Here is a 121,896-nt window from a genome sequence, read left to right on the forward strand (position 1 = left end):
TCAGCCTACTACGTAGCAAGTACTGCAGGCGCACACCACCACACCCAGTTAATTTTTGTATTTTTAGTAGAGATAGGGTTTCACCATGTTGGTCAGGCTGGTCTCGAACTCCTGACCTCAAGTGATCCACCTGCCTCAGCCTCCCAAAATGCTGGGATTACAGACGTGAGCCACCACGCCTGGCCTCTTCTTCCACCTTTTTATTCTATTTGGTTCCCAATGAATTAAATGATGCCCACCCACATTTATGAGGGCAAAACCTCTTTACTCAGTCAACTGATACAAATGCTGGTCTCTTCCAGAAACACCCTCACAGACACACCCAGAAATAATGTTTTACCAGCCATCTGGGCATCCCTTAGTCCACCCAAGTTGACCCCAAATTAACTATCGCACCATCTTACCAGCTCCCTTTCCCACATCCAAATAATCACTGAATCCTGTTAATGTAACTTCTAAGTCAGCTTAAGTTTTGGCATTCTCTCTTTTTCGGTACCAATTCTTAGATCAGTTCCTGGACTAATAAAATAATATCTTAACTGGTGATTCTGCCTAGAGTCAGCTCTTCACAAATAATCCTCTGTGTTGTTGCCAGGGTGTTCTTTTTTTTTTTTTTTTGAGACGGAGTCTCGCTCTGTCGCCCAGGCTGGAGTGCAGTGACCGGATCTCGGCTCACTGCAAGCTCCGCCTCCCGGGTTTACGCCATTCTCCTGCCTCAGCCTCCCGAGTAGCTGGGACTACAGGCGCCCGCCACCTCACCCGGCTAGTTTTTTTGTACTTTTTAGTAGAGACGGGGTTTCACCGTGTTCGCCAGGATGGTCTCGATCTCCTGACCTCGTGATCCGCCCGTCTCGGCCTCCCAAAGTGCTGGGATTACAGGCTTGAGCCACCGCGCCCGGCTGCCAGGGTGTTCTTTCTAAGATCTTTCTCTAACTATGTCATTTCCCCATTTAAAACCCTCTGCAGTACAGGACAAAGTTCAAATTCCTTTACATCTGAATCCCATTCTCCACCTTATGCATTGCACTAGAACATCGTACATCTCTTTATTTCCTGCACACATCATGCTCTTGTATATGGTGTTTCTGCTGCCTGGAATGTCCTTTCCACCTTGACTTCTTGCTGCATATCTATTCATCCTTTCAAATCTGATGCCTGCAACACTTGCTGGTGTTCTGTGACACTTTCCTGAACCTCACAGTGAGAATATCCTCCTCTGCACTATTTCACGGCCTTGCACATAGTTCAGTTGTTTCACACATCACACACTGTTGTGTTATGTATTGACATGGCTGTCTTCATAACTAGGCTCTGAGCACCTTAAAGGCTGGGACTGACTCCAGTCAGTCTAATGCAAAGGACAGTGCTGTTATGGAAATGTTTATTGAACTGAACTGAAAATCCTGCCACATAAAGAGAGCTTAGGAAGGACAGAGAAGAGAGAGAATGCTGAAAATGCCAAGCATAAACTTTGCAGTGGCTGAACTGTAAGAAGTTCACCCAAAGAATCAGCTCTGAGTCATCCCTCTTGAGGTTCAAAATCACACAAATGAAGCAACTGAACGTAGAATTTAACCACTTACTTTGAAGAGGGTTTCTTGCTAGCCATTCAGGAAAACACAAAATGATGCAAATATCTTTTTAAAATAAAGAATATGTAGAAATTCAAATCAAGTATTAAAATGTAAAACTAGTTCACCTCCTCAGAGAGAATGAATAACTTGGAAGAGGAAAAAATGGTCTAAAAATTTCTATTAGTATAGTATCTCTTCTTTCTCTTGCATTATCATTTTGTATTTTCTAAGAGATAGAACTCACTTTCTGTTCCTACCGTTTTATGAGGCCTCTATTTTAGCAGTAAATTGATTGAATTACTGCCTGAAACTCTACATTTTAGATGAAATATTATAAATAGGATGTTCTGTGAATTGCGGTTACTTGTTACATAAAGGAACAGCTATAAAAATGCATCCGAATAGGTAAGACATTTTGAAAAGCAAGATTTTGTATTAAACTGTCTGTGATGCACTGTAATAGGTTAGTCCAAAAATATTAACTTGTTTTTCTTTTTTTTCTTTTTCTTTTCTTTTTTTCTTTTTTTAGCTCAAAGGACCTGGCATAAAAATATTAACTTGTAATAAAAGTGTTTAGTAGCACTAATATGTGATGGCAATTTCAGGAATGTCAATGTTCTGAGCAAGAAGAACAAGGAACAGAAGGTATAATGATAACAGATGACAGAGGAAAAAGCAGACTCAATCAACTCCTACTTTTCCATCATTTTTCCATTACAGAGAATTATCCTCAAATTAGAAAGAGTAGGACCTACGTGGTAAAGAAAAAATTTACATGCCAGGCAGATGAGGAAGTAAGACAGCATCCAGCCCCTTCACACAACTTCATTCTCTGTCTTACTGAAACAATGTGAAATGTGGTGGCAACTTTACTGGGGACAGGAGAGGTGCCAGAAGTTTGAAGATGGACTAATGTCCTCGTTTTCTAAAAGAAGAACCTATAAGTCTCTGAGCACATTTCTCCTTGGCAAAATTCTGGAATGCATAATTAGACAAATGGTTTGTGAATCTTTAGAAAAGTGGCAAAAACAAGGCACAGCATAAATTCACTGAAAAATAAGTGGACCTAAACTAAGCATTCTTTCTTCCTGATAGGAATCCTACTTTCCTTGATCTGACACCTGCAGGGTATTGGCCTTGGAGTCAGCTGAGGCTGAATTCCAATTCCAGTTCCACCACTCCAAAAGTGACACTTGGACACCAAATTCTCCGAGACCCTCCTGTAATGCGAGTGCAGTGGAGCTACCTTGGGGTTAGCGCGCTCTCCCCCAGGGCCTTCCTTGAGACCAATGTCACACATGGTCTCATTACAAAACAGTAACAACAAAAATCCCAACTTTGGAAGCATTAATAAATAATGGGGGTTATATTATACATAACAAAGCAAAATCTTCATAAAAATCATCTTCTATAACCCGAGTCTGGCCGAGTGTGGTAGCTCACGCCTGTATTCCCAGCACTTTGGGAGGCCAAATTGGGCAGATCACTTGAGCCCAGGAGTTCCAGACCAGCCTGGGTGACATAGGAAAACCCCATCTCTACAAAAAATACAAAAATTAGCTGGGCATGGGGTGGGTGCCTGTACTCCCAGCACAAGGGAGTCTAAGGCAGGAGGATCACTTGAGCCCAGGAGTTTAAGACCAGCCTGGGTAACGTAGTAAGGCCCCATCTCTTCCAAAAATAAAAAAATTAGGCCAGGCACAGTGGTTCACGCCTGTAATCCCAGCACTTTGGGAGGCCAAGGCAGGTGGATTACCTGAGGTCAGGAGTTTGAGAGCAGCCTGGCTAACATGGTGAAACCATGTCTCTACTAAAAGTACTAAAATTAGCCAGGCGTGGTGGCGGATGTCTGTAATCCCAGCTACTTGGGAGGCTGAGGCAGGAGAATCCCTTGAATCCAGGAGGCAGAGGTTGCAGTGAGCCAAGGTTATGCCATTGCACTCCAGCCTAAGAAACAAGAGTGACACTCCGTCTCAAAAAAAAAAAAAAAAAAAATTAGCTATGTGTGATGGTGGACACCCATAGTCTCAGCTACTGGGGAGGCTGAGGTGGGAGGATCACTTGAGCCCAGGAGGTCAAGTCTGCAGTGTGCCGTGATTGCACCACTGCACTCCAGCCTCAGCAACAGAGCAAAAAATAGAATCTGACACCTTCCCTAAAATTCTTCCCTTAGGAATCTACATCATTTCCTTCACCTCTTAACTCCCTGAAAACAACAAAAACAAAACAAAACAAAACAAAAAGCAACGACTACTTTCTCTACAACTTCTCCAGGCATACTTCTCTTTCTCTCCCAATGGTCATTAAAAGAAAAGGCAGCCAACAATATTTGGAAAAACAAACATGTGGTTAGCTAAAACTAGACCACACTCATGTATGCCTTACGGGTCCTCAATTCTTGTCCCGTAATAAAAATTAAAACAATAATACCTCAGAAAGTTTTTGAGGGGACTAAGTTAAAAGTAATCTATCAAGTTTAGGTGTGATGGCTCACACCTATAATCCCACCACTTTGGGAGGACAAGGCCATAGGATGGATTGAGGCCAGGAGTTCAAGAGCAGCCTGAGCAACATATCAACACGTTGTCTCTACAAAAAAACAAAAATAAATTTTTTTTTTGAGACAATGTCTTGCTCTGTCAGCCAGGCTGGAGTGCAGTGGCACGATCTTGGCTCACTGCAAACTCACCTCCCGAGTTCGAGCGATTCTTGTGACTCAGCCTTCCAAGTAGCTGTGATTACAGACATGCACCACCACACCTGGCTAATTTTTGTATTTTTAGTAGAGAAGGGGTTTCACCATGTTGGCCAGGCTGGCCTCAAACTCTGATCTCAAGTGATCCACCTGCCTCGGCCTCTCAAAATGCTGCGATTATAGGCAAGAGCCACTGTGTCCAGCCTCTACAAAAAAATTTTTTAAATTAACTGGGTGTGGTGGTATGCACTTGTAGTCATAGCTACTTGGGAAGCTGAAGCGAGAGGATTGCTGGAGCTACAATGAGCCATAACTGTGCTATTGCACTCCAGCCTAGGTGACAGAGCAAGCAAGACCCTGTCTCAAAAAAACCCCCAAACACACACACACACACACACACACACACACACACACTCTCACTCACTCTTAAAGCTTGACCAGGCCACTCAATAAATGATAGTTTTTATTATTCATTACTATTCTTACTACTGTAGTAGATCAAGAAAATGGTGTGGAACCTATGTCCTTATTTAGAGGCATTCGACAAATCTTCATGAAGAAGGAGGGCTGGATAATAGCACAGTTTATTGGAAGCTGAGATTATGCAAAGGTTGAAATAGAAATTTCTAGCAATTTGTCAAAGGCCTCTATGACCCTTTACTGTTAAACCTTTTTATGAATGACTTGGCATGAACAAGCATGGAGGAAGCATGCTTGTCAAATCTGCAGATAATACAAAATGGGCTTGATGGGTCAACGGCTGAGTGACAGAATGCGCATTTCAGGAGATCTAAACAGGCTGAGCCAAGAAGTAATTTAACCTAAAGCTGAGTGTGTATGCTTGAAAAACATAACTACTGCATAAAAACAGAATGATGAGACTTGGATTTACTAGTATTTCAAGTGAAAAAATACTGGAACATCTTGTTGACTACAAGCTCAAAAATGAACCATCAGTCGTTGTATAAAACCTAAATAGCAATTGCAACAATGATGGCCCTACACAGAATATTTCCTTCTTTTTCTTTTCTAAAATAATTTTTAATTAAAAAGGAAATACAGATGGGGTGTTCTTATGTTGCCCAGGCTGGTCTTGAACTCTTGTGCTTAAGCAGTCCTTCCATCTCGGCCTCCCCAAAGTGCTGGGATTACACATGTGAAGCCACGATGCCCAGCTTATGTTCTTATTTCCCTACAGCATCAAGTAGTGATGTCATAGCCTGAAGATCCCACGTTCTAGTCTTGGCTCTCCAGCATTTACTAGCTGCATGACCTTGGGCATGTTGATGAATCTTTCTGAGTCCTAATCCCGCAATTCAAAAGATGTAGGGAGGGGAGTTTGGACTAATTTATTACTGTGTGTGTGTGTGTGTGTGTGTGTGTGTGTGTGTGTGTGTGTGAATGAGACAGGGTCTCACTCTGTCACCCAGGCTGGAGTGCAGTGGTTCAATCATAACTCACTGCAGACTTGAACTCCTGGGCTTAAGCAATCCTCCTGCCTTAGCCTTCTGAGTAGGTGGAACTATAAGCATGCACCACCATGCCTGGCTAATTTTTTTTTTTTTTTTTTTTTTTTTGAGACGGAGTCTCGCTGTGTCTCCCAGGCTGGAGTGCAGTGGTGTGATCTCAGCTCACTGCAAGCCCGGGTTCACGCCATTCTCCCGCCTCAGCCTCCCAAGTAGCTGAGACTACAGGCGCCCGCCACCACGCCCGGCTAGTTTTTTGTATTTTTAGTAGAGACGGGGTTTCACCATGTTAGCCAGGATAGTCTCGATCTCCTGACCTCGTGATCCACCTGCCTCGGCCTCCCAAAGTGCTGGGATTACAGGCTTGAGCCACCGCGCCCGGCCTTTTTTTTTTTTTTTGAGACAGAGTCTCTCTTGCCCAGGCTGGAGTGCAGTAGCATGATCTTGGCTTGCTGCAACCTCCACCTCCCAGGTTCAAGTAATCCTCCTGCCTTAGCCCCTCTAGTAGCTGGGATTATAGGCACATGCCGCAACGCCCAGCTAATTTTTGTATTTTTAGTAGAGATGGGGTTTCACCATGTTGGCCAAGCTGGTCTCGAACTCCTGACCTCAGGTGATCCATCCACCTCAGCCTCCAAAGTTCTGGGATTACAGGCATGAGCCACCATGCCCAGCCACGCCTGGCTAATTTTTTTTTTTTTAATTACACTTTAAATTCTGGGATACACGTGGAGAACATGCAGGTTTGTTACATAGATATAGACACAACTTGGTGGTTTGCTGCACCCATCAACCTGTCATCTACATTAGGTATTTCTCCTAATGCTATCCTTCCCCTTGCCCCCATCCCCTGACAGGCCCCAGTGTGTGATGTTCCCCTCCCAGTGTCCATGTAATTTCATTGTTCAATTCCCACTTATGAGTGTGAACATGTGGTGTTTGGTTTTCTGTTCCTGTGTTAGTTTGCTGAGAATTATGGTTTCCAGCTTCATTCATGTCCCTGCAAAGGACATGAATTCATCCTTTTTTATGGCTGCATAGTATTCTATGATGTGTATGTGCCACATTTTCTTTATCCAGAAAATGTGTATGTGCCATATTTTCTTTATCCACATTTTCTTTATCCATTGATAGGCATTTGGGTTGGTTCCAAGTCTTTGCTGTTGTGAACAGTGCTGCAATAAACATACACATACATGTGTCTTTATAGTAGAATGCTTTATAATCCTTTGTGTAATGCCCAGTAATGGGATTGCTGGGTCCAATGGTATTTCTGTTTCTAGATCCTTGAGGAATCACCACACTGTCTTCCACAATGGCTGGACTAATTTACATTCCCACCAACAGTGTAAAAGTGTTCCTATTTCTCCACATCCTCTCCAGCATGTGTTGCTATCCTGACTTTTTAATTATTGCCATTCTTTTTGTTTTTGTTTTTGTTTTTGAGACGGAGTCTCGCTCTGTTGCCCAGGCTGGAGTGCAGTGGTGCAATCTTGGCTCATTGCAAGGCTCCGCCTCCCAGGTTCACGCCATTCTTCTGCCTCAGCCTCAGGTGTAGCTGGGACTACAGGTGCCCACCTCCCCACCCGGCTAATTTTTTGTATTTTTAGTAGAGATGGGGTTTCACCGTGTTAGCCAGGATGGTCTTGATCTCCTGACTTTGTGATCCGCCTGTCTCGGCCTCCCAAAGTGCTGGGATTACAGGCGTGAGCCACCGCGCCCAGCCTTTTTTTTTTTTTTTTTTTTTTTTTTGAGAGGGGGTCTCGCTCTGTTGCCCAGGCTGGAGTGCAGTGGCATGATCTCAGCCCACTGCAAGCTCTGCCTCCCGGGTTCACACCATTCTCCTGCCTCAGCCTCCTGAGTAGCTGGGACTACAGGCGCCTGCCACCACACCTGGCTAATTTTTTGTATTTTTAGTAGAGACGAGGTTTCACTGTGTTAGCCAGGATGGTCTCGATCTCCTGACCTCATGATCTGCCTGCCTCGGCTTCCCAAAGTGCTGGGATTACAGGTGTGAGCCACCACGCCTGGCCCTAATGATTGCCATTCTAACTGGCGTTTTGATTTGCATTTCTCTAATGACCAGTGATGATGAGCTTTTTTTCATGTTTGTTGGCCACATAAATGTCTTCCTTGGAGAAGTGTCTGTTAACATCTTTTGCCCACTTTTTGATGGGGTTGTTTGTTTTTTTCTTATAAATTTGTTTAAGTTATTTGCAGATTCTGGATATTAGTCCTTTGACAAATGGATAGATTGCAAAAATTTTCTCCCGTTCTGTAGGTTGCCTGTTCACTCTGATGATAGTTTCTTTTGCTATGCAGAAGCTCTTTAGTTTAATTAGATATTGTTTGTCAATTTTGGCTCGTGTTGCCATTGCTTTGGTGTTTTATTCATGAAGTCTTTACCCATGCCTATGTCCTGAATGGTATTGCCTAGGTTTTCTTCCAGGGTTTTTATGGTTTTAGTTCTTATGTTTAACTCCTTAATCCATCTTGAGTTAATTTTTGTATAAGGTATAAGGAAGGGGTTCAGTTTCAGTTTTCTGCATATGGCTAGCCAGTTTTCCCAACACCATTTATTAAATAGGGAATCCTTTCCCCATTGCTTGTTTTTGTCAGGTTTGTCGAAGATCAGATGGTTGTAGATGTGTGGCGTTATTTCTGAGGCCTCTGTCCTGTTCCATTGGTCTATATATCTGTTTTGGTACCAGTACCATGCTGTTTTGGTTACTGTAGCCTTGTAGTAAGTTTGAAGTCAGGTAGCGTGATGCCTCCAGCTTTGTTCTTTTACTTAGGATTGTCTTGGCTATACAGGATCTTTTTTAGTTCCATATGAAATTTACAGTAGTTTTTTCTAATTCTATGAAGAAAATCTATGGTAACTTGATGCAGATACTATTGAATCTATAAATTACTTTGGGCAGTATGGCCATTTTCACGATATTGATTCTTCCTATCCATGAACATGGAATGTTTTTCCATTTGTTTGTATCCTCTCTTATTTCCTTGAGCAGTGGTTTGTAATTCTCCTTTTTTTTTGTAGCTCTCTATTATTGGTATATAGGAATTCTTGCGATTTTTGCACATTGATTTTTGTATCCTGAGACTTTGCTGAAGTTGCTTATCAGCCTAAGGAGATTTTGGGCTAAGACAATGGGGTTTTCTAAATATACAATCATGTCATCTGCAAACAGGGACAATTTGACTTCCTCTCTTCCTATTTGAATACCCTTTCTTTCTTTCTCTTGCCTGATTGCCCTGGCCAGAACTTCCAATACTATGTTGAATAGTAGCGGTGAGAGAGGGCATCCTTTTCTTGTGCCAGTTATCAAATGGGAAATGCTTCCAGCTTTTGCCCATTCCATATAATATTGACTGTGGGTTTGTCATAAATAGCTCTTATTATTTTGAGATACATTCCATCAATACCTAGTTTATTGAGTGTTTTTAGCATGAAGGGGTGTTGAATTTTATAGAAGGCTTTTTCTGCATCTATTGAGATAATCATGTGGTTGTTGTCATTGCTTCTGTTTATGTGATGGATTACATTTATTAATTTGTGTATGTTGAACCAGCCTTGTATCCCAGGGATGAAGCTGACTTGATCGTGGTGGATAAGCTTTTTGATGTGCTGCTGGATTTGGTTTGCCAGTATTTTACTGAGGATTTTCACATCAATGTTCATCAGGGATACTGGCTTGAAATTTTCTTTTTTTGTTTTGTCTCTGTCAGGTTTTGGTACCAGGATGATGCTGGCCTCATAAGATGAGTTAGGGAGGAGTCCCTGTTTATCTATTGTTTGGAATAGTTTCAGAAGGAATGGTACCAGCTCCTCTTTGTACCTCTGGTAGAATTTGGCTGTGAATCCATCTGGTCCTGGGTTTTTTTTTTTTTTTTTTTTTTTTTTTTTTTTGCTTGATAACTACTTATTACTGCCTCAATTTCAGAACTTGTTTTTGCAGTGGCTGGTACCGGTTTTTCCTTTCCATATTTAGTGCTTCCTTCAGTAGCTCTTGTAAGGCAGGTATGCTGGTGACAAAACCTCTCAGCATGTGCTTGTCTGTAAAGGATTTTATTTCTCCTTTGCTTATGAAGCTTAGTTTGGCTGGATGTGAAATTCTGGGTTGAAAATTACTTTCTTTAAGAATGTTGAATATTGGCCCCCACTCTCTTCTGGCTTGTAGGGTTTCTGCAGAGAGATCTGCTGTTAGTCTGATGGGCTTCCCTTTGTGGGTAACCTGATATTTCTGGCTGCCCTCAACATTTTTTCCTTCATTTCAACCTTGGATGAATCTGATGATTATGTTTCTTGGGGTTGCTCTTCTGAAAGAGTATCTTTGTGGCATTCTCTATATTTCCTGAATTTGAATGTTGGCCTGTCTTGCTAGGTTGGGGAAGTTCTCCTGGATAATATCCTGAAGAGTCTTTTCCAACTTGGTTCCATTCTCCCGGTCACTTTCAGGTACACCAATCAAACGTAGGTTTGGTGTTTTCACATAGTCCCATATTTCTTGGAGGATTTCTTCATTCCTTTTCATTCTTTTTTCTCTAATCTTGTCTTCACACTTGATTTTATTAAGTTGATCTTTAGCCTCTGATATCCTATCTTCCACTTGATTGATTCGGCTATTCATACTCATGTATGCTTCATGAAGTTCTCGTGCTGTGTTTTTCCGCTCCATCAGGTCATTTATGTTCTTCTCTAAACTGGTTATTCTAGTTAGCAATTCCTCTAACCTTTTTTCAAGGTTCTTAGCTTCCTTGCATTGGGTTGGAACATGCTCCTTTAGCTTGGAGGAGTTTGTTATTACCCACCTTCTGAAGCCTACTTCTGTCAATTAGTCAAACTCATTCTCTGTCCAGTTTTATACCCTTGCTGGTGAGGACTTGTGATCCTTTGGAGGAGAAGAGACGTTCTGGTTTTTGGAATTTTCAGCCTTTTTGCATTGGTTTTTCCTCATCTTCGTGAATTTATCTACCTTCGGTCTTTGATGCTGGTGACCTTTGGATGGGGTTTCGGTGTGGACATCCTTTTTGTTGATGTTGATGCTATTCGTTTATGTTTGTTAGTTTTCCTTCTAACAGTCAGGCCCCTCTGCTGCAGGTCTGCTGGAGTTTGCTGGAGGTCCACTCCAGACCCTGTTTGCCTGGGTGTCACCAGTGGAGGCTGCAGAGCAGCAAAGATCGCTGCCTGCTCCTTCCTCTGGAAGCTTCATCCCAGAAGGGCACCTGCCAGATGACGCCTGGCTAATTTTTCTTGTTTTTGGAGAGATGGATTCTCCATATGTTGCCCAGGCTGGTCTTGAACTCCTGGCCTCAAGGGGTCCTCCTGCCTGAGCTTCTCAAAGTGTTGGGATTACAGATATGAGCCACTGGACCTGGCCAGGACTAAATTATTTCTGAAAAAAACTTCTGGCCATGAAATTATATTTCAATTATTTAATTCAAAGCCAGTAGTTATTTTAAGCAATTTAGTTTAGCAGATTAACTGATTGCCATTTTAGATAAGGGATACATTAGTTGTTGTAAATGGTATAAATCCAATTCAAATTATTTCAGGCAAAACAGGATTATATAGGCTCTTAGAATTCAACAAATGGTTAAGCAATGAAACAGTGGGAAGGACAGAGATGGAGCTGAGCCTTGGGAACCCTGATACTCACACTAAGATAGACCTCAGTTCTAAGAGAAGTAAGATTTGAAATTGGTTACTTGATTTGGCTGTGAAAGCCAGCCTTGGCCGATGAATTACAGAAAGAAGAAGGGAGAGGAGCAGGAACCAAGCTTTGTTGAATGTCCACTATGTGTCAGGTTCTGTGCTAAGTAATTTCAAGAAATCTCTTTTAATCCTTATCAAAAAGTATAGAAACTGAAGTTTAGAGTGTTTTAAGAACCTTGCCTAAAGTCAAGTGGCAGGGCCAGATGCAGTGACTCATGCCTGTAATCCCAGCACTTTGGGAGGCCGAGGCAGGCAGATCACGAGGTCAGGAGATTGAAACCATCCTGGCTAAAATAGTGAAACACCATCTCTACTAAAAATACAAAAAAAAAAAAAAAAATTTTGGCTCAAGCCTGTAATCCCAGCACTTTGGGAGGCCGAGACGGGCGGATCACGAGGTCAGGAGATCGAGACCATCCTGGCTAACACGGTGAAACCCCGTCTCTACTAAAAAATACAAAAAACGGCCGGGCGCGGTGGCTCAAGCCTGTAATCCCAGCACTTTGGGAGGCCGAGACGGGCGGATCACGAGGTCAGGAGATCGAGACCATGCTGGTTAACACGGTGAAACCCCGTCTCTACTAAAAAATACAAAAAATTAGCCGGGTGAGGTGGCGGACGCCTGTAGTCCCAGCTACACGGGAGGCTGAGGCAGGAGAATGGTGTGAACCCCGGAGGCGGAGCTTGCAGTGAGCTGAGATCCGGCCACTGCACTCCAGCCTGGGTGACAGCGTGAGACTCCGTCTCAAAAAAAAAAAAAAAAAAAAAAAATACAAAAAACTAGCCGGGCGAGGTGGCGGGCGCCTGTAGTCCCAGCTACTCGGGAGGCTGAGGCAGGAGAATGGTCTAAACCCGGGAGGCGGAGCTTGCAGTGAGCTGAGATCCGGCCACTGCACCCCAGCCTGGGCGACAGAGCAAGACTCTGTCTCAAAAAAAAAAAAAAAAAAAAAAAAAAAAAAAAAAAAAAAAAATTAGCTGGGCGTGGTGGTGGGCGCCTATAGTCCCAGCTACTCAGGAGGCTGAGGCAGGAGAATGGCGTGAACATGGAAGGTGGAGCTTGCAGTGAGCCGAGATCACGCCACTGGACCCCAGCCTGGGCAACAGAGCGAGACTCCATCTCAAAATAAATAAATAAATAATACAAAATTTACCCGGGCATGGTGGCCCTCTCCTGTAATCCCACCTACTCAGGAGGCTGAGGCAGAAGAATTGCTTGAACCTGGGAGGTGGAGGTTGCAGTGAGCAGAGATCGTGCCACTGCACTCCAGCATGGGCAACAGAGCAAGACTCTGTCTGGAAAAAATAAATAAATACACACACAAAAAATTAAGTAAACTCAAAGTAGAACCAAAGACGTGGCAGTGACAAATAATTTTCCCTGGTTTGGTTTAATTATGCTCAGCTAATAATACGCTTCCAAATATTTTTTCTTTTCTTTGTTTTTTGTTTCGTTTTTGTTTTTATTTTTGTTTTTCAGACAGTTTCGCTTTTATTGCCCAGGCTGGAGCACAATGTTGTGTTCTCAGCTCACTGCAACCTCGGCCTCCTGGGTTCAAGCGATTCTCCTGCTATAGCCTCTCAAGTAGCTGGGATTACAGGTGCCCACCACTATGCCCAGCTAATTTTTGTGTCTTTAGTAGAGACAGGATTTTGCTGTGTTGGTCAGGCTGATCTGAAACTCCTGACCTCAGGTAATCTGCCCGCCTCGGCCTCCCAAAATGCTGGGAATAGAAACATGAGCCACCACGCCTGGCTGCAAATATTTCTTAATAGTGGTAGCAGCCGGGTGCGGTAGCTCACGCCTGTAATCCCAGCACTTTGGGAAGCTGAGGCTGGCAGATCATGAGATCAGGAGATCGAGACCATCCTAGCCAACATGGTGAAACCCTGTCTCTACTAAAAATACAGAAATTAGCTGGGCATCAAGAGGTGGAGGTTGCAGTGAGCCAAGATTGCGCCACTGCACTCCAAACTGGGCGATAGATTGAGACTCCGTCTCAAAAAAATAAAATATATAAATAAGCTGGGTGTGGTGGCGTGCACCTGTAGTCCCAGCTACTAGGAAGGCTGAGGCAGGAGAATCTCTTGAACCCAGGAGGCAGAGGTTTCAGTGAGCCAGGATGGCGCCACTGCACCAGCTTGGAGGCAGAGCGAGACTCCGTCTAGAAAAAAAAAGTGGTAGCTAACAGATTTAGAGTGCTTACTGAGTGACAAGAGCATATATAAAGTTAACCTTTTAATAATTTTTTTTTTTTTTTTTTGAGACAGAGTCTCACACTGTCACCCAGGCTGGAGTGCAGTGGCGCAATCTCAGCTCACTGCAACCTCCGCCTCCTGGTTCAAGCAATCCTCCTGCCTCAGCCTCCTGAGTAGCTGGGACTACAGGCGCGTGCCACCATGCCTGGCTGATTTTTTGTATTTTTAGTAGAGATGGGTTTCACCATGTTGGCCAGGCCGATCTCAAACTCCTAACCTCAGGTGATCCACCCGCCTCGGCCTCCCAAATTGCTGGGATTACAGTCGTGAGCCACCATGCCCAGCCAACTTTTTAATAATTTTTAATTTTTTTTTTTTCAGACAGTGTCTCTCTGTCACCCAGGCTGGAATACAGGGGTGCAGTCTCAGCTCACTGCCACCTCTGCTGCCTGGGTTCAAGCAATCCTCCCTCCTCAGTCTCCCGAGTAGCTGGGATTACAGGCAGAAACCACCATGCCTGGCTAATTTTTGTATTTTTAGTACAGACAGGATTTCATCATGTTGCTCAGGCTAGTCTTGAACTCCTGAGCTCAAGTGACCTGCCCACCTCGGCCTCCCAAAATGCTGGGACTTCAATTTTTAATTTTATAATAATTATAGATTCACGGGAAGTTGCGAGGTTCCATGTGCCCTTCACTCAGTTTCCCCCAGTGGTTACCTCTCACATAAATACAGTACACTATCAAAACAGGGAATTTGACATTGTTGTAATGTGTGTGCATAGTTCTATGTCATTTTATCACATATGTAGATTTATGTAACCACCACTACAATCAAGTCACTGGTTCTGAGATTTTACCTTACCTCTCTTTACATCCCTTTACCCTCCCTCATTTATCGTTTAATTGTCTTAAGTATTTCCTCTATGTACATCGAGAATTAGAAAGGGTTATTATTTTTGCTTCAACTGCCAAACATAACTTAGAAAATGCAAGAGAAGGAAAGTCTATTGTATTTACCTAAGGTTTTCTTCTTTCCATGTTTTATCTTCCTTCCTGATGTTCCAAGATTTTTTCTTTTATTATTTCCTTTTTGTTTAGAGAACTTCTTCTTCTTCTTTTTTTTTTTTTTTGAGAAGGAGTTTCACTCTTGTTGTCCAGGTTGGAGTGCAATGGGGCAATCATTGGCCACATTGGCCATTCTTTCAGGGTAGGTCTACTAGTGACAAATTTTTAGTTTTCCTTTATCTGAGAATGTCTTTTTTTTTTTTTTTTTTTTTTTTTTTTTTTTTTTTTTTGAGACTGAGTCTGGCTCTGTCGCCCAGGCTGGAGTGCAGTGGCCGGATCTTAGCTCACTGCAAGCTCCGCCTCCCGGGTTTACGCCATTCTCCTGCCTCAGCCTCCGGAGTAGCTGGGACCACAGGCGCCCGCCACCTCGCCCGGCTAGTTTTTTGTATTTTTTAGTAGAGACGGGGTTTCACCGTGTTAGCCAGGATGGTCTCGATCTCCTGACCTTGTGATCCGCCCGTCTCAGCCTCCCAAAGTGCTGGGATTACAGACTTGAGCCACCGTGCCCGGCTTATCTGAGAATGTCTTAATTTGCCTTCATATCTAAGGATATTATCTCTGGATATAAAATTCTAGATTGACAGTTAATTTTCTCTTAGTAATTCAAAAGTGTTGTGCCATCTTCCTTCTGGCCTCTGGTTTCTGATGAGAAATCTGCTGTTATTCAAATTGGTTTTTTTTTTTTTTTTTTTTTTTTTTTTGAGACAGAGTCTCGCTCTGTCGCCCAGGCTGGAGTGCAGTGACCGGATCTCAGCTCACTGCAAGCTCCGCCTCCCGGGTTTATGCCATTCTCCTGCCTCAGCTTCCCAAGTAGCTGGGACTACAGGCGCCCGCCACCACGCCCGGCTAGGTTTTTGTATTTTTTAGTAGAGACGGGGTTTCACCGTGTTAGCCAGGATGGTCTCGATTTCCTGACCTCATGATCCGCCTGTCTCAGCCTCCCAAAGTGCTGGGATTACAGGCTTGAGCCACCGCACCCGGCTTTTTTTTTTTTTTTTTTTTTTTTGAGAGACGGAGTCTGGCTCTGTCGCCCAGGCTGGAGTGCAGTGGCGCGATCTCGGCTCACTGCAAGCTCTGCCTCCCGGGTTCAGGCCATTCTCCTGCCTCAGCCTCCTGAGTAGCTGGGACTACAGGCGCCCACCACCACGCCCAGCTAATTTTTTGTATTTTTAGTAGAGACGGGGTTTCACCGTGTTAGCCAGGATGGTCTCGATCTCCTGACCTAGTGATCCGCCCGCCTCGGCCTCCCAAAGTGCTGGGATTACAGGCGTGAGCCACCGCGCTTGGCTATTCAAATTGTTTATCCCCCTGGGAGGTAATGTTTCATTTGTCTCTGACTGCTTTCAAGATGTCTCCTGGTCTTCAGTTTTCAGAAGTTTAACCCTAGCGTGCCTTGCATGGATTTCTTTGAGTTTATCCAGTTTTCAGTTCAGTCAGCTTTAATCTGTAGGTTTATGGTTTGTTTGCCAAATTTGAACATTTTCAGTTATTATTTCTTCAAATACTAGTTTAGCACTGCGTTCTTCCTCTATGAAACTTTTATGAGATGAAGGTTAGATTTTTTTTGTTACAGTCCCACAGGTCCCCAAGTTTCTGTTAATTAACAAAAATCCATTTTTTCTCAGTTGTTTATATAATTTCTTTTTTTTTTTTTTTTTTTTTTTTTGAGACGGAGTCTCACGCTGTTGCCCAGGCTGGAGTGCAGTGGCGCGATCTCGGCTCACTGCAAGCTCCGCCTCCCGGGTTCCCGCCATTCTCCTGCCTCAGCCTCCTGAGTAGCTGGGACTACAGGCGCCCGCCACCGCGCCCGGCTAATTTTTTGTATTTTTAGTAGCGACGGGGTTTCACTGTGGTCTCGATCTCCTGACTTTGTGATCCGCCCGCCTCGGCCTCCCAAAGTGCTGGGATTACAGGCTTGAGCCACCGCGCCCGGCTAGACTAGATAATTTCAACTGCTCTGTCATTAAGTTCACTGATTCTTTCTTCTATCCTCTCCATTCTTTCTGTTGAGCCCACTCATTAAGATTTTTATTTGTTTTTTTTTTGTTGTTGTTGTTTTGTTTTGAGATGGAGTCTCCCTCTGTTGCCCAGGTTGGAGTGCAGTGACACAATTTAGGCTGGCTGCAATCTCTGCCTCCAAGATTCAAGCCATTATTCTGCCTCGGCCTCTCAAGTAGCTGGGATTACGGGCACCGGCCACCACATCTGGCTAATTTTTTGTATTTTTGGTAGAGACAGGGTTTCACCACATTGGCCAGGCTGGTGCTGGTCTCGAGCTCTTGGCCTCAAGTGATCCGCCCGCCTCGGCCTCCCAAAGTGCTGTGATTACAGGCATGAGCCACTGCATCAGGCCTCATTTTTTCAGTTCTAAATTTCTACTTGGTTCTCTTTTATATACTCTATTTCTTTTCTAAGATTTCCTATTTATTTGCTAAGACTTTCTATTTTTTCATTTGCATTAAGCATGCTCATAATTGCTTGTTGGAGTATTTTTATGATGGCTACTTTAAAATCCTTGTCAAATAATTTAACATCTGTGACATGTTGGTGCTGGCATCTATTAATTGTCTTTTTCTCATTCATTTTGAAATCTTCTTGGGTTTTGGTATGATGAGTGACTTTTTAATTGAGACCTGGGCATGTGGAATAGATCTTATTTATTTAATTATTTAAATCTCATGTTGGGATCAGCCCTACCTCTGACACTGGGTGGGTAAAGGTGAAACCAGGTGAAAGTCCCGGTTCTCCTCTGTTGATACTATGGGTTGAAGAAGGGACATTTCATTACTGCTGAGTGGGGGTGGGAGTGCTGGCTCCCTACATGGTCTCCACTGAGACAGTAAGGATATGTGTGGCCTTGTTACCACGGAGAGGTGGGGAAAGGACCTAATGGTCCTGACTTTCCACTAGGCTTCCTCTGACATCACTTATAAGGAAGAAGGGTGCCTTGGATGTGGACTGAAGTCCAGGCTCCCTATGTGGTCTCCACTGACACCATGGGGCATTCAATATTCTTTACCACCAGCCAGAGATGAAAGTCCAGGCTTTCCATTTGGCTTTCTCTAACACTACCCTACAGGAGAGCTGGGCTGACACCTCACAGCTTGGAAAGAATGGAAGTCTACACTCTCCAGTGGGCTTTTGCTGCTAATCATGTAGGTGGCCATGGTTTGGGTTTTTTTGTTTTTTGTTTTGTTTTGTTTTCTGTTATGCTTTAGTAGAGTAGAGCAACTATTATCTAAAGCAGTGGTGTCCAACCTTTTGGCTTTCCTGGGCCTCACTGGAAGAAAAAGAATTGTCTTAGGCCACACATAAAATACAATAACACTAATGATAGCTGATGAGCTTAAAAAAAAAAAAAAAAAAAAAAAGAGGAGCCGGGTGTGGTAGCTCAGGCCTGTAATCCCAGCACTTTGGGAGGCCGAGGCAGGTGGACCACATGAGGTTAGGAGTTCAAGACAAGCCTGGCCAACAAGGCAAAACCCCGTCTCTACTAAAAGTACAAAAATTAGCCAGGCGTGGTGGTGGGTGCCTGTAATCCCATCTACTTGGGATGCTGAGGCAGGAGAATTGCTTGAACCAGGGAGGCAGAGGTTGCAGTGAGCCGAGATCACACCACTGCACTCCAGTCTGGGCAACAAGAGAGAAACTCCGTCTCAAAAAAAAAAAAGAAAAAAAAAGAATTGCACGAAAATATCATAGTATTTTAAGAAACTTTACAAATTTGTGTTGGGCCACATTCAAAGCTGTCCTGGCCTGCAGGTGGCCTGTGGGCTGCGGGTTGGACGAGCTTGATCTAAAGGTTTTCTGTCTTGCTAGGCTACTCCTTTCCTGATCATTTGGCCCTTGGTTAGAAAGAGCAGACTTAGCCAGATGCAGTGGCTCATGCCTGTAATCCTAACACTTTGGGAGGCCGAGGTGGGTGGATCCCTTGAGCCCAGGAGTTCGACACCAGCCATGGCCAACATAGCAAAACCCAGTCTCCACAAAAAATACAAAAATTAGCTGGGCATGGTGGCTTGCACCTGTGGTCCCAGCTACTCGGGAGGCTGAGATAGGGAGGAGGAGTTCAAGGCTGAAGTGAGCTATGACTGTGCCACTGCACTCCAGCCTGCATGACAGAGTGAGACCCTGTCTCAAAAGAAAAAAAAGAGAGGGGAGGGTGGGGCTTGTGCAGGCTTTTCTTATGCCTTCTTTTTTTTTTCTTTTTTTTTTTTTTTCTGTCTGTGGCCATTGCTGTTTCTAGGTTGCTTGCTTTTTCAGTATCCAGTGTGGGAAATATGCAGTAAAAGAAAATGAAGGGAATTCAGTATCATGTTGTTCTTTGGGTATCAAGGTCTCTAGCTGGTCTGCTTTCTCTGCTAGACTTTTACTTGTCTTCTTACATTTTGTTTTATATTGAATGTCCAAGGATCTTAGTTGCAACTAATAGAAGAAATAGGGAAAAGTGCATCTATTCGATTTCTTCCTAGAAGCAGAAGTCTATGTTAACTTTTTTTTTTTTTTGAGACGGAGTCTCATTCTGTTGCCCAGGCTGGAGTGCAGTGGCGCGATCTCGGCTCACTGCAAGCTCCGCCTCCCGGGTTTACGCCATTCTCCTGCCTCAGTCTCCCAAGTAGCTGGGACTACAGGCGCCCACCACCACGCCCGGCTAATTTTTTTGTATTTTTTAGTAGAGATGGGTTTTCACCGTGTTAGCCAGGATGGTCTCGATCTCCTGACCTCATGATCCGCCCATCTCATCCTCCCAAAGTGCTGGGATTACAGGCTTGAGCCACCGCGCCAGGCCTGTTAACTTTTATTTATTTATTTATTTTTATTTTTATTTTTTTGAGATGGAGTTTTTCTCTTGTGCCCCAGGCCGGAGTACAATGACACGATCTTGGCTCACTGTAACCTCCACCTTCTGGGTTCAAGTGATTCTCGTGCCTCAGCCTCTGAGTAGTTGGGATCATAAGCACTCACCACCACACCCAGCTGATTTTTGTATTTTTAGTAGAGACAGGGTTTCACCATGTTGGCCAGGCTGGTCTCGAACTCCTGACCTCAGGTGATCCATCTGCCTCGGCCTCCCAAAGTATGTGAGCCACTGCGCCCAGCCTATGTTAACTTTTAAAATCCTCCTAATATTCCTATGTAGTAATCACTATTAGACCCATTTTAGATGGGGAATCTAAAGTATAGAGAAGTTAATTTATTTGCCGAAGATCACACAGCTAGTAAGTAAGGAGATAAGATTCAAACTGAGGCAATCTGGTGTCAGAGCCCATGGCCATGACTACCACATGGGCTGTTGATAGCCTTTCATTTATTTATCACTTTATACCCTCAAAGTACCATCACATTTAATTTCATTCATTTTTTTTTTTTTTTTTTTTTTTGAGACAGAGTCTCGCTCTGTCGCCCAGGCTAGAGTGCAATGGCGCGATCTCAGCTCACTGCAAGCTCCGCCTCCCGGGTTCACGCCATTCTCCTGCCTCAGCCTCCCGAGTAGCTGGGACTACAGGCGCCCGCCGCCTCGCCCGGCTAATTTTTTGCATTTTTAGTAGAGACGGGGTTTCACCGTGTTAGCCAGGATGGTCTCGATCTCCTGACCTCGTGATCCGCCCGCCTCGGCCTCCCAAAGTGCTGGGATTACAGGCGTGAGCCACCGCGCCCAGCTAATTTCATTCATTATTAACCCTATCATATCAAATGCTTACTGAGCACTCATTATGATACACTTTGTACTAGGTATCAGGATACAACAATGAAAAGACTTGGTCCCTGATTATAAAATGCTTACAGCCTAGTAAAGGGTACAGAAATATGAATAAATACCTGCAACAGAACATTATGAGTACTATAGCAGAGATATGTGGCAGATGTTGTGGCTACATGAAAGAGGATGTAACTTTGTTTGCAGAAGTCAGGCAAGTTTCACAGATTATTTTTATTTATTTATTTAGAGACAGGGTCTCACTCTATTGCCCTGCCTGGAGTGCAATGGTGAGATCACAGCTCTCTGCAGCCTTGAACTCATAGGTTCAAGCTATCCTCCCACCTCAACCTTCTGAGAGGCAAGGACTGCAGCAGTGCACCCCCATGCCCAACTAATTTTTCTAAAAAAATTTTTGTAGAGATGGGATCTCACTGTGTTGCCCAGGTTACAGATGACTAATTTGGATCTTAAAAGAAGGACACGCTTTCAACAGGGGATGAAAGGGAGAAAAAATTCCAAGCAGAGAGAACAGCACAAGCAATGGTATGGAAGCATGAAAATAGCATCTCTGGTAATGTCTAGTAAGCAGTAAACACAATGACATAGCCATTGTGCAAGGTGCACATTGTAGGGTGGAAGATATGGTTGGCTTGCCCAAATTATCCTAATACTGCTTATTAAACAATTCATTATTTATCTACCAAATTTAAATTCCACATTTATCACATGTTAAAATTTTATTAATGGTGACTCTGTCTGTTCTGGCTACATTGTCTGGTTTGATTCTTCTTTTTTTTTTTTTTTTGGAAACGGAATCTTGCTCTGTTGCCCAGGTTACAGTACAGTGGGGCGATCTCAGCGCACTGCAACCTCCACCTCCTGAGTTCAAGCAATTCTCCTGCCTCAGCCTCCTGAGACTCTGGGACTACAGGCCCGTGCCACCACACCTGGCTAATTTTTTTGTATTTTTAGTAGAGACGGGATTTCACCGTTTTAGCCAGGATGATTTTGATCTCCTGACCTTGTGATCCGCCCGCCTGGGCCTCCCAAAGTGCTGGGATCACAGGCGTGAGCCACCGCGCCCGGCCCTAAAACTGATCAGTGTTCTAAAGGGCAATAAAACACAACCTTTGTAAATGGTCATCCTCACTACCAACAGAAAGGAAAAAAAATTATTGCATCCCTGTTCATTTCTATAAATTAAGCTCTACTGTTAGAGGATTGGAAGGCATCTGGTCCCTAATCAATTATTAGTCAGTGTTAGATTTTCTGAGTCAGATGATCCTTGGGCAGCCTTGTTTTAAAATGCTCTAAAAAATGCTCTAGCACAATACTGAAGAAGAACAAAGTTGGAGAACATAATTGGAGAAACACTTAAAGACACTTGACCCGGCATGGTGGCTCACACCTGTAATCCCAGCACTTTGGGAGGCCAAGGTGGGCGGATCACAAGGTCAGGAGATCGAGACCACGGTGAAACCTCGTCTCTATTAAAAATACAAAAAATTAGCCGGGTGCTGTGGCGGGCGCCTATAGTTCCAGCTACTCCGGAGGCTGAGGCAGGAGAATGGCGTGAACCCGGGAGGCGGAGCTTGCAGTGAGCCGAGATTGCGCCACTGCACTCCAGCCTGGGCGACAGAGCGAGCCTCCGTCTCAAAAAAAAAAAAAAAGACTTTAAAGACACTTAAAGACTTACCATAAATCTACAAGGATTGACAGTGTGGTTTTGGAGAAAGAAAAGGCAAATACATATATCAATGGAAGAGAATAGAGAGTCCAGAAATAGACACATGCAAATACAGTAAACTGATCCTTTTAAGGAGCAAAGGCAACTCAGTGGAAAAAAGATAGTCTTTTCACAAATAATGCTGAAACAACTGGACATCTTGTTGCAAAAACATGCACTTAGACACTAACCTTACATCTTTCAGTACCATAAAACTTCTAGAAGATAACATAGGAGAAAATCTAGGTGACCTTGGGTTGGCATTAAATTTAAAAAAAAATTTTTTTTTTTTTGAGGCAGAGTCTCTCTCTGTTGCCCAGGCTGGAGAGCAGTGGCGCGATCTTGGCTCACTGCAAGCTCCGCCTCCCGGGTTCACGCCATTCTCCAGCCTCAGCCTCCGGAGTAGCTGGGACTGCAGGCACCCGCCACCATGCCCGGCTAATTTTTTGTATTTTTTAGTAGAGATGGAGTTTCACCGGGTTAGCCAGGATGGTCTCCATCTCCTGACCTTGTGATCTGCCCACCTCGGCCTCCCAAAGTGCTGGGATTACAGGCGTGAGCCACCGCGCCTGGCCTTTTTAAAAAAACTTTTAAGTTCAGGGCTATACATACAGGTTTGTTATACAGATAAACTTATGGCATGGGGTTTGTTGTACAGATTACTTCATCACCCTAGGTATTAAGCCTAGTACTCATTAGTTATTTTTCCTGATCCTCTCCCTCCTCCCACCCTCCACCCTCTGAAAGGCTCCAGTGTGTGTTGTCCCTGTCCATGTGTCCATATGTTCCCATCATGTAGCTCACACTTATAAGTGAGAACATGTGGTATTTGGTTTTCTGCTCCTGCCTTAGTTTGCTAAGGATAATGGCCTCTAGCTCCATCCATGTTCTTGCAAAGGACATGATCTCATTCTTTTTTATGGCTATATAGTATTCCATGTTTTCTTTATCTGGCATTGAATTTTCATTTTTATTTTTTATTTTTAGAGACAGGATCTTGCTTTGCAGCCCAGGCTGCAGTGCACTGGCATGATGATAGCTGCTGTCTCCACCACACCTGGCAAATTTTAAATTTTTTTGCAAAGACAGAGTCTCACCATCTAGCCCAAGCTAGTCTTGAACTCCTGGGCTCAAATGATCGTCCTGCCTCAACCTCCCAAAGTGCTGAGATTACAGGTGTGAGCCACTGCACCTGGCATTTATTTATTTATTTATTTATTTATTTATTTAGGGGACAGGGTCTTGCTCTGTCACAGACTGGAGTGCAGTGGTGTGATCATGGCTCATTGCAGCCTAGACCTCCCAGGCTCAAGGGATCTTCCTGCCTTGACCTCCTAAATTGCTGGAATTACAGGTTTGAGTCACCATGCCTGGCAAAATTTTAGATACGACATAAAAAGCACGGTCTATAAAAGAAACAATAGATGAGTTGTACTTCATTAAAATTAAAATATTTTGCCCTGTATAAGATACTGTTAAGGGAATGAAAAGTCATAAACTGGAAGAAAAATTTGCAAAACATATATCTGATATAACAGATACATTGATATATTGTATACATCTGGTATCTTGTATCTAAAATACACAACCAACTTTTAAAACTCAGCAATAAGAAAAAAATTCCAAAGTAGCCAGGTGTGGTGGCTCACACCTGTAGTCACAGGTACTTAGGAGGCTGAGGCAGGAGGATCACTTGAGCCTGGGAGGTCAAGAATGGAGTGAGCTGTGAGGGCACCACTGTACTCCAGCCTGGATGAAAGAACCAGACCCTGTCAAAAAAGAAAGAAAGAAAGAAGGAAAGAAAGAAAGAAAGAAAGAAAGAAAGAAAGAAAGAAAGAAAGAAAGAAAGAAAGAAAGAAAGAAAGAAAGGAAGGAAGGAAGGAAGGAAGGAAGGAAGGAAGGAAGGAAGGAAGGAAGGAAGGAAGGAAGGAAGGAAGGAAGGAAGAAAGAGGAGGGAGGGAGGGAAGGAAGGAAGGAAGGAAGGAAGGAAGGAAGGAAGGAAACAAGATAATTTTGTCCCGTTTCCTGATCATTGTAATTTGGAGCACTGAAGTTAAGGGTGTAGGCTCTGTAGTCAAAAGATCTGTGAGAATTCTCTTTCAGTCCCTAGTGCTTAACTTGGGGTTGGGTAAGTTACTTGCTTTGTTTCAGTTTCCTCATGGCAAATAAGGTTATTGTGAGTTTAAATGAGTTAATTTACATTTTATAACTTAATACATATGCATAGCACTTGGAAGCATGTTTGACATTAAATGAACACTCAACAAATGTTACTTTTTTTCTTGGAATTTTGAACTGTATAGAACTTCAACATTGTTAAATAGTATTCTCATGGTCATGAGATGGCTGTTGCAGTTTCAGCTTGATATCCAGAGGCAGGGAAAAGAAATAACTCTGTTTTGTGTTCTGGAAGCCTTCTTCTCTTATATGAGTCTCCCGTCAGTTTTCTTTTCATGGCTCCCTGGCCAGAATTATGGCGCATGCTCATACCTAATTTAATTACCTACAAAAGTACTTAAGACACCTATGATTATTTGGCCAATCAACATTCACCTTTGGATCTTGGGAGGGGGGTCACATGGAGAATGAACACATGAACAAACTGGGCCTCTGCAAAGAAGGGGGATGGGCAGGTGGTGGAAATGGATTTGGGTAGGCAATTAACAGGATTTGCTTCATGTATCAGCTCAAAATGTATACAAATTTGAATTCCTTGTCTTTCCTCTTACACCTGCACCTCTTCTTATCTTTCCTATTTCTGTTAATGGTTTCAAAAGAAACCTGTGCATTTTCTTTGCTTCCTTCCTTACCCTTGCCCTTTAAATCCAAATAGTTGGCAAGACATACTGGAAATAATCTGCCTACACATCATAAGCTTTTCTCTATTCACTTTATTGCCACCCTCTTTCAGGTACTCATAACTTGTCGCCTAGAGCAGTGCTTCCTAAATGTTTCTCTGCATCAGAATCACCTGGAGAATAAAAATGCAGATTACTGGATCCCAGAACTAATTCAATAGCTCAGGAGTGGGAACCAATAATTTACATTTTTAACAATTTCCTAGTTGATGCTAGTGCTGTTCTAGAATATTTTAACAGAAACCAGGCAGGCTTTCTTCCTCCAATTCTTCTCCATTTCAGTCTAGCCTACTGAGAGCTGCCAGTATTAATCCTCCTTAGCAGAGTTTCAGCACATAATCAAAAACTTTGGGGATTCTATAAAGCTAAGGGAAACAGCTCATTTGGTCCAGACAATAGTTGTTTATGGATTACTGGTTGGTATTTTTTTTCTTTTCTCTTTCTCTCTCTCAACTACTTTATTGAGATGTAGTTCGCATACAATAAAATTCACATTTTTTTTAAAGAAGTGATGGGGCTGGGTGAGACTTTATTTTTATTTCTAATAACACCTTCATTGAGATACAATTTACATACCATACAAGCCATCTATTTAAAGTGTACAATTCCACCCGGGTGCAGTGGCTCACGCCTGTAATCCCAACACTTTGGGAGGCCAAGGTGGGAGGATCACCTGAGGTCAGGGGTTTGAGACCAGCCTGGTCAAAGCGGGAAAACCCCGTCTCTACTAAAAATACAATAATTAGCTGGGTATGGTGGCACGCACCTGTAATCCCAGCTACTCGGGAGGCTGAGGCAGGAGAATCGCTTGAACCCAGGAGGCAAAGGTTGCAGTGAGCCAAGGCACTGCACTATAGCCTGGGCAATAGAGGAAGACTCTATCAAAAAAAAAAAAAAAAAAAAAGTGCACAATTCTGTGGTTTGCAGTATATTTACAGAGTTGTGCAACTGCCCCCATAATCAATTTTAAACATTTTTAATACCCCGAAAAGAAACCCTGTACCCATTAGCAGTCACATCACTTTCTATTCCTACCCATAGCCTAGGCAACCACTAACCTACTTTCTGTTTGTATGAATTTCCCTATTCTGGATATTTTATATAAATGGAATAATACAATACAATACGTGGCCCTTTGTGATGGCTTCTTTTACTTAGGATAATGTTTTCAAGGTTCATTCGTGTTATAGCATGTATTAGTACTTCATTTCTTTTAATTGTTGAATAATGTTCCATCATATGGATATACCATATATTCATCATTGCTAGACATTTGGGCTGTTTCCACTTTTTGGCTATTATAAATAATGTTGCTATGAACATTTGCGTACATACTGATTGGTATCTTTCCTTTTCTTTTTTTTTTCTTTCTTTCTTTTTTTTTTTTTTTTTTTTTTTTTTGAGATAGGCGCGATCCTAGCTCATTGTGGTCTTGACCTCCCGGGCTCAAGTGATCCTCCCACCTCGCTCCCAAGTAACTGAGACTACAGGCACACACCACCACACCTGGCTAACTCTCTCTCTCTCTCTCTTTTTTTTTCTTGATAGAGACAGGGTCTTGCTGTATTCGGTGTCACTGGGACCACGCGGAACCTCTTCTGTATTTTTTTCAGCCCCACCTTCAGTTTGCTTTCTCTAGACTTTGAGAGGCAGTCACTGTTGCCTTCGGTAATACTTCCTCCTTTTCTTTCTTTTTCTCTTTTTTTCTTTCTTTCTCTTTTTCTTTTCTTTTTCTGGAGAGGGAGTCTCGGTCTGTCGCCCAGGCTGGACGGCTGTATATTGCCTAGCCTGGTCTAGAACTCCTGGCCTCAAGCAGTCCTCCTGCTCAGCCTCCCAAAGTGCTGGGATTATAGGCATGAACCACTGGGCTCAGCTGATTGGTATCTTAATACACAAAATTGGCCAGGTGTGCTAGTTCATGCCTATAATCCCAGCACGTTGGGAAGTCGAGGTGGGTGGATCACCTGAGGTCAGGAGTTCGAGACCAGCCTGGCCAACAAGGCAAAACCCCATCTCTACTAAAAATACAAAAATTAGCCGGGCGTGGTTGTGTGCACCTGTAATCCCAGCTACCCAGGAGGCTGAGGCAGGAGAATAGCTGGAACCCAGGAGGCAGAGGCTGCGGTGAGCCAAGACTGTGCCATTGTACTCCAGCCTGGGTGACAGAGCAAGACTCTGTCTCAAAAAAAAAGAAAAATATATATATATATAAAATATATATGTATACACACACGTATGTACAAAATCCATTATTAAAATCACAACCTCTGAACTCCCAGGACACACAATTTCTTTGCCACTTATTTAAAAATTGGCATATGCTATCCTGTATTTGTCTTACAATGAAATGTTCTATCTCCTCCAATAAACTAGGTTTTTCTTTTTTCTTTTTTATTTTTGGGTGGGTGGGGGACAGGATCTCACTCTGTTACCCGGGCTGGAGTGCAGTGGTGCGATCATAGCTCACAGCAGCTTCAAATTCCTTGGGCTCAAGCCATTCTCCTGCCTCAGCCTCCTGAGTAGCAGGGACTATACGCACACATCATCATGCCTGGGATGGGGACTCACTTATGTTGCCCAGGCTGCTCTTGAACTCCTGGACTCGAGCAGTCCTTGTGCCTTGGCCTCCCAAAGTGCTGAGATTACAGGCATGAGCCACTGGGCCCAGCCTCCTGCAATAAATTCTTTTTTTTTTTTTTTTTGACAAAGTCTCACTCTTGCCCAGGCTGCAGTGCAGTAGTGTGATCATGGCTCACTGCAGCTTTGAACTCCTGGGCTCAAGTGATTCTCCCACTTCAGCCTTCAGAGTAGCTAGGACTACAGATGTACACCACCACACCCAGCTAATCTTTAAGTTTTCTGTAGAGATAATGTCTCAGTATATTGCCCTGGCTGGTCTCAAACTCCTAGCCTCAAGTGATTCTCCCACCTTGGCCTCTCAAAATGCTGGGATTACAGGTGTGAGCCACTCTGCCTAGCTCCTAATAAGTTATTAATTTCATAAGCAGAGTATGTATTTTATTTCTCTGTGCACTCCTAGCATCTAACATAGTGACTTGAACTTCCATAAATGTTGATAATTACAGCTGCTTTTCTTCAATATAAAGCTTTGTCTGGGAAGAAAAGATTACAATAACTTTCTGTATTAAAAGCTTGGGATGGGGCCAGGCGCAGTGGCTCACGCCTGTAATCCCAGCACTTTGGGAGGCCGAGGTGGGTGGATCACCTGAGGTCAGGAGTTTGAGACCAGCCTGGCCAACATGGCGAAACCCCATCTCTACTAAAAATAGAAAAATTAGCCGGGCGTGGTGGCATGCACCTGTAGTCCGAGCTACTTGGGAGGCTGAGGCAGGAGAATCGCTTGAACCCAGGAGGCGGAGGTTGCAGTGAACCGAGATCCTGCCACTACACTCTAGCCTGGGTGACAGAGTGAGACTCCACCTCAAAAAAAAAAAAAAATTAAAATGGCAGGGCGCCTGTAATCTCAGCACTTCGGGAGGCTGAGGCAGGAGAATCTCTTGAGCCCAGGAATTCAAGACCAGCCTGGGCAACATAATGAGACCTTGACTCTACAAGAAATTTTTAAAAATAGCCAGACATATTGGTGTGCACCTGTGGCCCCAGCAACATGGGAGGCTGAGGAAGGAAGATCACTTGAGCCCAGGAGGTTGAGGCTACAGTGAGCTATGATCATGCCACTGTGCTCCAGTCTGGGTTGACAGGGTAAGACCCTATCTCTAAAAAGGAAAAAAAAAAAAAATTAACTCCAAATGGATTAGAGGCCCAGTGTGATGTCTTTTACCTGTAATTCCAGTGCTTTGGGAGGTCAAGGTGGGAGGATTGCTTGAGCCCAAGAGTTTGAGTCTGCAATGAGCTATGATTGTGCCACTGTACTCCCACCTGGGTGACAGAGTGAGACTTTGTTTCAAAATTTAAAAAAATTTTAAAAAGGATAAAATATAAATCTTAGAGGCATTTCTGGAACTGGGGTCAATTGGAAGTTAATGTGGCAGATTAGCATCCAAGATGGAGCTGCTTTAGTCTCCACTAAGTTTAATAAAATTAATAATTCCTACTGTTCCATTAAGACATTCCAAAGTGAAATTGGCAGTTTTTTAAACAGTGAATGTGTTACATTAATTGTTACTAGTACAGTAATTGTATAGTACTATTGCTTTACAGTATTGGTGCAAATGTCAAAGTGGGAAAAAGGCAGATAATGTCTTAGTATCATTATAATAGTTTAAGCATGGGCTGGGCGTGGTGGCTCACGCCTGTAATCCCTACACTTTAGGAGGCCGAGGTGGGTGGATCATGAAGTCAAAAGATCTAGACCATCCTGGCTAACACGGTGAAACCCTGTCTCTACTAAAAATACAAAAAATTAGCTGGGCATGGTGGCACCCGCCTGTAATCTCAGCTACTCAGGAGGCTGAGGCAGGAGAATCTCTTGAACCCTGGAGGCAGAGGTTGGGTAGATTGACTGCCTGAAAACATCTCAGGGATTCCCCAGGCGTCTGCAGACTATAGTTTGAGGTTAATTCTCTTCATCCCTGCTAAAATGTAAATTCCACACTTGCAGGGATTTTAATCCCTTGTTCATTGATGTGCCTCCAGGGCCTAGCACATAGTAGGCATTCAATAAATATGTATTTAATTACTTAGTTAATGAAGTTAATCAGAATTAGAGCATATTACTGAAGAGCTATGTTCTCCATGATTGGAAACACATTTTTTAAAATTTGTTTTTGGATGGATAAAACATACAGCAGGAGACATGGTGAAAATTCTCCCACTTTGCTTTCCCCAAAGTACGTAAGTTCCTTTCTGAGAGGTAATCACTGTTATCAGTTTCTTCAACATTTTTCCAGTGATATTTTATGGTTCACAAGCATCATATACACAAGCATATTCCTTTCTCTCCTCACAAATATGGTGGCATACTATATACATATGGGCTGTGTCATACCTTTTAATAAGTAAACTTTTTCTTTTGGAATAATTTTATTTACTTTTTTTTTTTTTTTGAGACGGAGTCTCACTCTGTCGCCCAGGCTGGACTGCAGTGTTGCGATCTCAGCTCACTGCAAGCTCCGCCTCCCGGGTTCACGCCATTCTCCTGCCTCAGCCTCCCAAGTAGCTGGGACTACAGGCGCCCGCCACCTCGCCCAGCTAGTTTTTTGTATTTTTTAGTAGAGACGGGGTTTCACCGTGTTAGCCAGGATGGTCTCGATCTCCTGATCTCGTGATCCAGCCATCTCGGCCTCCCAAAGTGCTGGGATTACAGGTTTGAGCCACCGCACCCGGCCTGGAATAATTTTATTTTATAATTTTATTTTATTTATCTTTTTTAGAGGCAGGGTCTCACTTTGACGCCAGGTTAGAATGCAGTGGTGCAATCAAAGCTCACTGCAGCCTGAAACTCCTGGGCTCAAGCCTGCCTCCCACTTCAGCCTCACAAGCAGCTAAGACTACAGGCATGTGCCACCACCCTTGGCTAGATTTTTACATTTTTTGTAGAGATGGGGGTCTTTTTTTTTTTTTTTTTTTTTGAGACCGAGTCTCCCTCTATCGACCAGGCTGAAGTGCAGTGGCACGATATCGGTTCACTGCAAAACTCCGCCTCCTGGGTTCAAGTGATTCTCCTGCCTCAGCCTCCTGAGTAGTTGAGATTACAGGCATGCACCACTACACCCGGCTAATATTTTGTATTTTTAGTAGAGACGGGGTTTCACCATGCTGGCCAGGCTGGTCTCAAACTCCTGACCTCGTGATCTGCCCACCTTGGCCTCCTAAAGTGCTAGGATTACAGGCATGAGCCACCGCACCTGGCTAGAGATGAGGTCTTTCTTTTTTTTTTTTTTTTTTTGAGACGGGGCCTTGCTCTGTCACCCAGGCTGGAGTGCAGTGGCCGGATCTCAGCTCACTGCAAGCTCCGCCTCCCGGGTTCACGCCATTCTCCTGCCTCAGCCTCCCGAGTAGCTGGGACTACAGGCGCCCGCCACCTCGCCCGGCTAGTTTTTTGTATTTTTTAGTAGAGATGGGGTTTCACCGTGTTAGCCAGGATGGTCTCGATCTCCTGACCTTGTGATCCGCCCGTCTCGGCCTCCCAAAGTGCTGGGATTACAGGTTTGAGCCACCGCGCCCGGCCGAGATGGGGTCTTTCTATGATGCCCAGGCTGGTCTAGAATTCCTGGCCTCAGGTGATCGTCCCACCTCTGCCACCCAAGTTGCTGAGATCACAAGCATGAGCCATCACGATTGGCCTTGGAATAATTTTAGATTACAAGAATGTTGAAAAGATAATACAGAGAGTCTTTTTTTTTTTTTTTTTTTTTTTTTTTTGAGATGGAGTTTCGCTCTTGTTGCCCAGGCTGGAGTGCAATGGCATGATCTCGGCTCACTGCAAACTTTGCCTCCTGGGTTCAAGCTATTCTTCTGCCTCAGCCTCCCGAGTAGCTGGGATTACAGGCATGCACCACCACCATGCCCGGCTAATTTTGTATTTTTAGTAGAGATGGGGTTCTCCATGTTGGTCAGGCTGGTCTTGAACTCCTGACTTCAGGTAATCTGCCTGCCTTGGCTGCCCAAACTGCTAGGATTACGGGTGTGAGCCATCGCACCTGGCCCCGTACAGAGATTCTTGTATACTCTTTACTCAACTTCCACTAATGTTAACATCATACATAACCATATGGCTATGTCAAAACTGAGAAATTAGCATTGTTACAATACCATTAACTAAATTACAGAATTTATTTATATTTCACTAGGTATGTCCTTTTGGTTCTAGGATCCAATTCAGGATGCCACATTACCACATTGCATTTAGCATGGTGCTTTTTTTTTTTTTTTTTTGAGACAGAGTCTGGCTCTTGCCCAAGCTGGAGTGCAGTGGTGCAATCTGGGGTCATTGCAAACTTTGCCTCCTGGGTTTGAGCGATTCTCCTGCTTCAGCCTCCTGAGTAGCTGGGATTACAGGCGCCCACCACTATGCCCAGTTAATTTTTTTGTAGTTTTAGTAGAGACAGGGTTTCACCATGTTGGCCAGGCTCGTCTCCAACTCCTGACTTCAAGTGATCTGTCCATCTCGGCCTCCGAAAGTGCTGGGATTACAGGTGTGAGCCACCGTGCCTGGCCTCGCATGGTGCTTCTTATTCACTTAAAATGTATCTTGGAGATTGTTTCACATCAGTTAATATGCCGTTGTCTCATTAGAAGGACTATAGAATGAATTCCTAAAAGTGAAATCGCAGAATCAGTGATTATGTGCATTTAAAGATTACCAAACCCTCTCCCTTGAAGAAATTACCAGATCCTTGCCAGATGCGGCGGCTCACACCTGTAATCCCAGCTCTCAGGGAGGCAGAGGCGTGAGGATAGCTTGAGCCCAGGAGTTTGAGACCTGCCTGGGCAATATAGCGAGACCCGGTTCTCCACAGAAAGGGGAAAAAAAAGACACAAAAAAGAAATTACCAGACCCTTTTTTTTGCGGGGGGGAATTTTTTTTGTTTGTTTGTTTGTTTGTTTGTTTGTTTTTCTCTTGAGACAGAGTCACCCTCTGTCACCCAGGCTGGAGTGCAGTGGCGTGATCTCCCCTCACTGCAACCTCCGCCTCCTGGGTTCAAGTGATTCTCCTGCTTCAAACTCCCAAGAAGCTGGGACTACAGGCGCACGCCACCACAACCAGCTAAGTTTTTGTATTTTAGTAGAGACGGGGGTCTCACCATGTTGCCCAGGCTGGTCTCGAATTCCTGAGCTCAAGCGATCCGCCCACCTCGGCCTCCCAAAGTGCTGGGATTACAGGTATAAGTCACGGCTCCTGGCCTAGACCCTTCTAACTGGTCCCCCTTTGAGTATCCCAAGTTTCTTCACATTCCAAGATTAGGATTGGACAGTGATAATGTAAAGCGCTCAAAAAGTTTTTGCACTCTTCAAAATAATTTTTTTAAAGTCTACTGACACAAATACACAAATACATATAGCATTGCGTGATTTACATTATGCCAATAATTCCTTGTACCGTGACCTGTGTATATGGTTGAGTCCTCTTAGGACCACAAGGGGGCTCTGCTAGAAGGGTTTATATAATTTATGTCAGCCCACTTAGGGGAAATGTTTTGAGATGATGTTTTAGAATTCTGAACTCTTAAAACTTTAAAGAGATAATCTAATCCAGTTTTCTCATTTCGTAGATGAGGAAATAAAAGCCGGCAAGACAGCTGCCATGGGAGAGACTGGAATTTTAAAATCTCCTCTTGGTTCCTGGGGCAGGAGTTTAAGAAATTCTTTTGCCGTGTGCCTCCACTGATTCACCTCCATTGGCTATTTCCGTGTTTGCCACCACAATTTTAATTATTTTTGGTAAGACCATGTATTTGTGATTTTTTTTTTTTTTTTGAGACGGAGTCTTGCTGTGTCGCCCAGGCTGGAGTGCAGTGGCCGGATCTCAGCTCACTGCAAGCTCCGCCTCCCGGGTTCACGCCATTCTCCTGCCTCAGCCTCCCAAGTAGCTGGGACTACAGGCACCCGCCACCTCGCCCGGCTAGTTTTTTGGATTTTTTAGTGGAGACGGGGTTTCACCGTGTTAGCCAGGATGGTCTCGAGCTCCTGACCTCGTGATCCGCCCGTCTCGGCCTCCCAAAGTGCTGGGATTACAGGCTTGAGCCACCGCGCCCGGCCTTTGTGATATTTTTATAATAGATATTTTACTGATTGGCTAGGTGAAGGAAGTGCATGAAGTATAAACTTCTAAAATGACACCCTTATTACTTGTTCCAAAATGTTCTATTCAAAATGTTTCTCAGTACCAAACCATTATTACTATGCACCTTAGAAACCACTTCCTTTTCTAAAAATTATTATCTTTAGAGATAGGATTTCACCATGGGGCTCAGGCTGGTCTCCAACTCCTGGGCTCAAGTGATCTGCCCCGACTAGGTCTCCCAAAGTGCTGGGATTACAGGCATAAGCCACCGCGCCCGACCAGAAACCACTTTCAAACTTACTTTCTACTTAAAATATTTTATACTTTTTGTTTTGTATTGTTTGAGACATAAACTTGCTCTGTGGCCCAGGCTGTATGTAGTGCAGTAGCGCGATCTCGCTCACTGCAACCTGCGCCCCCCAGGTTCAAGCGATTTTCCTGCCTCAGCCTCCAGAATAGCCGGGATTACAGGCGCCTGCCACCACACCTGTCTGATTTTTGTATTTTTAGTAGAGACGGGGTTTCACTATGTTGGCCAGGCTGGTCTCGGACTCCTGACTGCAAGTGATCCGCCGCGCCAGCAAAAGCGTTTTACTCTTATCTGTACTCATTTACACATTCAATATTTATAGAGTGCCTACTATCACCAAGCACCTTTGTAGGCCTAGGTTTACAGAAATAAGGCTCCCCCTCCCCCATCCCAGTCCCCTGAAGGGCACTATAATTTCTATTTCTCCAGTTTTCAATTTAATATATATGAATTTTCACACGCTTCAGTTCAGTGGTTCTCATAGTGTGGTCCCCGAACCAGCACCAACAGCAGCAGCAACTGGGAGACTTGTTAGAAACGCAGTCTTAGGCCCGCTCCACACTCTAGGGATGGGCACAGGAGTGTGTGTGTGTGTGGTGTGTGTGTGTGACAGAGAGTGTGTGTGTGTCAAGCTCGGTATTAAATAGGTCAAAGATCAACATCTGACTTGTAAACCCACCCTCAGGCCTCTCCACCGAGTACCTGTCTCAAACCCAATCTGATCCAACAATAACCAGCCTTAATTCGATAATCTGTGCTACCTGAGATGATGGGAATAATCGTGGTACTATAAATGTTGCAGAACAAAAACGACTGCAGTGGATTTTCTGGGGCTACACCAACTGAAAATGGGCCGGACCGAGATCCGCGAGAGCGTTTTCCTGCGCTAGACACGGCGTTCAGCCTCCGGGTTCCGGGTCTAGCTGAGTCAGGGCGGCGTTCCAGCCGAGTGCGGCTTCGGGAACCCGTTCGGCTGCGCGCGAACCTTCGGTCAGAGGCCAGCGCTGGAAGCCCCGACCACAGCACCTGGGTTTAAACAGGAGCGGAGGCGCCGGGTAGGACCGGGCGGGCAGGCTACGGCCGGCCACCTTGGAAGCCGCGCCCTAGCGGCCCCAGACGCCGGCAGGGCGGAGCCACGCGGCCGCAGCCCCAGCCGAGACGCGAGCTCGTGGCTCGGGCGTATGGGGGCTACAACGGGAGCGGCTGCGCCGCCCGGCCGGGTCAGCGTCGTGCGCATGCGCCGACCCGGCGCCATTTTGGTGGCCGGGCGCGGAGGTGATTCCACACTGAGGCGAGCGCGGCGGCCGGGGTGGTAGTGGCAGTGTTCGTGTGCTCGGGTCTGAATCGCCGGGGGAGGAGGCGGTGGAGGAAGAGGTGGCGGCGGTGGCGGTGGTCGTAGCGGTGGCGGAGGAGGCGGGTACGAATCAGCTGCGGGCGGAGACATGGCCAACATCGCGGTGCAGCGAATCAAGCGGGAGTTCAAGGAGGTGCTGAAGAGCGAGGAGGTCAGAAATGAACTCCCGGATATCCCCCATCTCTGCCTGGAGCGGGAGGGTCCTCCCAGCTGCGACCCCGATATCCTCGGTAGTCCCTGGGTGGCCCTCCTTGCGGCCGCCCTTCTGCCTGTGAGGAAGCAGCAGTGTTCCCCTCCTCCTTCCGCCGCCTTCCCCTCCCCTCCCAGAGCGCTAGGATGAACGGTCTCGCGGGCGGGTGGTCTGGGGTGGAACACGGTTTGGGGAGCTGATGGACAGGGGGGAGCTCCTCGGAGGGATGGAAGCTCACGAGAGAACCCGAGGCGGTGGCCACAGCTGGAAATGTGGCTGTGGGGTGGGGAGGGAGCAGGCCGAGCCTGAGAAAACCCGGGAAGTGGGTTGGGGGAAGGGGAAAGGTGGTAACTGGATACGAAGAGCAGTGCTGCTCAAAGGCCCACACTTTTGAGGGTATTTGGGGTTATTGCTTGTCAGGCCTTCACTGTTCTTTTCGTAGGGGAGGAGCGGTGAGTCCAAAGGTATTGATTAGAAAGGAAGGACATTCAGAGTTAGTCCTTCTTAGTTGGGTGTTAGGAGTCAAAGGGAGACATAATAGAATACTGTCTTATTTGGTGGCGGGGGTAAGGGAATTTTCACCTGAGTTAGCAAGTTATTCCAAACGAGATAATTATGTCTTCCACTTAACCCCCAAATTCGTAGGCCTCATTTTTATTGACATCACAATCTTTTTTGAGTGGGCAAAGGCGAGGTGTTTGGTGTATTAAAGACATGTAAATATTTTTAGTTAGGAAAAAAATAATGGGTTGTATGAGTAGTTTATTTCAAAATATTGTTTACAAGTTACCGATCAGACTGTCCTAAGACAGTGCCTCTGTGACTCGTGTTGTGCCACGAAACTTCATTATGATGTCCCTCATAGGTAACTTGATTCTTACTTTTGAAAAGTAGACCTATTAAAAATGTGAGATTTCACCAGATTAATACATTATTTCATCTCCTTATTGAGTAGATTTATCACGACTTAACAGATTTTCAAAAAAATTGCCTGCCATTGCTCTTAAGTTCTGCAGAATTTATATACATTAGTACTACGTTTATGTAAGATATTCACAATGCTCTAGTAATTTGACTCAAAATTATGCAAGTATTAGTACAGTGTGTCGTACCAAGATGAACAAGAATGCCAGATTGTCTTCCCCACATGAATTAAACAAAAAGTAATACAGAAAATGATTATTTTCAAGATTCACATACCATTATTGAATATATCATTGCTATTTTTGTTTTTCTTTTACGGTTAGTACTTTGATAGTGTCAATAATGATTTGTGAAATTCAGCATTCTAAATATGTGATGAGTATACATGGAGAAAAATTATTTAAAATTCAAAAATGACAACAGACTTATTGAAAGTAGTAGTATGTAAGTCATGATCGGTTTTACAGAGCATGTGTATGAACTCTGACCTCTGTGTTCATATGCCAAAACTCTGAATGGAAGGATGACTTTGTATTTTGTGGTACAGCGCAGAAATAGAGTCAATAAGTGTCTGTACTGATACAGTGAAACAGCAATTTTAACTTATTTAATATGAAAATGTATTCCAGGTTAGCTGACATACATACTCCTAATGAAAGATAGCAGCTAATATTGTTGCCAACAACCTAAAACATTTCTTGTTTAATAAGGTTGTACAAGCCTGAAACTTAATAGACTTTTAGTGCTTTATTTTCTGTTACAAGTGGTAAGTTACTGCTTTGGTAATTAATATGGTCTCTTTGCTTTTTATGAGCTCACTTTTCACTGTGAGATTCGTAGTACTTAAGTTGAAGATTACCAGAAATACTTGTATTGCTCTCTAGTAATGCATATTGTTAAAACAAACAAACAAACAAACAAAAAAACACTGCTCTTTATACATAAGGGATGAGGAAGCCTTACTTCAGATAAGCATCAAAAGTGTTTCAGAAGAAGAAAACAGGAAATGCAGACAGGTTTTTTGTTTGTTTTGTGTTGTTTAGAACAGTACCTGTATAAATATGGAAGGAAACTTCTTTTGGGAAAATCAGTTGCAAAGAACATTTAGGAAAGAGTCACATCATTTAATCTTGCAATAAATATAACCAATAAATAGCTTATTTTCGCCAGTATTTTTTGATATTTTAGTAGCCCCAGTTCTATAAGTGGATTATTTTCAACTCATTGAAGACTTGTAGTATAGTCCGTGTGTTTCCTTTTTAAGGGTGTAAATCCAGTCTTTTGAATGGCTGATCAAATAAATATTTCATCATGTCACTTTTTTGGTAAATCTGCACTTTACCAAAATTTATTTCATGTGCTTGTATGCTTGCGTTTACTAAGAACACTGGTTGATTTAAGGACTTTTTGGGGTGGCCTTGTAAGTGCCTTTGTAAAGATAGCTGACGCTTACTGGATTCTGGTTATGAGAGATTATAAGTGACCATTCTTAGAGTGTGTTAATTAAAATACAGCCAACAAGATAAATGTGAAAAGCAAGATGCAGAATAGTGTGGAAGAAGCCACCATTTGTGTTAAAAAGAGGGGAATATGTGTATTTGTCTTTATAGGCAAAAGGTTTCACAAGAAATTGGTAAAATTGATTGCTTTCTGTGTAGAAAAATTGGGTCTCTGGGGCATGGGGTATAGATATTTTTTTAATTTTGTGTCATACGAATGTGATTTACTCAAAGGCACCAGTTGGCCTCTTTCCCTTCAGACAGTGTTTGGAAATTTGTCAGATGTTTCTTTTTATTTATTAATATTTATTTTCTTTGTTTTAGATGTTTGTTTTTAAATACGAGTGTGAATTTTAAGCAGTTTTAAATAATATTCCAAAGTTGTTAGGCATGGAATATTGATGTAAAGTACGTTTTATAATTTATGAGTAGGATTACATTTTATAATTTATGAGTAGGATTACATTAGTAAATTGTTTATTGTGAGGATATAAACCCATAATCAATGTTTTATTCATAGGTTGTATTATTTACTATTAGTTATTGCTGCTGTTAATAACTAGTTGTCATTTGTAGAATGGCTAGTTGTTCTTAGTGTTGTTTGTTTATACGTTATTGCTAATTCTTAAGAATAGTTCTTTAGATTTTCTATTTCCTAGATGAGAAAAATAGAGATTTAGAGAAGTTAAATTATTTGTTTGCAAACACAGAGCCTGGGATTTGGATCTAGGTCAGCTTGTGTTCATATTGTACCACGCTGTCATGACTTGCCAAGGATAGGCATGCTTTTAATTAACTTAAAAAATCGAGCCTGGTTTGTATTACTGGTTAAAGGATTTAAACACAGTTTAATTTGCTAGTTTAAACTCATTGAAATAAGTGTTACCTATAATTAGCTTTAAGATTTACTTGAATTTCTTTCTTTTTTTTTTTTTTTTTTTCTTTTGAGAAGGAATCTAGCTATCTCGCCCAGGCTGGAGTGCAGTGGTGCCATCTCAGCTTACTACAACCTCTGCCTCCCAGGTTCTAGAGATTCTCCTGCCTTAGCCTCCCGAGTAGCTGGGTTTACAGGTGCCGCCAGCATGCCCAGCTAATTTTTGTATTTTTAGTAGAGACGACATTTCACCATGTTAGCCGGGCTGGTCTCGAACTCCCAACTTCAAGTGATCCGCCTGTCTTAGCCTCCCAAAGTGCTAGGATTACAGGCGTGAGCCACCATGCCCAGCCAGATTTACTTGAATTTCAACATACAGAATATTTTAAAATCTGAAACTTGATGAAATAAAACACCCTTAAATCAGTTCACTTACTCTTGTTGCTCTTATGCTGTATGGCACCTGTTGGTTTTTCATGTTGTAATTACACTTTGGTAACATTTTCTTTTTTTTTTCTTTTTCTTTCCTTTTTTTTTTTTTTTTTTTTGGAGACAGTTTTGCTTTTGTAGTGCTGTAGTGCAATGGTGCGATCTCAGCTCACTGCAACCTCCGCCTCCCGGGTTCAAGCAATTCTCCTACCTTAGCCTCCTGAGTAGCTGGAATTACAGGCATGTTGCCCCCATGCCTGGCTAATTTTGTATTTTTAGTAGAAGCGAGGTTTCTCCATGTTGGTCAGGCTGGTCTTGAACTCCTGACCTCAGGTGATCTGCCTGCCTCGACTTCCCAGAGTGCTGGGATTACAGGAGTGAGCCACTGCGCCTGGCCAACATTTTCTAGTCTCATAGGGTGTGTTTAAATCTGTGGCACAAACAAATTGGTTTCATGAAAATTACTATAGTACATTAAGTTTTCCTTCATTTAAATAGATTTTTATATCTATTTTCCTTTAAAATTTTAATGTATTTGATCTAGCTTGATCTAGATTATTCTATAATAAAAGTAGTTGTAAATCTCTAAAAGTAAGCCTTTTGATTTCTGTAGATCATGGGTTTTTTAACCTTGTCACTATTGATATTTTGGGCAGATAGTTATTTGTTGAGTGGCTCTCCTGTGCGTTGTGGGATGTTTAGCAACATCCCTGACCTCTACCAGTATATGCAGGTAGCACCGCAAACCCCCAGCCCATGTCCCCACTATCTCTTCTTGCTGGATGCATCAACTAAAAATGTCCCCAGACTGCCATATGTTGAGAACTATGTAGACAAAACTTTTTTTTGATACAGTCTTGCTCAGTCACCCAAGCTGGAGCGCAGTGGCAGGATCTCAACTCACTGCAACCTCCACCTCCTGGGTGCAAGCCATTCTCCTGCCTCAGTCTCCCGAGTAGCTTGGATTACAGGCGCCCACCACCATGCCCTGTTAATTTTTTTATTTTTAGTAGAGACAGGGTTTCACCATGTTGGCCAGGCTGCTCTGACAAAACTCTTAATAGAGTATTTATGGGCCAGGTGGGGTGGCTTATGCCTGTAATCCAACATTTTAGGAGGCTGAGGCTCGATTGAGGCCAGGAGTTCAAGACCAGCCTGGGCAACATAGTGAGACTTTTGTTACTACTAACATTTTTAAAAAATCAGCCAGGCCTGGTGGTATGTGCCCATAGTGGCAGCTACTTGGGAGGCTGAGGCTGGAGGATGCTTGAGCCCATGAGGTCAAAGCTGCAGTGAATTGTGATCATGTGACCGCACTCTAGCCTGGGCAGCAGCGAGACCCTGTCTCAAAAATGAAAAAAGAAAATAATTCCTGGCTATTTGTTAATTATATAAGAACAACACAGCCAGGCGCAGTGGCTCACGCCTATAATCCCAGCACTTTGGGAGGCCAAGGCAGGTGGATCACGAGGTCAGGAGAGCGAGACCATCCTGGCCGACATGATGAAACCCCGTCTCTACTGAAAATACAAAAATTAGCTGGGCATGGTGGCATGGGCCTGTAGTCCCAGCTACTCAGGAGGCTGAGGAAGGAGAATTGCTTGAACCGGGGAGGTGGAGGTTGCAGTGAGCTGAGATGGCACCACTGCACTCCAACCTGGCAACAGAGCAAGGCTCTGTCTCCAAAAAAAAGAGACTACTTTGAGACTTAACTAACTGTATCAGATGTGTAAGATAATTTATCTAAAGAATAAATGGACCCGGACAGTAAAGACACAAAAAATATATACTGGCTTTGAATGTTTTATTTTTAAAACTTTTAAGTTTGTTCCCCCTTTTTGATGTTTTTCTGTTAAAATTTCTCCCTTTTGATTTTAATAAAAAGATAAAATTCTCTACCAAAAATAAATGTAACGAGAATTTGAACAGTTGTTTAAGACTAGAGGCAGGCTTGGTGGCTCACATCTGTAATGGCAGCACTTTGGGAGACTGAGGCAGGAGAATCGTTTGAGTCTGGGAGGTCAAGGCTGCAGTGAGCGGTGATTGTGCCACTGTACTCCAGCCTGGGTGACGGAGCAACACACTGTCTCCAAATAAAGAGTAGAAAAGTGGTTTTTAAAGTTTTTATTTTCATTTTATTTTTCAAAAGTGTTTTTGAAAGTTACGCAAGTTACAGTTTTATGTAATATTTAAATAGTATTTTTTATGGGTTCTGAAATGGGTTGAGCAGGGAAAGTCTATAGATTGGATTTTTAAAAAAATCAAAGTCTGTGCAGGTAATATGTTTGGGGTGAATTCCTTGTTTACACTGTTACAAAGACTTTGAGCTCTGTCCATTGGGCGTAGGTTTAGACACATCTGGGCTCCCCTAGCTGCTTCTCTTTTTATTTGTGTGTTTTGTTTGTTTGTTTGTTTATTTGTTTTGAGACAGAGTCTCACTGTCACCAAAGCTAGAATGCAGTGGCGTGATCACAGCTCACTGCAGCATCTAACTCCCCAGGCTTAGGTGATCCTCCTACCTCAGCCTTCCAAGTAGCAGGGACTAAAGGCATCTGCCACCATGCCCAGCTAATTTTTGTAATTTTTTGTGGAGTCAAGGTTTCACCATGTTGCCCAGGCCGGTCTCGAACTCCTGGGCTCAAGTGATCCTCCCGCCTTGGCCACCTAAAATGCCGGAATTGCAGACGTGAGCCACTATGCTTGGCCTGTCATCCCTTCTTAAAAACTATACACTTTTTTTTTTTTTTTTTTTTTTTTTGAGACAGAGTCTCGCTCTGTCGCCCAGGCTGGAGTGCAGTGGCCGGATCTCAGCTCACTGCAAGCTCCGCCTCCCGGGTTTACGCCATTCTCCTGCCTCAGCCTCCCAAGTAGCTGGGACTACAGGCGCCCGCCCCCTCGCCCGGCTAGTTTTTTGTATTTTTAGTAGAGACGGGGTTTCACCATGTTAGCCAGGATGTCTCGATCTCCTGACCTTGTGATCTGCCCGTCTCAGCCTCCCGAAGTGCTGGGATTACAGGCTTGAGCCACCGCGCCCGGCCCACTTTTTTTTTTTTTTGAGACGGAGTCTCCGTCTGTCGCCCATGCTGGAGTACAATGGCGCAATCTTGGCTCGCTGCAACCTCTGCCTCCCGGGTTCAAGCAGTTCTCCTGTCTCAGCCTCCTGAGTAGCTGGGATTACAGGCATGTGCCACCATGCCTGAGGGTTTTTTGTTTTTTTTTTTTGGTATTTTTTGTATTTTTAGTAGAGACGGGTTTCACTATATTAGCCAGGCTGGTCTCGAACTCCTGACCTTGTGATTTTGCCGCCTTGGCCTCCCAAAGTGTTGGGATTACAGGCGTGAGCCACTGCACCTGGGCTTTTTTTTTTTTTTTTTGAGACAGAGTCTCGCTCTGTCGTCCAGGCTGGAGTATGGTGGCACAATCTCAGCTCACCATGGTCTCTGCCTCCCGGGTTCAAGTGACCCTCGTGCCTCAGCCTCCTGAGTAGCTGGTATTACAGGTGCACCCTACCACGCCCAGTTAATGTTTTGTATTGTTAGTAGAGACAGGGTTTTACCATGTTGGCCAGGCTGGTCTTGAACCCCTGACCTCAAGTGATCCAACTGCCTCGGCCTCCCAAAGTGCTGGGATTACAGGCATGAGCCACCACTGCCCAGCCAAGACTATATACTCTTATTTCCCAGTGAATACATTATTGACAGTTTTTGAAAATACTGACTATAGCCCCAAAAGGCTTAACTGGTTGGAGATACAGGGCAGACAAAGGATAGATAAAAATGGTAGGGGCAAAGAGTAAATGCTATGGGATTCTAAGGGTATCTGTATGAGTGAGATTCCTTTTTGTTGTTGTTTTGTTTTGTTTTTGAGAAGGAGTCTCGGCTCTGTCACCCAGCCTGGAGTGCAGTGGCTTGATCTTGCTCACTGCAACCTTCGCCTCCCAGGTTCAACCAAGGCCTCAGCCTCCGGAATGGCTGGAATCCCGGGATTACAGGCATGCGCCACCCTGCCCAGCTAATTTTTTTTTTTTTTTTTTTTTTTTGAGACAGAGTCTCGCTCTGTTGCTCAGGCTGGAGTGCAGTGGTGCGCAATCTCAGCTCACTGCAGGCTCCGCCTTCCGGGTTCACGCCATTCTCCTGCCTCAGCCTCCCGAGTAGCTGGGACTACAGGCACCCGCCACCAGGCCCGGCTAATTTGTTGTATTTTTTTAGTAGAGATGGGGTTTCACCATGTTGGCCAGGATGGTCTCGGTCTCCTGACCTCGTGATCAGCCTGCTTTGGCCTCCCAAAGTGCTGAGATTACAGGTGTGAGCCACCGCGCCCGGCCACTACACCCTGCTAATTTTTGTAGTTTTAATAGAGGCAGGGTTTCACTATATTGGCCAGGCTGGTCTCAAACTCCTGACCTCAGATGATCTGCCTGCCTTGGCCTCCCAAAGTGCTGGGCTTACATGGTGAGCCACCATGCCTGGCATGCCTGGACTTTTTTTTTTTTTTTTTTTTTTTTAGATGGAATCTCGCTCTGTCACCCTGGCTGGAGTCCAGTTGCATGATCCAAGCTCTCTGCAGCCTCCGCCTCCCAGGTTAAGTGGTTCTCCTGCCTCAGCCTCCCAAGTAGCTGGGACTACAGGCGCACCCCACCATGCCCAACTAATTTTTTATATTGTTAGTAGAGACAGGGTTTTATGATGTCGGCCAGGCTGGTCTCAAACTCCTGACCTCAAGTGATCTACCTGCCTCGCTCTTCCAAAGTGATGAGATTACAAGTGTGAGCCACCATGCCCAGCCAAGACTATGTACTCTTATTTCCCAGTGAATACATTATTGATAGTTACTGAACATATTGACCACAGCCCCAAAAGGCTTACTGGTTGGAGATACAGGACAGACAAAGGATAGATAAAAATGGGAGGGGCAAAGAGTAAATGCTATGGGATTCTGAGGGTATTTGAATGAGGGAGGTTCTTTTTTGTTTTTGTTTTGTTTTGAGTCAGAGTCTCTGTCGCCCAGCCTGGAGTACAGTGGCTTGATCTTGGCTCACTGCAACCTCCACCTCCTGGCTTCAAGTGATTCTCAGGCCTCAGCCTCCGGAATGGCTGGAATCACAGGCATGCGCCACCACACCTGGCTAATTTTTTGTATTTTTAGTAGAGACTGGATTTCACCATGTGGCCAGGCTGGTCTCACACTCCTGACCTCAAGTGATCTGGCTGTCTTGGCCTCCCAAAGTGCTGGGCTTACACGCATGAGCCACCCGACCTGGAGTTTTTTTGTTTTGTTTTGTTTGAGATGGAAACTCACTCTCACCCAGGCTGGAGTGCGGTGGCGTGATTTTGGCTCACTGCAGCTTCTGCTTCCCAGGTCAGGTAGTTCTACTGCTTGACCCAGTAGCTGGGATTATAGGCACGTGCCACCACACCCAGCTAATTTTCCTATTTTTAGTAGAGATGGGGTTTCTAGCCAGGCTGGTCTCGAACTCCTGACCTCAGGTGATCCGCCTGCCTTGGCTTCTCAAAGTGCTGGGATTACAGGCGTGAGCCATCGTGCCCGGGCTGTATGACTGTATGAGGGGGGTTCTTGAGCTAGGTGCTTTTTGTTGTTGTTGTTGTTGTTGTTGTTGTTGTTGAGACGGGGTCTCTCTCATTCGCCCAGGAGCACAGTCATAGCTCACTGCAGCCTTGACCTCCTGGGTTCTAGCAAGCCTTCCACCTCAGCCTCCCAAGTAGCTGGGTCTACAGGTACGTGCTGCCACACCCAGCTAGTTTTTACTTTTTGTAGAGATGGGGTCTCACTATGTTGCCCAGGCTGGTCTTGAACTCCTGGCTTCACACAGTCCTTCTGCCTCAGCTTCCCAACGTTTTGGGATTATAGGCATGAGCCACCTCACCCAGCCTTCTTGAGCTGAGGAAAGTTAAGACTGACCTCAAATTTCAGGATACAGTCCCAAAGGAATTGTGGTTACATTGCGATTCTTTTTTTTTCCCCCCCGAGACAGAGTTTTGCTCTTGTTGCCCAGGCTGGAGTGCAGTGGTGCAATCTCGGCTCATTGCAACCTCTGTCTCCTGGGTTCAAGCGATTCTCCTGCCTCAGCCTCCTGAGTAGCTGGGATTACAGGCATGCACCACCAAGCTCAGCTAATTTTGTATTTTTAGTAGAGACCGAGTTTCTCCATGGTGGTCGATCAGGCTGTTCTTGAACTCCCGAACTCAGATGATCTGCCAGCGTTGGCCTCCCAAAGTGTTGGGATTGCAGGTGTGAGCCACCACGCCTGGCTGAAATTCTTAAGTAAATAAACTTTTCTCTAGGCACATGAATTGGAACTATGGAACAAAGAGATTATTGATGCACTTATTCAAGAAACACATTTACATATGTAGAACAGAAAGGTTGCACAGCTCTTATATACTCAAACATAGTTGTAGAGTTAGATCATGTTCTTAACTTTCTTCATAGTTACCTTTTGGGGAGGAAAACCACCCTTTTTCATATTAAAGTAAAACGTGTACATAATAAAGTGTGACTGGCATCCAAATCAAGAAACAGACCCTTCCCAGTACCATAGGAATCCTCCTTCCTTTCTAGTTACTTTCCTGACTTCTAATAACAGATTAGTTTTGAGTATGTTTGAGTAAAAGAACAGATGTGAGTATATGTTACGTATTTTAAGTTGGAAAGTTTTCAAAAGATGCTGTTCAAAATCTGTTAAGAAAAATATAGTGTCTTAGAAAATGTACTAAAATGTATTGAATTTCAGTGCTGAAATAGATCTAGGCCAAACTCCTCATCTATAAAATCAGGAAACTGAGGCCCAAGGAGGTTGATTGTTCCTCAGAGAAACAGCTGGTTAATGGTTGAACCCAGGCTTTTTGCATACCAGTTTAGTCATAATAAGTAGTTGGTTTGTGGGAATATCCTTTTCATAAACGATAGTGTAAAAGCTGACTGCTAATACAACTTTACAGAAGGAGATAACAATGCAGTATTATTTAAATGTGTCTTTTCTTTTCCCCCTCTTAGTATGAGAACTTAAACTTGCCAAGGAGGTAGAGATTTTTAACTCCTGAAGCATAATTTAGTGAAGTTAGCTTAGTAATTAAGAGCATGGGCTTTATAATTAGATTTGCTTTGAGTCCTGGCTTTTCTTCTTAAAACCTGAAGTACTGGCTCTGTATCTCGATTATCTTTATCTGTAAAAACTGTGGGAAGATTAAGAGTGTCTTTACAGTGCTTAGAATAACCTTGGGACATAATTAAACAGATAGCTGTTAGATGTCAGAAGTAGCTATGTTTTCATATTCTGTTGTGCTTATTGTTCTTGAATTATAAAGGTATTGTTCAATGGTTTAGTGATTACTGGATGTAAATATGCCTCAAGAAAAGCTCAATATGAGGGCTATGGTACTTCTAATAGTGTTTCTTTGTCACCTGTGTGCAAATAATCCATGGGGCTGGTAGCCAAGTAGTCCACCCTTATCTGCAGTTTCATTCTCTGCAGTTTCAGTTACCCACTGTCAACCATCGTCCAAAAATAAGTGAGTATAGTACAATAAGGTATTTGAGAGAGCACATTCACATAATTTTTATTACAGTATATTGTTATAATTATTCTATTATTGTTAATCTCTTACTGTGTTTAATTTATAAATTAAACCTTATCATAGTTATGTACATATAGGAAAAAACGTATAGGGTCAGTACTATCCGTGGTTTCAAGCATCCAATAGGGATCTTGGAGTGTGTCCCCTGTGGATAAGAGGGGATATATTAATACAGAGGAATATATGTGGGCTCTGTTCTCCAGATGTGATTTATTTAATCTTTCTTTAGGAGACGGTTATAAATTGGAGAAAAGTTTGTGTTAAAATGTTACCTTCCTGAATGAAAAAGTTTATTTGGGAAACTCTCAAATGATATAGAGATAATGGGATTATTTTGGATTTCTTGACATGGCTCTGGTTTCCTGAAACTAGAGCAAAGAATCTAGATTCTAATCCTATGGTATATAATCTTGGATCCCTTTGCAAATCTCTTCTTCAGTGGGCTTTGGGAACCAGAAAATAAGTGGTCTCATTCATCTGACATCCATGTTATTCTCTTATGTAAATCTGAAAAGGTGGGAGAACTTTATTTCACTGAAAATGCTTTTTAAAAAATTTTTTATTTTTTTAAGGCTAGTCCAACGAAGCAGTGGAAATGGAAAAGGAAAAAAGTCTGTAACTGGTTATGATCAATTAATTGTTAACACCACTGCAAAACCCTTTTTTCCTTTCTCTTCCCTTTAGTTCTTTGCTTTTACTCCAAATTTAGAATAACTGCCTACAGTTGAATGCCTACTGTCTGATTGATTGATTGATTTTAAGACACAAGGTCTTGCTCTGTTGCCCAAGTTGGAGTGCAGTGGCAGCAAAGCAAGACCTTATAGCTCGCTGTAACCTTGAACTCCTAGACTCAAGTGATCCTCCTGCCTCAGCCTTCCTAGTAGCCACCACACTTGGCTAAATTTTCTTTTTTTAAATATTTTGTGGAGTTGAGGGTCTCACTATATTGCTCAAGCCAGTGTCAGACTCCTGGACTCAAGCAGTCCTCCTGCCTCAGCCTCCCAAAGTCCTGGGATTACAGGCATGAGCTACTGCACCCTGCCTGTCTCACATTTTTTATATATGGCAGCTGTATGAGATTGATAGTATTCTTGTTTCACAGATCCAACAGTTGCAGCTGGGAAGAAATTAAGTAGCTTCCTCAGTATCAATGACTTGCTGGTGGGACAGAGGTTTGAAACCAGGTGTCTGCCTCCAAAATATTGGTGGTTTTGGTGGAAAGAGTTACACTCATATCTGCTGCTTGCTCCCTACATTTTTGAAGATTTTTTTGAAACTATGAAATACTTTATATTTAGAAGTTTTAAAAGTAATACATGAACATCTTTATATCTGTGGTCCATATTTAACAGATTGTAATCTTCTCATACTGTGGGCTAAATTGCCTCTACCCAAATACAGTAAAATATAGAGGTAGAGCTCATTGGATAACTTTTTTCTTATTCCATTTTTTCTTTCTAGGAGTATCTGCTATGTGAAGCTAGTGTATATTCTCCCCCTTCATATTTTGTTTTTACTGTTAAAGATAGTATCTCCTGAATTTAAAAATGAAATACTTTTTGCTTTTTTTAGAAGTTTTTTTTAAAAAAAGTTTTTATAGATGATTGTAATGTGCATCTCTTGGAAACTTTTTCTCTTAGCATTATTTTTTAAAGATCTGTGATAGTGCATGTTGTGCTAGTTCTTTATATTGTATTCCATGTCAGTTTTTAAAGTTAATTTTTCTATTGATGGCATTTAATTCCAACTTTTAGATAAAAGGATGTACTGTACATTTTTACAGTTTTTGGGGGGACATATAAGAGTTTTTCTTGGAAGTAGAATTGCAAGATCTGAGCATATTTTCAGCTTCTGCGTGACTGGATTTTGCTTCATTGTTCTCCAGATGATTGAATCAATTTACATTCCCACTAAAAGAGTTCTGGCCGGGTGCGGTGGCTTACTCCTGTAATCCCAGCACTTTGGGAGGCAGAAGCGGGCGGATCACCTGAGGTCAGGAGTTCCAGACCAGCCTGACCACCACGGAGAAACCCGGTCTCTACTAAAAATACAAAAAATTGCCGGGCGCGGTGGCTCAAGCCTGTAATCCCAGCACTTTGGGAGGCCGAGACGGGCGGATCACAAGGTCAGGAGATCGAGACCATCCTGGCTAACATGGTGAAACCCCGTCTCTACTAAAAATACAAAAAAACTAGCCGGGCGAGGTGGCGAGCGCCTGTAGTCCCAGCTACTCGGGAGGCTGAGGCAGGAGAATGGCGTAAACCCGGGAGGCGGAGCTTGCAATGAGCTGAGATCTGGCCACTGCACTCCAGCCTGGGCGACAGAGCGAGACTCCGTCTCAAAAAAAAAAAAAAAAAAAAAAAAAACAAAAAATTAGCCAGGCGTGGTGGTGCATGCCCATCCTGGGCAACAGAGGGAGACTCTGTCTCAAAAAAAAAAAAAAAAACAGTCACTATTTTTTGTAAGACTATCTCCGGAAAAAAGGGGGGAAAAAAAGTAGTTACTAGAACCCCCCTGTTTTTTTGGAGATGGAGTCTCACTCTTGCCCAGGCTGGAGTGCAATAGTGCTGACTACATTATACTGAGTCTGGCTCCATCGCCCAGGCTCGAGTGCAGTGTTGCGATCTCAGCTCACTGCAAGCTCCGCCTCCCGGGTTCACGCCATTCTCCTGCCTCAGCCTACCAAGTAGCTGGGACCACAGGCACCCGTCACCACGCCCGGCCAATTTTGTGTGTGTGTGTGTGTGTTTTTTTTTTTGAGACGGAGTCTCGCTCTGTCACCCAGGCTGGAGTGCAGTGGCCGGATCTCAGCTCACTGCGAGCTCCGCCTCCCGGGTTCACGTCATTCTCCAGCCTCAGCCTCCCGAGTAACTGGGACTACAGGCGCCCGCCACCTCGCCCGGCTGGTTTTTTGTGTTTTTTAGTAGAGATGGGGTTTCACCGTGTTAGCCAGGATGGTCTCGATCTCCTGACCTCGTGATCCGCCCGTCTCGGCCTCCCAAAGTGCTGGGATTACAGGCTTGAGCCACCGCGCCCGGCCTTGTGTTTGGTTTTTAAAGACGGGGTTTCTCCGTGTTAGCCAGGATGGTCTCACTTTCCTGACTTTGAGATCTGCCCGCCTCGGCCTCCCCAAAGTGCTGGGATTACAGGCGTGAGCCACTGCGCCCGGCCTACATTTTTAAGACTTAGGTTTTTGTCACTATGATGAATGTGAAATGGTGGTTTATTCTAATTTTTACTTCCCTAGTCAGTAGAGATATTAAGCATATTTTGTGTTTATTGGCCATTAGACTTTTGTAAATTTAGTGTTTAGTTTTTTTTTTGTTTTTTTTTAAGATGAGACGGAGTCTCGCTCTGTCGCCCAGACTGGAGTGCAGTGGCGTGCAGTCTTGGCTCACTGCAACCTCTGCCTCCTGGGTTCAAGCAATTGCCCTGCCTCAGCCTGCCAAGTAGCTGGAATTACAGGCATGCCCCACAAAGCCTGGGTAATTTTGTCTTTTTAGTAGAGATGGGTTTTGCCATACTGGTCACACTGGTCTCAAACTCCTGACCTCAGGTGATCCGCCTGCCTCAGCTTCCCAAAGTGCTGGGATTACAGACGTGAGCCACCATGCCTGGCCGTGTTTATATTCTTTAACTGCTGTTTTAAAAATTGGGTGTTTTGGCCTGGGCAACAAGAGTGAAATTTCATCTCGAAAAAAAAAAAATAGGTGGTTTGTAGTTTTCTCCTTGATCTGTAGGAATTTTTTTTTTTTTTTTTTTGAGACAGTTCTTGCTCTGGAGTAAGGCTAGAGTCTTGCTCTGGAGTCAGGGTTTCGCTTTGTTAGTCCGGCTGGTCTCTTTCTGACCTCAGGTAGTCCGCCCATGTCGGCTTCCCAGAGTGCTGGGATTACAGGTGTGAGCCACTGCGCCCGGCCAGATTTGTAGGAATTCTTTATGTTATTTATATGATATTGTCTGTCTTACATTATGTGGCTTGATTTTTAATTTTGGCTTATCTTTTTAATGCTTTTTTTAAAAAATGTAAAATACACATAAAATTTATCATCTTAACCATTTTAAATGTTCAGTGGCATTAAGGACATTGTGTACCTATCACCACCGTCCATCTCCAGAACTTTTCATCTTGCAAAACTGAAACTCTGTACCCAATATTACTAACTCCCTAGTCCACTACCACCCAACTTCTGGCAGTCACCATTCTACTTTGTATCTCAATCTGTGTGACTGCTCTATCATTCATTATTTGTCCCTTTAAAAAAAAAAACAAAAAAAAACTCTGAGTATACTTTCTTCATTTTTGTTTAAAACGGAAACTCTGGAAGTTAAAAATAACATTCTTGCCCATGAGCAGCTTCTCTTTTTTTTTTTGAGAGAGAGTCTTGCTCTATTATTGCTCAGACTAGAGTGCAGTGGTGCAATCATGGCTCACTGCTGCAACCTTAACCTCCTGGGCTCAAGTGATCTTCCCACCTCATCCTTCCAAGTAGTTGGGACTACAGGTACGCCACCATGGCTGACTAATCTTTGTATTTTTTGTAGAGATGAGGTCTCAGCCCAGGCTGATGTCAAACTCAAGTGATGCTCCTGCTTCTGCTTCCCAAAGTTGTGGGATTATATGCATGAGCCACTGCAGCCATCAAACCCCTGTGCTTCTTACAAACACCAGAAAAAGTTTTAGCCTTGTTTTCAACATTGTTCTGCTGTGCTTTGTCTAAGTGAATCTTTATGAGCTGCCTGCCATCCAGTTTCTCTCGCCCACAATTTCACTTGGGTAGACCAAGCCCTCAAGGGTTATGTCATGCACGGCTGTCAGAATAGGGCTCCTGGGACACTGCTGCTTGTTTTTTGTACAGCTTTTTGAGTTGGCTTATGCAGAATTACCCTCTGAGCACATTATTTGTCCTTTTGTGACTAGTTTATTTCATTTAACTGTCTTCCTTGTCTTTTAGAAGTTTATTTTTTATTTTTATTTATTTATTTTTTTGAGACAGAGTCTCGCTCTGTTGCCAGGCTGCAATGCGGTAGCACGATCTCGGCTCACTGCAACCTCCGACTCCCTGGTTCAAGTGATTCTCCTGCCTCAACCTCCTGAGTAGCTGGGATTACAGGCACATGCCACTACCCCCAGCTAATTTTTTTTTTTTTTGTATTTTTAGTAGAGACGGGGTTTCACCATGTTGGCCAGGATGGTCTCGATCTCCTGACCTCGTGATGTGCCCACCTCAGCCTCCTTAAGTGCTGGGATTACAGGTGTGAGGTACTGCACTTGGCCCAGAAGTTTAATTTTTAAGAGACAGGTCTCACACTGTTACCCAGGATGGAGAGCAATGGTGCGATAATGGCTCTCTGCAGCCCGGAACTCCTGGGCTTAAGTGATAGCCCAGCTTTCTGAGTAGCTGGGACTACAGGCATGAGCCACCACTCTTGGCTAATTTTTTAAAAAAATTTTGTAGAGATGGGAATCTCCCTATGTTACCCAGGCTGATCTTGAACTCTTGGGCTCAAGGGATCATCCCAACTCAGCCTCCCAAAGTGCTGAGATTATAGGTGTGGGCCACCATGCCTGTCTACTTTTTTGTATTTTTAGTAGAGATGGGGTTTTTCACCATGTTGGCCAGGCTGGTCTCCAACTCCTGATCTCAAGTGATCCACCCGCCTCAGCCTTCCAAAGTGCTGGGATTACAGGTGTCACCCACTGTGCCTGGCCCAGTTTAATTTTAAAGTAGTCAAATTTTTTCTGGCGTATTTTACTTATTGTTCTCCTTTTTGTCTTACAGAAGTTTAATTTTAAGGTAGTCAGATTTTATCTTTTCCTACATGGTGCATTTTTTGCATTTTAAGAAGTCTTTTCCTACTTTGATATTAATAAAGGCATTCTCGGACCCAGGTCGCTGGTTGACCTGACCTCCTGCTCTGGAGATGCTGTGCCGGAGGACCCGTTATTTTATTTTATTATTTTTTTTAAAGATATTCTTCTATATTTGGTTCTTAAAAGTTAATTCATTTTCTTAACTTCTGTACTCAGGTTTCTCTCTCTACCATGTCATATTGAAACTGTTCCTTCAGGCAGTACCTTCCCAATTATCGAATACAGAGTAAGTTCTCGTGATCGTCTATTTTGTACATGTTCCTTCAGCATTTCTGTTTCCATCTTAGAACTCTCCTCCTTTGGTTGCTCTGACACTGCTCTTTTCTGATTTTCCTTCAACCTCTGTTACTATCCTTTATAAAATATTGTCACTGATTTACCTTTCATTCTCCACTTGTCTTTGGAATGTTTGTTTTCTCTTTTTTATTCCTTTTGTTAATACCGTAGGTCAGGTTTTTATATCTCAGGATGGACTATTTATTTGAAATATGGTATTCATCTATCTGTCTGTCTGTCTGTCTGTCTATCTATCTATCTATCTATCTATCTATCTATCTATCTATCTATCAGTCAATCTGTCACCCAGGCTGGGGTGCCGTGGTGTGATCACAGCTCACGCCGCAGTCTTGACCTACTGGGCTTAAGTGATCCTCCCACCACAGCCTCCCAAGTAGCTGGCATTACAGGCATTTGTCACCATGCCTGGCTGATTTTTTTTTACTTTTTGTGGAGACAGGGTTTTGCCATATTGCCCAGGCTGGTCTCGAACTCCTAGGCTCAAGTGATTAATGCGCCTTAGCCGCCCAGAGTGCTGGGATTACAGGCATGAGCCACTGTGCCCAGCCCAGATGGACTATTTGTATTAAACGTTTCCTGGCTACTTGCAGTGGCTTAAGCCTGTAATCTCAGCATTTTGGACAGCTGAGGCAGGAAGATTGCTTGAGCCCAGGAGTTTAAGACCGATCTGGGCAACATAGTGAGACCCTGTTTCTACAGAATATTTAAAAAATGAGGCCAGACACAGTGGCTCAAGCCTGTAATCCTAGCACTTTGGGAGACCAAGGCAGGTGGATTGCCTGAGTTCAGGAATTCGAGACCAGCCTGGGCAACACAGTGAAACCCCGTCTCTACTAAAATACAAAAAATTAGTAGGGCACAGCAGCGTGCACCTGTAATCTTAGCTACTTGTGAAGCTGAGACAGGAGAATCACTTGAACCCAGGAGGCGGAGGTTGCAGTGAGCCAAGATCGTGCCACTGCACTCCAGCCTGGGAGGCAGGGTGAGACTCCATCTCAAAAAAAAAAAAAAAAAAAAGGCCTGGAGTGGGTGCTGCACATCAATAGTCCTAACTGCCCTGGATGCTGAGGTGGGAGGATCCCTTAAGCCTGGGAGATCGAGGCTGCAGTGAACCTTGACTTTGCCACTGCACTTTACAGAGCTGAGACCCTGTCTTTAAAGAATAAAATAGAATAAAAGTTTGCTTATGTACACTTATTTTTCTGCCTTCAGTCTCTCTCAGCTTTTCTTTTCTTTCTTTCTTTTTTTTTTTTTTTTTAAGATGGACTCTCACTTTATCGCCCAGGCTGGAGAGCAGTGGCGCGCTCTCAGCTCATTGCAAACTCCATCTCCCGTGTTCAAGCAATTCTGCCTCAGCCTCCTCAGTAGCTGGGATTACGGACGCATGTCACCACGCCCGGCTAATTTTTGTATTTTTAGTACAGACAGGGTTTCACCACGTTGGTCAGGCTGTCTTGAACTCCTGACCTTGTGATCCGCCCACCTCTGCCTCCCAAAGTGCTGGGATTACAGGCGTGAGCCACCGCGCCCAGCCTCTCCCAGCTTTTCTAGTCAACCCTAATGGTGCTATGCCACTGGATTTAATTTTAAAAATACGATCTTATATCATTCTCTGTTAGGTTCTCTACTGCCTATGGGGATAAAGTCAAAACCTTTATACTATTGTTCTGACCTGCCTTTCCTGACCTATTTCCTGTCAAGTCACAGATACACACTTGCATTCCTACACATACCTCAGACTTTCACTCTCCCTCAAACCTTCAGCAATACAAAATTGCTTGCTATTTAGTTGTTTCATCTGTGTGGAATAAGCCCTTATCTTTTTTTTTTGCCTTTCGAAACCTACTTATCCTAAAATGCCACCCCTGATAAGCCTTTCTTGAAGCCAAAGTTTCCTTCTGTTTTTCATTGTCAGTCAGACTTCATGAGTGCAGTTATCTTATTATTGATAATTGTGCATATGTCCTTCTATTCCTGATAGATTAAGCTCCTTAAGGACTCAGACTCATTTTTTTCTCTTTAGCAGCTTGTAGGGTACCTAGAATGTAGAAGCCTTAGTAATTTAAATTAGCACACCAAAAAAGTCTTTGATAGGTATCTAATTTTGAGGAGCTGCTGCTAAAAGTGCTCTTAGCATAGGTTTGGGGCAGGCTTTTGTTACTTTTAGCAAATGTGTGATTATGGATTTTTCTAGTGATTAGAAATGTAGGACTGGCTAGTCTATGTACTCTTTTCTCTCAATTAACTGGTTGTCTTGCTTTTAGGCTTGTTTCAAGTGAACCACCTTACTTGGTTTTGTCATACCCAACTGTGGGTTGTCCGATGCTGTTGCTTTTCAGCGAGCTGATAATAAAACATTTTATGCTTTTTCTTAAATCACTGTAGTGATTTAGTTTTTGTTGTATAGAATATAGCAGTTTTTGCCTCTTGTCTATTAGACATTCAGTTATTTCCAGTTTCTTGATGGTGTACATGTGTGAGAATTTTGAGTGTATATCTCTGAAAGTGATACATACTGAGTGGTCATTGAGTGTTGGATGAAATTTTAGGCATTTATATTGTTAGTTGCTTTCTTTCCATCTGCCCATAGGAACTGTGAATGTGAGTCATTGAGAGCAGAGTTCTTTCTCACCGATCTTCCATTCCCCATTGCTTAGCACATTGCCTGCTAAGCAGGAGGCACTTGTTTTCCTGAATGAGTTTAAGGATATTCCTAAACTCTAGGGAGCTCATCCCCAACCATTGTGAAAGTTTCATCCTGCTTCTGGGACTAGGAAGAGTTGAATATGTTGATAAATGTGGCCTGCAGGTAAAGCTGGATTTCTGTTCCATATAAGTTATGTTAATAATGTAGTCAGGTCTTGAATTAGGGTGATGGAATGTCCAAGCCCAAAACTGGGAAACAAGATAGTGGGAAGGGAATCATTTTTTTTTTTTTTTTTTTTTTTGTAGTTTTCCCCTTTGAAGATCTCATTGGGCATCTGTTTAGTATATATGACATCATCTGTGGTTCAATTCTTTAGTGTAACTTTACATTTTTTATTTATTCAGATACTTACTGAATGCCACCTATGTTAATAAAATGGACATGATCCTTGCTATTATGGAATAAATTATGGCTCAGTAAGGCAGTGAGAAATTGAACAGCTAATAAGTGTATTTGTTGACTTTAAGTAAGGGGACGTATGGAAGTTGGGTATTCTAGCCTCAGGGAAAGAGTTTCTTGGGATAAATTAGAGTGACTATGATCAACTCTGTACACGTATAGATAGCTAATAATCATTATACAATGAATAATGGAAAACCATTTTACTGTTTTTTCTTATGTATAATGTTTGTATTTGTTAGAGACTAGATCTCACTTTGTTGCCCAGGCTGGAGTGCAGTGGTGTGATCATAGCTCACTGTAACCCTGAACTCCAGGGCTCAAGTGATTCTCCTGCTTCAGCCTTCCGAGTAGCTAGTACGACAGGTAGACATCACTGTGCCCGGTTAATTATTGTTAAATTATTTGTAGAGACTGAATTTTGCCATGTTACCCAGGCTGGTCTTGAACTCCTGGCCTCAAGTGATTTTCCTGCCTTGGCTTCCTAAAGTGCTGAGATTACAGGCATGAGCCACTGCCTGGCCAACTTTTCTTTTACTTTTTTTTTTCTTTTCCTGTTGGACTGTCCTACAACTGTTTTTATTTTTTTAACCAAAACTGCATATCATAACCTCTTCTTGGTTTAAGGGAGGCTAGGAAATCTTCTTTAGCTGAGTATAGTACTCCTCAATTAAAATGAGAGTTTCTTTAGTAGGGAAGAAGGAAAAAATAAAATTGACCAGACAACTCGCCATGTAGAGGGTAAAGGGGCAAGAATGAACTCAGGATCATTTAGGAAACCTTTTTAGGTAGTTTAAGCAAGAGATTATTGTAGTGTGGGGCTAGAGTTGAATAGGGAGCTGAAGAGAAATTATAATTATTTGGGAGATCCTCTGTCACCCAGGCTGGAGTGCAGTGGCTCAATCACAGCTCACTGCAGCCTCAAACTCCTGGTCTTAAGTGATCTTCCTACCTCAGCCTCCTGAGTAGCTGGGACTATAGGCACATCCCACCACGCTCTGATAATTTTCATATTTTTTTGTAGAGGTGAGGTTTCACCATGTTGCCCAGGCTGATCTTGAATTCCTGGGCTCAGGCCATCTACCTGCCTCGGCCACCCACAGTGCTGGGATTATAGGCATGAACCACCACACCCAGCCACCTTTTAATTGTTTATCTAGAAAATTTTGAAGAGAAAAGTCAAAAAGACAGTACACTTGTATCCCCACTAGCTAAGATCATGTTGCTCTCATGAATATAATTTACTACCAAAAACTTGAGCATGCACCTCTTAAAAATAATATTATTTTGGTTGGGCATGGTGGCTCACTCTGGTAATCCTTGCACTTTAGGAGGCTGAGGCAGGAGGATAAGTTGAGCCCAGGAGTTTGAGACCAGTCCGGGCAACATGACAAAAGCCCATCTCAACAAAACATAGAAAAAAATAATTGGATGTGGTGGCATTGTGGCTGTGTCCCAGCTACTTGGGCAGCCGAGGTGGGAGGATTGCTTGAACCCAGTAGGTACAGTGCCATGATCATGGCTCACTGCAGCCTCTGCAGTCCAGCCTGGGTGACAGAGTAAGACCCTGTCTCCAAAAAAACACCAAACTTACTTTTCAGTTAACTTAAAAAAAAAGTCTTATCTATGTAAATTTCACAGATTGTATATAATTATGTATTCTTGGGTCTTTTAAAATTTATGATTGTTAACCCCTCCACATACGTTTCTTTTTTTCTCATCTCATTAATACTGAAAATCCTCATGTCTCTGATTCCAAGTTTAGGTGTAAAGGTTTGATTAGCTTCAGGTTAAACATTTTGGTAAGAAGACCCCAAGTGATGTTGTGTACTTCATATTGAATCATATTGAATCATGTTAGTACATGTGTAATACCAGATTGTCTCATTGTTAGTGCTGCTTGGTCACTTGTTTAATCATTTGATTAAGGTAGGAACAAGATTTCTTTGTAAAGGTACATTTTACTCTCTTTGCAATTAGCAAGTAAATGATGGATTAATTCTTTGGCATCCTGGAAATAATCTTATTCCCAACATCCTTTTACCAGGCGCACTCACACACACACCCACTCTCACTCATGCTGGTACAGTTTAACCATGCCAGTTAATCTGACATGTTTATCTTTGGAATTTGGGAAGAAACCTGAGTACCCAGAGAAAACCCACAAAGACATGGGGAGAACATGGCAAGCTCCACATTAGACAGCAGCCTGTGTGGGAATTTTTTTTTCTCCTCATAAATGTTATAAGGAAATGATGTTATCCAGGGACCTGCTGTATTCTCTTTCTCTCTGTTTTTTTCTTTTTTTTTTTTTTCTCTCGAGATGGAGTCTCCCTCTGTCACCCAAGCTGGAGTGCAGTAGCATGATCTCGGCTCACTGCAACCTCCGCCTCCCAGGTTCAAGTGATTCTCCCACCTCAGCCCTGCAAGTAGCTGGGATTACAGGCATGTGCCACCACACCTGCCTAATTTAGTAGAGATGGAATTTCACCATGTTGGCCAGGCTAATCTCAAACTCCTGACCTCAGGTGATCCACTCGCCTCTCTTTATTTATTTATTTATTTATTTTTGTAATTTTTTTTTTAGATAGTGTCTCACTCTGTCACCCACACTGGAGTGCAGTGGTACAACTTCAGCTCACTGCACCCCCTGCCTTCCAGGCTCTAGGAATCCTCCCACCTCACCCTCCTGAGTAGCTGGGACTACAGGTATACAACACCACGCCTAAATAATTTTTGTTTCTTTTTCTTTTTAAGTAGAGACAGGATTTCACCACGTTGCCCAGGCTAGTCTCGAACTAAGCTCAAGCAGTCCGCCTGCCTCAGCCTCCCAGAGTGCTGAGATTACATGCATAAGCCATTGCACTCAGCCCTGCTGTCTTCTCTTTTTTTTTTTTTTTTGGAGACGGAGTCTCGCCCTGTTGCCCAGGCTGGAGTGTAGTGGCACAATCTCTGCTCACTGCAAGCTCTGCCTCCCAGATTCATGCCATTTTCCTGCCTCAGCCTCCCGAGTAGCTGGGACTACAGGCACGCACCACCACACCTGAGTGTTCGTTTTGTATTTAGTAGAGATGGGATTTCACCATGTTGGTCAGGCTGGTCTCCTGACCTCAGGTGATCCACCTGCCTCGGCTTCCCAAAGTGCTGGGATTACAGGCGTGAGCCATCATGCCCGGCCCTTTAAAAAAAATTTTTTTTTTAATTGTTGTCACCCAGGCTGGAGTACGGTGGCACAATCATGGCTTGCTACAATCTCAAACTCCTGGGCTTAAGCAATCCTCCAACCTCAGCCTCCCAAGTAGGTGAGACTATAGGCACGTACCACCACACCTGGCTAATTTTTGTGGTTTTTTTGTAGAGTTGGGGTTTTGCTGTGTTGACTAGGCTGGTCTCAAACTCCTGGGCTGAATCCTCCTGCCTCGGTTTCCCAAAGTGCTGGGATTACAGGTATAAGCCACCGCACCCGGCCCAAACTGTATTTTTTTGTCCTCTAGTACACTCTGTAATTTTTTGTTGAAAGCTGGGCATGGACTGGGCATGGTGGCTCAGGCCTGTAATCCTAGCGCTTTGAGAGGCTGAAGCAGGTGGATTGCTTGAGTTCAGGAGTTCAAAACCAGTGTGGGCAACATGGTAAAACCCTGTCTCTGCAAAAAAAAAAAAAAAAATTAGCTAGGCATGGTGGTGCATGCCTGTAGGCCCAGCTACTTGAGGGGCTGAGGCAGGATGATCACTTTAGCTCCGGAGGCAAAGGTTGCATTGAGCTGAGATGGCACCACTGCCCTTCAGCCTGGGGGACAGAGTGAGACCCTGTTTCAAAAAAAAAAAAAAAAAAAAAATTGCTCTGCATGTTTTACTAGGTAAAAGTAACTGAGGTAAATAAGCCTTTAGTGTGAGGCATTACGTTTATCTGACTTAGAATTGGGCTGTTTTGTGTTACTATTTGTTGTAGCTGTAGGTATGAGAACTAATATTTCCTCCAGTGTTCTTATTTTTGTTTCCTTTGTTGTCTTGGGGTTCCTTAGAGACTTCTTAAAGAAGGTCTGAGACATGCAGTTATATTTTTTTCTTTTTTAGTTTTTGAATTCCTTGCAAGTGTTGCACAAATGCAGTTCTTTGAGTAACGTCCTATTGTTATACAAAAGCCTCCTTGGCCAGGCATGGTGGCTGACAACAATAATCCCAGCACTTTGGGAGTCCGAGGCTGGCAGATTGCTTTAGCCCAAGAATTCGAGATTTGTAGACAAATAGAGACATGGCAAAACCGTCTCTACAGAAAATACAAATATTAACCAGGCATGGTGTCGTGCACCTGTACTCACAGGTGCTACTTAGGGGGCTGAAGTTGGAGGATCACCTGAACCCGGGAGGCAGTTTGCAGTGAGCCATGATCGTGCCACTGCACTCCAGCATGGGTGACAGAGCAAGACCCTGTCCCAAAAAAACCAAAAAACAACAACAAAAAAAACCCCTCTTGATGGTAAGGTTTCAGTATTCTGTTTCTCATAATTGGGTTTTAGTCTTTTGGTGAATCTGTGTACCTGGGCTGTGATACTCACAGTTGCTTCTCAGTTCACACTTCCTCCTTAGATGAGATTGGAAGGCTGGGATTGGGTTTTTCACTTCCCTCAGGTCAGTTAGCTCTGATAAAACTCCAGTTGGTTAACCTCTGGCGAAATCTTTTCTCTTGAAGGCAGGCCTTTTTAAGAAGAACAGAATACTTTGGAATTACTTCAGAATGGTTAATTTTCCCCTTCCCCCTGCCAGAAGCATGCAGGGAATTTTCTTCCATCCTCACTGTGAGAGCCTCCTGCGTTCAAGTGACCCTCCTGCTTCAGCCTCCTGAGTATCTGGGACTACAGGCGCGCACCACCATACCTGGCTAATTTTTGTATTTTTAGTAGAGACCAGGTTTTGCCATGTTGCCCAGGTTGGTCTCAAACTCCTGGGCTCAAGCTTAGTCTATCTATGTTGGCCTCCCAAAGTATTGGGATTGCAGGTGTGTACCACCAAACTTGGCCTTTTTTTTTTTTTTAATAGTATTGTAAATATTTGGGTTTTTAAAATAAAATAAATTTATTCTCAGAGTTCTGGAGGCTAGAAGTTGGAAATCAAGGTGTCAGCAGGGTCAAATTCCCCCTGAAACCTCTGGGGAATCCTTCCTTGCCTCTTCCTAGTTTCTGTTGGTTTGCCAACGTTTTTGGTGTTCCTTGGCTTGTAGATGCATCACCCCAATTATCTGTCTTCATGTGGTATCCTCCCTGTGTGTCTGTCTTAACATGTTGACCAGGCTGGTCTCTAACTCCTGACCTCAGGTGATCTACCCGCCTCAGCCTCCCAAAGTGCTGGGATTACAGGTGTGAGCCATCATGCCTGGCCTGTTTTTATTTTTTAACTTTTCTGTTAAAATTTTTAAACTTGTACTGAAGTTGAGAAAATAGCATAATAGACATCATCATCCAGTTTCTTTTTCTTTTTTTTTTCTTTTTTGTAGAGACGGAGATCTCACTTTGCTGCCCAGGCTGATCTTGAACTCCTGGGCTCAAACAATCCTCCTGCCTCAGTCTCCCAAAGTGCTGGAATTACAGGTGTGAGCCACCACTCCTGGCCTCCACTTTCTGTAGTTGTCAACATGTGGCCAGTTTTGTCTGTCAGATTCCCACTCCCTTCTAGATTATTTTGCTGTTTGTTTGTTTTTTGAGATGGAGTCTTGCTGTCTCCCAGGCTGGAGTGCAGTGGCACGATCTCGGCTTACTGCAACCTCTGCCTACCAGGCTCCGTCGATTCTCCTCCCTCAGCCTCTTGAGTAGCTGGGACTACAGGCGTTTGCCACCACACCTGGCTAATTTTTTGTGTTTTTAGTAGAGACAGGGTTTCACCATGTTGGTTAGGCTGGTCTCAAACTCTTGACCTCAGGTGATCCACCCGCCTTGACCTCCCAAAGTGTTAGGATTACCAGCGTGAGTCACTGTGCCTGTCCCCTTCTAGATTATTTTGAAACAAATCTTCTGAGTTATTTTGCAGCAAACCCTAGAATTCTGTCATTGTACAGTGAATAATTCATTGTGGGTCTTTAACATACAAGGACATTTTTATGAAACCCCATCAAGTGTCTTATTACGTTCAACAAAAGAAACACTAATTTTTTAATATGTAATAACATAGTACATGCTCAGGTTTCCTTGACTTCTGACGTGTCTTTTGACAGTTACCTTTTTATTCTTTTTTTTTTTTTTTTTTTTTTTTTTTTTTTTTTTTTTTTTTGAGACGGAGTCTTGCTCTGTCGTCCAGGCTGGAGTGCAGTGGCCGGATCTCAGCTCACTGCAAGCTCCGCCTCCCGGGTTTACGCCATTCTCCTGCCTCAGCCTCTCGAATAGCTGGGACTACAGGCACCCGCCACTGCGCCCAGCTAGTTTTTTTGTATTTTTTAGTAGAGGCGGGGTTTCCCCATGTTAGCCAGGATGGTCTCGATCTCCTGACCTCGTGATCCGCCTGTCTGGGCCTCCCAAAGTGCCGGGATTACAGGCTTGAGCCACTGCGCCTGGCCTCCTTTTTATTCTTTTTTTTTTTTTTTTTTTTGAGACGGAGTCTCGCGCTGTCGCCCGGGCTGGAGTGCAGTGGCCGGATCTCAGCTCACTGCAAGCTCCGCCTCCCGGGTTTGCGCCATTCTCCTGCCTCAGCCTCCCGAGTAGCTGGGACTACAGGCGCCCGCCACCTCGCCCGGCTAGTTTTTTTTGTATTTTTTAGTAGAGACGGGGTTTCACTGTGTTAGCCAGGATGGTCTCGGTCTCCTGACCTCATGATCCGCCCGTTTCGGCCTCCCAAAGTGCTGGGATTACAGGCTTGAGCCACCGCGCCCGGCCTCCTTTTTATTCTTAATGGTTGTAGTCATTGAGTTTACTTTCTAGTCCTTTTATCTCACAAGCAGTCTTAGAGTACAGATGTTTTATCACATACAGAGGATCATATTGTGTAGGAAAAACATGGACAATGAAGACTGAATTGAAAAGGTGATACTGGAGAGTAGGACTTGATGTGAAAAAGTTTGAGGAGTAGCTTTGACTGTTTTTCTTTTTTCTTTAATAATCTTAAAAGTCTGTTATGGGGGGAGTGCTGAGACAGGATACACCCTAGTCACCCAGGCAGGAGTGCCAGTGGCAAGATCACGGCTCACTGCAGCCTCGGATTCCTGGGCTCAGGTGATTTTCCCATCTCAGCCTCCCGCGTTGCTGGGAATATGGCCATGCACCACCACACCCACACCTACCTAATTTTTTTGTAGAGACAGGATTTCACCATGTTGCCCGGACTGATCTTTTTTTTTTTTTTTTTAATCTTTTCCATAAGGATAGAGATGGGCTGGTGTTGAACTCCTGGGTTCAAATGATCAGCCCACCTCCACCACCCAAAGAGCTGGGATTACAGGTGTGAGCCACCGTGCCTGGCCTAATCTAAAGAATGAAGTATATAAATTCTAAAAGTTGAGTAAGTGTAAAATAAAAACTCTGAGTGATAAATTATTGTGTCATAGTGTAAATGGCAGTGTTTTTTTCTTGCTGGCATACATTGAGATGTCTTCTAACTGAAATCTTAGAAGTGGGCCGGGTGCGGTGGCTCATGCCTGTAATCCCAGCACTTTAGGAGGCTGAGGCAGGCAGATCATGAGGTCGGAAGTTCGAGACCAGCCTGGCGAAACCCCATCTCTACTAAAAAAAAGGTAAATAAATTAGCCAGGCATGGTGGTGCGCACCTGTAGTCCCAGCTACTCAGGAGGTTGAGGCAGGAGAATTGCTTGAACCCGGGTAGTGGAAGTTGCAGTGAGCCGAGATTGCCTCACTGCATTTCAGCCTGGATGACAGAGCAAGACACCATCTCAAAAAAAAAAAAAGTGAAAGAAAAGCTCTATCTTGACTCCTGAATCAGTTTTAAAACCTGGCTTCACTGATTATTAGCTTTGTGACTTTGTTGCCTCAGCTTCCTTATTGGTAAGCATGTAAGTTTGTTATAAGATTGAGTTATTAATATACATCAGTTAAAATATTGCCCGTAAATTACATATAAATATTGAGCTGGAAGTGGTGGCTTATGCCTCTAATCCCAGCAGTTTGGGAGACTGAGGCGGGAGAATTGCTTGACCACGTAAGTTTGATGCTGCAGTGAGCTCTAATTGTACCACTGTACCTCTTGCCTGGATGATAAAGCAATGTATTAGATACTGATCGTTCAGCAACATTACCCACTGTTTCCTTGAAATATTATTCTTCCTGTAGTGTCGGTGATATCAGACTATCCAAATATCTTTTTCTTCCTTTCTTCTTTCCTTTTTCCTTTCCCTTTTCCCCTTCCCTCACCTCCCTCCTGCCTTTCCTTTTTTCCTTTTTTCTTTTTTTTTTTTTTTTTTTGAGACAGAATCTTGCTTTGTCGCCCAGGCTGGAATGCAGTGGCGCCATCTCAGCTCACTGCAAGCTCCGCCTCCCGGGTTCACGCCATTCTCCTGCCTCAGCCTCCCGAGTAGCTGGGACTATAGCGCCCACCACCATACCCGGCTAGTTTTTGTTTGTTGGTTGGTTTGTTGGTTTGTTTTTGTATTTTTAGTAGAGACAGGGTTTCCCCGTGTTGGCCAGGATGGTCTCCATCTCTTGACCTCGTGATCTGCCCGCCTCAGCCTCCCAAAGTGCTGGGATTACAGGCGTGAGCCACCACGCACTCCCCCCCACCACTTTTTTTTTTTTTTTTTTTTTTTTTTTAAGAAAGAGTCTTTGTCACCCAAGCTGGAGTACGGTGCTTTCCGTCTCGGCTCACTGCTCCATCTGCCTTTTGGATTCAAGCAATTCTCCTGCCTCAGCCTCCAGAGTAGCTGGGATTGCAGGCATGCACCACCATGCCCCCAGCTAATTTTTGAATTTTTAGTAGAGTCATGTTGGCCAGGCTGGTCTCGAACTCTTGACCTTAGATGATCCACCCACCTTGGCCTCTCAAAGTGCTGGGATTACAGGTGTGAGCCGTGGCGCCTGGTCTTTCCTATCTTTCTAACTATATCTTCAGACCAGATCACTCCTGAACCCGAGACCTGAATTTTCATTTGCCTACTTGGTTCTTTGTATTTTCACAGATACCTTGTATCCAACATATCTCAAACTGATTTTTCCCCTCCTCCTCAAACCCTGACTCCTCAATTCTTTGTTTCCTTATCTTAGTTTATTACACTGTCATCCACCCAGCAAAAAATCCCCTCCTCTAAGATCATACGCTTTTAGTTAGTAACTAAGTCCTTTAGATTTGACTTCCTGTCTGCCTTAATTCATCTACTTCTTTTCATTGCACTGGACCGTATTGGCATCTCTCACTGGATTCCTAAGTATTTTCTCTAATCCTCCTCCAGCTATTTCCCCCTACTCCAGCCGGGTGATCTCTAAAAGACCCAGATCTGATTGTTATAATACTTCAAATTTTTATTATTCTTCTTGACCCTGAATAATCTGGCTCTTGACTACTTCTCCTGCCTCATCTCTACGTTTTCATTCTTTGTATTGTAGTCACTTTGGCGGCTTTTCCATTTTTAAACCTGTCAAGTCCTCCTTTGCCTCTATTTTGCACGGCGTGTACACTCTGCCTTAAGTGCTGGCTTTACCTAAAGTAAAGTATTTTAACATTAGTTTCCTCAAGGAAACTTCCTCTTACTTTCTAGATTTTCTCTCTGCTAAATTGTTCTTCATAGTATCCTGTATTTCATTTAAAAATTATATAATTAGTTGTTCAGTACCTTAGAATGAAATAACTATTGATGCACGGTAGAGAAAATTTCTAGTTGATCATTACACTACGAGTTTCTGTTACAATGCCTTGCAAATAGCCAGTACTCAGTAAATATTCATGGAATTGATAAATTCAGACTTGAATTACTCTTCATTGTAGATTGTGTAAAGTTTGATAGAAGTCCAGAACTTAACTTTTTTTTTTAAGAGATGGGGTCTCACTCTGTCACACAGGCTGGTGTGGAGTGGCACAATCATAGCTTACTGCACCCTTGACCTCTTGGGCTCAAGTGATTCTCCCACCTCAGCCTCCTGAATAGCTGGGATTACAGGCACACGTGTTTTGTTTTGTTTGTTTTTTCCCCTGTAGAGATGGGAGTTTCACTATGTGGCCCAGGCTGGGCTCAAACTCCTGGGCTCGAGTGAATCCTCCCTCCTTTGCCAAAGTGTTGGGATTACAGGTGTGATTTTAAAAATGCTAGCTGCAGCCTGGCGTCGTGGCTCATGCTTGTAATCCCAGCACTTTGGGAGGCTGAGGCCGGTAGATCACTTGAGGTCAGGAGTTCGAGACCAGCCTGGCCAACATGGTGAAACCCCAATCTCTACTAAAAATTCAAAAATTAGCCAGGCATGGTGGCGGGCATCTGTAATCGCAGCTACTCAGGAGGCTGAGGCAGAAGAATCGCTTGAACCCCCGAGAGGTGGAGGTTGCAGTGAGCTGAGATTGCACCACTGCACTCCAGCCTGGGCAACAGAGTGAGACTCCGTCTCAAAAAAAAAAAAAAAAAAGCTAGCTGCTATAGACAGAGTCTCACTTTGTTGTCCGGGTGGAGTGCAGTGGTGCGATCTCTGCTCACTGCAACCTCCGCCTCCCAGGTTCAAGCAGTTCTCCTGCCTTAGAATTTCAAGTAGCTGGGATTTACAGGAGTGTGCCACCATGTCCAGTCTCTGGTACTATTTTTATTTTATTTTTTTATTTTTGAGACGGAGTCTTGCTTTGTCGCCCAGGCTAGAGTGCAGTGGCGCGATCTCAACTCACTGCAACCTCTGACTCCTGGGTTCAAGCGATTCTCCTGCCTCAGCTGGTCTCAAACTCCTGACCTCAGGTGATCCACCTGCCTCAGCCTGCCAAAGTGCTGGGATTACAGGCATGAGCCACCGCAACTGGCCATCTTGTAGTCTTTTCAATGTGAATACCAGAAAATTTTAAATTTACGTATGTGGCTTACGTTATATTGTATTGGATACTGCTAGTCTAGAACTTGTTTTTAGTAAGGATCATACATGTGTCTCCATGGCCTCAGTTTTTCATTCTCCCAATCCCTTTGTTATCATGTCATTTTTTGCTTTGGGACTGTTATGTGCCATAAGCTTCAGAAAACATGGTGGCTCACACCTGTAGTCCTAGCACTTTGGGAGACTGAGGCAGGCGGATCACTGGAGGTCAGGAGTTCAAGACCATCCTGGCCAACATGGTGAAACCTTGTCTCTATTACAAATACAAAAAGATTAGCTGGGCATGGTGGCAGGCACCTGTAATCCCAGCTACTTGGAAAGCTGAGGCAGGAGAATTCCTTGAACCCAGGAGATGGGTTGCAGTGAGCTGGGCGACACAGCAAGACTCCATCTCAAAAAAATAAAAAATAAAAAAATAAATTTAACTGCCTAGAAGGTAGAAATTGTGTTTGTTTCTTAGGCCTTTGAATAATAGGGGAAGGATATTATATTAAATTATGAGAAAATAATGGCAACTGTTAAGCTTTCAAAGTATTATTCCCAACAAATTAGGAAGAACTAAATTTCACTTTTATATGCATGATAATGATGAGCAGGGCTCCTAAAATAGTTGTGGCTTGATTAGGAAACAAGTAGTAATTTCTTTATATCAATGAGAATTACTTATAACTTTAGGGGGCATTTAGGGGCATTTAGAATTCTATTTGTCTTATTTGAGATTTGGATTTAAATTTCATTTTAGAGCATTTTTTTTTTTAATAAATAGAAGTGAGGCTAATATTGTTAATTATTCTTTTTTTAAAAATACAATATTTGCTTTGGGTTAAAGTTTTCTGCCCCAACATCATTATCAAGAGTCAGCATATTACAGTGATAAATTCAGCGCTTACTGTGTGGCAGGCATTGTTCTATATACTTTATTCGTTAAATTCACCAGCGAACCCTATGAGGAACTGTCTTATCCTTAGTTGACAGAGGATGAAACTGGAGTACAAAGTGGTTAATTAACTTGTTCATAGCTAGTAAGTTTTAAAAAGGTTACACAACTATATACTTTGTATTTAGTCCTTAAATGATAAAAATCTTCCAGTGTTTAGTTTTTCCCACTAGAGTGTAAGCCCCAAGTGGGCAGGGACTTAGGTTTTGTTTAGTAACATTTGAGATAGCATATATTAGACTCCAGTCATTATTTGAAAGAATTTTTACAGTGATGGTGGTAACAATGACAATATCATTTCACTGAGAGGTGGCCTTGGAAATGGAAATATATTAGAACCACTTTGAGTTCTTCACTATTGGTTGTTGACAATAATTTTTTTAAATCTCATTCAAATTAGCTTCAACATTATGTGCTGTTTTTTGTATGCTTCATGTATATCTTAATAAAATAGTTGATTTAAAAATTGCTAACTTCTATAGCTTCTTTCTTTCTTTTTCTTTTTTTTCTTTTCTTTTTTTTGTGTGTGTGTGACAGTCTTGCTTTGTAGCCCAGGCTGGAGTGCAGTGGTGTAATCTTGACTCACTGCAACCTCTGCCTCCCGGGTTCAAGCAATTCTCATGCCTCAGCCTCCTGAGTAGCTGGGATTACAGACATGTGCTGCCATGCCCAGTTAATTTTTGTATTTTTAGTAGAGACAGGGTTTTGCTATATGGGCCAGGCTGGTCTCAAGTTTCTTGCCTCAAGTGATTTCACCTGCCTCAGCCTCCCAAAGTGCTGGAATTGCAGGGTTGAGACACCCTGCCCGGCCTAGCTGCTATAGCTTCTGTATATCTCTATTCCTTTTGTGCATTAGAAATGCCTTGAAACCCCCAGGGAACATCAGGGGGAAAAAAAAAAAAAAGACTACCAGAGGTCCTACTGTGTGTTTAGCTGAGGTGGGAGAAGAAAGTTTAGAAAAGCAATCTTTCACCTATCCTCATGAAAGATTTACAGTGATAACACAGTTCTTCAGAATTTCACCCAAAAGCTTCAGCTGCCTTGGTTGTTGCAGTCATTGAAGTGAATAACACATTATTTTGTTACTTATTTTTAGATACTACATTTTTTTCTTAGACTGTGGAAACAGAACTGTGAAATTAATTTTGTAAAATCGGGCTTTAATTTTTTTTTTTTGAGACAGAATCTAGGTCTGTCACCCAGGCTGCATGCAGTGGTGCAATCTCGGCTCACTGCAACCTCCACCTCCCAAGTTCAAGCCATTCTTCTGCCTCAGTCTCCCGAGTAGCTGGGACTACAGGTGCCTGTCAGCACACCTGGCTAATTTTTATATTTTTGGTAGAGATGGGGTTTCACCATGTTGGCCAAGCTAGTCTCAAACTCCTGACCTCAAATGATCCACCCGCCTTGGCCTCCCAAAGTGCTGGGATTACAGTCGTGAGCCACTGCACCCAGCCAAATTAAAGGTTTTATAATTAATGTTGTTGGGAAAAGGGGAACTACGCTGCTTACTTCTATACAAGAAACTTAATTCTGAAAGTATTCTTATTTTACAGTAATAAAATTGAGAGTTAGGTGTTAAGTGGTATACCTGAATGAATACCACAAGAACAGAACTAGGATTCAGCACATAAGACATATGTCTTACTCCAAAGGCCATCCCTTTTGTAATACTGTCATCTTTCACCATTCTCCGTGTCTTGCTTATAGTTCCTGACTCTTAAAGTGAGACTTTAAGTTCGCTTGTGGGAGCAGTGGGATTGTTGTTTTAGATTGTGAAATAACTGGATGTTTGATTTAAACTGTGGTGGTATAAAGAATAATTGTTGCTTGATGGAAAATTGAGCTTTGAAGAAATTTTGACTTAACTTTCTGTTTTCTTTTTATCTTTAGTTATCTGCAAGTAAAGACCCTACTCTAACCTCTATAGAATACTTTTTTTTCTTTTTTTTGGCTTTTCGAGACAGAGTATCTCTCTTGTTACCCAGGCTGGAGTGCAGCGCCGTGGCGAAATCTCAGCTCACTCCAACCTCTACCCCCTGGGTTCAAACGATTCTCGTGCCTCAGCCTCCCAAGTAACTGGGACTGCAGGCACGCACCACCATGCTCGGCTAATTTTTCCTGTTTTTAGTAGAGACGGGGTTTCACCATGTTGGCCTCAAACTCCTGACTCAGTGATCTGCCTCGGCCTCCCGAACTGTTGGGATTATAGGCATGAGCCACCGCACCTGACCAGAATGCTTTTTCGTAATGTAATTCATCATGATGATGGGTATTTTCTTGAGCTTATTTAGTACATTTTTCATACAGTAATAATATTCTTTCTCTAGAGTGAAAAATGAGCAATTTTTTTCTGACTTATCATTTGGGGGCTGGACGTGGTGGCTCACGACTATAATCCCAGCACTTTGGAGGCCAAGGCAGGAGGCCAAAGCTGGTGGATCACTTGAGCCCAGGAGTTCAAGACCAGCCTGAGCAACATGGCAAAACCCTGTCTCTACTAAAAATTTAAAAATTTAGCCAGGCATGGTGGTGCACACCTGTAGTCCCAGTGACTGGTTAGGCTGAGGTGGGAGAAAACACCTGAGCCTGGGAAGTTGAGGTGCAGTGAGCTGAGATCACGCTGCTGCATTCCAGCCGGGGTGATGGGAGTGAGACCCTGTCTTAAATAATAATAATTTGGGGATGATGTAGACAGAAATAAGGACAGAGGTATGAAAATGAATAATTTTTTATTTTTTTTTTGAGATGGAGCTCTGTCGCCCAGGCTGGAGTGCAGTGGCCAGATCTCAGCTCACTGCAAGCTCTGCCTCCTGGATTTACGCCATTCTCCTGCCTCAGCCTCCCGAGTAGCTGGGACTACAGGCGCCCGCCACCTCGCCCGGCTAGTTTTTATTTTTTATTTTTTATTTGTTTAGTAGAGATGGGGTTTCACCGTGTTAGCCAGGATGGTCTCGATCTCCTGACCTCGTGATCCACCCGTCTCGGCCTCCCAAAGTGCTGGGATTACAGGCTTGAGCCACCGCACCCGGCCAATGAATAATTATTTAGCATTTTGTTACCCAGAGATTTGGGCAGTCCCAAAAAGCAGCTTTTCTAATCTCCCTCTCCTCCTTTCCCAAAAAACGTTAATCAGATCCTTTAATATCCTAACATCTTTGGGTTATTTACATACTACTTTTTGGAGGGGAGATTATGGAAAGCTATCGAGATGTTTGAAAGCATTGATGATTAGCAAGATGATTATTCTTGTAAGAAGCCTTAAGAGGAGAAATTTAAGTGTATTCTAAGTTAACACTGGCTTCTTAAATTGGTCAGTGAAAGTTAAATGCCTCCAATTTTCTTTTTAACATTATTTATGCATAATTTAACTAGACGATTTTTTTTTCTTTTTTTTCTTTTTTTGTTTTTTTTTTTTTTGAGACAGAGTCTCGCTCTGTCGCCCGGGTTGGAGTGCAGTGGCCGGATCTCAGCTCACTGCAAGCTCCGCCTCCCAGGTTCACGCCATTCTCCTGCCTCAGCCTCCCGAGTAGCTGGGACTACAGGCGCCCACCACCGCGCCCGGCTAATTTTTTGTATTTTTTAGTAGAGACGGGGTTTCACCGTGTTAACCAGGATGGTCTCGATCTCCTGACCTCGTGATCCGCCCGTCTCGGCCTCCCAAAGTGCTGGGATTACAGGCTTGAGCCACCGCGCCCGGCCTTTTTTTCTTTTTTTTGAGATGGAGTCTTGCTCTTTCACTCAGGCCATGCCATAGTGCAGTGGCACGATCTCGGCTCACTGCAACCTCCGCCTCCTGGGTTCAAGCGATTCTCCTGCCTCAGCTTGCCGAGTAGGTGGGACTACAGGTGTGCACCGCCACACCCAATTAAGTTTTTGGGTTTTTTTGGTTTTTTTGAGACGCAGTCTCATTCTGTCACCCAGGCTGGAATGCAGTGGCACGATCTTGGCTCACTGCAAGCTCCGCCTGCCGGGTTCATGCCATTCTGCCTCAGCCTCCCGAGTAGCTGGGACTACAGGCATCCGCCACCACGCCTGGCTAATTTTTTTGTGTTTTTAGTAGAGGCATGGTTTCACCGTGTTAGCCAGCGTGGTCTCGATCTCCTGACCTTGTGAGCCACCGTGCCTGGCCATCGAAGTATTTTTACTGTTGCTAAAATGTACATTTTCTCCTCTACCACAAATACCAAGGTTGTTAATGATTTTTTAGGGCATAAGAAGTAGTTTCTTATTGTACATATTTATAGTTAAATTTAGTTTTTGGATAAAAATTTTTTCAGAAAAACGTGAAAAAACAATACTAATTAGAAAGGAAGTTTTTAAATCCTGTGTTTTTATTAAAAGACAGGATTAATTAGGAATGTTGTGAACTTTGAAAAATTAGGATTTTAAGTAATGTATTGTTTCTGAACTAAATGTTCTGTACTAAAAAATATTTAACATAGTAAAAGAGTAAAAATTGTGTATTTTTTTGGGTTGGAGGAGGAAGCCAAAGACCTTTAAAACAGTAATTCTTACACCGTTTCATCCAGTAATCAAGTTTAAGAAAGTCAATCTAAAAGCAAAAAACTTCACTTTTGAAATCTTGAGTGAGGCTTTGTTTCATAAGAGTAGATATGTTGTGTCAATCAGGTAACAATATGGAATCCTAACCAAAAAAATGAAGATATAGGCCAGGCGCAGTGCCTCAGGTCTATAATCCCAGCACTTTGGGAGGCTGAGGTGGGAGGATCATGAGGTCAGGAGTTTGAGACAAGCCTGGCCAACATGGTGAAACCCAGTCTCTACTAAAATTACAAAAATTAGCTGAGCATGGTGGTGGGTGCCGGTAATCCCAGCTACTCAGGAGGCTGAGGCAGGAGAGTTGCTTGAACCCAGGAGGTAGAGGTTGCAGTGAGCTGAGATCGTGCCATTGCACTCCAGCCTGGGTGACGAGAGCAAGACTCCGTCTCAAAAAAAAAAAAAAAAAAGAAGATATAACTTGTACTTTAAGGATTTTGGTTTAAAAAATTGAGAGGAGAGGATTTACTGTATTTTTAACATAGGTTTGAGAATATAAGTGGAGAGCCCATTTGCAGGCAGGCACTTATGAATGTTAATGTGAATCCCACTGGGATGGTTTTCTGACTCATTTAAGGTTATCATGGCTCTGAGAATGGACTGTCATAAGATTAAGAGACTCAGTAATGCTATAGATAGGAAAGTACTTGGAGTAGTATAAAGTGCAAAATAAGTCAGTGTAGATAAATTTAAAGTAGAAATCTGGTTTTTGGAAGTAGGTAGTTGCCATTTTAATAAACTAAGCAGAAAAACAAATTGAAGAAGGCCTTAGATTCTTTTGAGGCATTTAGTCCTTTGGAATTTTCATGGAAAGGAGAATCTGTTACATAGCTAGAGCTTTCATCATTCTGGTGGATAGTGTACTATTTCAGTCAGTTAAACTAAACATTTAGAGTTGTTATGGTTAGTTCAAGTGAGAGTTTATGGCCTAAATGGCTTTTAATTACCCTGAATTTTCTGTTTATATAAGCAGAACTCATGTATCCTGGGGGTATAGTTCAGAATATAGTATCTTAGCGTTCATCTGTGGATGATTAATCACTTTGGACCTAATACACATGGAATTGGCAAACATAAAATAGGTTTTATACTATTTTTCTCTCATAACATTCCTAGAAATTCAAGAAGCCATTGTATTGTTCAAAGTGGTGTTATTTCATTTAAAACATTGAAGTTAAAATTTATTAAGTTTGTTTTAAATATTCTTAAAACTGGCCAATTAAGTCCTAGAAAAGCCCAGACTTATTTTACTAGAGCAGATAATCAAGTTTATGAAAGGGGGGAGTTTCAAAAATTTTTATAGGTAATACTTTAGGCGTTTTTCTTGCTGACATACTAACATTTATTTTCTGTTTATTTTTAAGACGAGCAAAAATCAAATTAAAGTAGATCTTGTAGATGAGAATTTTACAGAATTAAGAGGAGAAATAGCGGGACCTCCAGACACACCATATGAAGGCAAGTACTTTTTTCTGTATCAAAATATTGTGCGTATTAGAACTTGTCTAAAACATTAAATCAGAATAATCTTAAACATCTATAAATTATATGGAGGGTAACTTCATTTGGTTTAGATAAACAGCAATTTTAAAAATACTAAATTTAGATACTTAATATAGACTGGTATTTCTTACTGAATTTTAGCTAATTTTTTTCTTTCCACAAAAAGTTTAGCAGAGCTTTGTTACAGGTATTATAGGTTAGAATTTAATAGAATAAAAGATCTGGCATGGTAAACCTCTAAATTATATGGACTATAGACACTCAGTTACCCTTCATATGGTATCTAAAACAGACCTTGCCTTAAATATCTCACTGGTGAAATGTTGCTTTTGTTTTTAAAGTTCTTCTTTCTGTCATTTAGCGTTTCATTCACTCATATGTCTTCATACAGGCTGTAGTCCAAATGTTTTCTTTATTCAGGAAAGCTTTTAGTGATCATTTCAAGACACATAGAAAGGAGGTGGCTTTGCTGAACTTGGTGTTCACAAATTAACTCTGTAGCTACTTTAGACCATGGAGTTGGGTGGTAAGATACAGAAATAAGCCTTATAGCATTTTACTTTCTTATTAGGTGAGTCTTCGTTAATTAATATTATTGTAAATTTAGGTTATACAGCATATAACCAAGGTTCTTGCATTAATAGCTATTCAAATATTTGTTTATTAGAAAACATAACAGAATATATGGTAACCCTAATTATGCAATCTTTGCATGTATTTTCTCATTTAATCCTTTCAGCAAATCTTATTAGGTAAATACAATGATTGCTGTTTCATAGATGAAGAAACAAGTTCAGAGAAGTGACTTGTCTAAGGTCAACCATCTTAGCACAACTGATAGGCTTTGCCTTCAAAGCCTGTGCTTTTAATCACTTTATGTAAATCAGAATTCACTTAATATTGGAAGTGGTGGTGATGTCTATTTTGTTTTGTTATCTATTTTTTTAGATGCAAAGTTTTACTGTTACCCAGGCTGGAGAGCAGTGGCATGGTCATAGCTCATTATAAATTTGAATTCCTAGGCTCAAGTAATCCTCCAGCTTCCTCAGTAGCTAGTACTACAGGTGCATGCCACCACATCCAGTTAAATACTTCGTGTGGGTTTGTTGTTAATTTTTGTTTGTTTTTTGAGACTGAGTCTCTTTTGCCCAGGCTGGAGTGCGGTGGTGAAATCTTGGCTTACTGCAACCTCACCTCCCAGAATCAAGTGATTCTCCTGCCTTAGCTTCCTGAGTAGCTGGGATTACAGGCGTGCACCACCATGCCGGCTATAATTTTTGCACTTTTAGTAGAGACGGAGTTTCACAATAACAGCCAGGCTGGTCTTGAACTTCTTACCTCAGGTGATACGCCTGCCTTAGCCTCCCAAAGTGTTAGGATTACAGGCATGAGCCACCACTCCCGGCTGCCAGCTAAATACTTTTGAGTGGTTCTATAATTCTGTAATGAACAGTTTACCCAAAACCCTTTTTTTTTTTTTTTTTTTTTTGAGATGGAGTCTTGCTCTGTTGCCCAGGCTGGAGTGCAGTGGCGCCATCTTGGCTCACTGCAAGCTCCACCTCCCAGGTTCATGCCTTTCTCCTGCCTCAGCCTCCCGAGTAGCTGGGACTACAGGTGCCCGCCACCACACTTGGCTAATTTTATTTGTGTGTTTTTTTAGTGGAGATGGTGTTTCACCTTGTTAGCCAGGATGGGCTCGATCTCCTGACCTCATGATCCACCCACCGCAACCTCCCAAAGTGCTGGGATTATAGGTGTGAGCCACTGCGCCCAGCTACCCAAAACACTTTTTTAAAATCTAGTATTTTTGAATATTTTCTTGTTCTTAATCCAGATTGTTGAAGACCCTAGAATGTCTTTAGCATATTATACCAATTCTGTTTATTCATTTTTTTCTTTTTTTTTTTTTTTTTTTGAGACAGAGTCTCACTCTGTCGCTCAGGCTGGAGTGCAGTGGTGCGATCTTGGCTCACTGCAACCTCCACCTCCTGGGTTCAAGTGATTCTCCTGACAGCCTCCCGAGTAGCTGGTACTACAGGCGCCCGCCACCATGCCCGGCTAATTTTTGTATTTTTAGCAGAGACGGGGTTTCACATTATTGGCCAGGCTTGTCTTGAACTCCTGACCTTGTGATCTGCCCACCTCAGCCTCCCAAAGTGCTGGGATTACAGGCATGAGCCACCACGCCCGGCCCGTTTTTTCTTTCTTTATTGGATAGATGGCATCTTGCCAAGTTACCCAGGCAGGTCTCAAACCCCTGGCCTCAAACAATCCTCTTGCCTTAGTGTCCCAAAGTCTTGGGATTCTAGGCATGAGCCATTGTGCCCAACCTTGTACCAATTCTTAAGTGATAAAATTTTATTTGTTGTTTTATAGTTAATATGAGCCATTTCTAGATATTTAATTTTTTATGCTGTTTATTGAGTGCTTCCTATCTGCCTTGCTTGGTCTGGCCGTTTTCATGGATGCTATTTCATTTAGTCCTTTTTACAATCATTAAATGTAGAGGAGACCTATAGTTATCTTACGAAAATCAGGTGGTTGTCCTAATAGCAGATGTTTTTATGTAATAATATATTAGCTGCTTCTTGAAGACAAGCCTTACAGTTATTCTTGAATTTTTTTTTTTTTAGATTGTTTTGAAATATTTTTGGAAGATAGTAGGGCAATGACATTATTTTAGAGGTCTGCCGGCAAAGTTTTAAATTTTTTAACTGATTTTTATAAACAAGGCACTTCCTGAGCCAAATTAGATAGAAGCAATATTTAATAGGTAGATTAATTTTTTAAAATGGATAATGTATACTTATATACATTAAGATATATTAAGATATATTCTTATGGTTGGGTGCGGTGGCTCACACCTGTAATCCCAACACTTTGGGAGGCCGAGGCGGGTGGATCACGAGGTCAGGAGATCGAGACCATCCTGGCTAACACGGTGAAACCCGTCTCTACTAAAAATACAAAAAAATTAGCCGGGTGTAGTGGTGGGTGCCTGTAGTCCCAGCTACTCGGGAGGCTGAGGCAGGAAAATGGTGTGAACCCGGGAGGCAGAGGTTGCAGTGAGCGGAGATCATGCCACTGCACTTCAGCCTGGGCGACAGAGCAAGACTCTGTCTCAAAAAAATAAAAAATAAAAAAGATATATTCTTTATTGGTTAGAAGCAAGTTTGGTCATTTTTTTCTTTTCTTTTTCCCGATACCGAGAATGGGGCCAAAAGTTTGGTCATTTAAAAGTGCTTATTTCTGTCTGGGCGGGGTGGCTTATGCCTGTAATCCCAGCACTTTGGAAGGCTAAAGCAGGTGGATCACGAGGTCAGGAGTTCAAGACCAGCCTGACCAACGTAGTGAAACTCCATCTCTACTAAAAATACAAAAATTAGCTGGGTGCTATGGTGTGCGCCTGTAATCCCAGCTACTCAGGAGGCTGAGGCAGGAGAATCCCTTTAACCCACAAGACGGAGGTTGCAGTGAGCTGAGATCTCACCGCTGCACTCCAGCCTGGGCGAGAGAAGGCGACTGCGTCTCAAAAAAAAGTGCTTATTTCTGCTGCTGCTGCTGCTAAATGAGTATCTTGATGAGATTAGATTTAATATGCTTTTTGGTATATGTTTGAGGTAGAGTAACTTTAATTCTATTATTTTATGTGAAACTGTTGAGAGAAGTTCATTTTGTTAAGGAAAAGTACCATTCAAGGGCATAAACTTTAATGCTTTTTCTTTTAAATATAACGGTAGGTTAAATATTTATTGCAAGGATGTTGCAGTTTTTTGAGTTTTTAAAAATCTAAACTTAAATGCTAAGGCAAAAGTTTACATGTGGAATGTTAAACTATTTATGACCATTATTAAGTAATGAGGCAGCTGTTTTATAGTATTTAAAGAATCAGATTGTGAAGTAGAGTACTCATGGGAAAATGCCATGTTGTAGATATTACTTAACTCAATTTTCTTCACTTCTTTTGCCTTAATAATTCAGTGACAAAGGAACAGTTTAGTTCTTGAGCTTTTCTTCCTAAAATTTCTTTTAGGTTTATGGAATCATTGTTGACAGCTTAAAAATTCTCATTCCTTCCCCATCTCCTCTTTGGGTTAAGTTAAATTTAAAGATGGTTAATTTTTAATATTAAAAGCTATTCTTCAAGAAGTTAATGTTTTATAGTAAAAAACTATTATAATGTGAATAATATAGTTATCATTAGTTGTATTACCCTGATCAGATGATGCTATGATTAATGCTAAGTGGTCGTATATTGAAAGTTGTCAGAGCATGTAACATAAGGGATAGAAATAGAAATAAGATTTTAGAGACTCGTGAGTCCAGCATTATTTATATAATATCTCTGGGCCCTCACACTGCTCCTAAGAGATTATTTTGGCCATTAACGAAGAACTTTGTATGATGGGTTATAGAGATGGTAATCTGGAGTTTAATCAGAAAAAAATAATTCTTAGGAAGGAAAAAGAAAAGCCTATGTAGTGCTGAAGCCAAATTTATTATAACTATATTTGAAGCTAGCATTTCTAATTCTGGGTATAGACGGTTATAGTCACAAAATTTCTTCAGGTACCCTTCTCTTATGTGTCAGTTTTTTTTTTTTTTCTTTCCACTACTTTTCTTTAAATTTCATTATTGTTACTATATGTTCTGCAATTCAGGCATTTAGTTCAACTCATGCATTAATCACTATGGGATTATATTAAAAAGAACTAGTGGTTGGGCATAATGGCTCATGCCTGTAATCCCATTACTTTGGGAGGCTGAGGCGAGTAGATCATTTGAGGTCAGGAGTTCGAGACCAGCTTAGCCAGCGTGGTGAGACCCCATCTCTACTTTAAAAAATAAAAAAATTAGCTGGCATGGTGGCACACACCTGTAGTCTTAGCTACCCAGGAGGCTGAGGTAGGAGAATTGCTGTAACTGGGAGGTGGAGGTTGCAGTGAGCCAAGATCGCACCATTGCACTCCAGTCTGGGCAGCAGAGTGAGAATCCATCTCAAAAATAGCAAGAAGAGAAGCCAGGTACAATGGCTCTTGCCTGTAATCCCAGCACTTTGGGAGGCTGATGTGGGCAGATCACTTGAGGCCAGGAGTTCAAGACCAGCCTGACCAACATGGTGAAACCCCATCTCTGCTAAAAATACAAAAATTAGCTGAGCGTTGTGGTGGGCACCTGTAATCCCAGCTACTCAGGAGACTGAGGCATGAGAATTGCTGGAACCTGAAAGATGGAGGTTATAGTGAGCCAAGATTTTACTACTACACTCCAGCCTGGGCATCAGAATGAGACCCTGTCTCAGAAAAAAAAAAGAAAAAGAGGAAGAAGAAGAAAAGAAGGATTCAAACCAAAAAGGGCTTGAAGAAAATAGTACCACTTTTATTTTTTCCTCAGATTCATAGTCATCCATCCATTCATAACAATGGAGTAGTGAGGAGATATATTTGAGAGAGTCTAGAATATACTGAAGAAAGTCTCCTGTTTGACTTTTTAAATAACTGAGTGTATAGAATTTTGAAGATAATAATGCTACTAGCACACAGTTTTTTATTTTACTTTTTATTACAGGGAGTTTCAGATATATAAAAAGGAATAGGCCGGGCGAGGTGGCTCATGTCTGTAATCCCAGCACTTTGGGAGGCTGAGGCAGGTGGATCATGAGGTCAGGAGATCAAGACCATCCTGGCTAACACGGTGAAACCCTGTCTCTACTAAAAATACAAAAATGTTAGCCGGGCATGGTGGCGGGCGCCTGTAGTCCCAGCTACCCGGGAGGCTGAGGCAGGAGAATGGCGTGAACCTGGGAGGTGGAGCGTCCAGTGAGCCAAGATGGCGCCACTGCACTCCAGCCTGGGTGACAGAGCGAGACTCCGTCTCAAAAAAAAAAAAAAGAATATAATGCAACCTCTTCAGCCAGCTTTAATAACTATCAGCTCATGGCCATCTTTGATCTAATGTATTCTTTGATTATCTTGAAATGAAATCTCATAGTCTTATATATAAATATTTCAATAGAACAGTTTTATTTACTATATTTTGTAATAGTTTTTTGTTATTAGTAATTGGTCATAAAATCTTAGAAGATGCTTAAACTCTTAAGAGTTAAGAGTTGAATCCAGCCTCTCATCCAGTGCAAGACTTACCCCTTCAGAGTTTTCTTTTCTTTTTTCTGTTCTGTTCCATTTATTATTTGAGACAGATTCTCGCTCTGTCACGTAGGCTGGAGTGCAGTGGTGCGATCTTGGCTCACTGCAATATCCACCTCCTGGGTTCAAGCGATTCTTGTGCCTCAACCTCCCGAGTAACTGGGATCATAGGCACATGCCACAATACTCAGCTAATTTTTGTACTTTTAGTAGAGATGGGGTTTCGCCATGTTTGTCAGGCTGGTCTTGAACTCCTGGCCTCAAGTGATCTGCCCACATCAGCCTCCCAAAGTACTGGGATTACAGGCATAAGCCATTGTGCACGGCCCAGAGTTTCTTAAGAGGCAGTTATCCTCTCCTTGAGTCTTGAGTACCCCAGTTGTGAGAAGCTAGATGCTAGATAATTTTTTTTTTTTTTTTTTTGAGATGGAGTCTTGCTCTGTTGCTCAGGCTGGAGTGCAGTGGCACGATCTCGGCTCACTGCAAGCTCCACCTCCCGGTTTACGCCATTCTTCTGCCTCAGCCTCCCAAGTAGCTGGGACTACAGGTGCCTGCCACCATGCCTGGCTAATTTTTTCTATTTTTTAGTAGAGATGGGGTTTCACCATGTTAGCCAGGATAGTATCACTCTCCTGACCTTGTGATCCGCCCCCTTGGCCTCCCAAGTGCTGGGGTTACAGGTGTGAGCCACTGTGCCCGGCCTAGATGAGCTTTTTAAAAATGCTGTATAGATGCTAGTTGCTCCAGATAACTTCAAAACAAAACAAAAAGTTGCCTTCTATTTGTATATTACTGGTTAGAAAAGCTCCTTGGTAAAATTTTGCATTTTATAAACCCATTTAAAGGAATAGTTTGGGCCAGGTGCGGTGGCTCACGCCTGTAATCCCAGCACTTTAGGAGGCCGAGGCGGGTGGATCACGAGGTCAGGAGATCGAGACCAGCCTGGGTAACATGGTGAAACCCCAACTGTACTGAAAACACAAAAAATTAGCCAGACGTGGTGGTGGGTGCCTGTAGTCCCAGCTACTTGGGAGGCTGAGGCAGGAGAATGGCGTGAACCCAGGAGGCGGAGCTTGAAGTGAGCAGAGACCGCGCTTCACTGCACTCCAGCCTGGGCAACAGAGTCAGACTCCGTCTCAATAAATAAATAAATAAATAAAATAAATAAATAAAGGAATAGTTTGTCTTTATGTCTGTCTCTCTTGTTGAATTTTGTTTAAAAAATAAAAAATATATTTAAAGTTTTTTATATTAAAATAGAAACAAGGTCTTGCTGTATTGACCAGGCTGTACTCAAACTCCTGGCCTAGCTTTAAGCAGTCCTCCCACCTCGGCCTCCCAAAGTGTTGGGACTGCAGGCATTAATTAGCCATGGACCTAGCTTGTTTTTTTTAGGCTGGTACAAAAGTAATTACAATTTAATTGCACAAATAAAATGTTAACAAATAAGTATTGACATTTAATTTAGGGCACAAATGAAAAGATTGGGACCTTATTTCATTTGCAAGAAGCAGCCAGAAGTAGAATTTTGTTTATGGCATAATCTCTGTCCTTCGTATCATCTATACTTTCATCCCTCCTTGCCTTCTTTCTTCTTTTTTTTCTGACCCTTTTTTTGTTTGTTATTTAGCAATTCTTAACAGGGTGGATTAGAGGACACAGTGGGAGATTAGAACTCTAATAGTTAATTGTCCTGATGAAATGTTGACGTTGCATTGTCTGGATTTAATGTATTTATCTCTAGCCTTGTTACTCACTGATAAACTAATATAGTTGTATGAAGTGGATATTCTGTATGCTTTAAACAACCTTTAAATTAAAAACCAGTGCTTTTGATTACTTACTTTCTGGGTTTCAACTTTAAAATGAATTTCTTTAATTGAATATGAAATAGCTGCTCTGAAAAGTTCATCAATATATTTGTTTTACATATTTGAATTGAGCAGCATTCTTAACTTTGTTTTCCCCATTTTTTTAGGAGGAAGATATCAACTAGAGATAAAAATACCAGAAACATACCCATTTAATCCCCCTAAGGTACTGTAAGCCTATTTTTGTGCATGAACTTATAAAATATTTTATATTTCTGACCTCTTTTTATTAATATATATTTTAGGGCTTATTAAAGTCACAGCTTTATGAGTTGTTTACTGTGTAAATTTGATGTGGACGGTATTTTAGGTAATGGCAGATGGCTTGCTTCTGAAATTAGAATGAAAAGCAAACTTACCCAAAGGCAGCCATTAATGGCTCAAAACTGGAATAGGATGTACATCTGACAATGGCTCATATGCTAGATCTAGAAATACTTGTCAGTGTTCCCAAATTTAGAGAGCCCTTTTACACATAGACAGAGGTTCTTACTTGACTCAAAGAAGTATGCGTTTTAGGAGACTAGCTTCTTCATTCAGTCATTATTTGAGTACTTTGTGCCAAGGAATATAGCAGTAACTAAGACTTACACTGTTCCTCCTTTCATAGAGCTCACATTATAGTGGGGAAAAAACAGCATGGAATTGCAACTGTGATAAATGTTGAAAGGGAGAATGGAATACCCTAAGATCATGTACAACATGGGGACCCAACCTAAACTTATTTTTTGATTGAACCACTTCCTTTATGTCTCTCCTTTTACTGTCATCAGCACTTTAGGCATTCAACTTTATTCCCTATTTTGTCTGTTATTTAATCACCCTTCCATCTTTGCCACTTCTACTCATTCTCTGCACTGTTGGTCTAGAAATATTCCTAGAGTGCAGTTTTGATCATGCTGCTTTTCTTTCCCTGAATAAAGTCTAAACTCCATGGCTTGACACTTTAAACCTAGAACCTGACCCCAATCTTGTTTCCCACTCTAATCTTCTACCACTTCCACCCACAATGTGGGTCTCATTTTCCATCTTAGATTGTTTATTTGTAGATGATGCTTATTCTTCCACAGCTTTCTATCAGTTTCGCTTAATTCTTTGCCCCTATTATTTAAAATTGTAGTTTTCTATGAGGCCCGAGTATCACTTTCTTCTTTAAGCTGAGTTCATCAAGTGTTTCTCCCTCTCCTCTCTCAATAGCATTTTATACAGTTTATATAGTGACAACACAAATATAGTTCCAAATCATGTATTATTTTGGATATGTATCTTTTTTTAGCTTCTATGCTCCTGAGTCAAGGACCATGTCTTATACACCTATATATTATCAGTAGTTTCCAATAGTGTAGTGTCCCTTGAGCATGATAGCAGTCACTCAGAATGTTCTAGAATTTGTTCATTCAACCTATTGGTTGTTCCAGTTTAAGAATAGATATGATAATGAAAGTTCCAGGGTGATTTTGGCTCACCTAGCATTATGGGGTGCCTATTAGTCTATTGTTTATGTACATCTATTTTCTGATAAGTCTGGTTGATTTTTTTATTATGATAAAATATACATGACATAAAATTACCATTGTAATCATTTTTATGTGTACAGTTCAGTGGCAGTATATTTACCTTGTTGTTTAACCTTTACCATTATCTGTCTATAGAACTTTCTCACCTTCCCAAACTGAAACTTCATACCCATTAAGCAATAACTCCCCATTATTCCCTGCTCCCAGCTTCTGGTAACCACTGTTTTTGTTTCTCTAAATTTGATTAATTCATAAACCTCATGTAAGTGGAATCATAAAATGTCGTTTTGTGTCTGGCTTATATCACCTAGCATAATGTCATCAAGGTTCATTCATGTTAAAGCATGTGTCAGAATTTGTTTTTAAGGCTGAATAATATTCCATTCTAAGTATAGACCATATTTTGTTTTCTCATTCAGCTGTTGATGGACAGTTGGACTTTTTTGTTTGTTTGTTTGTTTTGGGGGACGGAGTCTTGCTCTGTCGCCCAGGTTGGAGTGCAGTGGCGCAATCTCAGCTCACTCCAAGCTCCACCTCCTAGGTTCACGCCATTCTCCTCCCTCAATCTCCTGAGTAGCTGGGACTACAGGCGCCTGCCACCACGCCCGGCTAATTTTTTTTGTTTGTTTTTGTTTTTTGTTTTTTGTTTTGGGGACAGAGTCTTGCTCTATCGCCCAGGTTGGAGTGCAGTGGCGCGATCTGAGCTCACTGCAAGCTCCGCCTCACGGGTTCAGGCTATTCTCCGCCTCCCATGTTCAGGCCATGTTAGCCAGGATGGTCTCGATCTCCTGACCTCGTGATCTGCCCACCTTGGTCTCCCAAAGTACTGTGGGATTACAGGCTTGAGCCACTGTGCCCAGCCTTGGATTTTGTTTTATTTTGTTTTTTGTTTTTTTCGTGGAAATAAGGAGAAAGGAAGAAAAGAGCTCTTATAGGAACCGTTCTCTATTTTACTATTTACTATATGTAGTAAAATAATATGTTTACTATTAATAAAAAAAAAGTTTATTTTTACTATTAAATAATGACGGTAGCAGCTGTCACTTGTTTTGTGCTAGGAATTTTATATGCTTTTCCCAAAAGTCTTCATAACCACCCTAATAAATGAGTGAGCTGAGGCTTAGAAGTTAAATGGAACCAGATTCCATATGGCTGTTATAAGCCCATATGTTAAGTCACTGGGCTTTACTTCCTTTATTCTGATAAGGAAAAAGTAAGGACAAAATCTCTCAACCTGTGAGTATTTAAGAACAATCAACCAGAGTTCAAATCTTTCTTATGTAATCTCTGTGCCTCAGGTTCTTCACCTGCAAAATCTTTTCCTAGGGTTACAAAGACTAAAGAAGTTAATCGGTATAGATAACTGTATTTCATTAATTCTATGATCTATTTTTTCCCCACATTTTTAACATCTGTGAAATCAGGATACATCTTTTGGTGGATGGCATGTCAAAATTTAATTGGCAGAGGTTTTTGTTTCCCAAGGTGTGTTAGTATGTTCTCACCCTGCTATAAAGAAATACCTGAGACTGGGTAATTTGTAAACATAGAGGTTTAAGGCTGGGTGCAGTGGCTCAGTCCTGTAATTCCAGCACTTTGGGAGACTGAGGCAGGCGGATCACCTGAAGTTCGGGAATTTGACACCAGCCTGACCAACATGAAGAAACCCTGACTCTACAAAAAATACAAAATTATCTGGGCATGGTGGCGCATGCCTGTAATCCCAGCTGCTTGGGAGGCTGAGGCAGGAGAATGGCTTGAACCCGGGAGACGGAAGTTGCGGTGAGCTGAGATGCGCCATTGCACTCCAGCCTGGGCGAGGTTTAATTGGCTCGTGGTTCTGTAGACTGTGCAGGAAGCACAGTGGCTTCTGCTTCTGGGGAGGCCTCAGGAAACTTATAATCACGGCAGAAGGCCAAGGGGAAGCAGACACGTCTTACATGGCAGGAAAAGGAGCAAGAGAGAGTTGGGGAAAATGCTTACACACTTGAAAACAGCTAGATCTCATGAGAACTCACTAACACGATGACAGCACCAAGGGGGATGGTGTTAAGCCATGAGAAACCATGATCCGGTTTCCACTAGGCCCCACCTCCAACACTGGGGATTACCATTTGACATGCGATTTGGGCAGGGACCCAAATCCAAACTGTATCATAAGGGTACATAAAACAATGTTATGTTAAATAGTTGATGGTGCCTGATATTTGATGAAATGTAAGTTACAAGTGCCTGGAATAGTAGTAAGCACTTGGTAAATGTTAGACAGCATTAACCAATGACTGCCACCCCAAGTGAGGGAGGCCCTTTCCAAAGTAGTCTGTTGGCTTTCCTTTATAATAGCATTTTAAAATACAGTAGTATTGACACTTAAATTTTCTCTATAAATTCATATTCTCATACATTGCTGGGGGAAATGTAAAATGTTGCAGCCTCTTTGGGAAACAGTTTGATCAAAATGGCAAACTTAGAGTTCCCTTGTGACTCAGCAGTTCTACTTCCAGGTATAACATTTATCCACACAGTAACTTGTACACAGGTGTTCATACCAACACTATTCATTACAGCCAAAAAAATGGAAGCAATCAAAAATGTTCGTCAACTGGTGAATGGATAAATAAAATGCAGTATATCCATATCATGGAATACTATTTGGTTATAAAGAAGAATGAGGTACTGATAAATGATACAACGTATCAGTGAACCTTGAAAACATTATGCTAAGTGAAAGAAACCAGACACAAAAGCTTCACATTGTATTATTTTTATGAAATACTGGAAAAAGCAAATCCTAGAGACTAGAGACAGAAAGGAATTTGGTGGTGGCTTAGAGATAGAAGAATGGGGAAGTAACTGCCAATGGTTACAGGGTTTCTTTTGTTTTGTTTTGCTTTTTTGAGGCAGAGTCTCGCTCTGTCGCCCAGGCTGGAGTGCAGTGGCATGATCTCGGCTCACTGCAAGCTCTGCCTCCTGGGTTCAGGCCATTCTCCTGCCTCAGCCTCCCAAGTAGTTGGGACTACAGGCACCCGCCACCATGCTCAGCTTATTTTTTGTATTTTTAGTAGAGACGGGGTTTCACCGTGTTAGCCAGGATGGTCTCAATCTTCTGACCTTGTGATCCTCCTGCCTCGGCCTCCCAAAGTGCTAGAATTACAGGCGTGAGTCACCGTGCCCGGCCAGGTTTCTTCTTGAGGTGATAAAATAGTCAAAAAATAGATTGTGGTGATAGTTGCACAAGTCCGTGAAAATACTAAAAGTTAGCAAGCTGTACAGTTGCTGGGCACGGTGGTTCATGCCTGTCATCCCAGAACTTTGGAAGGCTGAGGTGGGTGGATCATCTGAGGTCAGTAGTTCGAGACCAGCCTGGCCAATGTGGTGAAACACCATCTCTACTAAAAATACAAAAATTAGCTGGGTGTGGTGGCACGTGCCTGTAATCCCAGCTAGTAATTGCATAATTGTGGCTCTGTTTTAGGCACTTTGACCTGTAACTTCATTTAATTCTTGAAATAAATATTTTATTAAATCTCTCCCACCTCATCCCCACTTTTTTTAGAGACAGGGTCTTACTCTGTTGCTCAGTCTGGAGTCTTCTGGCATGCACAATCATAGCTTAGTGCAGCCTTTAACTCCTGGGCTCAAGTGATCCCTCCACCTTGGCCTCCCCAGAGTGCTGGGATTACAGGCATGAGCCACCACACCCACACTCCTGTTTTATTAAAATGAGAAAAATAGACTCAAAACATAAGAACTGAAGTATGTCTGACGTTTTTGCTACTACTTCATCTTGCTGTTAAGGCCACTGTTACCTGCTTTGGCATGGTGGCTCATGCCTATAATCCCAGCACTTTAGGAAGTCAAGGCAGAAGAAGCATTTGGGCTTGGGAGTTTGAGTTCAGTCTGGACGACATAGCAAGGCCCTGTCTCTAGTCACACACACAAAAAAAAAAAAAAAAAAAAGAAGAAAAAGGCCTCTACATCTCTTAATTCCAGCTGTTCCATTTGGAGGTAGCTTTGACGTTTAGAAACATCTTAGGTTCAACTCCAATTTGTATTACTGTGACTTCAACCAGTTAGTCATAGTTACAGTTTAGTGTTCTTTAAATATGGTATATATAAAATAAAATTTTTTAAAACAACAAAAAAATAAAGAACAAACAAGAAAATAAATATGATACATACCCCACTTGTGGCATTGTGCTGCTCTTGCAGTAAATGTTAATGAACATGATAAATATGTTCTAGATGTATACTAAGTTGATTTGAATTTTTACTGATGGGTAAATAAAATGAGAAGAATGGAGAATATTTATGTAAATTTCTTGCTGAATTGTGTGTTCACATATGTTTGGACTCAGGCTTAATTTTAAGTCTTATGAGGTAAAAGTATCAAAGTAGCTGGTTATATTTTCATTACTACTATGCAGCTAAAATTTGAGAAAAGATTAAAAATTCACATTTGTCTTACCATGGTCACAGAATATTTTGTTTATTATTATGCAATATATCATTGACCAGAAGAGTAGGCTTACTTCTAAACAGAGAAAAATATATCTTTAAATCAGATGATAATACTGTAGAAGGAATTTGATTAAATGCATACAACCAATATGATTTCTAGTGTTAAATTGTAATGTGTGTTGTGCTAGTGAAAAAATCATTAGTAAAATTCTAGCCCAATGGTGTGTCCTGTTCGAATAGAGATTAAGTTGTAGGCCGGATGCGATGGTTTGCATGCCTATAATCCCAGCACGTAGGGAGTCAGGGGGCAGGTAGATGGCTTGAGCTCAGAAGTTCATGACCAAAATGGCAAAAACCTGTCTCTACTAAAAATGCAAAAAGCAGAACAAAACAAAAACTAGTCAGGTATGGTGGCATGAGCCTGCAGTCCCAGCTACTCAGGAGGCTAAGGCACAAGAATTGCTTGAACCTGGGAGGCGGAGGTTGCAGTGAGCCGAGATCGTGCCACTGCACTGCAGCCTGGACTACAGAGTGAGACTCTGTCTCAAAAAAAAAAAAATAAATTAAGTTGTGAATTTTGCTCTTGTTTTCTTGGTGTTATCAACATATTTTTTGCATGTTAAGTTGTATATACATACCAATGCTAATAATCTTTAATGAGCATATGCTCATCTGTACATGCATATTCAAAATAAAATAACATTTTCTTTTGTATGATAAGAGAGTTAAAGCTGGTTTAATAATACATGTTTTGAGACCCTGTCTCAAAAATAAATAAAATAAAAAACAAGATACGGCCAAGCACGGTAGATCACCAGAGGTCAAGAGTTCAAGACTAGCCTGGACAACATGATGAAACCCCATCTCTACTGAAAATAATTAGCCAGGTGTCATGGTGCGCGCCTGTAATCCCAGCTACTCAGAAGGCTGAGGCAGGAGAATCGCTTGAAACCAGGAGGCAGAGGTTGCAGTAAGCTGAGATCGCACCACTGCACTCCAACCTGGACGACAGAGTGAAACTCCATCTGGAAAAAAAAAAAAAAAAAAGCAAGAAACACACTTCACATATCTTCAGATCTTAAAACTGGAAGTTACAAATGGAAATACGAACTCAAATCTACCATGAAGTGGAAGCTGAAGTGTTTGTTAAAGAGTGAATGAAATGTACAGTGCATCTTGGAGGAGGAGATAAGAACCATTGATGCTATGCCAATGTTGATAATTTAAGAATAGTTTCCTTCGTTTCTGTCTGGGAACTTTTAGTGTCTGTTGTTACGTAGTGTTCAGATTTCTGTTTTTATTTATTGAGTACTTTCCGAAGCTATTGAGTGTTCTGAAGTTCCCAGACAATGCTAGTACTAGTTTTGTATATAAAAATAAGGAGACATTATTATTATTTTCTTAATAGAGACAGGGTCTTGCTACATTGCCCAGGCTGGTCTCAAACTCATAGCCTCAAACAGTCTTCCCACCTTGGCCTCCCAAATTGTTGAGATTACGGGCTTGATTCACTGTGCTAGGCCATGGAGATAATCTTGAAGATTAAATTTTTTTTTTACAAAATTTTTTTTAAAATTTTATTCTTTGAGACAGGTTCTTGCTCTGTTGCCTGGGCTGGAGTACAGTGGCATGATCATGGCTCACTGCAACCTCTGCCTTCCAGGCTCAAGCAATCTCTCACCTCAGCCTTCTGAGCCACCATGCCTGGCCTTGAAGATTAAATTCTTTAGTGGGTCATCTGCAAATCCAAAATTATTCTTTTTCTTTTTTACTTTCTTCTTTTTTTTTTTTTAATAGGGATGGGATCTCACCATATTGCCCAGGCTGGTCTCGAACTCCTGAGCTTAAGCAACCCCCCTGCCTTGGCTTCCCAAACTGCTAGGATTATAGACATGAGCCACCATTCTCAGCCCAAATTCAAAATTATTTATTTCTAACTATAGATTATAGTACAAAGTAAGAATTAGTTCAGTAATTTAATTGTGTCGGCATTTTTCCTATGTATCTACAGAGAATTCTGCATAGAAGACCCTTCTTTAAAAAGCAATGCTGAATGCCATATCCTGCTTTTTGCTCACACCTGTAATCCTAGCACTGTGGGAGGCTGAGATGGGTGGATCACTTGAGCCCAGGAGTTTGAGAAAAGTCTAGGCAACATGGTGAAACCCTGTTCCTGTATCCACAAAAAATATGAAAATTAGCCGGGAGTGATGGCACACGCCTGTAGTCCCAAGTACTCTGAAGGCTGAGGCAGGAGAATTGTTTCAGTGCAGGAGCTCGAGAATGCAGTGAGCCGAGATTATGCCACTGCACTTCAGCCAAGGTGACAGAGTAAGACCCTGTCTCAAAAATAAATAGAAAAGGCCAGGCACAGTGGCTCATGCCTGTAATCCTAGCATTTCGGGAGGCTGAGGCAGGCGGATCACTTGGGAGTTCCAGACCAGCCTGGCCAACATGGTGAAACCCCGTCACTAGTAAAAAATACAAAAATTAGTCGGGCATGGTGGCGCAAACATGTAGTCCCAGCTACTAGGGAGGCTGAGACGGGAGAATCACTCCAGCCCAGGAGTAGTAAAAAAGTAAAATTAAAACAAAAGGCAAGATATATTTCATATATCTTCAGCTCACTTGACTAAACTGTAATCCTTCTGACATCTCCAATAGTGTTTTTAAATTATATTATCTTTCTTTTTTTTTTTTTGAGACGGAGTGTCGCTCTGTCGCCCAGGCTGGAGTGCAGTGGCGCGATCTCACTGCAAGCTCCGCCTCCCGGGTTCACGCCATTCTCCTGCCTCAGCCTCCCGAGTAGCTGGGACTAAAGGCGCCCGCCACCACGCCCGGCTAATGTTTTGTATATTTAGTAGAGATGGGGTTTCACCGTGTTAGCCAGGATGGTCTCAATCTCCTGACCTCGTGATCCGCCTGCCTCGGCCTCCCAAAGTGCTGAGATTACAGGCGTGAGCCACCACCCCTGGCCAAAATTACATTTTCTAATCTTGTTGAAAATACTAAACCACAGTGGGTTTTTTGTGTGTGGTTTTTTTTTTTTTTTTTGAGATGGAGCCTCGCTCTGTCCCCTAGGCTGGAATGCAGCGGTGCGATCTCAGCTCATTGCAAGCTCCACCTCCTGGGTCCACGCCGTTCTCCTGCCTCAGCCATGGGAGTAGCTGGGACTATGGTAGCTGGGACTACAGGCGCCCGCCACCACGCCCGGCTAATTTTTTGTATTTTTAGTAGAGACAGGATTTCACCGTGTTAGCCAGGCCGATCTCCTGACCTTGTGATCTGCCTGCCTCGGCCTCCCAAAGTGCTGGGATTGCAGCCATGAGCCACCACGCCGGCCACCACATTGTTTTAAAGTTATAAAATGCTGTGAATTCCTTGAGTTACTGACATTATGGCATATGATTGTTTATGAATTGAACTCATTGAATAGTAAATGGAGATTGATTATTAAAAATTCAAAAATCTGAGATTCGAAATGCTCCAAAATCTGAAACTTTTTGAGTGTCTACATGTCACTCAAAGAAAATGCTCATTGAAGCATTTTGGATTTCAGATTTTCAGATAAGAAATACTCAGCATAGGCCAAGCACTGTGGCTCGTTCATGCCTGTAATCTCAGCAGTTTTGGAGGCCAAGAGGGGAGGATTGCCTGAACCCAGAAGGTTAGGACTGTAGTGAGCAGTGATCGCACCACTCCACTCCAGCCTGGGCGACGGGAGTGAGACCCTGCCTCCAAAAAACAGAAAGAAAGAAAAAGAAACAACCTGTATTAAGATGTGAAATGTGTGGTTATATCTCTTATAAAGCAGTGTTTGATGTGGTCTCAGTGGCTTATGCCTGTAATCCTAGTACTTCAGGAGCCTAAGACGGGCAGATCTCTTGAGCCCAGGACTTCAAGACCAGCCTGGGTAATATGGTGAAACCCCAACACTATTAGAAATAAAAAAATTAGCTGGGTGTGGTGGTGTGTGCCTATAGTCACGGTTACTTTTAAGATGGATCACCTGAGTCTGGGAAGTTGAGGTTACAGTGAGCCGAGATTACACCATTGCACTCAAGCCTGGGCTTATAGGAGTGAGACCTTCTCTGGGGAAGAAAAAGGAAAAAGGGAGAAATGTTTGTTGTACATAAGCCCTATATTACTGTCTTACTTAACTTGCATTGTATTTGATATTTAGCCGTATAATAACATTTTTGCTGTAATGTTAAGTGCACATTCATTTAGTGTGAGTCGCTTATATCTGGGGATGCTTTATTAAGCAGGATGGATACAATGTCTTTTATGGAAGACCAGACAAATAAGGCAGAAATCACAGAAATGTAATTAATACTATGACAAAGGAAACTACAGGTGTGTGGAACAGATCAGGAAGAAGTGATATGGAAAGTGAAACTTGAAGAGTAGGAGTTAGTTGGGAGAAGAGGGCACAGAGGTATGTTATTGAGAAAACAAATATGTATGAAGGCCCAGAGCAGGGGAAAAGTTTATTATGACTTTTTGAGCAGGAGAGTGGAATGGGGAATAGAGGTAAAAACTGAGATTTCCGCCGGGTGCAGTGGCTCACGCCTGTAATCCCAGCACTTTGGGAGGCCAAGGTGGGAGGATCACAAGGTCAGGTGATCGAGACCATCCTGGCTAATGCGGTGAAACCCCATCTCTACTAAAAATACAGAAAAATTAGCCGGGTGTAGTGGCGGGTGCCTATAGTCCCAGCTACTCGGGAGGCTGAGACAGGAGAATGGCGTGAACCTTGGAGGCAGAGCTTGCAGTGAGCTGAGATCGTGCCACTGCACTCCAACCTGGGCGACAGAGCAAGACTGTGTCTCAAAAAAAACAAAACAAAACAAAACAAAAAAACCAGATTTCAGGGGTAGTCTAGGGCCAGGTTAAGAGTGTGGGCTTGGCTGGGCATGATGGCTCATGCCTGTAATCCCAGCACTTTGGGAGGCCGAGGCGGGTGGATCACCTGAGGTCAGGAGTTCAAGATCAGCCTGGCCAACATGGCGAAACCCCGTCTCACCCTGTTGGCGCGCCGAGATCGTGCCACTGCACTCCCTGAGCGACAGCGCGAGACTCCTCAAAAAGAGAGAGAGAGAGTGGGTCCGCATTGAAGGGAATGAGAGGTCATTAATGGTCCTTAGAGCAGCATGGTGATGCAAATCAGATTTACTTTAAAGGGCTCTCTTTAGTTTCGGTTGGGAAAATAAATTGGAGATAACAGAAGGGAAGGCAGTAAAGTCAGGAGACTATGTAGTAACCTAGGTGATGAATGATTGTCTCCTTTAATGAGAAGATGGAGAGAAGTAGGTATCATTGAAAGTAGTAAGATTATTAAGACTGAAAAGAATCAAGCATAGCAAGAATGAAGGAATGGAAAGTATCTTGTTAGTTTTCGGTATTTTAAAGTCATTGGCGAATTAAAGTGCCTTTTTAGATTGAATATGAGTTAGTGAGTGAGCAGGAGGTAAGGAAGTAGAAATAGTGTAGACAAATCAAGAAGTCACAAAGAGAAGAGAGAAGTGGAAACTTAGCTTTTTTCCATAAATAGCTGAGGGGCATATATTAAAGAGTCAGTTTTTTTCCAGTTGGTTGTGCTCTGTTGGCCAGGCTGTAGTATAGTGGCATGATCATGGCTTGCTGCAGCCTCAACCTTTCAGATTCAAGTGATCCTCACGCTTCAGCTCCCTAGTAGCTGGGAGTACAGGTGTGTGCCACCATGCCCAGCTAATTTTCTTATTTGTAGAGACATGGTCTCACTGTGTTGCCCAGGCTGGTCTCAAAACTCTTGAGCTAAAGGGATCCTTCCTGCCTACCTCTCCCAAATACTGGGATTACAGTGTATGAGTGCTAATTTTTGTAAAGTTCTTAGAACATTAATGTGCCATTACATATTAATGTACATAATGTACTATATACATTAATTGGCACATAGTAATTAATCTATTAAGTGTCAAAGAATTTGGGCTCAACTGGTCATTGTCATATGTGTCAGAGATAAGAATACAAGACCCTCCAAAAGTTCATGAGTAAGAGCTGATGAACTTTTTAATTTCATGGTGTTTTAGCATTTTCTTAATTTTCACTTGTTGATTTATTCTTCTTCCATAATGACACAAATAATGAGATGATTAGACTCAGAATCTGGAATCAGATTGTGGGAGTTTACATTGTGCTCTGTTTAGCTGTTTGATTAGGTTTCTTAAACTCTAAGCCTTAGTATCTCCTCAGTGTTTGCTGCATCATAATAGGCATTTCAATAAAAATAATTTGAGAAAAAATTATACAGAAAAAAAAGCACCGTCACTTACTGTTTGTGCTTTCATTCACTGGTTTTACTTACTTTTTTCCTCAAGTCTATTCTGCACCCTGCCTCACATGAAGAAAGTGCCATTTACTATTTATGTTTTTATTTTATATACTATTTTATTTACCAAAATGGATTTTATTCTCTGTTGTATTCTCATAGCATCTACCATTATTCTAGGTAAATTGTAATCTCCTAGTAATTGTTGGGTTTGTTTAAAGGAGGAACATTTAAAGAGTTTAAAAACAATATATGTTAGTGACAACATTCAGCTTACTGGATCCTTTGTCTTCTACACCCCTTCTTTCACCTAGGCAAAATGATGTAATAGATATAGGGACCTTTCTTTTTTTAGTTTGAAGATTTCATTTTCTTGTAGTTCTGCTTAAACTGTTTTATTTCTGTTACTGAAAAACTCAAGTGTGCTTTATATTCTAGGTCCGGTTTATCACTAAAATATGGCATCCTAATATTAGTTCCGTCACAGGGGCTATTTGTTTGGATATCCTGAAAGATCAATGGTAAGAGATTTTGAATTCACCTTCTCTCCTTCTCATGTGAATACCAAGACTATAAGAGTGCTAAATGTGTAATTGCCTCAAAACATATATTATATTTTATCTTGTTTGGGCAGTAACTTTATAAAGTCTCAAGTACATAATTGAAAATGCAATATAATTAAGATCACAATCCGTATTTAAATAGAGACTTGTTAGATAATGTTAGATGCTAGCTTTACACTTTGAAAAGTCTTGGGTTTCATTTGTTGTTTTGGTAAATTTGATTATTTGCTATCTTAAGAAGATATTTGTGAAAGACTAAAAAAGTAGAAAGTAAGTATTGAAGTAGTCATATCCCCCTTGGATGGAATGTAAGTTACAAAATTGTTGCAAGTTGTGTTAATGGAGCACAGTTTGAGCACAGTTATGACTTTGGTTTATGAATTCTAACAAGGAGCACCTTTGTAGGTGATGTCTTCATTTGGATAGCAGTATTGTGCTTTCACATTTTTTGTCTGATTTGCTCTGCACAGCATTAAGTGTTTTAAGAGTTTCTGCTCTGGAGCCACCAGGTTCACATCTTGGCTCTCCAGTTTACCAGGCTGCATGGTCATGAGCAAATTACCTAAATTCTGTGTGCCTTCGTGTCCTCGTCTGCAAAATGGGTTGACACCCACTTCATAGAGCTGAGAGGATTAAATAAGTTACTTTATGTAATTCCCTTAAATTAGAGCTTTGCTTTTGTTTTTTGGTTTTTGTTTTTTTGAGACAGGGTCTTGCCTTGGTCGCCCAGGCAGGAGTGCAGTGGCGCAATCACAGCTCACTGTAGCCGTGACCTCTAAAGCCCAAGTAGTCCTACCACCTCAGCCTCCCAAGTAGCTGGGAATACAGGCACATACCACCACACCTGGCTAGTTTTTGTATTTTTTTGTAGAGACAGGGTTCCTGTTGCCCAGGCTGGAAGCTTTGTGTAGTCTAACAATGATAAAGATGATAGTTAATTATTTAGCACGTGATTTTTTTTTTTTTTTTTTTTTGAGACGGAGTCTCGCTCTGTTGCCCAGGCTGGAGTGCAGTGGCCGAATCTCAGCTCACTGCAAGCTCCGCCTCCTGGGTTTACGCCATTCTCCTGTCTCAGCCTTCCGAGTAGCTGGGACTACAGGCACCCGCCACCTCGCCCGGCTAGTTTTTTTAGTAGAGACGGGGTTTCACCGTGTTAGCCAGGATGGTCTCGATCTCCTGACCTCGTGATCCGCCCGTCTCGGCCTCCCAAAGTGCTGGGATTACAGGCTTGAGCCACTGCACCCGGCCTAGCACGTGATTTTATAGATGGAAAAACTAAGACCAAAGGTATAAAAATTAATTGGAGTGGGAGAAAACCATAAAACTAGAAAAAAATCAGTTGAGTGAGTGTGTATGACAACCTTTTCTTCTGATTTTACTCTTTTACAAGAGAAGGTATAACAGAACAAAACAAAACAGCAGTTGGTAAGAACACTTGGAGCCAAAACTGTGTTTAATGGGCCCAGCCTGGCTACCTAATCTTCTAAAGATTATATATTATTGTTGGTACTAGAATTTTTAAGCTATGTTTTTTTGGGTAGTGTTTGTTTTTGATACAGAGTTTTACTCTTGTTGCCCAGGCTGGAGTGCAGTGGCGCGATCTCGGCTCGCTGCAATCTCTGCCTCCCAGGTTCAAGCAGTTCTCCTGCCTCAGCCTCCTGAGTAGCTGAGACTACAGGCGTGCGCCATTACGCCCAGCTAATTTTTATATTCTTAGTAGAGATGAGGTTTCACCATGTTGGCCAGGCTGGTCTCGAACTCCTGACCTCAGGTGATCCTCTTCCCTGGACCTCCCAAAGTGCTGGGATTACAGGCGTGAGCCACCACACCCGGCCTAAGCTATGTGTTTGATTTGTTAAGAAAGGGGGGATAAAAAGGTACCTGAAAGAAAATGAAATAGGAATGACAGCATTTAGTGTATGGCCAATTTGGTTTACTTAGTAACTGGATGAACAGACTAGAGTTACACGTTTCATTTTGTTTTTTTCTGTTCCAGTAGTATATCTGAGTAAATCCTGTCCCTCTATAGATCATCTCTTGAGATCTGGTTTCTTGATCTATATTTCAATATATTCTATGTTGCATATAGATCAAGACTTTCAAACATAAAGCCGTGTGGAATAGACTTACTCTTATCTTCTCTGTTACTCTTTTGATTTGTGACTTGCCAATTTATTGAACGTCTTAAGTGTCAGTGTTTTTAATCCATTAGGTTATAGCCAGGGCCTCTAAAAGCTCTAAGATTCAGTGATATGAGTATGTATTTGCAGTATTCGAGACATTTTACTGTTTTCATTTGGTTTCTAGGACATTAGTTTTTCTATTCTTCCTTTCCCACCACGCTCACTCCCAGACTCCTTAACTAGTTCCTTGCATATCCCCCGATCTTTGTGTATTAGAATACCTCAGGGATAAGTCTTGGATTTCTGCTTCTTTCTAGCTGCACTCACTTCCTTGGTAACCTCATCTGATTTCATCATAACTTCACCTTTATATACTGCAAACTCACAAATTATCTTCCCTGAACTTGAGACTCTTATCCTGCTGCCTGCTTATCATCTTTACTTGACTATATAATGAACATATCAAACATAAACTGAACTGATAGTCTCCTAACCTGAAACCTGTTTCTGTAGTCTTCCCCAACTAAGTTATTGGCAAATACATCCTTGCATTTTCTCAAGCCAAAATCACATCATGATCCTTGGCGTTTCTTTCTCTGGCACCCAATGCCCTGTCTGCAGATCTATTGGCAAAACCTCCAACATCTTAACAGCAGCTTTACTACCACATTTTTCCAAACAAACGCGTTACCTCTTAGCCTGGATGATTGCATTAGTCTGCCTCCCTGCTTCTGGCTTCTCCCTACTCAGGCTATTCTCAGCACCCAGAATGACGACCTTAAAAACAAAGCTTGCAGCCAGGTGTGGTGGCTCATTCCTATAATTCCAACACTTTGGGAGGCGGAGGTGGGCAGATCACTTGAGGTCAGAAGTTCGAGACCAGCCTGGCCAACGTGGTAAAACCCTATCTCTACCAAAATTAAATAAATTAGCTGGGCATGGTGGTGCATACCTGTAATCCCAGCTACTTGGGAGGCTGAGGCAGGAGAATCGCTTGAACCTGGGAGGCGGAAGTTGCAGTTAGCCCACATCATGCCATGGCACTCCAGCCTGGGTGACAGAGTGAGACCCCATCTCAAAAAAGAAAGAAAGAAAAAGCTTGGAGATGAAAACTTCCCACAGATTTGCTTTTTGCCCAGAGTTAAGCCAACAGTACTCTTACTTGTAATTATCTCCCTATGTAGCTAGTTGAAAGATTATGGTGTGTATATATAGAGAGAGAAATTGAATTTTTTTTTTTTTTTTTTTTTTTTTTTGAGACGGAGTCTCGCTCTGTCACCCAGGCTGGAGTGCAGTGGCCGGATCTCAGCTCACTGCAAGCTCTGCCTCCCGGGTTCACGCCATTCTCCTGCCTCAGCCTCCCGAGTAGCTGGGACTACAGGCGCCTGCCACCTCGCCCGGCTAAGTTTTTGTATTTTTAGTAGAGACGGGGTTTCACTGTGTTACCCAGGATGGTCTCGATCTCCTGACCTCGTGATCCGCCCGTCTCGGCCTCCCAAAGTGCTGGGATTACAGGCTTGAGCCACCGCGCCCGGCCTCGAGAAATTGAATTTTTATACCAAAACATTTTCTCCTAATATGATGTGCAGGAACATAACATGTTTTACATCAACTGTTCCTTTCCTAAGGCAGGTGAATAATCTTGCTTTGTACAATTGAAATATTAAAATATACCAAAGACACATTAGATAAAATAGGTGAGACTAGATATTCATGAATTCATTACTCTATTCCCTGAGCTTTACTGAGGTATAATTGGCATTTAGTGCATATCCATATTTAAATGTGAATGTTTAGGTTTCAGAACTGGAATTTGATAGAGAAAAATACAGGGTCTTAATCATAGGAAAAATGAATTACATAAACATTAAATAATTTTCTGCAGGCATACTAGAAAATACATGGTTAATCTTGGTCTTTTATTAATGACATCTAGGGGTGGTGATATACCTTTATTAATATTTAACAACTTAGTATATTTATTATTTTTATTATCTTTTTTTTTTTTTTTTTGAGGCAAAGTCTCATTCTGTCACTCAGGCTGGAGTACAATGGTGCGATCTCTGCTCACTCCAACCTCCACCTCCCAGGCTCAAGTGATTCTCCTGCCTCAGCCTCCCAAGTAGCTGGGATTACAGGCATGTGCCACCATGCCCAGCTAATTTTTTTGCATTTTTAGTAGAGATAGGGTTTCACCATGTTGGCCAGGCTGGTCTCGAACTCCTGACCTCAGGTGATCCCCCCGTCTCAGCCTCCCAAAGTGCTGAGATTACAGGCGTGAGCCACTGTGCCCGGCCCCTGGTTTATTTCTTAATTTCACAACTTATGCTATGTGGAAACGATTTTCTAATGTTTTCCACTGACACTATGACTAATGGTGTCTACTTACCTGGAGAAGAAAATGACAACACAAAAATTTCACTCAGTGATGCTGCCCTTCTAAAAGACACAAACAGGCACAGAATATCTGCCCAGTCAATAACGTATGCTCAGCATCATTACTCATCAGGGAAATGAAAATTAAAATCATAATTAGATACCACTGCATGCATGTAAACATAAATACCTCGTGCATTGCTGGTAAGAATGTGGCTTAACCAGGCAGGGCACAGTGGCTCACGCCTGTTATCCCAACACTTTGGGAGGCCGAGGTGGGTGTATTGCTTGAGGTCAGGAGTTCAAGACCGGTCTGACCAACGTAGTGAAACCCCATCTCTACTAAAAATAAAAATTAGCCAGGCATGATGGTGGGCCCCTGTAATCCCACCTACTCGGGAAGCTGAGACAGGAGAATCTCTTGAACCTGGGAGGCAGAGGTTGCAGTGAGCTGACATCACGACACTGCACTCCAGCCTGGGTGACAAAGCGAGACTCCGTCTCAAAAAACAACAGAAAACAAAGAATGTGGTTTAACCAATTAAAGCCAGTAATATCTACCAAAGCTAAACACACACCTTCAGTATGCCCTATCAGCTTCATTCCTAGGTATATATCTAAAAGAAATTAGTGCCTATGCCTACTTTTTGAAAGACATGTATGAAAGAATTTTTATGGCGAATTTATTAATAGCCCCAATGGGAAATAACTCAGATGTCTCATCAACAAGAAAATTGATATATTGTGATCACACATTGGAGCACCACGTAACAGTAAAAAAGAGCATATCATTGACACAAACAACATGGATGAGACTCAGATATGTTGAGTGACAAAAGCCAGACACAAAAGAATACATACTGTATGGTTCAATTTTTATGAAATTGAAGATGATCCAGAATTTATGGTGATAAAAAAATACGATAGCTGGGCACGATGGCTCCCGCCTGTAATCCCAGCACTTTGGGAGGCCGAAGCGGGCAGATCACAAGGTCAGAGACCATCTGGCTAACGCGGTGAAACCCCATCTCTACTAAAAATACAAAAAAATAGCTGGGCGTGGTGGTGGGCGCCTCCTGTAGTCCCAGCTAATCGGGAGACTGAGACAGGAGACTGGCATGAACCCGGGAAGCGGCACTTGCAGTGAGCCAAGATTGCGCCACTGCACTCCAGCCTGGGCAACAGAGCTAAACTGTCTCGAAAAATTTAAAAAAAAAAAAAATACGGTAGTGATGAGGGTGGGCAGGAGTTGTGAGTAGGAGGAACAAAAATGAGGCTTTGTAGTGCTAAAAATACTCTGTATATTTATCCAGGCGGTGGTTACATGGATATATACATATGTAAAAATTCATCCAGCTGCATGATATCTTAACTTTGCTTAAACTTTAACAAAAAAATTTATAGCAGCTGGGTACAATGGTGTGCACCTATAGTCCCAGCTACTCAGGAGGCTGAGGCAAGAGGATTGCTTAAGTCCAGCAAGTCTGGGCTGAAGTGTGCTATGCCAGTCAGGTGTCCACATTAAATTGCGCATGAGTATGGTGACCTCTTAGGAACAGAGGACCACCAGATTGCCTAAGGAGATATGAACCAGACAAGGTTGGAAACAGAGCAGGTCAAAACTCCTGTGCTAAGCACTAGTGAGATAACACCTGTGAATAGCCACTGCATCCCAGCCTTGACAACATAGTGAAACCCAATCTCTTTAAAAAATAAAATCTTGGCCGGGCGCGGTGACTCAAGCCTGTAATCCCAGCACTTTGGGAGTCCGAGACGGGCGGATCACGAGGTCAGGAGATCGAGACCATCCTGGCTAACCCGGTGAAACCCCGTCTCTACTAAAAAATACAAAAAACTAGCCGGGCGAGGTGGCGGGCGCCTGTAGTCCCAGCTACTCGGGAGGCTGAGGCAGGAGAATGGCATAAACCCGGGAGGCGGAGCTTGCAGTGAGCTGAGATCCGGCCACTGCACTCCAGCCTGGGCGACAGAGCGAGACTCCGTCTCAAAAAAAATAAAAATAAATAAAAATAAAAAATAAGGCCGGGCACGGTGGCTCAAGCCTGTAATCCCAGCACTTTGGGAGGCCGAGACGGACGTATCACGAGGTCAGGAGGTCGAGACCAGCCCGGCTAACACGGTGAAGCCCCGTCTCTACTAAAAAATACAAGAAACTAGCCGGGCGTGGTGGCGGGCGCCTGTAGTCCCAGCTACTCAGGAGGCTGAGGCAGGAGAATGGCGCGAACCCGGGTGGCGGAGCTTGCAGTGAGCTGAGATCCGGCCACTGCAGTACAGCCTGGGCGACACAGTGAGACTCCGTCTCAAAAAAATAAAAATAAAAATAAATAAAATAACATAAAATAATATCTTGGCCGGGCGCAGTGGCTCACGCCTATAATCCCAGCACTTTGGGAGGCGGAGGCGGGCGGATCATGAGGTCAGGAGATCGAGACCATCCTGGTTAACACAGTGAAACCCCATCTCTACTAAAAATGCAAAAAAAATACAAAAAAATTAGCTGGGCAAGGTGGCCGGCGCCTGTAGTCCCAGCTACTCCGGAGGCTGAGGCAGGAGAATGGCGTGAACCCAGGAGGCGGAGCTTGCAGTAAGCTGAGATCGTGCCACTGCACTCCAGCCTGGGCGACAGAGTGAGACTCCCGTCTCAAAAAAAAAATAAAATAAAAAAATAAAATATTTAGTATAAAAGCTTCCTTTCTCTTTAAGTAGCATTTAGTGTTTTGAATGAACATGGTTTAATTATTGATGATCTGTTAGAAGATCCTTAACAGAAAAGTTACTCAACGGTATGAACAATTCACATGATTATTCTGCATAGTAAGGCCCTACTGAGTCCTTATCAATGAATATATGAATATTTACATAGCCACATTAACTATGTCTTACTGATTTGAGACTGGAGCAAAATTAATTTACTGGAGATAGATTTACGAGGTACTGATTTATTCACATTATCTACTAAATTATAAAGATTGACACATTTTTTGAAATTTCATACTCCTGTTTGCCTGTTAGGATTTGTTATAATAGATTTAAGTTGATTGTATATACTGATCCTAAAGATCTCAGTACAATATAGATTTGATCACTACTTTGTAAATAGAAGAAATAGAACAAAAGAATGTTTTGAATTATATACTTTTTCACATTACTGAATTTAGATTAGAGCAGTCCAAAATTGCACACATTTCTTTGTATTATCAAAGATACAGTTTCTATAGTTTTCATTCATTTTTTAAAGGTTTAGGCCGGGTGCTGGCCGGATGCGGTGGCTCATGCCTGTAATCCCTGCAATTTGGGAGGCCAAGTTGGGTGGATCATGAGGTCGGGAGTTCAAGACCAGCCTGGCCAAGATGGTGAAACCCTGTATCTACTAAAAATACAAAAAAGAAAATTAGCCAGGCATGGTGACACACGCCTGTAATCCCAGCTATTTGGGGGGCCGAGGCAGAGAATTGCTTAAACCTGGAGGGGAGGAAGGTTGCAGTGAGCTGAGATTGCACCACTGCACTCCAGCCTGGGCTACAGAGCGACACTCCGTCTCAAAAAAAAAGAAAAAAAAAAGTTTTAGGCCGGGTGCAATGGCTTATGCCTGTAATCCCAGCACTTTGGGAGGCTGAGGCGGGCGATTACCTGAGGTTAGGAGTTCAAGAACAGCCTGGCCAACATGGCAAAACCCTCTACTAAAATTACAAAAAAGCTGGGTGTAGTGGTGCACACCTGTAGTCCCAGCTACTCCCCGGGAGGCTGAGGCACGACAATCACTTGAACCTGGGCGGCAAAGGTTGCAGTGAGCTGAGATTGCACCACTGCACTCCAGCATGGGCGATAGATCAAGGCTCCATCTCAGTAAAAATAATAGTAATAATAATAATAAAATAAAGCTTTAAATTTATTTATTTATTGTAGAGATAGGGTCTTGCTATGTTGCCCAAGCTGTTCTCAAGCACCTGGCCTCAAATGAGCCTTCCGCCTTGGCCTCCTGAAGTGCTAAGATTATAGACTTGAGCCCCAACACCTGGCCTATAGTATTTAGGATTAGAAAAATAGGTGTGGTAGGCTGCTTTTGCATTGCCATAAAGGAATACCTGAAACTGAGTAATTTATAAGGAAAAGAAATTCCATTTGGCTTGTGGTTCTTCAGGCTATATAGGAAGCGTGGTGCCAACATCAGCTCAATTTCTGGTGAGGCCTTAGGGAACTTATGATCACGGTGGAAGATGAAAGGGGAGCCTGTTTCACATGGTGAGGGTAGAGAACAGAGTGGAAGCAACAGAGAGTGAGGAAGTTGCCACGTACTTTTAAAACACTTTTTTTTTTTTTTTTGAGACAGTCTCACACTGTTGTGCAGGCTGGTGTGCAATGGCACGATCTCGGCTCACTGCAACCTCCGCCTGTCGGGTTCAAGCGATTGTCCTGCCTCAGCCTCCCGAGTAGGTGGGACTACAGGCACGTGCCATCACGCCTGGCTAATTTTTGTATTTTTAGTAGAAACGGTGTTTCACTGTGTTGGCCAGGCTGGTCTCAAACTCCTGACCTCATGATCTGCCTGCCTTGGCCTCCCAAAGTGGTGGGATTACAGGTGTGAGCCACTGTGCCCAGCCAAAAAACACTTTTTTTTTGAAGACTGTCGCCCAAGCTGAAGTACTGTGGTGCAATCTTGGCACACTGCAACCTCCACCTCCCAGGTTTAAGCACTTTTCGTGCCCTCATGCCTCAGTCTCTTGAGTAGCTGGGATTACAGGTGCGTGCCACCGTGTCCAGCTAATATTCGTGTTTTTAGTACAGATGGTCTTTTACCATGTTGGCCAGGCTGGTCTGGAATTCCTGGGCTCAAGTGATCCACCCACCCTGGCCTCCCAAAGTGCTGGGGTTAAAGGCATGAGCCACTACTTCCAGCCTTAAAACACTTTTTTTTTTTTTTTTTGAGACAGAGTTTCACTCTTGTTAACCCAGGCTGGAGTGCAATGTCATGATGTTGGCTCACTGCAACCTCCACCTCCCAGGTGCAAATGATTCTCCTGCCTCAGCCTCCCGAGTAGCTGGGATTACAGGTATGCACCACCACACCCAGCTAATTTTTGTGATTTTAGTAGAGACAGGGTTTCTCCATGTTGGTCAGGCTGGTTTCAAACTACCAACCTCAGATCATCCACCCACCTGACCTCCCAAAGTGCTGGGATTACAGGCATGAGCCACCATACCCGGCCAAAATACTTAAACAACCAGCTCTCACATAAACTCATTCATGACCAATGGTGTTCCTCTAAGCCATTCATGAGCTATTTGCCCCCATGATCCAAACACCTCTCCCCAGGCCCCACCTCCAACGCTGGGAATTACATTGCACCATGAGATTTGGAGAGGACAAATATCCAAACTATATCAATAGGTTTTGTTTTGGTTTTGTTTGTTTTTTTTTTTTTTTTTGATACAGAATCTCACTCTGCCACCCAGGCTAAAGTGCTGTGGCTCACTGCAGCCTCAACCTTCCAGGCTCAAGCAGTCTTCCCACCTCAGCCTTCCGAGTAACTGTAACTACAGCCATGTGCTACCACACCTGGCTAATTTTTTGTAGAGACAGAGTTTCAACTCATTGCCCAGTCTAGTCTTAAACTCCTGGACTCAAGCAATCTACCTGCTTCAGCCTCCCAAAGTGCTGGGACTAGGCATGAGCCATCCCGCCTGACCTCAGTTATTGAACTAATTTTCTTACAATTAATGATTAAAACTGGCTATGCGCGGTGACTCAGACCTGTAATCCTAGCATTTGGGAGGCCAAGGCAGGAGTATTTCTTGGGCTCAGGTGTTTGAGACCTGCACTGGCAACGTGGCAAGACCCTGTCTATACAAAAAGTTTTAAAATTGGCTGGGCGTGGTGTTGCGTGCCTGTAGTCTAAGGTGAGAAAATCACTTGAGCCTTGGAAGTCAGGGCTGCAGTGAGCTGTGTTCACACATTCTGTGAAAATTCGATCATGCAGAAAAGTGACAACGTTTTCTCTTTGACATTGTTATGAATTGTATATAAATTTATAGCTCTAGATTTTTTTTCAATTTTGAGGGTTTTGAGAGCAAACTGCCCTTTTTTTTTTTTTTTTTTTTTTTTTTGGCGCCCCTGCCAGACACAGTTTTGCTCTGTCGCCTAGGCTGGAATGCAGTGACACGATCACAGCTCACTGCAGCCTTGACTTTCTAGGCCCCAAGCATTCTTGCCACCTCAGCCTATTACAGGTGCACACCACCATGCCTGGCTAATTTTTTTAAATTATTTTTTATAGAGAGAGGTCTCGCCATGTTGCCCATGCTGGCTGGTGCTCAAGCAGTCCCCCTGTCTTAGCTTCCCAAAGTGCTAGGATTACAGGCATGAGCCACTGCCCCCGGCTGATTCTTTTTCTTTAACCTCCTCTTCATTCAAGTTTCTGATTCTTGCAATGGTAATCTAGAGTCTGTAGGAGACTGTGTCTTCACAATAGGAAGACAGTACAAATAGAGGAAATAGACAGTATTTATAATAAGGATTTTTGAGTCTCTAAGGTAAGAACTTATTACTTAGATTTTTGTTTCTTTGTTTGAGACAGAGTCTCGCTCTGTCGCCCAGGCTGGAGTGCAGTGGCACACTGCAAGCTCTGCCTCCTGGGCTCACGCTATTCTGTTGCCTCAGCCTCCCTACCAGATGGGACTGCAGGCGCCCGCCACCACTCCAGGCTAATTTTTTGTATTTTTAGTAGAGACAGGGTTTCACAGTGTTAGCCAGGATGGTCTCAATCTTCTGACCTCGTGATCTGCCTGCCTCAGCCTCCCAAAGTGCTAGGATTACAGGTGTGAGCCACTGTGTCTGGCCTACTTAAAAGTTTTTCAGAAAATTTTTTTTTTTTTTTTTTTTTTTTGAGGCGGAGTCTCACTCTGTCGCCCAGGCTGGAATGCAGTGGCGCGATCTCGGCTCACTGCAAGCTCCGCCTCCCGGGTTCCCGCCATTCTCCTGCCTCAGCCTCCCTTGTAGCTGGGACTACAGGCGCCGCCACCACGCCTGGCTAGTTTTTTGTATTTTTAGTACAGACGGGGTTTCACTGTGTTAGCCAGGATGGTCTCGATCTCCTGACCTCGTGATCCGCCCGTCTCGGCCTCCCAAAGTGCTGGGATTACAGGCTTGAGCCACCGCGCCCGGCCTTCAGAAAATTTTTGTAAAGTACACAGCATAAAATTTACTAGGCCAGGCATGGTGGCTCATGCCTATAATCCCAGCACTTTGGGAGGCCAAGGCGGGTGGATTGCTTGAGCTCAGGAGTTCAAGACCAGCGTGGGCAACATGGCGAAATTCCATCTCTACAAAAAATACAAAAATTAGCCAGGCATGGTGGCATGAGTCTGTAGTCCCAGCTACTTGGGAGGCTGAGGTTGGAGGATCACTTAAGCTCAGGAGGTTGAGGTTGAGGCAACAGGGACCTGTGATCACACCACTGCATTCCAGCCTAAGTGACCATGAGACCCTATCTCAAATAAGCAGGGCCGGGCTAATCCCAGCACTTTGAGAGGCCGAGGTGAATGGATCACCTGAGGTCAGGAGTTCCAGACCAGCCTGACCAATATGGTGAAATCCTGTCTTTACCAAAAATATAAAAAAGTTAGCCAGGCGTGGTAGCATGCAACTGTAGTCCCAGATACTAGGGAGAATCACTTGAACCTGGGAGGCAGAGGTTGCAGTGAGCCGAGATTGTGCCACCGCACTTCAGCCTGGGCAACAGAAGGAGACTCTCTCTCAAATAAATAAGTAAGTAGGCTGGGCATGGTGGCTCTCGCTTGTAACCCCGACACTTTTGGAGGTTGAGGCGGATGGATCACCTGAGGTCAGGATATATATGTACACACATACGCATATACGTATACAAAAGCCAGACATTTTGTTGATCCATTCATCCATCCATGGAAACCTTAAGTTGCTTCTGCCTTCTGGCTGTTGGGAATAATATTGTTATGAACATGCATATATTAACACCTACTCCAGTTCCTGCGTTCAGTTCTTTTGGGTGTATATCCATAAGTGGAATTGCTGGATTATATAGTAACTGTGGGTTTTTTTTGTTTTTTTGTTTGTTTTTTGTGTTTTTTTTGAGGGACTGTCGTACTGTTTCTCATAGAGTTTTCACCATTTTACATTCCCACAAGTAGCGCACAAGAGTTCCATTTCTCCACAACCTGGCTAACAATTACTTTTTTTTTTATAGTAGTCATTCTTTTTTTTTTTTTTTTTTTTTTTTTGTTTGAGACGGAGTCTCGCTCTGTCGCCCAGGCTGGAGTGCAGTGGCCGGATCTCAGCTCACTGCAAACTCCGCCTCCCGGGTTCACGCCATTCTCCTGCCTCAGCCTCCTGAGTAGCTGGGACTACAGGCACCCGCGTTTTTTAGTAGAGACAGGGTTTCACCGTGTTAGCCAGGATGGTCTCGATCTCCTGACCTTGTGGCCCATCTCAGCCTCCTGAAGTGCTGGGATTACAGGCTTGAGCCACTGCACCCAGCCTATATGGTAGCCATTCTAATGGATATGAAGTGATAGGTCATTGTGGTTTCAATTTGCATTTCCCTAATGATTAATGGTGTTGAGCATCTTTTCATGTGTTGACACTTTATATATCTTCTTTGGAGAAACGTCTGTTCACATCCCTTGTCGATTTTTTAACCAGGTTTGTTTTTTGTTGTTACTGAGTTGTAGGAGTTCTTTATATATTATGGATATTAAGCCCTCACCAGATAAATGATTTGGAAATATTTTCTCCTGAAACACAGAAGCTTTTTTGTTTTAAGTAGTGGGGTCTTACTATGTTGCCCAAGCTGGCGTCGAACTCTTGGGCTCAAGTGATCCTCCCACCTCAGCCTCCCAGGTAGCTGGGACTACAGGTGTGTGCCACCACACCAGCTTCACAGGAGTGTTTATTTTTATTTTTAATTTTTATTATTTTTTTTCTTTCTTTTTTTTTTTTTTTTTTTTGAGATGGAGTCTCGCTTTGTCGCCCAGGCTGGAGTGCAGTGACATGATCTCGACTTACTGCAGCCTCTGCCTCCTGGGTGTTCAAGCAATTCTCCTGCTTCAGCTTCCCAAGTAGCTGGGATTACAAACATGCCTGGCTAATTTTGTGTTTTTAATAGAGATGGTGTTTCACCATGTTGGCCAGGCTGGTCTCGAACTCCTGACCTCAGGTGATCCACCTGCCTCAGTCTCCCAAAGTGCTGGGATTACAGGTGTGAGCCACTGCACCCGGCCAGGAGTTTTTAACTTTGATAAAGTTGTCGTGCATATTCCCTTATTTTTTTCTTTGGTTTCTTCTACCTTTGATGTCATATCCAAGGAATCATTGCCAAATTCAGTGTCATGAAGTTTTCCCCCTATGGTTTTGCTTCCTAGCTCTTACATTTAGGTTTTTGATCCATTTTGAGTTAATTTTTATATATGGTATAATAAGGTAAGGGTCCAACTTCGTTAATATGAGAGATTATCAGTTTGCTTTGTTTTGTTTTGTTTTGTTTTGCTTTGTTTGAGATGGGAGTCTCGCTCTGTCGCCCAGGCTGGAGTGCAGTGGCGCAATCTTGGCTCACTGCAAGCTCTGCCTCCTGGGTTCACGCCTTTCTCCTGCTTCAGTCTCCCGAGTAGCTGGTACTACAGGCAACCGCCACCACGCCCGGCTAATTTTTTTGTATTTTAGTAGAGACGGAGTTTCACTGTGTTAGCCAGGATGGTCTCAATTTCCTGACCTCGTGATCCGCCCGCCTTGGCCTCCTAAAGTGCTGGCATTACAGGCGTGAGCCACCACACCCGGCCCGAGATTATCAGTTTTCAAGAAAAGTGTTAATTGCCTTGTTGAGATATTTGTTAGACTACCTATGTGATAGTATGAAGGACTTGCAAGATTTGGACATGCCTTTATGTTTTTATTTCAAATTAAAATAAGTATGAGTTTAGTAATTGCCTTAGTATTAAATACTTCCTTTGAGTGAAAACTTTTCTTTGCTATTCAGGTAAATTTCCTTTAAATAAATAATTTTATTAAAAATTATATAACATAAGATTTTGTTTCAGGCAACACCATGGATTTTAAAATTAGGTTGCTTAGAAAGTCCATTGGAAAATTAAGTAGTGCACTTAAGTGTTGTAAGAATTGCTTGAACCTGGGAGGCAGAGGTTGCAGTGAGCCAAGATTGCGCCACTGCACTCCAGTCTGGGGGACAGAGTGAGATGCCGTCTCCAAAAGAAAAAAAAAAAAAAGGCGAGTTGAAAGACAAGAATGAACATTTGAGGATTGAGGTTGGCTTTTTGTTTTGATTCATGTCTTAAAAGAAAAGAATATTGTCAATTTTAAAGAGATGGGGTTTTGCCATCTTGCCCAGGTTGGTCTCAAACCCCTGGGTTCAAGTGATCCGCCTGCCTCAGCCTCTCAAAGTACTGGGATTACAGGTATGAACCACCGCGCCTGGCCCTATTTTTAATTTTTTTGAGGAAACTCCATACTGTGTTCCATAATGGTTTTACTAATTTGCATTCCCACCAGCAGTGTGCAGGGGTTTCCTTTCCTTTACATCATCAGCAACACTTGTTCATCGTTTTTATAATAGCCATTCTAACGAGTGCTAGGTAATACCTCATTTTGGTTTGTTTTATTTTATTTATTTATTTTTGATAGAGTATCACTCTGTTACCCAGGCTGGAGTGCAGTGGCATCTCAGCTCGCTGCAACGTCAGCCTCCTGAATAGCTGGGATTAGAGGTGTGCACTACCATGCCCAGGAAATTTTTGTATATTTAGTAGAGACGGGATTTCGCCATGTTGCCCAGGTAGGTCTCGAGCTCCTGACCTCTAGTTTAGGTGATCTGCCCTCCTCAGCCTTCCAAAGTATTGGGATTACAGACATGAGCCACCATGCCCACCCTAATTAACAGTATTTGCCAAATATTAATGTGCATCAGAATCACCTGCAGTACCTGTTAACCCTGGAGTTTTTGATTCAGTAGCTCTGGGGTAGAGATAACTTCCCAAGGGATGCTGATGCTGCTGGTTGGATGAACAACACTGTGAGATCATTGCCTTAAGACGTCCATTGTTGGTTGTTGGCAATAACTTAACTTTTTGGCTAGGGGTGGAGGTGTGGGAGACAGAGTCTGGCTCTGTCCTGCATGCTGGAGTACAGTGGTGCCATCTGGACTCATATAACGTTTGCCTACCAGGTTCAAGCGATTCCTGCCTGAGCCCCTCAAGTAACTGGGATTACAAGCATGTGCCACCACATCTGGCTAATTTTTGTATTTTTAGCAGAGGCTGCATTTCACCGTGTTGCCCAGGGTAGTCTCAAACTCCTGGCCTCAAGTGATCTGCCCACCTCGGCCTTCCTAAGTGCTGGGATTACAGGCGTGAGCCACTGCACCCAGCCTAAATTAACTTTTATTGTAGACATCTAGGGACGTACTATTTATGTACCAAACTTGGGAAAATTGAGAGAACAGTCACCAGTCTTTTCTATTCTGTGGCTCAAATCAGGAACCCAGTTGAAAAAGGCTGGTTTAGAGTAATTGGCCAGTTGTTCTGGCTCACACCTATAATCCCAGCACTTTCAGAGGCTGAGGTGAGAGGATTGCTTGAGCTCAGGAGTTCGAGACCAGCCTGGGTAACATCGTGAAACCCTGTCTCTACAAAAAAAAATTGTTTTTAATTAGCTGAGCGTGTTGGCATGTGCCTGTGGTCCCAGCTACTCAGGAGGCTGAGGTACGAGGATCACCTGAGCCAAAGAGGTCAAGGCTACAGTGAACCATGATTGTGCCACTGCACTTTAGCCTAGGCAGTGTGAGACCCTGTCTCAAAAAAGAAAAAAAAGAATGATCTAATTTGCATGGTAAAAATGGTCATTCTCTTTACATGCAACATTTTTAATATGTCCACATTGTATTTATACATACCTCTTATTGGTGAAGCAACTTTTTTTTTTTTTTTTTTTTAAGATGAAGTCTCACTCTGTCGCCCAGGCTAGAGTGCAATGGCGTGATTTTGGCTCACTGCAACCTCCGCCTCCCAAGCTCAAGCAATTCTCCTGCCTCAGCCACCTGAGTAGCTGGGATTATAGGCACATGCCACCATGCCTAGCTAATTTTTGCATTTTTTGTAGAGATGAGGTTTCACCATTTTGGCCAGGCTGATCTCAAACTCCTGACCTCAGATGACTGCCTGCCCCGGCCTCCCAAAGTGTTGGGATTACAGGCGTGAGCCACTGAGCCTCGCCAGTGAAACAACTTTTTTTTTTTTTTTTTGAGACGGAGTCTCGCTCTGTCGCCCAGGCTGGAGTGCAGTGGCCGGATCTCAGCTCACTGCAAGCTCCGCCTCCCGGGTTCGGGCCATTCTCCTGTCTCAGCCTCCTGAGTAGCTGGGACTACAGGCGCCCGCCACCTCGCCCGGCTAGTTTTTTGTATTTTTTAGTAGAGACGGGGTTTCACCGTGTTAGCCAGGATGGTCTCGATCTCCTGACCTAGTGATCCGCCCGTCTCGGCCTCCCAAAGTGCTGGGATTACAGGCTTGAGCCACCGCGCCCGGCCAAAACAACTTTTTAATAGAAATGCCAAGAATTACTACTAGACAAGTAGATACTATTTTTAAGACAAATATTAGCTTTATAAAGATACTTTCCTTATAAATACATTTAAAATCATAAGTGATGTAGTTTAAGCCAAAAATGTTATCCTATTTCAAAATGTTATGGAATGATTTCATATTTTCTTGAAAATATGGCCAAGCACGGTGGCTCAAGCCTGTAATCCCAGCACTTTGGGAGGCCGAGGCGGGCGGATCACGAGGTCAGGAGATCAAGACCATCCTGACTCTCATGGTGAAACCCTGTTCTACTAAAACTACAAAAAATTAGCTGGGCGTGGTTGCATGTGCCAGCTACTTGGGAGGCTGAGGCAGGAGAATTGCTTGAACCAGGGAAGCAGAGGTTCCTTCCGGTGAGCCGAGATTGCACCACTGCACTCCAGCCTCGGCGACAGAGTAAGACTCCATCTCAAGAAAAAAAAAGAAAGAAAAAATATATTTGCTTCATAGTATCTTGTTTTTAGAGTGCCATTGAAAGAAAGTCTCACAAACTATTGGTACTAATGATTTATCACTTTAACTTTGTGTTTAGAGAAATGGATAGAAAATAAGTGAGTGGATAAAATTAACAAGAAAGATCTTGACAACAAGAAAAACAAGGACAGTTCAGAATTTGAGTTGTCTTAAGAAATAGAAAAGCTGGCCGAGTGTAGTAACTCACATCTGTAATCCTTGACCTTTGAGAGGCCAAGGTGGATGGATCACCTGAGCTCAGAAGTTGGATACCAGCCTAGGCAACATGGCAAAACCCGGTCTTTACGAAAAAAGGAAAAAGCAAACAAAAAAATGCTGGGTGTGGTGGTGTGTGCTTGGAGTTCCAGCTACTTGGGAGGCTGAGGCAGGAGAATCGCTTGAACCCAGGAGGCAGAGGTCGCAGTGAGACAAGATAATGCCACTGCCCACTCCAGCCTGAGCGGCAGAGTGAGACCCTGTCTCCAAAAAAAAGAAAAAAGAAATAGGCAAATTGTAAAGTAAGGAAGAAAATAAATGATAGGCAGATACATAATTATAAATGTCTATTACTTAACTGTATAATTAAGATAAAGATCTAAGTAACTTTTAGCTCCACAATTTTTTAATTTTTATTAAGAAAGTACTTAATTGCTTTTGCCTGCAGAGCCCTCTTAATTGGGATATTTTCATATTTGAATTTTAGGGCAGCTGCAATGACTCTCCGCACGGTATTATTGTCATTGCAAGCACTATTGGCAGCTGCAGAACCAGATGATCCACAGGATGCTGTAGTAGCAAATCAGGTAAGATGGCTGCTTTTGAAAGACTTCCTTACATTATGTGTGAGTCTTTAACCGCTTTAATGGTTTGCACATTAACACATGAGCATACTCTATTGAAACTAAATTTTGAAATGGTTTTCTTTCTTGTAGGATTATTTTGTCAGGTGTAATAGTGAAAACTTAATAGACTTTTAACATCTAGTTTAGTTGGATATAGATGCTATTTTCCTAACATGAGTATTTTCAAACACATAAAGTCAAAAGAATTACACAGTGAACACCCATATTCCTACCATCTAGATTCTAGGATTAATGCTGGTGTATGTATCCATCTTTTTATCCTTCTATTCAGGAAGGATGATCCCTCCTGCTAATAATTTTAATCACCTCCTATCATGGCACTGACATGGCATGGCACAGTCTCCAATGACCTGGTAATTTGTTGAATGGAATAAATATTTTTCATTTCACTTTCTAGCTACAGTGGCTGAGTTTAATAATTACATCAGAGACTGGACCTAAGTTATTAGTATCTGACCCATTAAGAAACAGTTTGCTGGCCAGGTGCGGTGGCTCATGCCTGTAATCCCAGCACTCTGGGAGGCCAAGGTGGGTGGATCACTTAAGGTCAGGAGTTCCAGACCAGCCTGACCAACAGGACCAATAGGTGGTGAAACCCTATCTCTACAAAAAACACAAAACTAGCCCGGCGTGGTGGGACGCACCTGTAGTCCCAGCTACCTGAAAGGCTGAAGTGGGAGAATTGCTTGAACCTGGGAGGCAGAGGTTGCAGTGAGCCGAGATCACGCCATTGCACTCCAGCCTGGGTGACAGAACGGAACCCTTTCTCAAAAAACAAAAAAGTTTGCCAATACCTACTTTAAGCAATTGGAATATAATGAACATTCTTTTTTTTTTTTTTTTAAACCTTAGTTTTTCTTCTCTTGACTTCTAAGATATTACCCACTTTTCTTCCTCACTTCATAGCTGTTCTTTGTTAGTTCCCACAATTATTTCCCTTCCTACTCGTCTTTCTTAAATGTAGTTCCTCAGTTCTGACCTTGTTACCTTTACTTTCTGTACACATTGACACTTGGATGATCGTATCTATACTGATGTTACCACCCGTACATTGATGAAATGTGTAGGCTTGCCCTCTCTCACGAGAGCCTGATGTTTAACTAAATTAGTAGGTGATGGTATCATAGAATGATAGGTTTGTAGGATTTATGATATTGCATTCAGTTTTGGCAGTAGTGTTACACTCAGGTATCTAAGGAACATTCATATGGTTAACCACCCAAGTCACAGCCTTTGGAGTTTTTCTCTGTCTCCTTTGCTCCTGTTGATAACCATTCCCTGTATCATTCTGTTACTATATTTACATAATTACTCTGATCATTTTTAAAAATTCTTTTCAACTGCTCTGATAGATCTTTTCTCAACCTCTTTCTTCCTTTCTCCGTCTTCTCCGTTGCTATCAGGTAGCTTTATAAAGTGCAAATCTTACTTCACTAACAAAAACTTGTTAGTAGCTCTACTGTCACCTACTTGAGTCCAAATTCTTTAGTTCATAGAGTTTTTCCATGATCTGAACTCTCTGCAAACCTAGCTTTATTTCCTAAATTCTTTTCTTCAAACTCATGCTTTTTCAAGCATTGCATTCGTTTTTACATATTGTATCCAATCTGCCATATTTCCTCTGCCTGAGGAAACTTCCTCTTGGCAAATTTCTTTAACCTATAAGATTTTAATTTATGTATTATCTTCTTTTCCCTTGAAGATCTGTTTACTCCTTGCTTTATGTATATATCCTTGTCAGTATATTCTGTTATTTGCCTCAGAGTACTTCCAATTCGGATTTTCCATGTTTTTTTATATATGTGCTATTTATTCATATTTGGTTGTTAAAAGCATGGCTTGTATTCCAGCTTTGCTTTCCTGTTGAATTCTAAGCCTTACAGGCTAAGGTTGGACTCAAGGGTTTCTTCTAGCTCCTAAGATAGTTCAATAATTTGACTTATTTTCTTGTGATGAATCAGTGGTAGAAAGTAGATTTATCATTTTAATATGTAATAGATTTAAATATATAAAGTACTTTTAAAAGAAATATTAAAGTGAATTGAAGCATTAGTAATTTATACTTTGCTTTACTAAGTAATGGTGGTTCCAAAGTATTTGATAAATTTACCTCTTTCCAATGCATATGGGAAGTCTTTTAATAAAATTACTCTATTGTGAGTTTATGATCATCTCAAGTTATGTAATAAATTAGGTCTTTGCATGTGGGTTTCCATAAATCACTGTACACTAATGCAGCTGTAAGAAAACAGAAGAATCTAGTTGTATTCTAGCCTGGGCTGTGGGTTATACAAAAGCTGGTCACATTGTAAAAAATTATTCTAATGTCGGCCGGGCACGGTGGCTCAAGCCTGTAATCCCAGCACTTTGGGAGGCCGAGACGGGCGGATCACGAGGTCCGGAGATCGAGACCATCCTGGCTAACACGGTGAAACCCCGTCTCTACTAAAAAATACAAAAAACTAGCCGGGCGAGGTGGCGGGTGCCTGTAGTCCCAGCTACTAGGGAGGCTGAGGCAGGAGAATGGCGTAAACCCGGGAGGCAGAGCTTGCAGCGAGCCGAGATCCGGCAACTGCACTCCAGCCTGGGCAACAGAGCAAGACTCCATCTCAAAAAAAAAAAAATTATGCTAATGTCCACATATTTTTATAAGCTAGTAATCTGTGTTCAGTTGTATAATGTTTGCTGCTTTACAGTGTTTGGAACATCTCTTAATACTTCACTTAATCTAATTTTAGTCTTTTGCTAGTTATATCTGTTGGATTTGGAGATTAAAGTAGATTAATGTTACTTGTCTTTATTATTGTCAACACAAATTGTGAGTGAAAGCTTCAGGTTAAGTGGTCTTTTCTCGAGTGACATAGGTTGTCTATAATGCAAAGTGAATCACATTTTAAGTGTAGATTTGTTTTATTTGGAAAAAGTAGGATTGTAGGCAATTAAGAGCTGAAATACCATATCAAATATTATAACTGTAATGTCATGTCAATCAATTTTTTCCCCCCCATATAGTACAAACAAAATCCCGAAATGTTCAAACAGACAGCTCGACTTTGGGCACATGTGTATGCTGGAGCACCAGTTTCTAGTCCAGAATACACCAAAAAAATAGAAAACCTATGTGCTATGGGCTTTGATAGGGTAAGTACATAAGGGCATGTTGATTTTGATATATTGATTGATTTTAAATTATTGCAAATTCTTGACTGACAAAAGTGGTTTAGAAAATTAAGAGAAATTCGCAGCCTGAGCAACATGGCAAAACGCATCTCTACAAAAATTAGCTGGACGTGATGGTGAGTGCCTGTAACCCAGCTACTCTGAAGGCTGAGGTGAGAGAATCCCTTGGACCCAGGAGGTCAGGAGGTCGAGGCTGCAGTGAGCGATAGTCATGCCACTGCACTCCAGCCTCGATGATAGAGCAAGACCCTGTCTCAAAAAAAAAAAAAAAAGGAAAATAAGAGAAAATCTAGTTTTGGTAAACATATTTTCTGTTTTCGAAATCAGTGATTTTTTTTAATTTTTACTGATCACTGTCATTGATTTTAGAAGCTTTTCATGCACTGCAAATGTAAATCAACTTACAGAAAAGAAACAAGGTGTTAATTCCCAATATAAAGAGTGAATGATTCAGTATTGTTTAAATGTTTCCTTGAGATTTAATTTCTTGTCCCCTTTTCTTCTCTACAGAATGCAGTAATAGTGGCCTTGTCTTCAAAATCATGGGATGTAGAGACTGCAACAGAATTGCTTCTGAGTAACTGAGGCATAGAGAGCTGCTGATATAGTCAAGCTTGCCTCTTCTTGAGGAGCACCAACATCTGTTATTTTTAGGATTCTGCATAGATTTCTTTTAAACTGGCATTCTTGCCTAATGATGTTATCTAGGCACCATTGGAGACTGAAAAAAAAAAAAAAAATCCCTGCTCTGTAAATAAAGCTAATTAAACGTCTGTGTAAATTTAAAAAGGGGAAATACTTTAATTTTTTTTTTCTTAATAGTGTAAAAATTCCTTGAGCTAAGCTAAAACCATGGAAGAAACATGCTACTTTAGTGTTTAGCAGTGTACCAAGACTAGCAAGAGTTTGCTTCAGGATTTTGTTGAATAATTAAGATAATACTTTGAGTGTGTCAGGGCCATTCAAATTGTTGGTGTTGCATCACAGCTACCTTAACTGTTTTTAACATGGATCCTCTGTGCCTGTGAATTTACTTGCATGCTTGTACTTGACTTCTTAGGATGGGTAGCTGAAAAGACCACCATTTTAAGCATTTGAGAATTCTTAAATATGAAATTTATTCAGAATTGAAGATGGTGACCTATTCAGAGCCTTTTTGTCCTTGTCAACAGACTGGGACATAGTGTCTGTTTCCCCCCTTCCCACCCCTTTCCCCACCCCCACCTTGCCACACAAGCTAATATTCTAATGGTAAATTTCTCTGTATTTGGTGGGGAAATGTGCTGAAGGACAGTATGTATCCCTTGCTTCATTTTTAGGTCGTAGGTTTGGAATGTTTTGTCCCAGTTCTTCAAACACTCTTAAATTTTTCCTAAGTAATGTAAAAATGGAACTGCCAATTTTATTTCTCTTGCAAAAATAGTAAATACTTGGTGTTACATTATTCCCAGGTTTAATGAAAGAACCCAACTTAGTTTTTCAGTGAGTTTGACACCTGTTTTTTAAACGATGAAATTTTTCTTTGAGAACTGGCAAGGATGCAGTCAGCTGTTTCCAGTAGTTTTTAGCCTGATTTTGGGGTCTATAGCGATTGCTTTATTGGATACTTCAAGTCATTCTTGCTTGCACTTCCCCTATTGACACATGAAAGCTGTGTTGGTGTTTTATTGTACATACTTCAGATGCACATAGGAATAGAAGTGTGTTATAAATCTAGCTTTCTTTATGATGTTTCTGATAATATGAGAATTGAAAACTTTACCTTCTCTTGTACATAGTCAGACTATTTGTATTAAATTTTCATTTCATTCTAAGTTCAAAAGTTTGAAAATTATTAGTTTTGCAAGATCAAACACTAATGTGACCATTTTATGAAGGTTGAAGTGGATTTATGCAGGCAGTTCTATATATAGAAATACAATTCTTTTTAAATTTTTAGGACCAATACAAAATAACAAAAATGTAATGGAATCAGACTGAATTAAAGTAAGGCTGTATATTGAAAGTAATATTATAAAAGGTTTGCTTTCTTTAAGTGTTATTTATCTTAAATTATAATCGTTAAGTGTTTGGAAGATAATTTTTGAATCATAACGTCAGCATAACTTCATTTGACTTCTCAATAATCTTGATACTAGAAGCAATAAAAGAACCATTATTAAATATATTGTAATGTTAAAGATGTGAAGGTTCTTCCAAAAATTTGTAAGGCTTTCCTAATTAACAGTAAACTCTTATAGTTGATATTATTGCATACTAAACACAAGTTGCTGTTTTTTCCCCATATGTTTGCTTAAGCATGTCTTTATACAACCACCTCCTTTTATTGTTGTAGTTTATTTTCTAAAGATGCCAAAGGAAACAAGATTTTTCTTTATTTATTTTAAATACCTGAAACCTTGTACTTTATATTTTGAAGTAAGGTGGGATTGTGTGAAAATGTGGATGGTTTTTCTCCATTATTGGTTAGAATTACTTTTTTTAAGTGGAGGGCAACTTGGTACTATTCGTAGAATTTGGGTTTAAAAATATCAGACACATCTACCCAGGTTTTTTTTGCCTGTATTATCAGGGTATATTTAATGTCCTGTGGTTAGACAAAGGTGAGAGAGCTCAGAGGTTTCTAAAGGTCAGGCATTACATACATACGTACATGCTCTTGGAGGCAGCTATATCCTGCTTTGATTTTTATGCACATGAGCCCTATAGGGTTATATACTCATCTGACTACACTTCAACATCCCCAGTGCCCAAGAAATTGGAAAGTACATTTGGTTTGAGACATCTTCATAAAAGATTCTTTATTATAAAAATTTACCTCATTTACATTTAATGTGATGATCTTTTTTTTGCTTTCTGGTATATTTCCCACTGTACTGTTTGCTTTTGTTATTCTCTTGTGTGTGGGTAGATTTAGTTACCCAAACATAGAAACTAAAGCAATTGCTTTTTTCCTCTGTTCTTAAATATGTTTGGAAAAAAAGACACTAAAAGATCAGGCCTAGGGGAAAAGTACCCTGGTGGAAATTATTTTTGTAATTCTTAATATTTTTGAGTTGGCTCCGTTTGTCAGTTTTAAAAGTCTCAAAAATTATGTTAAAAAAAAAAAATCCAGTGAAATCCCATTTAGGGCAGGCCGATTTGTTAGAAGTCATTGATACTCCAGTAGGCTTTTGTTGTAATCAGGCCTGTTTCCTGAGTATGTGCCTCTTTTAAAAGAAGAAATAATTAGCTGTATAGTATTTCAGTACTGATGAATGAATGAATGAATGAATGAATGAATGGCAGTTAGTGGACCCAAATAAGTATTCAGTGGTATATAAATATTTGAGGGACTAGGTACTGAATTAGATGCTCTGAGTTGGCACCCCGAAATGTTTAGAATTACAACTATGATTTACTTATATCCTTGTAACACGTTCAAGGATATATAAATGTTTGGATTTTGTATTTTGCTTTTGAAGAGAATAATCTATGAAATGAAAGAATGGGGTTTTTTTTCCATTTTTTAGAAGTTATACACATTTATGATTGTTGGTGGCACATAAAACTATGCAAAATAATTCTTTTTAAGTATCTGTAAGAAAGAATTGGCAGTTTAAACGGATTTTGCTTATTTATGCACTACAGAATGCAGCATACTGTATTACTGTTGAGGCTGCTTAATAAGTTTACCAATGTGAAAAGCAGATCTTGGGCATAAGTGTATGCCTGATTTGAGCTTTTAAAACTGTGCAGTAGGTGTATGGTAATGTTTTACAATCCTATGTAGCAAAATAGGAAATTATGAATTTTTGTTGTTGTTGTTTTAAAGATTTAAGATGGATTGGGTAGGGAACAGCTGGAGCCAGGTATACCTTCTAGTATGTAGAGGGAAACAATGTTTAGATGTGAAAAAGGAAGCCATCTGTTTACAGTTAACTTTATTTCATGGACTTCTACAAAATAATGTTGTATTAATCACTTTTTCTAGTTCAAGGAATTTCAATTCCAGGGTACAAACCATTGATTTAAAAATTACGTTTCCATTATTTTTAGTACAAGTTTAAAGTAAATGCTTACCATCAGCCAGTTGCTGTCACTGGGAAGAAGGCAACTTGAAGTATTTACTGATAAATAGCCTTTATTCCCAAGTGTGACTTTTCTTCAGTGTCTACATATTATGTCACACGTTCTATTTGCACTGCTGCAATATAGATCAAAGATCTTGTGGCATAGGGGTAAGGGAGTGTTAGTATCTCCCTTGTCCCATTTGTTCTGTTACTGCTTCATTGGACTGATCTACCCTCATGAACTTGCAATCACCTAAATGGAGTCTTGAATGTGTCACCTTTTGCTTGGTTATTTCAACCATGCTGCTATATATAATCAGGTGTGGCACAGTTTGTCAGTTTGATTCTAGGTGTGAGTGGAGAGAAATCATTACACTGTGCTGTTAACGATCCTTGTCTGCTTGCTGTTACCTACTTTTTACAGGCATCATAATAAAAGCTAGACTATTTCTTTGGGGGGAAAGAGACTTATTTAATGTAATTTAAAAAACTTTTCCAATAGAAAATGAAATATTATTGAAAATAATATCTATTTTTTAGCTTTCAGCAATTGATGGTGCTTTGTTGTGGTGTCTGCTGGAAGTCTACTGCCATTATAGGGAACCTTGCTTGTTAGCTTCTCTAGATCTCTATTCTAAACAATCTGTTAGTGACGATAAATTCTGTAGGAGGGTCTATTCTGAGCCGTTAACTTCCTGTAAGGGGAAAATGGGTGGGTCACCAGAAATACCATGGAAGCAGGGTGGGCTGTGGGTGGAGGGTTGGGGTATTTGTCTTGAGAATTAAAAACTACGAAACACTTTTGTACACAACTGATTTTTTAAAAAATAAACACATTTTTAAAGATGTTGAATTTTTCCCCCCTTATTGGGAATTCTTAAAAATAAATGCATGCATGTTTTCCCCTGAAAATGGTTTATATCTTATTTCTGGGTACTCATCTGTGGACAAGCAATTAAGTCTTACTCTAAATAAGAATAAGAGAACTAGGCAGATATTTCTCCTTCACAGATTTCATAGTGATTGACATATAAATGCAGTAAGTTGTATCAGATCTTTGAATTTAAAAACATTGAAATTTAGTTCTAATTAAACTTACTAAAAGTAGAACATATTTGCTTAGGTTCTAATCCAAAATGCAGAGTAATTAAGAGTTAGTTAAGTAATACTTTGTATTCTGTTTCCGTATATGCTTTCT

General features: G+C 42.3%; 1 protein-coding gene across 3 annotated transcripts; it reads left to right on the forward strand.

Moving 5' to 3' along the window:
• The first annotated feature begins 35,302 nt into the window (after positions 1 to 35,302).
• Positions 35,303 to 121,547, forward strand: UBE2K (ubiquitin conjugating enzyme E2 K). Of its 3 annotated transcripts, none has more exon segments than NM_001260841.2 (7): positions 35,413 to 35,524; positions 74,009 to 74,102; positions 82,272 to 82,330; positions 94,891 to 94,973; positions 113,307 to 113,406; positions 116,479 to 116,607; positions 117,157 to 117,867. In NM_001260841.2, coding segments are annotated over 7 exon segments (603 nt in total). In that variant the 5' UTR covers positions 35,413 to 35,461; the 3' UTR covers positions 117,232 to 117,867.
• The last annotated feature ends 349 nt before the right edge of the window (positions 121,548 to 121,896 follow it).

Source organism: Macaca mulatta, chromosome 5, assembly GCF_049350105.2.
Source record: "Macaca mulatta isolate MMU2019108-1 chromosome 5, T2T-MMU8v2.0, whole genome shotgun sequence".
Lineage (NCBI taxonomy): Eukaryota > Metazoa > Chordata > Mammalia > Primates > Cercopithecidae > Macaca > Macaca mulatta.

Excerpts from the sequence above, each read along its gene's own strand:
- UBE2K (XM_028848016.2), top strand. The coding sequence starts at position 113,317 with ATGACTCTCCGCACGGTATTATTGTCATTGCAAGCACTATTGGCAGCT. Across the intron at positions 113,407-116,478 it reads ATGCTGTAGTAGCAAATCAG|TACAAACAAAATCCCGAAAT; the intron begins GTAAGATGGCTG and ends CCCCCCATATAG. Across the intron at positions 116,608-117,156 it reads GTGCTATGGGCTTTGATAGG|AATGCAGTAATAGTGGCCTT; the intron begins GTAAGTACATAA and ends TCTTCTCTACAG.